This window comes from Athene noctua, chromosome 21 (assembly GCF_965140245.1).
Source record: "Athene noctua chromosome 21, bAthNoc1.hap1.1, whole genome shotgun sequence".
Lineage (NCBI taxonomy): Eukaryota > Metazoa > Chordata > Aves > Strigiformes > Strigidae > Athene > Athene noctua.
The window spans coordinates 11110173-11244420 of NC_134057.1; the positions used below are offsets into that span (position 1 = coordinate 11110173).

The 134248-nt window shown below is 42.7% G+C and overlaps 4 protein-coding genes and 1 non-coding gene across 14 annotated transcripts; 3 read left to right on the plus strand and 2 right to left on the minus strand.

Moving 5' to 3' along the window:
- Positions 1-715: 715 nt before the first annotated feature.
- GPRIN2 (G protein regulated inducer of neurite outgrowth 2) lies at positions 716-18921 on the plus strand. Of its 4 annotated transcripts, none has more exons than XM_074924289.1 (3): positions 716-1127; positions 6323-6413; positions 16194-18920. In XM_074924289.1, the coding sequence occupies exon 3, from the start codon at positions 16210-16212 to the stop codon at positions 18001-18003; it is 1794 nt and encodes a 597-aa protein (XP_074780390.1). In that variant the 5' UTR covers positions 716-1127; positions 6323-6413; positions 16194-16209; the 3' UTR covers positions 18004-18920. The 4 variants fall into 4 exon arrangements, with proteins under 4 accessions (XP_074780390.1, XP_074780392.1, XP_074780393.1 ...); XM_074924291.1 differs by having other exon boundaries at positions 716-980; XM_074924292.1 differs by lacking the exon at positions 6323-6413 and having other exon boundaries at positions 716-980; positions 16194-18921.
- A 5236-nt stretch (positions 18922-24157) lies between these two features.
- NCOA4 (nuclear receptor coactivator 4) lies at positions 24158-36233 on the plus strand. Of its 5 annotated transcripts, none has more exons than XM_074924233.1 (10): positions 24158-24238; positions 29371-29524; positions 29967-30107; positions 30224-30312; positions 30813-30921; positions 31539-31610; positions 32006-32152; positions 32379-33389; positions 33760-33849; positions 34435-36233. In XM_074924233.1, exons 2-10 carry the CDS (start codon positions 29384-29386, stop codon positions 34438-34440), a joined length of 1806 nt encoding a protein of 601 aa, XP_074780334.1. In that variant the 5' UTR covers positions 24158-24238; positions 29371-29383; the 3' UTR covers positions 34441-36233. The 5 variants fall into 5 exon arrangements, with proteins under 5 accessions (XP_074780334.1, XP_074780335.1, XP_074780332.1 ...); XM_074924234.1 differs by lacking the exon at positions 24158-24238 and adding an exon at positions 26877-26985; XM_074924231.1 differs by lacking the exon at positions 24158-24238 and adding an exon at positions 27282-27479.
- A 1273-nt stretch (positions 36234-37506) lies between these two features.
- On the minus strand, positions 37507-57134 carry TIMM23 (translocase of inner mitochondrial membrane 23). Its single transcript, XM_074924277.1, has 7 exons — positions 56996-57134; positions 56428-56486; positions 53947-54040; positions 53639-53723; positions 51285-51343; positions 48559-48669; positions 37507-40213 (listed from the first exon to the last, which is right to left on the minus strand). Exons 1-7 carry the CDS (start codon positions 57090-57092, stop codon positions 40098-40100), a joined length of 621 nt encoding a protein of 206 aa, XP_074780378.1. The 5' UTR covers positions 57093-57134; the 3' UTR covers positions 37507-40097.
- Positions 51912-52114, minus strand: LOC141969075 (small nucleolar RNA SNORA74). Its single transcript, XR_012634985.1, has one exon. It is a non-coding gene; the product is annotated as a small nucleolar RNA SNORA74 (small nucleolar RNA).
- A 102-nt stretch (positions 57135-57236) lies between the features above and the next one.
- Positions 57237-121314, plus strand: PARG (poly(ADP-ribose) glycohydrolase). 3 transcript variants are annotated; one of them, XM_074924276.1, is made up of 19 exons: positions 57237-57690; positions 60842-60908; positions 63330-64304; positions 66075-66077; positions 66724-66907; positions 68082-68204; positions 69533-69616; positions 70712-70786; positions 86285-86377; positions 88170-88327; positions 98164-98243; positions 100488-100548; positions 101214-101289; positions 103535-103682; positions 108631-108709; positions 109505-109613; positions 113507-113612; positions 116644-116772; positions 117503-121314. In XM_074924276.1, exons 1-19 carry the CDS (start codon positions 57519-57521, stop codon positions 117667-117669), a joined length of 2889 nt encoding a protein of 962 aa, XP_074780377.1. In that variant the 5' UTR covers positions 57237-57518; the 3' UTR covers positions 117670-121314. The 3 variants fall into 3 exon arrangements, with proteins under 3 accessions (XP_074780377.1, XP_074780376.1, XP_074780375.1); XM_074924275.1 differs by lacking the exon at positions 66075-66077; XM_074924274.1 differs by lacking the exons at positions 60842-60908; positions 66075-66077 and having other exon boundaries at positions 57567-57690.
- Positions 121315-134248: the final 12934 nt, after the last annotated feature.

Consider the following 134248-nt stretch of genomic DNA (forward strand, 5'->3'; position numbering starts at 1 on the left):
GCACTGTGGTGCAGTGGGCAGCCTGTGCCACGGCGGGAGGGAGGGCAGCATGGCGGGGAGGGCAGCTGCTGGTGCTAAAGCACCCCGATGCGTGTGCTGATACGTACTTCTTAAAATTCACTTTGGTTCAACTAAGATTTGTTTTAGTATGTGGAAATAGGTTCTGAAAAATGACTTGCAGTAGAAAATTTTTCTAAATTGTGTCCTGTCCATGATAAACTAGATGACTATTTGTGGCATACTGCTTTTTCCATTTCTTCCTACACAGCACAAACAGTGTCACTCTTTTCAATCTATGGGGATGTCCTTGCTCCTAGTCCATGCCTATACAATTGATGCATTCTGTGTTTTGGGGGCTTTTTGTTTGTTTTTTTTTTCTGATCATTCGGAATTACCCAAAGCAACGGGTGTTTCCTACTAGTGACTTCACATTTACACGAGGGCAGAAATTGGACTCAGCCAGGGTGGCTTGGCCCAGGTGCCAGTTCCTTCATATATCTTTTATAATTTATCTTTTTTCCCTTATCACATCTATTCCTCCCCCTCTGCTCCTCCTCTTCCTGCCCCTCTTTGCCTCCCCTCCCTGTGCTTCCCTGGCGGCACTGCTGGCTCTGCACAGGCCCAGTTTCTCTAATCAGATGAAGCTGCAGGATTATCTCTCTCCCTCCCTCCCTCCTAGGCTCCATTTTATTTCCTCTCCAGCCAAGGGGGGAGGCAGGAAGGGGCGTCACGTCTGGGCATAGCAAACCCCATCTCCCAGTCTCCTGCCTTTGATGCTCTCTGACAATCCCTCCTCCTTCCCCTTATCATATGCTCACCTTAGTGTCAACAGCATCAGGCGGAGCAAGGAGCCCAGTTTCTAAAGGAAATCTGAACTCTTTTGGCTTTCATTATCCTCAGATTTCTGAGCATCAATTTTAAATAGTCTCTAAGTAACTTGGACAGTGGAGCTGGATGTGCAATCTCTGAGTAGGGGGAAGGTAAGGACCACCGAGGTCATGTATTGCCCGTTCTCTCGTCTCCTGTAAGGACACCGAGGCCTCTCCGTTTTGCCAGCAGGCCTTTGAGAGTAACAAAGCAGATGAAGGGAAGGGAGAGGAGCTGCACAGAGACAGACCCAGGCTTCTGTAAGTGCTTTGTTGGCAGCAGGGTGTTGATAGCTGGACTGAAAAGCCTAGAAAATGGTAGTTTTCTACTAAAATGATGCGAATTATGGCTCTGAGCTTTAATTTAATTTCATGTAGTTCTGCAGAAGGTGGGTTTTTTGTGCTGGTGTCTTTCACTTAGATGTTTACGTATTTGTCTTTTAGCAAGTGTTTCTAGAATAGACTTGTCACTGTTTCTTTGGGGGAGAAACCCCCCCATAATCCCATTCACCTTATTCCTCCACACATCACGAAGGTGCTTTTTGATTATCTTTTATGTCTATGTTGGGTTTTTGACACTGAAAAAAAGAGTAAATTGTATTGCTTTAAATTGTTACCTTTTAGTACTGATCTGCCAGAGAATGGTTTCTCTTATTTTTTCCACTATGTTTACCACATGTTTTTTAAATTCTCAGGAAGTTAATATCCAACACTAGAGAAAAACTGAGGAAAATTTCAATGCCTTCTGCATACCAGCTTTGTTTTACACTCTTCTTTCTTAGATAAATGATCAATCACTGTTTAGAATGACTGATAAAATTTTCTGTTAAACTGAAACATGTCTTTTCCGAAGTCAAAGAGTTGATTTGGGTTGGCTTTTTACTATCATTGGAGTAAATGTAAATCAGGAGCCATAGTAGAAGAGTGTTTTGTGCACATGTTGTAGTTTATAACTTCCTATGATTAAAAGTAAGAATTTGTGCTGATGCAATTCTGGATTTTGGGTGAAGAGGTTTAAAAGGGAGGGGGAGAGCGAGCAGTAATTTCTGTTTAGAGAACTCTAAGCATGAAAGGTGACTGGAAAGATAACCACTGGATAAATATATTTTGTAAGATGCTGATCTTGTGCATGAATAAGATGGACCATATAAAGATCAAAATCTACCTCTTTTCCAGTGATTCATGCTTCAGAGTAATCATTTGATACAAAAATACTGGTGATTTCCTTGCACTAAGACACTGATTAAAGCTTGCAAATAGTTGTTTACATGTTTAAGGTTAAGCATATGACTGAGTGTTTGCAGGACCTAGATTACAGTAAGATCTGAGTTCAGAGACCCCTGCGTGGAGTCTTTGTGTAAAAGAATTAAGTTTGGGGAAGGTTTCATTTAAGAGGGAGGACGAGATGAGGGGCTTCATGTTTTCATGTGGTGGCTCGGTTACTCTGTAAAACATTTTTCTCCGATTATAGGGGTTTGTTGATTTTTACCATCCAGACATTTTATCTTAACTGTACTCTAGAGAGAGCCGCAATTGCAGTTTAGTTTATCTGACAATTATCTAGGGCTGCATAAATAACAACAGCAGTAAACTGCGTATAGCCTTGTGATGTCTGCGCTGGTTTATAATACCAAAAGTGATAATTCCCCATTAAATAACCATACCAAGTCCACAGTTTTCCTTCCATGGTAAAACTATACACATTCAAAATACACTTGAAAAATAAGAGTATATGGGGGAGGATGGAACAGACAGAAATTATTATTGATGATCATTAGACTTCTGAAGTTTAATTTTCTTTCCGTTAAGGTCAATGACAAAGGGTAAATTGGAGGTAGCTTTCAAACACCCCAGCTGAGCAGAGGGATTTTTTGTACCAGCGAGGTAATGTGACATCTGTCTGCAGACTGGTTCGTTCTGTGCAGGACAGCAGCAAAATCCTCTTCCTTCTTCAGCAACTCTTCTGGAGATTGAAGAGGCTGAATTCTCCATTCCCTTCCCCTGTAGTCAATGTTTTGAAATGAGGATGGAGTGTACTTGGCTGGTCCCCTGTATTTGGATATTGCAAGGTGTTATACAACTTGCAGGAGACTGTAGCCTAGGAGAGATACTTTCAAAGGCTGAGGAACTAGACAGAGAGCTGTTAATGGTATTTATTGATTTTCTGTGTTCTACAAGTATATTTTTCCATGAATCAGAAAAAGTAAAAATCTGATTTTTCTTATCATACGCCATAGTTTTACTGTGGAAGTGACCCCTCAAGTCACCAGGCAACTCTCTCACTTCCTAAAAGAAACAAAAGGTTGTATCTTTGGCAGATGTACGTGATACTTCATTGCTTGTAGTCCCAAACCATTCTGGCCTAAGACGACAGTAGAGCAAGAATCATAGGCTGAAAATAATGTCACACTTTACTTTCCTTGTCAGCCTTGCACCTTTTTTTCCTCCCACTTCCTCAGACCCTGAGCAGTACCATAGGGTTTGTGGGCACTGGCCTTTTGGTTAATTCTTGCAGTTTCATTGTACAATAGGAAGAGTTTTTTTTAATTTGTGTAAACTGTAAAGCTGTATGCATGTACGGTATCATATCTGAAAACTCTTTGGGCTATTAAAATTCTGGCAGATCTGAATCATCCCAACCCTTAATAGTCTTTTTTTGACTTGGGGGGAGGATGGTGGGTGTTTCAGTGGCAAGAGTGAGATCTTTTCTGTAAGAGCAAAAAGAGGGGGAAAATGAAAATAAATGTTGGAATACAGTGGTCAAGAATATCTGCACAAGGGATGCAATGAGAAGGAAGCAAACTGAGAGATACTAAATGAGCCATTCTCTGGTGAAGATCATTTGATGCTGTATTTCTTACAGATGCATTATAACTGTTGAATTAATCTAAAGCTATGCAGCTGATAGTTCACATGTATGTTAAGAACTGTCCTTTAGGAGTATCCTCTGATTCCTTAGTGGATGGTGGGGAGGAAGGTGGTCTCTTTCCTTTAAAAAGCTGTTCAAGTTCTTCTGAATAAAGTTCCACTCAGAGGAATGATCTTTAGCAACAGAAATCACAAAAGATCACTGTGGAGCTGCTCGGGTATCTAGACTCAGAGCACGGGAATAGGGAGAGGCTAACTAAATGAAGTTGACATCAGCCAGGTCTTTGACAGTGTGGAGTTGAGTGTGAGCATTAAGCACGTGAGTTATATCCAAGTGCCATTCTGCACCAAAAAAGCATCCTAACGAAGATCACCTTAAAACCGGCCTGTCCCTGTGTGCATCTTTAAAGTAGTATGTCGTCCAAAATGATGGCTGAACTCTTGCGCAGTGTGGATTTAATGCAAAACAGAGAAAGGAGCAGGAGTATTTCTCCATCTGCAGAGTATTTTCTAATTAAGCTTTAGCAAGGGCACACCCGAGTGTGCAGATGAAGGTTAATGGGATTGAGCAGTGGTACTATCTCCATTTGCTCTACTCTAGTCAACAGTGCACAAGACTGACAGAACCCGGTTCTTCTGAGATGAATTGAAAGATCCAGCTTCCTTTTCAGCTCAAACTAAGCTAACCTGACATGGAAACTGGAGAGATGATGAATGCACAAAGCCACCCTAACTCTTCTAAACTGGAAGTTTTTTAGACTTTTCAAATTATTTTATTGCTTTCTGCAAAGAATCTGCTAGGAATATTCTGTGTTTGTGTCTGAACAGGGTGGATAAGGGAGTTTTGAAATGTCAAGGAAAAAGATACGTCTTGTTTCAGCAGTTTTATTTGGTTCTCTATGGCCTCTAAGCTGTGGAAGGGGTGGAGTGCTTTTGTTGATTTAGTTGCAAGAAAGTTGTTAACATTGAAAAAAAATTTTTGCAGTTCTACTGCCTCCTTCATATGTATTACCTTGCCTGTAGAATACAGGGATCACTTTTGTCGTTCCTTTCAAAAGTCATTCCTGGTTTATCTTGTTTCAGTAAAAGGTACAGGTTCCAATAACCAGTTAAACAAATGATTTAATATTGCAAAATGGTTGCACATTCCAGCTTCTTCTTTTGAGACTCAGGATGAGAAGCTGTAGGGAAACTTCTCATTGGTAATGACAGATAAAAGCACAGCACTGTAAAAACAAAAAATAATTGAATCGTTCCATTTGGAAGGGACCTTGGGAACTCATCTATTCCAACCCCCTGCTCAAAGCAGAGACAGCTCTGAGGTCAGATCAGATTTCTTAGGGTTTTGTCCACTTGGGTCTTGACTATGGTCAAACCAATGTTTGAAAAGCAAAGAATTCCTGTAACAGAAATTTATTTATTATTGGCATCTTGCTAAAGATGCTTAAAGAGTTATCCTCTAGCTGCCCATGTTATACCGGCGGGATCTTCCTCTGCCCTAGAGATGACAGGAACCTTCACTGTCTCGCAGCTCTTGAGTAGTTCCAAAGTTATATCTCAATAATTTCTGTTTCTGACATTATTAAATGTTAATGCAGAAGTAGAGACTTGCAGATCATTTTGTGGTTGAGATTAACCAAGAGGAGGGGAAACTTGCTTGTTTACATACAGCAGGGTGTAAACAGAAGTTCCTGAGGAAGTTCATGCACTCGGATTTGACTAAACATTTGCAAGCTTTAGTCTGCTGCTTTACTCTGTCTTGGTTTTTCTCTCATTAAGGTCTCTGGTGTCAAACAAGCTTTGAAATAGCATCTTGTGAGCATGGGCTCTCCTCTAGCCAACCTCCAATGTTTTTCTTCTCTCAGTCCTGACAGAGCGATGCTCCCTTTCATCACTTTCAGATGTTTTCTGAAAACTATAGGTACTAGCTTCCCACATAGGTCAGATCAGACTACAGAGTAATTGGGACAGTTGCTCTTTTGAGAGAGACACCGCACTTTGACATAACAGCTGTTATCTATAACAAAATATCAAGTTTGAAAATGAAATTTATTCTTCCTAGTTCTTCCTATGTTTACATAGTTTCAAAACTAGCTTATATTGCAGTCAGACACTCGGAACTTTTAGCAACACTATGAAACACAATTAGATAATTGGCTTTTTAGTCCTTTTCAATACTCACTTGCCTATTTGTGTGTAGCGCCACTTATCCCTCTGGATAGAGAATGCAAGTTGTTTTTCAGCTTAAAGATATAAATGAAGATGTATAGAAGACAGCTTGCAGTGTGAGCCAAAGACTGTTACAGAATCTCCCTGACAGTGAGATTTTCATTAGAAGTTCACCACAGTAAATAAAAGCTTGTGAGTGAATGCAACACTGCAGGACAACATGGTCTGCAGCTGTGACAGTTCTGCTTATAAAGGTGTAATGAATCTACTTATAATAAATCATTCTACTTAATATACCATGCATATACAGTATGCACATTATTAGCATGCATAGTATGTATACATTATATATATATATATATGACACCTAATTTGGGAAATTCTATTAATACTGGGTTTATGTATTTGAAATCCTTAAGGTTACTCATCCTCACTTGATACTGGGATGCTGGAGGAGGGGATGCTTTAAACAGATGCTTCTGAGACATGAATAGAGTCTGAACTTTACTGGTAAGATGAGTTTTCTGCAAGTCCAACAAGAATTTCATGTAGAGATGCTCTGTTTATTTCTTTCAAACCAAATATGACAAAAGAAGGGCCAGAACACATTGTTCTCAATGTCTTATATTTAATATCTTTTATTCTGGGATTTCAGAGTGCTCTGCAATCATGAATTAAGCCTTTAACTACCTACATCAGGGGCTTCTGCATCTAATCCCTGAGTCACAGATGAATAAACTGAGTCACAAAGTGAATGACTTGCTCAAGGTCATACAGTATGTCAGTGAGCAGAGACAGAATTAGAAGGCAATTGTTTCCTCTTTCTAATTACTGAGCAATTGTTTTTTATCATCTAGAAGTCAGTTTTCTGTCAGTCTACAATCTAGAAGCCAGTCTTTTCCCTACCACTGCTGAGGGCAGCTTCTGGAGGTAGATGATTACCTTTTTTGTTTTGTGTACAGTTCATAAACACTGTCATTTAAATAAAGAATGAAATGGATTTTTTTTGTAGTGTTCAATCACAGGGGAAAAGTAAGGGAATAAGAAATGAGGGTAGATTAGTAGATTTTGCTAGATAAATTACCAGGGTTTTTTTTAGGCAGGAAGTATATCATTTAAATATTACATGTAGAAGAATGAACCACCTTTGATTGTTTTGCTGGAGCATCTTCCAGTCTGTAAATATTGTCTTTCATTTATCCTAACAGAGATGTTTGGAGGGCTTCAGATTACTTTTACTCTTGTTTATGTCACCATCATTCCTCTTTGATGCCACTACAGGAATTGGCATCCTTCTCTTAAGGATGATACGTGCCCATGGAAAGCTGGCTGTATCTAGCCAGTGTCTTTCAAGGCCGATTTTTGAGCTTGCTCTGTCCGACACTTACCTAGTTACAAAGCTTTGATCTCTGTCAGGTAACACTGAGCCCAAGTGAGTGAGATTTTCGGGGAGGCTGGGCTGTTGGACAGGGGCTCAGCTCTGCACCTTTGGCCACCTCCCTCCAGTCAGCACAGAGCACGTACACACCAACTGTCCCTTGGCTCCCACGGGTTGTGTGACAGAGCTTTAGGTGTCAGGTGCACGTTCACTTGTCAGGGTGGAATATCTCATTGCCCTTGTATTCAAAAGTAACTAACTACAGTGCTCAATCCTGAAGTTAAAGCTGGGATGTCCATAGAGCAGGGAGGCTAAGCCAAGCTGAGTTCATATCTTCCCTCTAACTGTTGCTATTAAGCTTTCAAGCAAACAGCAAATACGATGATTTGAATCTTTTCTACCACAACACATGAATTTACATGTAGATATTTTAATCACTTAGATTAGTTGGAGCTTCTTGGATGTGTAAACTGCTGGCCTCTTGGGAAAACTGCTTTAAGAATAGGTAGCTGTACTCCCTTGCTGTAAGATTGGAAGCAGGCTGTAAGTGGGTTTTTGGTTTTCCGTATGATTTTTAAGTTCGTGATGCTGTCACAAGCAACGGTGATTCACATTGCTTCCAGGCTTGGGCCTCTGGTGGGTAGAGGCTTGCTGGGCAAGCTATGGCCATGAGTTCTTGCAGAGTTCCAGATCAGTGGGTTTGCTTTGGGGGTAGTCTGCTCAGCACTGAAGAGTGGACCCAGAGAGGGAGCTTTGAGGAGGATAAGTTATTCAGTACCAGCCTGAGCCCGTCCCCTCCACGCTGGTACGTGTGAGGGAATAGGATTTGATCCTCTGCCCTGAAGAGGAGAAGGTTCACTAGTGCTGTCTCTCTGAAATAAATCCAAGTGTAGATATCTCACTGCAAATTTTGTGCATTAAAAATTCATTCCTAAAGAAACTGAAATGTTTTTCTCACAGCACTTTTGTACTGCCAGTGGATATTGGTAGCCAGCAATTCTTAACAGCATAAACCTGGCAGCTGAATGAACAGTTTCATTTTGCATAATTCTGTTCTGCTTAAACCAGAAAGGCAATTATATTAATGTACCACTTCTGTAGGCACACACTGTTCACTGTAAGCATGATTCTAGGTCAGTGTTGCCTGCTGTCATAATATTTGATGGGATGGATTTTTTGTTAAAGCCATAGCTGCTGAAAACAGCTGATTACATGACCATATCAGCATATTTCATTTGTAAAGAAAAAGTTTTCTTCTGACTGAAGAGATGAGCTTTAAAGAAGTGAGCTGTCAAATACTAACAGTGAACATCAAGCATGACTGTACAATCTCTCATATTTTATCTCTGTCAGGTATATGTGTATATAAAAAGGGGCCTACAGGAAAGGGGAGAGGGACTCTTGATCAGGGGGTGTAGGGATAGGATGGGGGGAATGGAAGAGGGGAGATTTAGATTAGATCTAAGGAAGAAGTTCCTCCCTGTGAGGGGGTGAGGCCCTGGCACAGGCTGCCCAGAGCAGCTGTGGCTGCCCCCTCCCTGGCAGGGCTCAAGGCCAGGTTGGACGGGGCTTTGGGCAACCTGGGCTGGGGGAAGGTGGCCCTGCCTGGGGCAGGGGGGTGAGGCTGGATGGGCTTTAAGGTCTCTTCCAGCCCAAACCAGTTTGTGATTCTGTGATTGTAGGGCAGCTTGTACACTGAGGTAGGGCTGCGTGCACATGGAGATTGTGGGAGTACTGTTATAAATTTCTTCTAAAAAAAGATCAAAATCCTAAGATATCTTCAAAGTCACTTCTGGGACAGATGATTAAATAAAGAAAGGTGGCAAAGAGGATGCGTAGTTGCCCATGCATCATGTGGTGCTGTCAGAACTACATCCCAACACATGCCTCCCTTGTGATAGAGTGCACCCCTCTCATTTCCCAATAGTTTATTTGCAGCCCTGTGTGAATTCTCCTTCCTGGGAATTCAGTTAAAGTTGACGTTAAAATATTGGTTCGTACTTGTCAGGCTCTTCTCTCACGGCACTCTCATTTTAGCCTTTTTAATTTTAGAATTTAGAGTTCCCAGCTCTTCTTTCCTGGCTCAGACTCTACCAGGGCTGTGGGCTGTCCCTGCTATTTCTTAAAAGCAACTGCTCATTCTCTTGCATGACTTTTCGTATGCTGTTGGGATAATTGTGGACATAATGGCCTTGTCATTCTGCCTTGAGGTGAATGTATCAGCAAATATTTGAATCTATTCACCTTCTGATGTGACAACTATTTTATTATCCCCTGGTGAGGTCAGTAGTGGCAAGGCTACCCGTGGTAACTTCAGCCTTTGGGGGAAGACGTCTCTGCTTGGGTCCTCAGTGAGGAGATAGCTGAGGTTCATTACTACTCAGTAACAAGGGGACTCTTTCCTTTTCATCTTGTTGCCCATCAATGCAGAGAGATGCCTATCCAGTGTGCTCAGCTTCAGATGGGCAAAAGACAAAGTCTTCTGGAAAAGCCCGATAGACAAAGTGATGATTAACAAACGAAAGAAAAGCTGTGACTGCTCAGTTTATATGTAGGTAGAACACACACGATGCATGCTTTTGCTGTGCTGCACGCTGAGTGTCGTAACTCTTCTGCTCTCGTGTTTCCTAGCCTGTCTAATGTACTCCTCTTCCTCCAAGTGAATAATGGTTCTGGTGACATGCACCACTGTCACCAGTGCTTCTAGTGGTGCAGAAGTGAAAAATAACCCCCTTCGTTTGCATACAGAGTATGCACTTGTCTCTCTGCATCTGATGGTATTTGCAGATGGCCAGATCTGTCTATCCTGTCTGACACCTGGAAATATAAGATGACCCAAAATATTTGCAAGAGAGCATTAGCAGATTGAACTGAACAAGACATAGTTAATTTATAATGCTATTCCAACATGGAAAGCCTAAAGGAAGATGATGGATTAAAGGTTAAGTAATTGGGGTCTCAACCTGTTTCTATATTAACCTCGTTGCATTGGTCCAATTGTATGTACAGAATTTAGAGAAATTCCTTGAAATTCCCTGATGGGTTCATGATACCTTTTCCCCTATTGTAACTCCTCTATTTCTTCCTTTCCTTTATACCTCACCGAAATAAAATAACAATTAAGAACACCAAAAAGCCCCTAATCCCAGACACTTGAATCTCTAATCTTTTTACCGTGGCTAATCCTGTTTTGCCAATGCCTCTCAAGTGGTTGGACTCCCCTCACCCAGCAGTAGATGTTAGTGATTACTGTTAAGGGACTATTTCTTTCAGGGGAGTGCAGTAGGGAGAAGCCATAGTACGAGTATGTCAGTCTCTGTGTAAATACAAAACAGATCTTAACTTGTGCAAGTTACTGGTAATTCTCAATGTGGGCAAGCAGGGACAAATTTTTAGACATGACCATACTTTTTTTTAGAAAAAAAAAATTGGTGGTACGAGCCTCTCTAAAATGAGTATGGCTCTAAAATAAATGAATGTCTTATTAGGTGATGTTTCTTTTTATGTCATTTTACCGTGGTAAACATCTATCTCAGAAGTTCAGCTGTAGATGCCAACAAGGAAGACACGTTGCTTAAAATCCCAGTCCTGAAGAGCACACAGTGTGAATATGCTGCACTGCTTCTGGTACCAAGGTAACTTGGCTGGTCAGGCAGAAATGAAGGTATTTCTGTATGTGCTGTCTCGTGTCCCAGGCAGGTGTCAGGAGTGTTTATGGCTAAGTGACAGCTGCCCCTTAGATTGCCATTAAAGTTCTGTCATTTTAACCATAAACTGTTCTTGCCTTTTCAAATTTATACCCATAGTGTTTGTAATAAGATTAAATAGTGTTAAGACCCTACATAGAGCAGCCTTCTATTCAAGTAAAACTTGTAAGTTATTTAAATCACACTGTTCTCACATGTGTTTTTCTTGGGGTTTGGTGCTATTGCAGAAATTCTGTATTTGTCCTATGGAGCTGATTATTGTACAGATTACCAACTGCTGGTGCACAGCGGGGCCAGGATAATGCAACAGAAGGAGCAAATTCTGGGCAGAAACCCTGCAACACCCTAACGCTGTGTCTTCTCTAGAAGGGCTAGTGCTCACCACGGAGGGTCCTGGTCAGCACCCAAAATTAAGAGTTATCCGAAACCTGGATCAATCACCTAACTTCCAGATTCCACCCTTATATATGAATGCTCTCACCCCTGAAACTGGCTCTAATTTTTATCATTCTGCAGTCACATGCTGGTTTTGAAAGCCTAAAATGAAATATATGGAAAAAAAACCCAACCCCTTTTTAAATTTTATCATCAGCAAAGTGAAGGGTGAAACAGCCTGCAGTCACTATTACAAGTGTTGCTGCTTTGTGGTTTGACCATCACAGTTATATAAAGCAAAAATAAACTGTGGAAAACTTAGAGAAGTCTCTGGCATGGCGTGTATTTTGCTAGTAAATAGTATTAAATGTTAAATGGAAGTTCTCTTTGTCTCTTCCCAAACTCTGCGACTAACTTGTGTTGTTGAATGTGTCAGGCAATTCATACTGCATCACAATATGTTTAGTTACTGTAGTAACAGAGTCCTTATGAAAGAGCATAGTCAGCGTTGTGTAACTTGCTAAGTTGTGGTGCAGATTTTTTCTTGAAACTGCTCAGAAAGTCCTTTCCTGGGATAAAGGATCCAGCAGCTGTGTGACTTTTAGGGCGTTTTGGAGTTTCTTTCTCTGCTTGTTGGAGGAAAGGCAAGCATGGCTGGATTTCTTTTGTTATTAACACATTGTCTTATGTTAATGTCCCACATTACTACACTCGTTATTAAAACCATTAGTTGTTTTGTGGATGTCTTGTTTATTGTATCTCTCTTTTGAAGCCTGCCAATGCAGGGAAGGAAGCAAATACATAATGCAGGAGCTAAATACAATCATACTGAAATATCATGTGGTATTATTACGTTACATGAAAGCTTGCTCTATATATTGACAAGATTGTAAGGAATTATTCCACTTTATATCCACTTGTGTTTGTTGTCAAAGTTGTAATTAAAAGTACATGCATGGAATACAAAAATACTGAAGAAATTTGGAATCATAGCTGATTTAATAGTGAATGTCTTTCAACCGATAACATACATGATATTTAATATTCTAAGACTAAATTTATTAGTGCATTAAATAGGTCACAACTTTAATCATAAGTCATAGCAAAATACACATTTGTTGCTTTAAAGTAGTTCAGTGGAATTAATGAAAGCAGCCTAGATCCCCTCATAAGCTATCTGAAGCTAAGCCAAAAATAGTGGATGTTAATTCCATTTCTATCCTAATCCTTTCTCTGCTTGTCTAACAATTTTCTATATATTCATAGCAGGGTATCTGCCTCAAAGTTCATGCTTTCTTGTTTGTGCATTCAGGTGCAGATTTCCTTTGAACTTCCAAAAGAAAATATCCCAGAGCAACTCAGAATCTACAATAGGTATTTTCAAATAAAATTACTTTCCTATAAATTATGTATTTACTTTTTAAAAAGCAAAAGCAGTCTTCTCTGCCCCATGTGCACAAAAAAGTTGTTTCAGATCCCTGAGTACCTACTGTCAGCTGTGTTTATGTCCATGTTTCATGTTGGTAATCCACTCCTGACTAGCTGATTCACAAAATACAATGGCATTGAGGGACTGTGAAATTAGAGAGGCTCCATGTTTTAGGGTTGGGGGGATTTTTTTTTTTTTTTAAAAAGTTTGTCCCACCGTTCTTGGTACCTGCCCCCAGCCCCTCCCTGGTATATGTGTTGGTGTAACCATCGAGCCACCTCTGCTTCCTGCCCCTTCTCAGCAGGGACCAGCGGGCTGAGCCTGCGTGACCTCGGGTGGGACATGCAGCACCCCCAGTGTGTGTACACACAGTGTTGGGTCTTCTCTGGAGGGATGTACGTGTACAGGTAAAAATCTCTGTGTACCCTGGGGAATCAGCGCCAGCCCTGCACGTGTGAAATGCACAATTTGGGAAGATGGGTATGGAATTGCATGCCATTTCCAAAGTCTGAGGTAGAAAGACACTGCATGTGCAGGTTTGCTCTACGTTTATGCCACTAGTAGATTAGTGTTTCTGCAGAGGGGAGTGGTCCTCGGCTTCTTCTCTGTGCTGACATTAGTTATCGGTGTGGCTGGATTGATGATTTGATTAGTGAGAGCTAAGCCAGTTTTTTAAAAAAAAAAAAAAAAAAAGAAAGAAAAATCAGGGTCAGCTAGCTGATGTTTGTGACACACCTGCATGCTCCGTGAGGCTGCGGTGAGACGCTGTGGTAACGCCTGGCTGCAGCAGAGGTGAGGAGAGGCCGGGTCTGCCAGCGCTGATTTGTTCTCCAGCCATCACCCTCCGAGCAGAGCTCCCGTCGGGCTCAGGGCCCTGCCTCTGCCAGCTGGGCAAAAGTTGTGTCAGAGCTCAGAGGTCTTCCCGGGCTGGGGAAAAGGAGCAGGAAATGGAGGGGGGAAGCAGCAGGTGGCCTATAAATGGGGAAGTGTTGAGGCTCTCTGAGAAAATGTAACTTTGGGTTTCAATACAACAGAAAAGCACTTTATTCTAAAGGAAGCTGATTCATCTTGCTTGAACGGGGCTTTGTTTTCTTTTTTTACCCTTTTTTTCCCCCATCCTTAGCTATGTCCTAAAGGTGAAATGCTGTTTTACTTAACTAGTAATTATTCCCATTGTTTTTAAGGTCCAAAAGTCAAAGGGTAATTGTTACTGTGCAAGCATGGAACACTGGTCTACCTGAGCAAAGATGCTCAAATGCTGTTGCTGGTTGGGATGTTATATGTATCTGTATGTGTGTAATAACTGTAGCATTGACCCATGTTTGGTCTTTATTTCAGCTGCAGTTGGAGTCTATGTGGGTGAAGCAAAAATAAATTTCTTCAGAGTTCTCTTTAAAGGTTTCGTTGCAAACATCACACTGGATGTTGTTTTCAGTGACGTCAGTATATCTAGAGTGTTTCATTCGTGCGTGTTTCTTCACATTCAGGTGATGAATCAATCTCAACTGGCATCCCCCAGTCACAGAGGTTTCTGCAGCAATGCTACATAAAGCAAATAGAGGTCTGGGTATCTGTGTATAAAGACATATTTGAACCTTGTCACTTTGTGAGAAAGCTCTTCAAAGTCTGCACAGCCTTATATCACCCATAACAGATGCGTTTCACGCTTCTTTCCACCCGAGACTCCATATCTGTGACTGAGGATTTCCATTAGTAAATGTTGTTTCATCTCAGTGTGTGTGAGAGCCTTTGCAGGTGTTATCTTTTAAAGAGATTAATTGTAAGGTCTTCACCTTGCAGACAGCTGTGCTCTGGCCTTTAATCCTATTGACTCCTTCGAGCTCTATGTGGCAAACTATATCCATATGTGGAGGGGGCTGCAGGATAGGTAACATGCTGGAAGAATTGACTGAAGTGGTTTAAAACTCACTTTCCTGGTTCTTGCTTCTCTTCTAAGTGTCGAGTGAGATTTTGTGAGGGTCTTTGAAAAACATGCAGAAATACTTTGATAGCCAGCCTGGCAAGAAGTGATTGCTTTTGACTGCAGCTGCACTCGGCAGTGCCTCTAACCCAGCAATCTGAAATTTCATTTCTGGAAGAAAAGATGCTTTTCTGTTATCAGTAGACGCCACCAGCCTGTGGAGTCCCACGGGCCAGAGGCTGCGTAGCATGCAGAGCAGGCTTGGTGCAGGTGGGGTCTGGAATGAGTTTAACTTCAAACTGAACAAGCACATATGAATTTGAAAATTGAACCTGAAGCTTGCCAAAGTTAACAACAAAAATGGAATTAGAAGAGTAAGCACTGATAGCTGGCTGGGTCAGCAGAGGAGCTGTTGGTTTGGGGATGGAGCAGAGGGCGGGCTCTTTATCAGTTGTGTTGGTAGATGGCTCTTCGGGCCCGTAAATATCATGTTAAAAGGATCACATATTAAAAGCTTCTCACTGAGAGGTGTGAATGTGAGCCCTTGCAGCCGCTGGTCTCTTGGTGTCATGAGTGAACCTCCCTGTTGCAGAGTGCTTTTTTCCACCACGTGAGATCATCACCAGTGGTGAGCACAAACCAGAAAGCCCACTGATCCTGTCAGGGGCCAGCTGGGTATCTTTGCCTCTTGCTGCCCAGCATTATTTGTTCTGGGAACACTCGCACTCACTCTACACAGGCCTGGCAGAGCTCATTTCCTTGGGTTTCACGTCATGTTTCCTCTGCCAGAGGTGTTCAAAACAATTTTGTCCACATCTACTGTACACTTGTGTGTACTCTGGGAAAACAGTTGATTAAAATAGTGATCTTGTGAAACGAAATCCAAAGAAGCTTGTTAGGAAAGATAGGGGGGAAAAGAAGAGTTTGTTGAGGCTTTGCTAAGGTTTGAAAGCCCCCGCAGTGATTGGATAACTTCTGAAATGACAATGTCCAGAGACTAAAAACTGAGCAGTGTTTTGTTCTGACAATACAGTTAACATCGTTGGCTTAATGAATGCTGTGGCAGAAAGCCACCTGGTTCAAAAATGCTTCTGTCTTTGCTTAAGTTATATGACACCTCGGGATGTCTGAAAATGGCTCCAGTAAATTCAGGGGAGATGATACTTGGAAACGTTGAGATTGTTATTGTTAAAAGATAGAAACCAAGAAGAATTTTCTTCCTGTTATGTTTTATGAAATGGAAAAAACCAGAATTTCAATAAAGCCCAAATCTAATCCAGGGAAAAACCCTTTGTGGAAACTGAAAATTAAAACTTGCCAGTTTGAGTACACTGAGACATTTTTTACAGTGCTTTTTAAAAAGTATTTATGAACTGTGAGAAGCAAGAAGCCTAGGCAGAAGGTCAATAGAGATCGTAGCTTCCAGTGCATACATTTCCTTCTTAAATTGCTTCTTTTTCTTCTCCACCATTTGTTGCAGATCTCTCTTGTTTGCCATGTCAGCTGACAGCCACCAGCTCCACACTCATTCCTACCAGGACTCACTAAGTTCTACTTGTCACAGTCTCTTGAATGTCAACAGTCACCCCCTGTCAAAGAGCTCCTCAAGTCTGGCCTGCACTGGGCAATCAGGTTTAGAGGAGAGGCAAAGCAACAAACAGGAGCTGAAGAAAAGCCACAGTAGCACCATCTGCCATACACTGGGAAACAAGAGTGATGCAAGGAGTGTGTCGAGTCCTGGAGGGTCCTTGTCGCAGCCTGGGCTGATGGCACTTGGATCAGTGGTCCAGACCATAAGCAACCAGTCAGGCAGTGACAATTCACAGAGCAGAACTAAGTCTACAAACCGTTTTCTTATTGCTGAACAGTCCCCAGCATCCCGGGAACTGGACACTAAGATGTGTGTGAAGAGCAGCACTGCTGAGAATGTTCCTTCAGCCTGTGTTGTCCACCAGCAAAGCATGTGTAAAATGGAAGAATCAGGAACTTCACTTCAGCGAAGCCACTCAGACCTAACTTGCAGTTGCAAACAGGAGACTTATGTCACTTACATAGAAACCAGTGCTACTCACTCCAGCCTAAGCTCTTCTAGCTCCAGGCATTGTCCACCAGTGGCTAGGATGTCTTTCCAAACACAGAGATATGGATCAGAAACAAATGAAAATACATCTCACTATCAAAACCTTGTGACTCATCTTCCAGTTGTACCTAGAGAGCAAAAAGTACCCACAAATAGCTTTGACAGCAGTGGTATTCCACGTAACACTACTCTTTACACAGATCCTGGAACATTTCACACTGCCGTTCTAGGACCCCACCTGCCTGGAAGTGGTTTCTCAAACAGGACGATGTTCAACCACACCACTGGGCTTATTCATGGTGGTCTGATTTACGGTAATCTTCCAAACTCTGCGTACTCCCCCATGGTGATGTCAGTTCATAACAATTCTGCAGGGCCCTGTAATATGAGGCATATCCCCTGTATGAAGGTAGATGCCACCATCCCTGCCTACTGCCATTCTTTACCCATACCATCCATACAGCTTGTTCCACAGTTGGTCTGCTCGGTTAGTGAGTCGGGAAAAGAGCAGGCAGCACCTGGCTATTTTAATTCCTTTTCTACTTCAGACATTCTGACATATCCTAAGCTGGTGTCTTCGGTAAGTGAATCAGGCCTCGATGCCAAGAAAGTCCTGAAGTGCTGTAACATTCCTGGAGAACGTGCTCAACACTGCGCTCAGCAGGAGGGAGCTCCTCCAGAAACAAAGACTGCCTGTGTTGCCTTTAGTAGCCAGCAAGGTGCAGACATGGTAATGACAACTAAGGATATGTGGACTATGACCTCTATGAATGATTTAACCAAAGGACTGAAACCAGCTCTGGAGCACAGAGATGCTGAGGTACAAACTCTTCCGACCATGGAATGCAAATCTGTGGCAACAAGCCCAGCAGCTGCAGCAGAAGGTCACTCACACGTGTTCCCAGAAGTGAACCTGGAGCAAGACCTGGAGGGCTCAACATCCCCAGTACGTGAAGTGAGATGGGATGATGAAGGAATGACATGGGAAGTGTATGGGGCATCCGTGGATCCAGAAGTCCTTGGGTTAGCCATCCAAAAACACCTCGAGATTCAAATAGAACAATTCCAGACAGAGCCTGCTCAGCTGGCTAGGAAAAGTAATGAGGAGCGATCTTCTGATAAAATGGGGAAAAAAAGGCCACTCAGAACAATGATGCATTCCCTGAGATATCCCAGCTGTTGTGCTTGTTCCAGTACTGCAGTGGAGTGAGCACAGCTGTAGGGTCCAGGACAGCTGTGCTGCTTTTAAACTGTATATAAGTGCTGACTCTTAAGTGCTAACGGAGTATGTGTGCACAATCCACTTCAGGTTAAGTGGGAAAAGTTCAGTGCCCCTCAAAGACACATCAAAGCAAGGAAAAATCCGTGCGGGGCATAAAATAGAGAACGTAACTTTGTACCTACATCATGCCACCTAAATGCTCTTGACTGTGTTTAACGTAGCACTGTTTTATTCTTCTATGTTAGTTTTATATCATATTGTAAGGAATAAGATTTCTTTTCTAAATGATCCATCTTTTATAAATAATGACTCTTTTCTGTATTTTAATAATTTAGGGTTAGAAAATGATGCTTTAATCAGAGTTCTTAGCTTTCAATCCTACTCCCTTCAGTTGTTTTGGGAGCTAGTTTGCTGTTCATTTACAATAATTCTGGCTGCAAGCCCACTTTAACTGCAGACGAAATGACAAACTAGTGTAATGCTACATGACAAAGAATTGTAACTTTTGAGACATAACTCTGTGAAGTCATTTCGGTCCTGCTAGTCTGAGCTCTTCCCTTTGAAAGCTGATCTACGGTTGGAGGATGCTCCTGCAACTCTCAAATTAGTTTGTAGCTGTGACGAGTTACACTCTAAATATCCAGAACTGATGTTTACCAAGCGATTGACACAAATGTACAGTATTACCAAAGATGACTCATGTAATGTGGATTACTTATTGAATACTTGTTTTAGAGACACGAACAAAAGCTGTTCAAATTAGTCTGTCACACTATCGTACCCTACAAATCAGAAGCAGTTTTGTTTTGCTTTATATTAAAAGTAATTCCCAGTGAGTTCTATTTATGTGCATCTATCCTCAGTAGCAGTTATTTTGTTGTTGCATAAACCACGGGCGACACTTCGCATGTGACCTTTGCTTGTCCTGTGTTCCCTGTCTGGGCTGACCTCAACCTCCCGCGTTGTTGTTTTGTGCCATGGTGCTTAACGGCAGGGGATCGGGGGGGACCCCCTGACCACACTGATGTACCAGTAACACCAGTAACATGGGGCCTCCAGGGCAAACTTCCCGGTGATTCCTGCGGCTCGCAGGGCAATGAGGGGACAGGAGCCGGGCGGGGGGTGTAGCTGAGGGGCTCTCCAAAGCTGAGAGCCCCATGCCAGGGGTCCTGTGGGCTCTCTCGCCCCGGGTCAGCCCGCGGTCTTTGCAGACCGCTTGCCTTCGGCTTCCTGCTGCTGGAAAACACCTCTGAGTTGCTACAGCCCAGATCCTGAGCTGGTTCTGCTAAGGATGGCCCAGATCTCACCCTTAATTCACAAGTTTTGTTGTAGGAACCCCTGCTCTAGAGCAAGCTTATCTTCCACCCAGATGTAGCTTAAGAGATTGGGTGTTGTACAGCGGAGCCAAAAGGCCCCACGGAGCGACGCTGCTCCGTGCCCACGGTCCTCTGGGACAGGAGCAAGCGGGGAGGGACACACAGTCAGCTGCTCTGCACCCAGCTGTCACCAAAGGTGTTGCAGGGGCAAAAAAGCACCTCCACTGTAAAGAGAGGGGAATGTACTTCTTCCTCATCACTTCTCTGCTTATAGCCAGTAAGAAATAATGGCAAGCTGGACTAATGGCATTATTGGATAGACTTTTAGTCTTTTAAATCCAAAGCAGTAATGACTTGTCTGGGGATGTGCTGAGGTAAGAAGCCTCCTGGAAGGATGTTACTCCCCGTTAAAGATGGAATAAGAAGAGCTGTGTGGCTTTGCTTAGGAAAAGTAACATGTGGTGCGTTTGGGATAAAGCAGAATCCTGGAGCAGAGACAAGCCCCAGGAACTCCAAAGAGGGAGCAGGGCCAGGTGCCCTCCAGACACTGCTGTAGCCCCCTCCCTCAGGAGCTTTTCCAGCTGTGAAACTGCAATGCTAATCCTTCATTACCATCTGTTCCTTTCCGACATGTTGAGGTGATTAATTTGTCGTCTTAAGCCCCTTGAAAATGAAAGCAGTCTATTAGTGCTAAGTAATACTGTTAATTGGCAAGAGAGAAAGAGGCAGCATGTGGGTTTAGGAGTTGGAAATAAATGGTTGTAATCAACTCCCACAGTACCAGTTAAATAACCTGATGGAACTTGCTGCGTCAGTCACTTGTGTCTTTCCCTTTCAGGGGACTTTAGGACTCTTAAGAGTGAAATGAGATTTGATTTTTAAGTTTTATTTCTTTTCCCCCCATTCAGAACTATGGATCTGAAATGAAGAACACAACGTGTCTATTGAGCTTTTTTTCCACAGCTTTGTTATTTATGCAGGTCACAAGGTCCAGCTGACCCTCTGCAGATAAGGAGAATCTAAGACCTGTGAGCCTGTGCACGGAGCCCTGGGGTGCTGGTGCCTGCTGAGGCCGCTTTCTGCTGATGCTGTAGTGGGGGCATGGCTCTCCCCTGCCCTGCTACAGGGGGCAGCTCGACAGAGCCCCATGGTTTATAAAGGGGAAGCTTCGTGGGGGACCTGTGGCTTAGTGAGAATCTTGTTCCTTTTCTCACTCAGAAAGAAACCTGCGGCCAAAAATTCTGCCCAGTATAGAACCAGATGTGCTCCTTTTTCACCTCTGCAGGCCCAGATGAGTACACCCGTTTTCTGTGGGGCAGCACCTCCGCCCCCAGCAAAACCCACGCTGCAGAGCCCCTTCTTCCTCTGGGAGTTCCTTCACGAGACTGAGCGTGTGGTCACTCGTGGTCTGCATCAGCCAAGGGAATGGTGCATATCCTGTGCCGTGGCCACTCGGACGTCCAGCTTCCACCTCTCTCAAGCTGTGCAAGTGCTGGGTCTTGAGCCGACAGCCACCACACGTACAAGGGCCGATGTGTTCAGATAGCAGAGTACTAAGCTCTAGCTTGTAAGTCTTTAGAAGCATTAATCCTGTCTAATATGTGACCTAAACAGATGTCATCTGTCTTATTATCAGCCACTTAGATGACATGTTAAGGAAGCTTAGAAAACCAAGAGGGAAGACACAAGGAAGGAGACGATGCTGCAGACCTCCATCCCTTCCAGCCACCTCCTGCTCGGCCGCGGGCAGAAACAACAACTCCAGCCACAGCAGTGTGCAGGTGGCTCCGCGAGGTAACGAAGGAGAGATTTTGTCCCCCATGGTGTTAAAGGGAGCGTAATGGAATGAATTTGGGTCAGTCCCTCCGGCAGGATTACATTTCCTAGCTCCACCTCCGCAGCGCGCAGCCTGCCCGTGCAGCCCCGCTCTTCCCCCCCCGCGTTTTCCAGTCCCTGCTTACCCCCTTCTGCAAAGCAGCGATGGAGTCACCGCTCCCCGAGCAGTGGATCTTACTGGAACACCCTTCTGTTTGTGTTTTTCAGCACACCAACGGCTGACGGGCGGTGCGTGAAGGGCGCAGCACCCTCCAGGCCTGGGTGCCGTGCTCTGGCCTCTGACAAGGCTCCAGGGAGGAGATGCGGGAGCGGCGGCCACGCACCCGGGCTGGCAGGGCCCAAGGCAAACAGCCTCCCTCCAGGGCAGAGCTGGCAGCTGCTGGCGATTCTCCTGGGCGCTGCGGGGATTGCCCCGAGGCCTACAGTGGCGACTCTTCCGTACTTCCATGCTCTGCTGCCTCTGAGAGAAGCTGCTGCCAGATTGTTAGTCTGCCTTGGCAGCCTTGCTGCCCCACTGTCACTGTGCCGCACTGGATTTCCCTTCTAACAGGCAGCGCTGTGCACATCAACTGTGTGGCGGAGTTGCAGGGCAGAGAAATGATATTACGGGGTGCTTAACTTGGAAGTTATCACAACTGGCTCTCTCCAACTAAACTATTGCAGTTATTGAAGGGGAATGAATGGTCTAAACAGGAATCAGAAACATTCTTTAAGAACATGTGCATAAACCCCATTAAATTTCCTATAAAATCAGTGCAGCAGAGAACATTCCTCAGGTTCTTTGTGCTTTGGGTGGTGCAGAGTGGTCCAGGTTGGCAGGCCAACACCGAGGGACTGCAGGAAAAGCTTCCACTTCTATATTGAGGCTCCTGTTTCAGCGGTGTGAGGAGGGATGAAGCCCACCCTGCCCTTTATTCTCACACTGCAGCCAAGCAAGGAAGAGCGTCTCTGAGTGTACAAAGAGGGTCATTAAACACTTTTGCCAAATCGAGGCAAAGCCAAGCAGTGGCTTGTCAGGAAGGGTGGGCTTTACGCTGCAGGACCACACGCATGATTCCCATTTGGCAGGAAGCAGGACTGGATTTGGGGTAGAGGAATGCATCATGTGGTGTCACACTCTTCCCAAGGGAAAGCTGCATGCATTTATCCTCATTAACTCTTTTTGATGTGTATGTAGATCCCTTTTATGCATCCCAAAGAGTTCTTTTCATACTGTGGTGGGAGACTTACTGTCGATACTGATACACAGTTTTATCCAGCACTGAGGAATGACACAGTACATGTCTCCATCTTTGCTACCGTTCGAATATGAGGAGATCTTCTTGTTGATTTTTCCATAAAATAGCAACTCTGCCCAATCTTTTGCCCCTATTTTAGCATACTACCAACTTGTGCTTTGCTTGGGCTAATGTCATTTTAAATTTCATTTTTTCATCCACTATGTAGGTTTGGGTAAAAAGTCCCACGCAGCTAAGGGTATGGCAGAGGGAAGAGTGGGGTGTACTGCCACCAGCAGCGGAAGGAAAGAGCCCAGTAAAAATATGCATATGGTTCCTTAGTCTGAAATTCCTTTAGGGGTGAGATGGAAGATGTATCCAACTGGCGAATCCTCGTAGGAAAGCACAACCTCAGCCACACGGAATGTACAGAGAGTGTGCTGCGTGAGGCTGATCCACCAGCACGACTGGTTCCACCAAAACCACCCGGACTGCGACATTGCCTTGGACGGGCCTGTGGAAGGTGCAACAGCAAACAGCTTTGTCCACGCTGCTGCCTGCCCAGGAGAGGCTCCTCTCTTCACCCAGGACAGTCCTGCTGGGGGCACACAACAGGTATATGAGCACTGCTGGTTCTCAAGGTCAGACAGGGTTGGCATTATTTTTTCTCTTAGATCCACATACTCAAGAGAGGGATTGTATGACACATCCTGTGCCTCCTGCATGTTTAGATGAGGAAGCCAAATACCTGAAACGCAGGTTCCTAGGGTAACAGCGCATCTGGGATCAGGTGGGTGACTTCTACTTTCTCTTACGTCAGCACTGAATTGTTTGTACTCCGGCTGCTGCCACGAGCCCTAAGCACAGGTGAGGTCCTGTTGGAAAGAACAGCTCCTTGGTCCGTGCCCAGGGGAGCTCCTGTGTGTAGGAAATGGTGACGCAGCTACCGCATCCACGCAGAGCTGCACAGCTGCTCAGGTTTCCATTTGAAGCCCTTTTTCTCTGTTAGTGTATGTTTTGAGTACTGTGCAAACAAGGCAGCACTCCACAAGCGTGCGTTGCTGGAGGTGGTTGGGTGGTCCCAGGAAGGCTGAGACCTTGCCTTGAATAGCTGACAGCACAGGGCACAGCACGGCAGCCCGCTCTCCCTGCCCTCCGGAATGGTACCTGTGTCCCTTGCCCAGCTGAAAGCTGCCATGGCGGGCGCTGGGGGGTCCCCTGATGTGCTTCACACCTGGGGAAGAGACAAAACCAAAAAAAAAAAAAAAGTCCAGCGTGAAGCCAAGCGATGCACGCTGCGAACGTTCCGGTGGGCAGGAAAAAGGCTGGTGGCTTGCCACCTCCCCCGACGCGTTCCCCTCCTCTTTGCTTTGCCGGGCGGGGGGTGACCGGGTGTGGTCCCAGTTTTGAAGCGGGACAGGGTGGCCGTGGTGGCCTTCGACTGGAGGCGTCCCCGGGCAGCGCGGCTGGGCCGCCCAGGGCTGCGCGGGGCTGCGGGGGCCCGGCGGCCGCTCCGCGCGGGGAGCAGAGACCCGAGCTGCGAGGCCCGTCCTGGGGCGGGGGCCTCCCCCCCGGCCCTGCGCGGGGGCCGCCGCCATGGGGCGCCCCGGCCACGGCGGGGGCGCGGAGCAGCGCCGGCGGGGCTGTGCGGGGCCGTGCGGTGCCGGGCTTGTCGGGACTGTCGGCTTGCGGTTGGTTCGTGGAGCGGCACCGCCGCATCCCCCGCCCCGCTCCCGCCGCTCCTCCGCGCCGCCAGGGGCCGCGCTGCGCGGGGCGGCCTCTCGCGAGAGCGGCCGCGGGGCGCGGGGCAGCGGCGGCGGCGCGGGCCGAGGGGAGCGCGCGGCGGCGGGGCCGGTGAGAGCCGCCTCGGGGGGCCGGGCCGGGGCGTTACCGTGCGGCGGGGGGGGCGTTAATTCGCGCGGGGGGTTTCTCTCAGGAGTCCCGGCGCCGCCGCCCGCTGCGGGGAGCCCCGCGGGCCGGGCGCGTCCCGGCGTTGAGGAGGCGGCGGATGCGGGCCCGGGATTCCGCGCGAGGCCGGCGGAGCGCTGCTGGGCCCGCGGCGCCGGGCAGAGCCGCTCACCGGGAGGCGAAGTGTGGGGCGGGGCGGCGGGCCCGCGGCCCTGTGCGGGACCCGGGCCCTGTGCGGGGCCCGCGGCCCTCCGCCGGGCGAAGGCCGCTCAGGCGGCCCCGCTGGGCCGGGCACGGCCGGGCGGCGCGGTCGGGGAATGAGAATTCTGCGGCGGGCGCTGACATCGATCCATTGCGGAGACATGGGGGGGTTTTGTTTTATTTTGTTGATCTCGCTGTCATTTTGCGCGCGTGAGCCGTTAAGCTGTTAGCGATCCTGAAGTCATCTCGCTCCTTACGTGAAAAGTCAAAACTCTTTCGTCAACAGCTGCGCTTTCCGGAGGTCGTATGAGCGATGACAGTCTGGGCTAGAAACGATCAGGGGCTGCCGTGGGCCGCGTTTACTGAAAGTTTGTTGCTAAGTGGTTGGAGCCAGAGCTTTCAGGGGTTTTGTCGGACATTCTTTCAGCTTTAAACTCGGGTTTTGTGGCTGGGATTATAGGGAAAAGCTGACACAGGAGCTGGGGGGTGCAGTCACGGGAGGGGCAGAGCTGGCAGTCCTGTGACAACCGTTCATAACTGCAGCCAGGAGAGGTGTCGGGGGGCACCCCAGGCCTGTGGCGGGGCTATCTCTGGGTCCATATGCTTCAAGCAGAGCAAGGGACTTGTCACTTGTTTTCCAAAGGGGTTTAAAATGCAGAGTCTGAAAGATAGTTGTGCTGTAACGTCAAATCTGTGTTAAGATAACTGTGTCTTTTCCACTCCGGGGTATCTACTTTGGTATTGTATGTAATTATGGCATCGTGATTTCAGGCCTTCGTATTCAGGTATCTTGTGATTTTTACTTATGTGCCTGCAGTGCTCTACTTAAAAAAATATATTTACGATAGGTGGAATAAGGCGATGATCAGCCTTGTCTCAGGTGTGCAGGTGGCTCTGCGGAGGGCAGCTCTTGTCCCGAGCTCCTCCGGGCTCCCAGAGGCAGTTGCATGTGTTGAGGGCTGACACCGCTCCAGTACGGTGCAACTAGGTAAAAAAATGCCAGGATTTTATAAGGTGAAACTTCAACAATTATAATTCCTCGAGAAGTTAATTTCACTTTTTCTTTTACCTAGAACTGTTAGGGGTTATTTTTTCTGCATGTGGCTTGTTACTTAGGAGCAACCACACGGGGTACAAGATTCGGAGTAAAATAATCTCCCCAGCGATGTCCGTGCTGTACTGTATGAAACGCCTGTTATGTTTGGATGTAAGTGGGAACTCCTGAGGTTCAGCTCGTGTACTTACAGTACTTCACTCCCTGACCACAACTCCCACGTACCTCGTTTGGAACAACAGTTCCTTGAGAGGAACTACTGTTTTTTTGGTGGGCGGGGTGAAATGGCAATGAAGAATTCGGTTCGAACAAGCCAGCTGGTTTAAAACCACAGGTCGGAGAGACCTTTGGAACAGCCTTGGCCTGTCAGCTGAAGGAAATCGTTCCGCATTTATACGCAGAGATGCGAGGTTTTGTTCCCCTCAGCAGATTTTCGCCAGCAAAGGCTGGGCATGGCCATCTTTTTGAGATTATTCAACACCCTTTTGAGATGGAAAACAATGATCCTCCCGAGGGCAGCGGGATGGCTGTGCTGAAAGTGAAAAGCTGGTAAAACCAGTTTTCTGCTGGCCTCGGGGCCGGTTGTGTGGCGAGGAAGGGTTGTCCCCTCCTCCTCTGCTACCCAGGCACCGGCTCTTTAATTAAAATCTAAAAAAAAAAAAAAGGTAAATTTTTTGTCCGGCAGTTTCTGATCTACAAATAAAAGCAAAATAAGGCGAGCAGGGGAAGACAGATCTCGGGGTGGAGGCGGGCAGCCCGTTGGAGGGCTGGAGGTTGTGCGGGGCGCTGGGAGGGGTAACGCTGCGAGCGGGAGTGCTGGCTGCGGGGCGCTGCGGGGCCAGCTCCCGGGGAGGCCTCCGGGTGTTAGTAGCGGCGGTGTAAATGAAGCCTGGTAGTTCCTTTGCGGTGAGGAGCAGTGCTGTTCTCTTGCTGCCGCGTCTGGGCGGTGCGGGGCGCGCAGCTGTAGCCCCGGTGTGCCCGCCCGGCGCGGGGGGGAGCGGTGCGGTGCCCCCGGAGGGTTCCCGGCCCGGGTGTCACCCCCCAGCCCTTGGGGCCGCACCGCACGTGTTGCAAGAAACGGTGGTTTCCTTGCAAAACCCTCTGGGTGCGGTGGGAACTGCCGGCGGGGAGCGGGGGGGTGACCGGGGGGGTGACCGGGGAGGGGAGCGGGCGGGCGCTGTGGCCGCCGGGCGGGGCGCGGGCTGGGCGCCCCGATAAGGCCCGGGGGGGCCGGGGACAGGGCTGCGCACCCCGCCCGCTCTGCCCCCCCGCCCCAGCCCGGCTCCGGGCCGCACCGCACCGCGGGTGCGCGGCGGGGCGGGACGCGGCCGCACGCCGGTGCCGAGAGGCGGTTTGGAGCCCCGGTGCTGCCGGGGGGGTGGAAATGGAACGGGCTCTGTGAGCGGGACGGTGCTGGATTGCTTCCTTCGCTCGGAAAGTAAGTGCGAGTCCAGCTGATGGCGGGGGGGCCCGTCCCGCAGCGCGCCCCGGGGCTGCCGCCGGTGGCAGCCGCGCCGTGCGGGTCGCCGTGGCTCTGGTCATCCCCGCCACGTCTCCTGTCGCAGGAGGAATTGTCTTTCGCTGCCGCGGAGCCGGAGCGTGGGATCTCTGGTATCCCTGAGCGCGCACCCGGCAGCGCCTGGCGTGCCCGGGGCGGGTCGGTGGTCGCCCACCCACACCGGGCTGTGCTGGGGGGCTGCGGCGGTGGGAGGGAGGGAGGAGGGGGGCCTGGCCCGCAGCCTCCTCCGGGACGTTCGCTGTAGTGGGCAGGTTTTGACAAAGCGTAAGAACAGCCATTTTGCAGAGCTGCCTGGCCGGAGGGAAGCGGCGTTCATCCCCTCCGTGCACGCCGTGGAGAGACTCTCGCAGTCCCATGGCACAGCGGAAAAGCCCCGAACCCGGGTGTTCTCAGAGCTCACCGGAGGAGCTTGTGTAAGTTTTTTACATGTGATCGTGCCACTGTGAAGTTGCTAATGCAAAGTGGGAAGCAGCATTGCTTCAGGCATTGAGCCCAGTTCCCTGGCGGCGTCGATTCAGAAACCGCCTGAACGGTAACTGGTTTGGGCTCGGCATTGGCAGACACACAGCTCCCAGCGACATTTTCACAAAAATCTTTTAACTACATTTATCTACCATGTGAGCAGACACGGCAATTATATTTAGCCTTTCAGACTTTGACTCGGTTGTTACGTAAGAGTATGGTGAAGTAAATAATAAAGAACAATATGAATTTTTTTGGTTTACTTTTGCACATATGACAGCTTTTAATATATCTGACATCCTTGTTTTCTTGGCTGGGTATATCTCTGCCTTTGCATTACTACTTTTAGGTTGCAGCTGAGAGTTAGGGCTGCCACTTACATTTTCCTGTAGCTTGTACATGAGAGAGTTGACAGCCAGATAAAACCTAAGGAGCTTACCGTTTATTGACCATCACTAGCAAGGTGAATGTCATGAACATTAAAAAACTGAACCTGTCAGTGAGTCAGAGCGAGCAAATACAAGGACAAAACTGCATTCATAGCACGGAACGGAGAATGGGGTATCTTGGACTTGGGTACCCTAATTTGGTGTAGGATTGACATAAGCTTAAAAAACCAAATTCAAGGTCACTTCTGTTATGCTCTGCACTTTCTAGAAGATGGGGAGTTATGGCGAGGATGGGATTGATTTGGGTGCAGGGGCTTGGGGTGGCTTCTGTGCCCGCTCTGCGTTCCACGGCCGGGGACCACGGCGCCAGGGGAGATGCAGCCTCACAGATTTTTCTGTCAGTTCCCACTTGGCAACCAACCCCTCCTGGCCCTCTGCTCTCTGAAACACAAACCAACCTGTGTCTGGTGGGTCTTGGCTGTAGAAGGATTTTTGGGTTGCAGTTTATATGGTCATGGGGCTTGGAAATTGCAGACTAAATAGCTGCTCGGTAACACAGGTTCTGTGGTCGTCTTGTCCTATTCAAAATACTCTTTTCATTTCCCTCCAGAGGAGTGGTAAAATCTGTGAAATATTTAGATTGGCATATGTGTATACTTTAATTAATTCTCCTGGGAACTTCCATAGTTGTCATTGCTGAAGACTTTTTTTAAATAGAATGTTTACTATGAATCTTCAGTGAGGGCTTCAGGAATCCCATGAAACTTAACAGGAGAATTGGAACTCCTTGGTAACAAAATACCCACTATTTACGAAAAAATGCTTATGTTGATGCTTCCCATTTTTACTAAACCCCCAGATTTAGCTTCTTTCCCTCACTTGCAATTTTGTATCTGAGCCCCTTTTATTTGAGGATACGCTGAAGCCCACCGTGGCTGTGACCGTGGCAAAAATAACGGGCAGCTGCTCTAAGTTTCAGCCTTTGCAGCTCAGGAAAAGGGATCTGTGTGTCAACGCTTGTTTTGTCAGTTGATCAAACTGTATTAGAATTTTCTTATTTCTGGGAGCCGGTTCATTTGCCTGCAGCAGGAAAAAAAAAGAAGGGTGACTGCTGAAACATCTCCTGCGCCTTGCTGGGCCGTTCTCACCCAGCTCGGGCAGAGCTGCTGAACCTGCTTGGATCAGCCCTCAGCTGCTGGAGTTTGCTGGCCAGACACGAAAGCCAGAGGAAGGTGCGTGGCGGGGGAGGATTGCCTAAGCTCCTGTGGTTGGAGCTGTTGTCAAATATCTGTTGGTTTTCCTGTGATTGGGCAAATTCCGTGGGCTGAGGCATTTGAGAGACCATTGTTGCTCCTGGAGAAAGCTGCATCCGAGAAGGCTTTAGAATAAACTTCCTCTTCAGTTAAAGACGAATAGAAACTAGTAAGAATTTTTTTTTTCCTTTGTATTTTAGGAAGACTTCAAGAATGAGTCCACCACAAGATAGAAGTAGAAATTCCTGCAGCAGTGAGCCTCTGGCAAAGTGCCTTCAAGCGAAGAAGGACTTGGAAACAGCTATATCTGGAATTGTCAAAGCTGAACAACAGATTAAAGACAACTGGCGGGAGGTAATTTTAAATTCATTTTAAAAAATGTTTTAATAACTAGCATGACTTTAATGACAGTTTTTATTATTCCAGAGTACTTTCTGTTATGGTGATGGTCTGACATTTTCCTAGAGCCTCGCCAGCATCTTGCTGTGTAGTTTGGTGATGCTCTTGACAGAGGTGTTCCTGTGAGCGTAGGCACACAGACTGTCCTACAGCTCTTGGCTGAAACATCAGAGTAGAGAGGTATCGGGAATGACACTGTTCTTGGTGCTTCTTTAAAAGTAGCCCTGGAACTTTTACTAACTCGAGTGGTGTTGGGTGACTGTGGTTAGCGTTTGAGAAATAAATTGCTCCCAAAATACCACCTACCTGTGACACACAGTATTTTGGAACCTGCACAGCACCTGCTTGTCCCTACGGTGTGAGAGGTGCTCTAGCAGTGGTACCCGTTGCCTTGCAGGTGAAAGCCAAGATCCACAGCCACATCAGCCGGCAGCTGGAATGCCTGCGCAGCCGCGAGGTCTGGCTCTTTGAGCAGGTGGATCTCATCCAGCAGCTCAAGGAGGAGGCCTTGCAGCAGCAGGCACAGCAGCTCTACTGGGTAAGATTGGGTTGTAAATCCTTGCACTGGCATTTTTAAGTAAACTTTGTCCTTCTTGTCCTTAAATTTTCATCTTAGAAGCCAAAACGCTCACATGTGTTTCGTCTCCTGTGCAGTACTTGGGACAATTCAATTGCCTTATTCATCAGCTGGAACGCTCCTACAGTCACGAACTAGCAAACCAGATTTCAGTTTGCCTGGAGAGGTAAATATATTTTATGATGCAAGTTAACACAATTGGTATTTATTTTGATTTATCAATCTGATTTTTGATTTTAGTAGAACTAACAATAGATCTGACTCCCTGTCTCTATGTCTTTGATGGTTCCTAGAAATTAGATCTTTAAAGCAGCCTGAGATACGATTCCTCTCATTTTTTTTAGCTTAGATGGAAAAAACCAGGACTGTGACAAGCAGGGCGGGTACTCATTTGTGCAGATTATTTCAAATATTAGTTGTTGATGGCAAATGAATTAAGGAGAAACTTGTGTTTTGCTGGCTATCCATTCTGTTCCCGGTGTGTGGATAGGCATCTCTGGATTTTTATGCAAGTATTAAAAGTCTTTTTGTTACCTAATTAGTGCCAAGTCAGCTTGGAAGCCTTTTTATGAAATAATGGACTGATTCCCAAAACACGACAGATAAAGAAGACTGTCTGCCCTTTTTTTTTTTTTCCTTTCTGTAACTGTTGTCTTACTCTTTCAGACTGGACAGTCTAACTCTTAAACCAGAGGAGTCTTCCATCCTGAATTTTGAGGCTGACACATCTTACCTTCGCCAGGCTATTACCTCTTTTGGATCAATTAAAACAATGGTAAGCACCGAGACTTTCCTGGGTTGGAATAGTTGAGAAAAATCTTTTTTTTTTGAGGCAGTAGTGGGATATATTCCAAGAAATATTTCTAATTTTAGTTGTACATATTTCTACAGCTTGAAATGGATCTTTTGTACGAGTCATATGTTTAGCTGCAAAGTATATACACAGTGGTTTATTAACTATTTTGTGTAGTTCTGATTTTGACTGAACTTAGATCTAGTTATATACCTGTTATTTTGTTATATCTTGGCAGAGACTGAGGGGATGATGATTGTATTCTTATTCTATTCCAGGAACTGAAAATTAATGTTATGATTTTCTTTAGGTCTTAATAGTTATACCACATAGATGGCTTTCTGTGACACAAATGTTTTGGGATTCTTATGTAAGGAGAGTGTTTCCTGTTATTATTGGAGGTAATTCCCTTAGAGGCAGTGGACTGAAGGTAGAATTTTTGTAGTGAATCTTTCTCCATTCTTGTTTTAGATTTGAGAAAATTGTTAGCCGCGAAGAACTGACCAGTTGGAACTGCACTTCCGCTTTATTGTAGAATTCATCTTGGAAACTGGACAAAACTGAGATTTAAATTAACTTTAACTTTTCTTTCCTTACAGCAAACCTCAGAGAGAGAGAGTACTTCTCCCTGGTTCCCAGGGCAGAATTGTGCTCTCATGAACTGTGAGCAGGTAAGATGAAGACTTGTATCTGTGGAGGTTTAATCGTGTTAAAGGAAAGGCAGAACTGGAGCACAGAGTGTTAGCTTGCTTGAGTAATGCCTTCTGTTTGTTCATGAAGACGTTTGAGTGGCTGGGTTACACGTATCACAACTGGGGGTTGTAGAAGCTGTTGCTCCCCTTTCTTGTTATTTGCTCTCTGAGGAATCTGGGATCACAAACCAGTCTGTCAGTGCAGTGGCTGAAAGTCATACAGGCAACTGAAGATTTACTTTTTTCTTAATTAGAAGGGACTGGTTTTCCTTTTGGTTCAGAAATACTGATGCCTGTTGAATGCCTGTTTTGGTGTTCACCGTAGATTACCTCAGCAATTAGACTTTCTCATAAGCAAGAACGTTCTTTCTCAGCAGAAAACATTGTGTGGGACAGTGAGTGCCTCGCTTGCTGACTGGTTACTTGGAAGCAGGCCTGGGGGTGTTTGCCAGGCTCCGTATATTCCCAGCACCAATCTGGAAGAATGGATTATGCAAAAATACGTGTCAGAGCCCAGCCAGGTAAGCCTGTTAGACACTAACTGAGTCTTTAATAAAGGGGCAAACGCTGTGTGCTTGCAGGCGGAGCGGGCTGGGAATGAAACCACCTGTAACTCCCCTGCTCTGCCTCGTGTTCAGCCAGTACCTTTGCACTTCCTATTGGAATGCTCCAAGCTGTAACTGTGCTAACACTTACTGAACGTTGTCTTTTAGTGTTAACGGATGCATTTCAATGTGTCTTTACTAGGATTTAAATTCTTCCAAAGTCTGTTACTTTGAGCAAGCCTGGGGAAATCTGAAAGATTTGGAAAACTGGCTCCTGCAGAATCAACAGCGTGATGTTGGTGAGAAGACAGAGTCCCCTGGCCGCAAGGATTCCACCTCTAGTTCCAACTCGTCCTTTTCCACTATCGGAAAGGTGGAGGAATTGGAATCCCTTGGACAAGAAGAGATGGACCTTTCTGACTGGCTGCTCACTCCTGACACTGAAAATGGAAGTACTGCTTCAGATGAGAAATGGAAGTATGAATTTAAACCTTTTAGGGAAGAATTTAATTTCAATGATTGGCTCCTCAAAGCTGAAACATGTACCAGTTGTCGTGGTAGCCAGATCAAAAGTGTGGAAATTGAGAACCTGGGAAATCTGAAGTGCCTGAATGAGCATCTTGATGGAAAGAAGTCACCCGTTACCTCTGCTGTAAATGCCTGGCTTCTCCAGCATCCCCAGGCCCCCTTTAAAGTGGAAGATGTCTGCAAAGCTAACGAGCTGTGTGCCAGCTTTTCAGAATGCGTGTGTGATGAAAACTGTGGAAGAGAGGCTTTGTGTAAATGGCTTCTGAAGAAAGAAGGGAAGGATAAAAATGGAGTTCCAGTCAGCCAGAAAGATGTACCAAACCCTGAGCAGGAGAAGACCAAGTCTGCAGCTAATACCTGGCTTAACCCTGCGCAGCAGCTCACAGGGGAACCCCTTAGTGCGGAGAAAGCAGATTACTCAGCAGAGATCGCAGAACCCTTCAAAGTGTTGCTGGAAAGGCCTCTGACGAGCTGGCTGGCCACGTCTGAGCACAAAGCAGAAAGCCCAGAAGAAAAGGCGAGTAGGGAAAAAGCAGATAATAGTTTCAAGAGTCCCTTCCTAGACCTCCTGGCTCCATTCCACCTCCCCTTGAATGTAAACAGTTGGGTGTTGACTTCAAACAACCTAGAAAATGTGAACCCATCTCCCCCGGAAGATAAATGGCTTCTACGCAAGAAAGCACAAGTGAGCATGTTCATAAGCTTGTGTCACTGCTGTGTCTTGAGCTGATGTGCTGGGTTTATTCTTGCCAAATTTAATGCCTGCCTTCTCTTCTAAATTTGTAGCTCTGGATAATACTGACGGTTTCAAGGGTTCTTAGCTCTTTTAATGTTTTCAGTGGTTATTACTTAGTTACTTAAGTAGATGAGGCCAGTGTTTAACACACAGAAAGTTAATTTTGAAGCACAGCTAGGCTTACTAAATGAAGAAAGTATTAATCTTGAAGACTCAGAAGGCAGTTTTATTTTTTTTTGTGAACATTTGACAGAATTTGAAGATGCACCAGAATGTATTTGTGTTTGGAGCTCAGTTACTCATGTGGCTTCTCTTTCAGGACTTTGGCCTTCCTACAGTTTGTGACCTTTTTGCCTGTATGAAACTCAGTGGAGATAAGGAGAAATGGCTGTATCGGACTCCTTTACAGGTAGGATGCACAGAACGTGTCGGAAGAGCTGAGCCTAAACGTGGCTCGGGGGTGCAGAACACAGACGGTGGCACCTAACTGGTGTCTTCAGAGTTCTCAGTACGTAGTGTTGAACAGTGTTATGATTTTCTCCCCATATACCTTTTTAACAGCTTGGACCATTCTGTTTTTTCATTGTTCCTCCTCTTTTGATCACAAGCCAGGGAGAGAATAATGTTTTTGAGTAAATCACTCTTCAGCTGACTGACACTTGCTAAAGTGTTGGTACCTTCTAATGTAACCGGTATGTGCAATTAATGTCTACATTTTGTGGCAGCTTCTTTCTTATCTCGGTGGTGTATTCACAGCTGACGTCATGTTTCTCCTCTCTGCCAAGATAACTCTTTATCACTGTTTTTGAAATTAATCAAAAAAGTCCTTAGCAGGTATACTAAAAACCCTAAAAGGCAAGATACTCAGTTCTAGGAAGTGTTTTAGTATGTTTTCCACACCCCCTCCTCCCCCGGGTGTCTTACACACGTTTTTTTTCCAGAAGCGTTGCTTTCTGTTTCTTGAAGAGAATAACCCCATTTTAAACTTGTTTAGATGTGAAGAACTGGAAGCATTGACATCGTCCCCTTCCTGCTGATCAATCGCACATCACGCTGAGTGACTGCAGCCAGCTGGATGCTTGTGTTTGTGTTTGCCCGTCTGCTTTTTCTTCTAGAATTATTACAAAGATTACTCATAGAACAGAGTTATGGTGCAGAGGATGCCTTTTTTGTTATGATTAATTCTGAAATGTAAACCCACTGAGCATAAGCAATCTGATACTCTAGGGGTGTTAGTAAATTCCTGTCTGTTATGGGACTACGTGAATCTTCTCTAATGGGTTGTCACTTGAAGTATGTTGAAGCCAGTGCAAGTGTAAAGCCACATCTCTGGTGCTGTGAAACGTCCCCCTTCGGCAGGGGCTGCAGAGGCGTTCCCGTCCCTTCCAGCTGCTACAGCTCTGGTGTGAGCTGGCTACCAGCTTGCTGGGATGGCAAGATACCTTGGGCTGACTCTGGAAGCAATTTCTTTTACTGAGCAGTTGTTAACTTTAAAAGTTTCATTTGCACCCTGTATCGGTGCCTCTCCCGGCTGAGGTGGTGGTGTCCAGTTTTTGAAGAAGACATGAATTTATGGGACCTGACACGTGATGGGAGACTTGGCAATTTAGTTTTGAATGAAAACTTTTCTTGCCATCTTTGAGCCATTCAGAGAACAGGGTAGGGTGTTAATTTTTCATGCATCAGTAGACCAGAGCCTACCATGTCCCCAGCTTTTAAAAACTATTTGAATTTCACTGAAAAAGCTGTAAGGTGACGTTTATGTTTCTGCTGCTTTTAGAAAATTCATAATAAACTTTTCTTGACTAAACCACTGGAAAGTTGGCATCTTAGCCACATAATATTTAAAGGTAATACTTGGGGAGTTTGATGCCTTCTCATCAGATTGAAATTGGGAAACACTAACTTGGCAAACTGGGTGGCTCCCACTGACCCATTTTAGAGATATTGAAGCTGTGATTTCCATGTTCTGCCCATGAAAGTGGGGTCAGGTACCTCTGACCCGAGAGCTGTGGACGTCACATGAGTGACCCCTCCTTGGGTATTGAGCATTTTGAGCCTGTAGGAAGGAGCACGGAGATGGCAGATGGAAACGTGGATCACGTCTTGCAACGTGCGTGAAAAACTGAAGTTACGTAGTGTCTGGTGCAACTTCTACTCACTTAACAAATTGCTTCTGGTGACTATAAAAAAATCTTCCCCTTGTCCCCCTTCCTGCAGCCTGCCTGGGAGTAAAAGTGAGTTCAGTTCTTCACCACCCTGTAGAAAAGAAATTGTTAGTGAGATCCAACCTTGGTATCATTCTGCAGGTGAACACGTTCCTGCTGACAGATCCTGTGCGTTTGTTTAAAAATGAGTTTTCAGCCTGGGAGGGGGACGCTGCACCTCTGAAACCAGCCCTGAGCCTCCAAGCTCTCCTGAGCGGGCTGCGTGTCAGCGGACCACTCCAGGCTCTCGTACTTTCAGAGTTGGGGCTTCCTGCTGGACGCAGGAGGGTGGTTTTGAAGTTCACTTCCCCCGTTGCAGCTGCCCCTGTTGCTGCAGGGGACAGGGGCTGTCCTCGCTCCAGTGCCAGCCCCATCTGATGAGCAGCTGAAGTTCCTGCAGGTGATTGACGTGCAGCCCACCTCTAAAAACCCCTTGTAGTTGTCATTGTGTGCTTTGTCACTTCCTTACAAACCTTTAAAACTTGGGGGTATGTAATCCTTTACTTACTCAACTGACTTGTTATCACTAATTGATATTTATGTAAAACATCGATTAGTCTTTTCCATTAAAAAATAATTGCAGCCAGCGGGTGTGGTGTCTCCTTTGCAGGGTGGGTAACGGGACCCGCTGCGGCGCATTGTAGGGCCGTGGAACGGCTCTGTGACTGCGAGTCAGTTCCTCTCAGACTCTGCTACTCTCCTAGTTTCTGAACATTCCCTTCCCTGCGTGTTTTGGTTTATTTCTGTATCGTTAAACTCTCCTGAGCCAGCGTGCAGCTGGGCCTGGCCCGCCTCCCTCAGCGTTCCGGTGTGGGTGTGCACACGTGCAGTCTCTCTAAGTGGAGCAGAGGGTCTGTGTTGGGAGCTGCCCTGTGCACAACTCCTGACCTAAATGTTTAACTTCCAAAGACAGGGTAAAAAATACCTCAGGCCTTTTAAAGAGAAGGAAGACAGAGCAGCAGGAGCAGAGAGTGCTCTTCCCGGCTTCTCCAGGTATCAGTTGGGGATCTTTTGTGCAATCTGAAGTTTCCTGGATTGTACGAGGAACGGGGTCCTCTCCAAAAGGCTGAATTCTCTCCCTCCCTGTGGAGCTGGAGCAGTTACCTCCCACTCCTCCCGCAGCTGAGTTTCTGTTACTATCCGTGAGAGCGTGGGGCTCTACGGCTCTCTCCAGGGGTGGGAGCGGGCCCCAAGGGCTGCTGTGGGCAGGCAGGGAAGGGCCCAGCTCCGGAGCCAAGAGCAACGGCCACGGCCTGTCTGCCACGCAGGGAGCCAGGACGAGCCCCTGCAGGTGTGTCAGGGCCGGCAGCAGGGCCCTGCCCTGCCCGCGGCTGCTCCGGGGGCTCCCCTGGCTCCCGGGGCTCCTCTGCTGCCGTGCCAGGAGCCCCCAGGGTGGGGGCAGAGGGCGGGCAGGGGCTGAGAGGCCCCCCGGAGCACACTGATGGTGCCGTGGAAGTACCAGGAGGGGCCGCAGCCCCCTTCGGTGTCCCTGCGGCGCCCAGCACAGGCCAATACTCACAGACCATACAAAGCTCCTTCTAAAACACGCCCATTCCCCGGCTAGAACTTACTAAGCACAGGGGTAACCTGTTAAAGCACAAAAAAGGACTTCTCCCCCACCTTTTTCAGTCCCAGGTTAGGTCAGAGGAAACAAGCTCTGAACACGGGATCATTTTTTCTGCCCTTGCAGCCATTTCCCTCCTCTTTTCAAAAGCAGCTTCTGCTGCGCTGAGGAAGCTGGAGGCTCCTACCACGTGCTAGTGATTTTTCAATAAATAACCCCTGCTGTAAGGGAAGTCACCTGCCAACAGGGAACGGTGACATTGCCCTTCTCTGTGCCAAAGACTACACAAGAGCAGTTTTACAAGATTCAAAAAGCTTTAATTATACCTCAGGCTCCCTCCTTGCTGCCACAGCGTGGAAAGCTGTCACAGACCCATCACCAAAACCAGATGCCACATGCAAGAGGATAAAACACCTCTCCAAGATGGCCGAGGCCTCTTGTGCTCACGTGTAATGCTGCGTGGGAGGGCTACAACTTGCCAAAGCCTGTTTTGCAACTTAAATTTTTCTTCTTTTTATTCCTACTGAACTTGGATACACTTCTGGTCACAGCTTTAAGTAGCAACTTCATATTGATCGTTCACCATCAAATTGCAAACGCAGCAAGTCCTGACATAGGACATCAGAAAGATGTTCTCTGTACTCCACAGTCACCTCCCTCGCTCTTGTATTTCATAGCTCAAGCTGGGGATCACTCCTACATGAAGCTATGAATCACACAAACAGGTTATGAACCAAAGCTTTAACAGCCCCAGAAACGGCCATCTCACAAAAGTGCCCTCGGCTCTGCCCCCGAGGTAAGCAATTCCAGGCAATCTGAGGTTATTGCAGACCAGATAACATGCCGAACTGTCTCAAGAGTCAGCCTAGCCTTGAGGTTGTGGCAACTTTGAACTTACAAAAGCTTGTGCCTACAGTATCTCCAGTGCACCTAAAGGAAGAAAGCTTCACAGCTTTCCCACTTCAATTAGGGGCAGAGACCTCCTGGGTAGTATTTCAGTCCTGAAAACGTCTCTAGCAAAACTGAGACACGTTCGGCCACCACCAGCCCCTCATGTGCTACTCATCCAGCACTGCCAAGCCTGCAGCAGTGACAAAGAAACACGGGCAGGGAGGAACTCACCTGTGCCACTGTGGGGAAAAAAAAAACAGCTCAGGAAGGAACTGCACACGTTTTCCTGATGTCCCCCCCCACCAGCACCGAGCAACTGGTGCCTCTGCCACCTTTCTGCAGCCTGTGGGTAGGACAGTCTCTTTGGTGGCATGGTCCTCAAAAAAATGCATGCTAGAAGGTCTGGCCCTGACACCACAAAAGTAAGAGGCAGCCCACTCAAAGGCAGTGGGACAAAAGGCTGAACAAGACACAGCATTTACAATGCAGGTGAGAAAAGACCCTGCTCTTTCCTTCATGCTCCATCTAGTTAAGTGCTGGCATAAAGCATCTACTCTGAGCTGGTACCCAGCAAAGCTAATGGTGTTCAGCCATGAAGGCTCCTTAGCTCCTGCTCTATAAAAAGCCAGGCTCAGAGGTACCCTCCTCTTAAAGATACTTCCCTTTGAACAAAGCTGAATTTCTTCTCAGAGGAAGGTAAGAGCTATGCCCTTTACTGTTTTTTTCTGTCTCTATTTTCTCGAGCGCAACATAGTTATGAGCTGTCTCAGTGGGAAGAATTCAAGTAAAGCAAACTCTTGTTTTGTATTGTTATCTACTCCGAAGTTTCTTGTTTATCCCTCGCCCTGCCTTTGCACTGTCTCAGACCTGCGTAATTGTTCACAGACTATTTAAAAACTAAAGGAATGAGCTGTTATGCAATTACTGAACTAATTCCCAACTTCCTGTTTAATTTATCTGCAAACAATGCTTGGTACGTGGTTTAATTTTAACACTGGAGACAGTGTAGGTTCATCCCATCTCTTCATTCTGCCAATAACTTAAAAATGTTACTTGGGGAAGAAAGCTTGTCACTGATTAAAACTCCTGTAATAAGTAATGAGAGGATTATTGATATTGTTTGGTTTCTAACTGTTGGCCAAAAAAGTTCTGAGATCCTGGAGCACTCAAGTGTTTTGATAATCCAGTGGCAGCTGTTCTGCAACAACAATTGTACCTCCTCCGCAAACAACCAGTTCCTTATTTATTAGAGCAAATAAGGGAGTGGAGCTGAGCCCTGGTACTCGCCGTCACCTCGCATCAGGAGACAATCAGCCTGTTGGTTCACTTCCCCCCACCCACTAACTCCCACAGGATTCTATCACACGGGTCCTTCAAAACAAAACTGTAAGTCCCTGGATGCAGCACATTTTTGTCTTATCAGCAGTAGGAACAGCAAAGCACAGAAAGACTGTCAGTACCACCCTCTTTATTGATGACCATGTCCCTCTGCACAGCTCACCCCCCGCTGTCAGGACAACTCGCCCTGCCCTGGGCCCTTGCTCCTCCGGGCGGGGGCTGCACGCCGGCAGCCTGCACCGAGGAGCTCTGTGGTCACAGACTTCATTACCTGGTAACCTGGTAGCCACGGGTGCAGCTGTGGAACGCCAGCAGCCTCGTAGCTCTGGCCCAGGGCTACCTGCTGAGCGTGTCAGGGAGGTGCTATCTCGGTGGCCACTTTGTTCACTTGCAGGTCCGACAAATATTGCTGCCTCTCCAGCAACTGGCTGGTGGGAAGGAAAGGGCCAGTCCAGCTACATGGTGTCAAGAGGTTCCTCCCAGCGTAGCTTCTTCGGTTTCACACTAATTGTAAATAAAATAGGGAGGGGCGCCGGGCAGATCTCGCAGCTGCTCTGCTCCGTGATGGTCAAGTGTGTCCTTCGTCCCCCGGGGGCTGCCCTGCGTCCCCCGGGGGCTGCCCTGCTCAGGGGCTGCCCTGCTCAGGGGCTGCCCTGCTCACAGGGACTGCCGGGCCAGGGAGCCCTTCAGGTGCTCCCAGTTGTTATAGAGAGCGTAGAGGCCAGTCAGCGTCAGCCCTGCGACACCACCTCGTGCTATCCCACGCACACCACCTGCAGAAAACAGATTAAAACCCATTAAAGTTGTGTCTGAAGATATGGTCAGCTCCAGCAACTTCCAATCAGCTGTTCAAATCCAGAGGAATCTCAATAAAACGCAGTTTTTCTTTTTTGAGTAACTTTTCAGAAAGGGTACCTGTGCTAATTCTACCTACTCAAACCTACCAGCAGGCTCAAGAAAGGTCATTTCTGATCCTGACACTAATTCTGCTGGTACAACTCCCCCTCAAACCATCAGCACTGCTGCCCGAGTGAGCCACTACAGAATATTCAAAGCAAAGATGGGTTTTCCTACATTATCCTCTGCACCTGTCCTCAGGGCAGGTGTTTACGGAAAGAGATCATCTCTTCCTGCTTCAAGTTCTCCTCCATTTAGGATGTCAGTTGTGGTAACTAGGTTTGGGAGGAAGGAGAAAGGGCAGGAGGGAAACAGGTGGACACAACAGCAGCTGATGTGGACATGACCTTGAGCACCAGATTCATGAGGGCCATCAGGCAGACGGCACACTGCCTTTGTGCCTTGGGAACTGTAAAGCCCTTTGGAAAAAAATAAAAAGATGAAAGGCATGAACTAGAAAGAATTTACCAGGACATACATAGAACAACTTTCTGTACTCTTACTATCTTCAAAATTATCATCTTGCAATGGCAAAAACTGAGTCACATAGGTGATTAAAAATATAGATATTTTTGAACTGCCCACTCAAGACTTGAAGCTTCTGCAAGTTGTGAAGGTAACAACACAGGGCAGGTCTGGCTGACAGCAGCAGGCAGCACACCTGGCTGGAGCTCGGAGTCAGATGGCATCACAACTCCCTCCCACCCCTGAGGGTTGCGATGGACAGGGGCAGAAGTAGAGACTTCTGTTGCTTTTACTAAACAGCAGCTGCTTCTGTTCCTCAGTGGTACCAAATGCCTTAGTGAAGCTCCCAGAGTGTGCTACAAATGCCCAGGAACACTGCGAGGGTGACCCTCAACACTCGCAAGACTCACCGAGTTTGGTTCTGCAATGTTTACCAATCCCAGCCAAAGCAAGTCAGATCATGTGTGCAGTGTATAGAACAAGGCCAGTTTCTGCCTACAGCCAGATAAACCCTGCCTGCTTTATTGGTAGAACTTGACACTGGAATTCAGGTTCCTCAAACTTGAAAAGAAATGCATCTCACTAATCAGTGATTTATTTTTTTTTCCCTCCATCGCACGTCATAAAGTTGTCTCACACAATTGCATTTAGGCTTTACTGGGGCAAAAGCTGTTGGCGTCAGTTAGACTGAGACTGCCTTGCCCAGGCTGCAAGATCAAATGGGTTTCATTTTAGCTGCTGAACCCACTCCCATTGCCCAGGCACGTAATGAAAACAAGAAACTGCAGAAGTGATAGCAGAAGTTGGACTTGGTACTAGAAGTCATGTCTAGCCGTAGCTTCTAGAATGTCATTGCCAGAGCAGCTGTGAGGATTCAAGGGTTTTCTGGGATATGAGCCCGAGTTCGCTGTTGAGAACCCAACAGCTCTAAGGAAAGCCATACTGATGACGCACCCATGTGCCACAACCAGGATTTAGGAATGCGAATGTAGACTTCTATTTTTGATAATTCATCCTGAGTTTTGTGGCACAAAAAGCTTTTCACATGAAGGGGTTGCAGCTGGGTACACACAGAAGTAACCCTGTGCCAGCAGCTTCTGGCAAAAAGCCACAGGCGAAATTTAAAAGACACTTTCTGTGAAACAAATATTTGAGAAAATCTCTAAAAATACTAACCCCTCGTGACTTTTGGGAAAAATGAATGAAACATTAGAGAGCTTGATTTTCTACTTTTTATATTAGGAAGCAAATGCTCACAGAAGAAATCTCCACAGAGGGCTCTTAACTGTTCTGGGGTACAGGGAAACGCAGGGAATGCAGAGCAGCCTGGGCGTGCAACGCAGTACAGAGCCACGATCACTCCTGGAGACTCTTCCCTCAGCCCCCAGGCTCAGTTCCTCTCCTTGTTCCTTAAAATACTATGCTTCTGATGGAAGAAAGGTACGTTAAAGGCTGACCAAGCCTGGTTCCAGATTCTGGGGAGTTAGGGTTGTACAAGAGAAGTTTAATTTGGCTAGCTGAGCTGCTTTCTAGCATCCATGCAGCCCTGGACACAGTGCTGCTGGGACATGCTGACCCTAATACAGACAAGTGTTAGTATTTTCATGTGCTGAGGTCGGCCAAGTGATGGTGGCAGCTCTGAGTCCACTTACAAAGTGCCAGCCACTGGGCCTAAAGCCATCTGTTGGTCTTGCAGACAACTTAGGGACTTTGCTGGAGAAGCTGTTTCAGTACAAGTCTGTTTCATAAACAGGAGCTAAACTTTTGCAGTTGCTACAGCTGCATGACTGAGCTAGAAAAAGTCCAGGAAGAAAACATGTAAGAAATGTTTCTTACCAGGTTCTCTATAGCTCTGCTACAAAATTTTACCATTAACTTGTTTCGTAGCAGTCGCACCTAGTTTCTGAACTATCCACAGTAATTACAAAAAAAGGGAGAGAAAAAAACTTTCCTTTCCCTAACTGGTTAGATTTGCATTTGAGTAAATACCTCCAGGTCTGTGGCAGACATCAAACAGTAATGCACTGTAGAATGCAGCCTGGTTGCTGGGCAGGGAATGTTAAGCCCTCTGAGAAGATCACCTTGTTTAAAAACCCCATAAAATTCTCCATTCCCATCCCAGCTGTGTTTGCATGATAGAACAAGTTCCCACCCCTCCTCTGCCATCACTCTCTGTGAGCCTCTGATACCAAGTCTGCCTTGATAAACCCTGCTAGAAACACGGTCATAAGCCCCTAATCTTGCATGGCCGAGTAAGATAACTTAAGAGTCCAAGCTGACAGACATTTCTGAAAACTGGTATTTTGAGATCGGGCAACTTGCACAATAGTTGAGAAGCTGCTGTGGGTTTCCAAAGATGTACCTGATGCTCTCTAAACGAGAATTTATACGGCGTAACGTGAGATTTTCCATTTGGGACCTCACTGTCTCTATTTTCAGAATGTTACCCCACTATCCTGGGATGTTTAAAGCAAGAACCATCCAACAGCAACCATCAGAAATACCTTAACTGAAAACCCAAACCCACATATTTATGCCAAAAGAAGTGTAATAGTTAAGTTGTAAAAGAAGCATCATAGTTAAGTTGTAACTAGTTTTGTGTCTTCTACTCTCTCTCTCAGATACTCAGAATGAAAACAGTTCCTCTTCCTTTGGGGCTTCCAGGAACAAAAATATTTTTAAATGGTTTAGAGGGCTTGACTTTTCAAATGCACAAGGCAACCTCAGTTTTTCTCAAAATTCAAGCCCAGTGGTAGCTAACCAGGCCCCTGAACCACCAGGCACACTGTTTGTTTGAACATCTGTGGGTGGTCCTATGTCAACAGAAAATTCAAAAGGCTTCCTCCTGCTGCTCCACGGGGGTCATTTTATGAAATCTTTTAAGTGTGGGCACAGTCTGTGGGTACAGAAATTACTGAGAAAACTGAAAAACTTCTTTTTGGCAACAAGGTACATTCCAGAAAAGCATGTTCCACTTTCATAACTGCTGCAGCTAAAACAGTATTGTAGTTAAAATACTGAAACAACAAAGCTTGAAACAGGGAAAATTTCCTGTAGTTACTGTGGTGTGAAGGGTAAATTTGAAAAACAGTAAGAATTTACAATTTAATGTAAAAGTTTGTAAGTATCAGAGCTGTTCAACTTACTTTGCAAACATGACTAAAATTCCCTGTTTTCTCACTGAATGAACGCAGCAGCACCCAACCGACAGGAGACAACTTCAGCTGTTGTAAATGGCAGCAAGAACCCTGCCAACCCCTGCTGCACCGAGAACCTGGTTCACTGTTCTGCTTAGCAGAGCTGGGCAGCAGGCAGCACCACTGCTGCCAGGGGCCATGCCGATTCTTCCATATTAGCCCTCTAGTAACAAAGAAAGCCTCAACAAGCTACTACCTGTAGTGCCTGCCTGTAGTTTGCCCTTACCTTTCTTATTTCAGCCCTGAAACGAAATCGTTTCACTAAACTCCACAGGATTAATAGTCCTATAGACCTGTTACACTAAATGAAGGTTTTAACAGAGGTTCTTAATTTCTACAAAGCCCGACAGCTCTGAACTTCAAAGTTCAGAAGCAAATCTTTTACTTGCTTTTCTTCAAATAATGCAGAAAATTAAGATATCTCAGGGCCGTATCTACATCAGTCTGCAAAAAGCTCCTCTTTCCTCCTCCCCATCAAACAGAAACAAGGAAAAAACCCAAAACCCTGCCTGGCCCAAAGAAAAACACAAATTGAGCCCAAAGCAAAGAGGCTTTTATATCTCAAGTACCTAGCTAACACACCTGCCCCTCAACTCCTACCCACTGAACGTCACATTCTGGACAGACTTTACTGCTGGCAATAAAACATTCAGCCCTTCTTAATTAATTAATAATGTATTGACATTTCAGAGTTGTGTTCTGAGGTCTTAAAATGACAACTACTCCCTTCAGCTATTGCTAGAGTGCAATTCCTTTCCTTTCAGACACAGGCTGTTTTACCCCAAATTATGTAACATCTACTCTGCAAAAGGCATGAGATGCTCTATCTAGTACTGGGTTCCTCCTGTACAGAATTACAATGAAATAATTTAGTTTATCCAAAGCATTGCTTTATTTTTCTTCCTGTTTTCCCCAACCTCAAGATGGGAAAAAAAAATTCGCCTAAGAAGATCTACACCCTGTACAACCCTCAGATAAGGGGTAAAGGTTATTTACCTTCTTGCTTACTGAAGTCTCTGTCAGGAATTTCAATGAGAAATTAATGGCTGTCACGCTGGCTCCGACCGAAGTCCCACCTAGCTCAGTATCTTTTTCCTGCGTGATCAACCCTGCGTGCTTAAGGAGTGTAAGATCCTCAGCTAGCTGCACCTTTGTGACATGGCTGGAACCATGTGCATTTTCATGGTGGGAGGGAGTAACAGTGACACAGTGCACAGTGACAATCATCATTCTTATTTTTTGCTACTTTTGGAGACTAAGACAATCATGAGAAAACAAAATAAAGATGTTTTGATTTAGAAAAGAGGTGAAAAATTCATGCAAGAGGTCTAGACAGTTTTAAGGTATGTTAGTATTTGTGCTTTGTAACATTTATCAGAAAAAACCTGGCTTAACAGATCTTAATTTCTGCCTCTGCTTGAAATTGAATATCTTATTAAATGGAAAAGCCATCCTTGTGGACTTAGGATATCAGGCTCCTTTTTAGCAAAACTCAAACAGGATTTACCAAGCTGCAACAACATTTCTATTACGTATGGTTTTCCTTCACCCGGTGTTCAACTTCTATCCAGAACATTCAGCTCAGGTTGTGAGCTCAAAATGCAGCTTCCATCAAGTTGCAAGTCTAGTTAATCCCATCCTCACACTGCTACATTTGGGCTAAAACCTAGTAAGTAATCTTGGTATTTCATTTCAAATAAATGTGAAAGCTAGCGATCACTTTGGTCAAAGGGCTTGACTCTTACACCGTTTCAAAGCTCCTCAAATGGGTTTTACTCTCAAACTCAATCCAAGCTCTGTTAACCTAAGCCACGTGGGATGCTGAGATGGATTCCATCGAACACTCCATTTATAATGGAAAATTAACAGTATCTGACTCACTCCAGGGAGGACCATCAGGAGCCTTGGGGGCTTAAGTGCTTAAGTTGCTCGCATGTGGGACTTTCAGTGACTTCATGCCACTTCCAGTGAACACAGAGGGGCTGAACTTCCAGAGTCCTTTCAAAGACTTTTTAATGTTCCCTTACCTTCTCACACACAAGCTGTGTGTTAAGTGGCCTTGCACAAAAATGCTCACAGTCTAGTGGCTTTAGAACTTGCTCGTTTTGCAAAGCCTTTTTGATTGACTGCTGGTGTTTTGGTAATCATTAACGTTTCTGCAAGGACGAACTGTGAAAACGGGGACCAGTTTCGGGCAACAAATCTCAGTCTTCAAAAAGTTTCCCACTATTTTTTTCCAGTCCACTCATCCCCCTCAGCAAAGGCTGAATAATTTGTCTCAGAAATTCAAGCTAGGCTTTGTGGTGTACACAAGTATTTTTCAGTGCAGCAGGGCTGCTGATGTGATTTTTTTCCATCAGTACATTTAAACATCGCCCAGAAAGTCACAATAAAAAAACCTGCTGTACTTCATACAGTTTCTTCTGAAGTATGTTCCTGATCTCTTTACAAAATGGGAATGATGGAAGTGGGCAAACTGAGTAACTGAACAGCACTGCCTCCCAACTCTGTATCCACCCTTTGTGTATTACAGAACAGCCTTGATCTGAAATGGCGTGTTTGTGGGAGCTTTCAGCCAACACTAAAATATGGGGTTTGTAACAGAAATGTCCCTGACGGCTTTCAAATGTTCCTTTTTTAATGCCAACACAGCATGGTATTCTGCGTAACACAGGAAATGATTACCATCTTGATATATGTCACAGATGTGAACTGAACATTTGCATATGGTTTAAATATTCAAGATTTTTTTAGGTAAATATATATTGATGCTGGGTAAAGGCCTAACTTAGAGGGAAGCTTTACCCTGCGGAATTAGGAAGGGCATTCTGGTACAAGATGACAGAAGAGGAAGCATGGGAGAAGCAGCAAGAGGAACAGAGCATGAAAGGAAAAAAAGGAAAATAAGACTGGAATGAAATTCTTCAAAAAGATGCAAGTATCATCTTTAACTCCCAGAACTAATCCTTGCGCTTTAAGGTCTACTGTGAATCTCAAGTTTCCTGCACATGGTGAAAAATATATTTCTTTTGAGTTTCTGTGCACTAGGGTTCATATGCATGACATACTTGAAATATAATACTGTAATGAACACAGACTTACTGACTACATTCACCCTTATCAGTGCTACTATCAGGTCAGTAGATCTTACGTTACAAAACAGAAGTCTCACTGTGCTCTGGTAAGAAGTGTCAGATGACTGTGCGTGTGACTGGAGTAGTTATCCACGGTTGCCCTGTGCCAAAAAAGGATTACACATAATGCCAGCTCTGTACTTCTGAAAGGTAAGGGGGAAGCTTCTGCTGGAGTGTAAGATGGCAGTTCTCCTTCTTAGTAACTTCCTACAAAAAATGTTAGATTTCTACACTGTTACCCTATCCAGCTGCTGTCAGTAATCTCTCATATCACTCATGAAATCCCAAATAAGTAATTGATTACAAGAGAGCTATGTGCTCTTGCAAGGTTAAGTGCACAAGCTAGTATTTATGAAGGCTGCTCAAGCCAATTATTCTAGGCCAACAGGAAAGTATGACTTCTCAAACTGTTTTGCCCCATATATAAAGCTGGCATTCAGGAACACTTCTAAGACACTGAGGCTCAGTTAAATATATAAAAGTACACAGGTTAATTCTAGAAGTATGTCATGAGTAAAATACAGGTGAATCATAGCCAAACCTTTATCAAGGTACTCAAGACTTTTTATCCTGTGGTAACGTCAGTTTGTGGTACCCAGCAGCCCTCTAAAAAAAAAAAAAAAAAAAAAAAAAAAAAAAATCCCTCCAAATGTTGAGCTTGGAATATGTGTTAACAGGCGTTTTGCTGATGAAGCTCAGACCCTCTCTTCTGCAAACAAATGGGTATGCATCAGCAAACTAACCTTAAATCCGTGCTGTTCTCAAATAACACTGTTGGTTTTGACCACTATGCAAAGACTAGAGTCCTACCACAAGACAAGTTTCACAAACAGCTAAGTAATAACTTCATAAATCTACCAGTTTCTCTCCATGTGTAGCTTTTTGTAGCTCCAGGTACTGTGACAGGAATCACTTGTAGTAAGTTTCATCCTGATGCAGTGAAGCTGTGTTCTGTGTATTCTTCCCCTGTCCCCCTTCACTCTGGAAGGTCGTTCCCTGCATCCACTCAGGGACTTTAGAAACTAGTGGTTTTATTCCTGCTATACCTGAAAAACATGGCTAAAAATGAGCTGGGTGTGTATTTTCTACAATCTCACTATAAATCTGAGTAAACATCTCAGTGTTTATTCAGTGTGTATATATAACAGACATAACTTGGCTCTCATGATTATTGTTAGTCCCAGTCAAGTTGGAAAGAATCCGGTTAAATTCAGCTGGATTTTTTTTTTTAAGTGCAAGTTTTCCTTAAGTGGTCTCAGCTGTGTGAAAAACAATGTGTGGGTTGGGGGATATTGAACTAACAGGTTTTAGTTCCTAGTGTACTATTTTTACAGAGCCAATTTTCAGAGCAGGACAGTATTTAGTGAGAGTAATGACAATACTAATAACTACAAGAAAAGGAAAATTAGAAACATTTTGCTCTACCAGTGCTTTTGTATAGCATTCCTGTCAAGGTTCCAGCAGCTATGGTGTTCAGGTCATCTTCTGCACCTCGTGTTTTTTCAATGATGACTCCGAATGCACTGTAAAGTAGAGCTGGGAAAGAAAAACGTATTAAAAAAATCCAAGTTAAAACTCCCATTCTCTGAGACACAAGACTTGGAATCCAGGCTCAGTGTAACTATTTAGATGATGCTCCTGAAGCACAGATTTTCTGTTTATTTAAAGGTGAAGAATCATCTGCAAAACCCCATCTTTGGTGTTTTTTTCCAGACCTATTTCTGTTTTACAGATTTTTCTTTCTCTAGCTGTAGTTTGGTTATAAAGCAGCATTCCTCATAACATCTAGTATTGCCTCAAGACATGGTAAGTACATCATATGAAGCACTGACTTAAGTTTAAGACCATTTTGCTAGTTCAAATTAGTTTAAAAAATTTTTGAGGGCTTAGCTTTGCACTGGCAACCTTTATACTGCCTTCTGTGATGGCATGAAACTAAAGTCAACACTTTCTAGGTAGCAGAGAAAATGGTTGCCCACGTGTGACTGATGTAAAATGCAAGTTAAATGCAGCATTGAGATCGTGTCATCAAGGGCTGAAGTACAATGAGCTACATTTCCCTTATAAATGACTATCAGATTGCTTGGGATTTGACATCGACAGCTGCTTCACCTCTGCCTGCATGTGAAAACTTTGTCCCCAGAGGACCTTTTGCTTTGGGAGAACTTGGAGGACTGTCCTGGAAAAGATTAGCAAGAGAAATGCACAGGCTGTTATCAAGGATGCATATATAATCTATGCAATCTGATGAAGGGAGAAGGCACCCGCATCCTCACCCCTCATGATACAATCACATTTCATGCCGACAAAGAACAGTAGAGTATGTCCTCCTTTTAAAGTGATAAAGACACCATGCCACTTTAATTCATCCCTTGTCCTCCAAGAATTTGAAATCTTTACTTCTGCTGAAAAGCAGGCAAATCCTTCTTAAGCAACCATATTAATGCTGATGAGTTAACAGCAGCATCTTCCTCCATTCAGCACAGGCAGTGGTGTTTTACCTTGTCTTAGTAGCACGTAGTATTAGCAATGAGGGGAAGGAAAAGCTGAATTCCACAACAATTTTTAAAATAGTTTAACACAGATGTTGCTACCCTTGTTCAGGAACAGAATGACAAAAATCGTCAGTAGTGACAAAAGGAGTGTTTGAGGTACAGAAATGCTGCACAAGTGAAAGAAGATACAAAAATACTTCAGCTCCTTGAAAGTAATTTCTCTGGTAGCTAGGACCAGGCAGAGCTGTATCAAATCCAAAAATATCAAGTTCTGCCTCACTCTGTGACTTGGGAGGTTGTATTTTATAAGAAAAATAACGTTACTGGAATGCACAAACATTTTCCTGAGTAATCTTTCTTCAAACACAGCTGAAAAAACCTGTTAATGTGTCACTTAACCTGGAACCTTGAACTGCAGTGTGCCTGCATCTCAGTTTGCAGGCATGTTTTGATTAGATTTAGAAAAGAAAATGAAAAGAGAAAAAAACCAAACCACCATCAATCTCAGCAGGCAATATGCACCTCGTATGAAAAGTGCCATTCCCACTGTAGTTCAGAATCCCCTCCCTAACCGTGACCTCTGCATTATGCCTCAAAAGCTGATGTCTGAGCTACATGACAGGCTAATCTACTCTTTAGAACTAAGACTGAAACAAAAGGGAACAAACCCAACAGTTTGATGCATTTTTCAAAATTCAAATATATGCGAAGTGGTTTATAACATGATGCGATCTCTCTTTTAAATATTGCTAATTTCTCTTCTATTACCACTTTGTTGGGCGATGAGTTCTATGATTAATCTTGCAAGTCATTTCATCGGTTCTGGATTTCTCCTTCCACAGTAACTGAGCACCTTTAGGTCTTTTAAGATTGGGGGAGGGGAGGAGCCAAAGTGCTTTTATTCTCTAGGGCATTAGTTATTTCACTGACTTTTATTAAATCATCTGAAGTTGTTTTCCCAAGGCAACTGATGTGATTTTATTTCCTGGGCCCCCTCTCCACCCAAACCTCAGTCCACAGAAGTTTTTCTTACACATCTCACATTGTGAGAAGTTTTTCTCACAAATCATCAATTATCAGGCTTTTGATAATTTTCCTTTTTTTCTAACCCATATTAGTTATGAGCAATGTTCAGATTTAAAGTGGTTGGTATCATATGTGATTTTGCTAGCTAAGCTACCACCATAAAAGGGTAAATCTTTGTAGTCACTATCACATCTCTTCTACAGATAAGCATTTTGTTGACTCTTAACTGGAAAAAGACATCTGGCAGTTGCTCACATGACCACTGAGACTCTTCTTAGGTTATTAAAGTTATTTCAGAAGTATTCAATTAGAATTTTTGCCTTAAGTTGTGAATTAACTGGCATTTATTAACAAGTAAGCATTATCTATGATTTTCAGTTGTTCCTGTTATTCCATAGCTAAAGTTCTTGTTTGTAATATACTAAAAATTTGGGGGTTTAATTACAGGCTTTCGGCTACTTATGCTTCAAATCCTTTTTTGGCCTTTAATTTCCTTTTCAGTGTCTACTGAAATGCCTTCATGTCCCAAAGAAAAAAACCCTGCAGTTTTTCCAAAATTCAGAGAAAATTCTCCCATCAAACAGTTACATCTTTAAATTGTTTTCCCTACAAAATACCAAGTTCACTTACCCAGAGATCCCAGAGTGTTAGCCCATAGCGCTCCTTGCCTTGTCACCATATTTAGAATTCTATAAGGGAGTTAAAAAGGTATAAAAAGTGTTTATGACCGTAGGTGTAATGTGTTCAGGGTGTACATTTGATTAATAAAACTGCAATAGGGAATCAAAACACCTTCAACACAGTAAGGAAAAGCACACATCATCTCCTCTGTTACATGCTACGAATAGTAACGCAGGCAATACTGAAGGCAAAATTAGTCAAGTCTTAAGAAAATCTTTTCCTCTTTTCAAGTCAAACTTGCCACTTAGCAAGAATCCAATCTCTTCCCTTCAAATGACTTTCTAACCCTGATAAGTGATAAGTGCTCCTTAGGTGGTGACTACACAACAGCTACTGAGAATGACTGATACACCTGTGCTGACCTAACTGGGCAAAAGGCCCCCAAGAAACCCAGAGTGCTCTTCTAGAGGGTGCAGGGAACACAGGAGCCCTGTGGCAGGAGCGTGGTGATGCCCGAACAAACGATCTGGGTATTAAAACCAAGTCGGAACTAAAGCAAGTCCGGAAGAAAAGAAGAAATCTTTTGCACTTCCATTTGTCAAACTTTAGTACTCAACAAAAGGTAAAATATTTCTGAATGTATGCTTCCAGACTAGCACTAAAGAGGCAGAGCAAATCTTTAGCGCGCTCTCAGGGAAGCACAAGGCCATTCCTTTTTGGCATCAGCCGCCTCCAGAACGGTGACAACAGCAGCCAGAAGAAATGACTGAGCTTTATCTCCCAGCAGGGTAACACTATCACAGGCGCAGTACTGCTCTGGACAGTTGACTACCACTGGAATTTAGTTTAGCATTTAAAGCGTCACACATTATGTTCCTTCTGATTTGAGTTCATTTTCCACTATTTTTCCCTTTTTATAATTTTATTTAGGAGGAAACGCAGGCCATCACTGAATATGGTCAGGTAATGAACTGAACAGTAATGGAAAAACTTCATTTCGAAACAAGAGAAAAAAATCCAAGAGGCTAGGGTACTGACAATCTCCCCTAATTACACCCTACCCCCAATTTTGTTAATATTACATCGATTCTGAATGGATGAGAAAATTCGTAATTTTAATAATTGTGACATACTGAGATCTGATGACAGGGGATTAACAGCAAAATTCAAATTACTAATAAAACTAAATGTATGTGTACATTAAGGATAAATTTGAATGAAATCTATCTAGGCAAGTGTCTTCCCTGTATCTGATTAGGAAAACATGGAACTTAATAAACTGTTTCAAGGGAGTGACCTTCAACAGGGCTTTCCCCTGAAGGGCGAGGACTAAGGGCAGCATGTGCACTGCCTGCCACCTGCTGGGCTCGACCCATCAAAGTCTGCACTACAAAATACGGCTTTGTCTGACTCAGCTCATTCTGAATACATAAATACAATTCTGTGCATCTAGAACATTATGGAAGAGTCATAATTATAGTGGGGAATATTTTGGTTCTAACTCTAGAGATGGTAAAAAAAAGGGGATGAAGAGTACAGAAACAGAATTTAAAAAGGAGCAGAGCCAGTACAAACTGTACTAGGAAATATTAAACTCCTACTATAAAATTCCCTTTTTCCAAAGTATCAGGGGAGTGAAAATGGATTCCTCCAGTTATTTCACTCTTCTAGTTTACCATGTCTCCTTCACAAGCACTTCAGTTTAGACATAACTGTAAGAAAACTTCAAATAATTCTAGAAGGAGAAGCACAGTGCCAGAGGAAAATGTGTCCCTATCTTTACTGAATTCTTTCAAACAATCAGGTAAGGCGAAAACCTGGGAATGCCACGGGTGTTCATGGTCGCTGTAACCTAGAACAACTTCCACCCTGCAACACTTGCTCAGCAGCACACACCAATGTCATCCCCAATGCAAATCCAGGCAGGCCCCATTTCTGCATTTTAATCTCTTTCAGGTTTTGAAAAGTTTGGGAAAGAAGAGAGAACTCACTCCCAGGTAAGTGACTGCAAAAAAATAGCTCAAAGCAAACTGTGCTGCTCCTGGGAATATTTCAACATACAAAAAACACTGTTTTGACTGCAAAGTAGATTTCTAGTAAACATCAAAGTAGCAATTTAATCTCAAATATTTAAGGTTAAGTCAGAGGACATACCAATTGTCACTGTATGAAAAGCAAAAAGCTTGAACTGAACATCATTCTAACTCAAAATATTTCATAACTTGATGAAGACAAACACTGACTCTCCTTTGTCCTCACTAAAGACACATTTATTTTTGCAGTATATTCAGATCTAACCTTGTATAAGATGGAAGAAACAACTCTTGTTACTAAGGCGTACTTTTCTGAGATGAAACACTTACTGTACATTTCTAGGTTTTGACCACGCCATATTCTGTGTCTCCTTCAAGCCAAGTCGCAAACCATTCAGAGCACCAAATGCTGCCCCTAGTTAGCACAATATCAGTTATTACTTTTTAAGAAGAAAGAGGAACAAAAAGAACAATACTAGAAGCAAATACTGAGAATGGACTTCAGCGTATAGATTGAAGTCAAGCAGCTGTTTATGTAAGAAGAGACTGCAGAACAAGACATTTACAGTCTCGACAATTACTGCAGTACGTAGGTATCACCTGGAGAGCTGGGAAAAGTGAAAACCACAACCACCCACCTGTCATACAACATCCTCCAATGGTAAAAAAAGCCAGCTCAAATCTGCCTCTAGTTTTGTTGGCTCCTGTGGGCAAGATAAACTCATCTGTATCCTGCAGAAAAACAAAACAAACATGTTTTTGTATTTTCCAAGTGTACCTGCTTCAAAATGTAGGCCATGTTAATTTTTTTTCCTTTAATCTGTACAGTGAAAAGACAGACACGACCAGTGTTTCTGGAAAACTGTTGTCTATACTAGCTCAGAGATGGAATATCCTACGTGTATACTTTAAGAAGAATGAAAAAAGATTTTCGAAAGATAAAACTGTCTGTGAACTTATTTTTTCCTAGCTGTCCTATCTTTTCATAAATTACACCAGGTAGCCAAGGAATTCATGTTGTGTGGGTTGTTGTTGTTGTTTTTTTTAAATGACTATTTGCTTAATTATTTATTACATCTTGCAGCAGGCAATACAACACTTCCTGTCCTCTAAAAATCTTCCTGTTTTCTGATTATGCAGCACCATCTCCTCACTGAGCAACCTGTACTGATGCAGTAATGCATTAAGGTTTCCCATTACCCTGACGCTAAAGAAAAACTGCCTTTGTACCAGAAAAGAAGTATTTCCTTGCGGTGAAATCAGTGACCTATTTTGAAGACACACAAAAAAGCCAGGGACACTTTCAAAACTAGTGATGGTCAGGCATGAAATATGCGAGGTTGGTATTTTTCTTGTGCATTTTTCTCCTACACTGACAGGCTTGCGTTCTCATAGAACAGATTGGTTTAAAAAGTAACAGAAATGGGTTGGTAACCAGTATATGTGCAGGGGTAAGGTGGGTGCCAAAGCACTTTTCCAATATGAGACACTGACAAGATGCACCAGGTGCTGATACGGTGCTAAACCAGTAAGATCTCTCTTTATGCTTCTGTGCTTTCCAGTCACAGTATTAGTTACCCTCTGTTTAACTGATATACGACACAACAACTGCAGGCTCAAGTAACTGCATTCTAAGGGGTTTCCTTAGTCCGTACTTAGCACTAAATGTGAATGGCAATACATAAAAACTACACAACTTCTAAAATCGTGAATACTTTATCAATAAACAGAACATATAACACGGTTTTTATCTTCCCTGTAACTGTGTATTTGGAGAAATTCAGTGTGTACACTAGTTCCAGTACTTAAAGGGGCTACAGGAAAGGTGGGGAGGGACTCTTGATCAGGGGGTGTAGGGTAGGATGATGGGTGATGGTTTTAAATTGAAAGAGGGGAGATTTACATTAGACAGAAGGAAGAAATTCTCCCCTGTGAGGGGGTGAGGCCCTGGCACAGGCTGCCCAGAGCAGCTGTGGCTGCCCCCTCCCTGGCAGGGCTCAAGGCCAGGTTGGACGGGGCTTTGGGCAACCTGGGCTGGGGGAAGGTGGCCCTGCCCGGGGCAGGGGGTGGGACAGGATGGGCTTTAAGGTCCCTCCCAACCCAAACTGATCTACGATTCTGTGTTCCCAGATATCCCATACTACCTAATAAGAGAACTTCTGAGGGTATTTTCAGAAGAGGTCTAAAAGATCCCTCAACATTTTTTTGACCATGCTGGTAAATCTACTTCAAAGACGTATCCCCTGTTTTCCACCATTATGGGAATGTCATGTTGTAATCTTGACTACAAGAGCTCCTAGCAAAAGAGAAATACAAAAACAGCCCCCAGAACTGCACTCAGAGGTTTATATATATAAATACATAGAAAATACTAACAAAATAAAATCACTGACATGCATCCTTATTGGATTAACTTAAACCTTTTCAGCTATAGTTAATATTGCTGAGAAAGGAAAACATTACAGGATTTTAAATTATTTTATTTTCCTTACTGTGGCCCATGGGCCATCATGTTATGTTAACTAATATTAAGCTCTGTAAGTATGATAGGTACATTGTTCTGTAGAATAAAACAGAAAACTCTGCTTCATGATGGTCTCCTTTCAGCTGAGAAATGACATGAGGAAAGGGGTGAAATTCGCTGCTGCTGTGATGACAGCAGACATGATGACAAAGCCTGTATCAGGTCTGAACACCTCTGTAAACTGATCAAACTCATCACAGTGCAGAAAGCAAATCCATCAAAGGAGTGGAGAGTTCCTCACTGCTCTCACCAATTGAAGGGGCTCTGTGAAGGGTGTGACAAAATGCCAGAACCTGTGCAAGGGTGTGTTGGGGCTGTACGCCTCAGAGTAGGAAGAGAAACCTCTTTTCAATAGCAGCAGCCTTATATTGACACAAGTCTGACCTATCCTTTACAGTAAAACTGCTTTCCTTGTCCTAGATGCCATGGCAAGCTTTTATTAGGAGCAATACTGAAAAAATAGTTCCTTTCTGCTGTTCATCAGTTCAAGACTTCTGTACACACTGCACAGTACTGCAGTTTTTGAGGTCTTTGCACATGACCACACAAACAATGGAGTCAAGTTCAACATAAGAAAAACAAGCCGATTTCTCACCTGTACCAGGTACCTGGGGTCCAAGTTTAAATACGGGGACAAAGGGCTCATTCCAGTTACTGAAAAAACCAACCAAAACAAGAATACTTTAACAGCGATTTCCCTCGTAGCAATTTCACATGCAGTAAGTTAAAGGGGGCAGACCTGGTGTGTGGAAGCAGTGAAAATTCTGCCGCACAACTGAAAAAAATACAACAGCGACTGACAACCCCCCATTTTCAGGGAGCGCTCCAGGCACAGCACGGATGGGACGGACGCGCCGTCTCCGTAAGCAGCGGCCGCCGCCTCCCTCCCCGCGGCAGGAGCAGCCGGAGGAAGCGCTGTGGCGGGGCGGCCCGGCCCCTCGCCCAGGCCGCGCCATGTTGATTTCCGCGAGCGGCACCGCCACCGCAGGGCCCGGCCCGGCCCTGCCCATCCCGGCCCGGCGCGGCGCGGCCCTGCCCAGCCCGGCGCGGCGCCTCTGGCGGGGAGCGGACACCCCCCCCCTCACCCCCCCAGCCCCGCCAGCCGGGCCGAGGGCGGGCGCCGCCGCAGGCCCCGCCGGCCGCCCCTACGCGCCGGTACTCACGCGGCACCCCGGCCAAGTCGGCGTGGGAGTACCCGACGCCGCCGGCGCCGAAGAGGCCGCCGAGGCCCGTGCCCTTGGAGTTGCCGCCGCCCTCCATGGCGCCGCCGGGCCCCGCGCCCGCCGCAACAACGACCTCCGCGCGCCGCCGTAAAGCGCGTCGCGCCGCGCGGCTTTCCGGCCCGCGCGCCTGCGGCCGGCGGGGGCGGGGCGCGGTCGCCATGGTGAGGAGGGCGGGGCGGGCCGGGAGCCATTTTGCTGCGAGCGGCGGCACCTCCCGGCCCCTTTCGCTCCCCGCGGCTCGGCCCCGGCCCCGCCGCTCTCTCCGCGCCTCCCGCCGAGGGGGCAGCCGGCGGGACGAGCCCGGCGCTGCGGGCCGGAGGATGCGGAGGGGCAGAGCCGCCGGCAGCGCCGCCGCCGCATCGTCGCGCCGTCCCCTGGGGGCGGCTGCCGCCTGGTCCCGGCGGCTGCTGGCGGGCCCGCGCGGCTGAGGCGGGCTGGGCGGGCGGAGGCGGGCCCGCCGAGGATGAGTGCGGGCTGCGGGCGGGACCCCCCTCGGAAGAGAGCCCGGCCGAGCACCGCCAGCCCTGGCGGCGTCTTCCAGGGAGAGCAGCCGCCGCCGCTCGGTCCCTGCCAGGAGGGGCCCGGGGGCAGCAGCTCCGGCGGCGGCAGCCCCGCCACCGCCGTGGGGAACAAAGGTTTGTATCGGCTGGGGCTGCGCCCTCCCCGGGGCAGGGGGAGCCGCCGGGCGAGCGCCGGGGCTAGGGGAGCGCGGAGGGGGCTCGCCGGGGGTCCCGTCCCTCGGGTCCCGTCCCCCTTCTTCGGTGGCTTGGGCGGTCTCGGGGCGCCGGGGCATGTGGCGGCTCTGCCCGTGGAGCCTGGGCAGCGCTGAACCTGCCCAGGCCGGGCCGGAGCGCTGCTCCGCGGCCTCGGCCGCCCCGTCCCGCCCCTGCGGGCGCCGCTGGGCCCGCGGGAGCCGCGTCCGCCTCTGGGACTTGGCGGGAGGAGGCGGCCGGACCCGGGGCTCCGCCGAGCTGCGGTTCCCCCTGCGCTGCTGATTGCGCTTCCCCTGGGCCGCCGTTCGCCTGGCGCGCTGAGGGGAGGGCAGCGGTAAATGGCGAGAGGCCGGTTGTGCCGGCGCACGGAGCCTGCCCGGAGCTGCCCTGCAGTGCTGGGCTTGAACCGTCTCTAACGGCTTCCCAGAGCCGGCGTGTCCCGTGGCCCCGGTGGGGGGTGTGGGGCAGCGCGCCTTGGTTCCCCGGGGAGAGGTCTTTGGGTCCAGGATCGTGATCCTGGCTTTGTGCCTCATTCTTTACAAACTTTCAGTAATAGCGCAACCGTCCGAGTGAGGTGTGAGCTGCTGAAGGTAGTGTGGCTCGTACGGGAGAGGACAGATACCTGCAGCAAGAGAAACAACGTTCCTGTGCCGGGCCATCACGGCAGGACGAGCTTCAGGGTAACGCAGGACCCCCCCGGGCCGCGTGGGGTGCGCCTCCGTGGAACAAAGCTGTGTGGAAAAAGTTCCCACGTGGCTTCCTTAGGTTATTTTTATTTGGAGCTAACGCTATCGAAATCGAATTTTAATGTACGATAACTGCCGATTTCAGGAATAGAGAGGAATGCAGGGAAGGAAAACACCCAGATTTGCTATGGCCTTCGGTTGATGAGTTAAATGTCAGGTACCAGGAGATAATAGTTTGAAGTTGCTTGTGCGTTCTCCAGAGAGATAAATGAGAATCCTCTGAAAATTCAGATGCTTTTCTTTGGTAGATTCTGAGGAATGGTTTGTTTTATGGGAATGATTTGGCGAATATTGAACAGAAATTTAGAGACCACTTCAGGAAAAAGTTACACCAAAGTCTGGTTTTATTGTTTACACTGAATGTAAACATATGTTGGTTTTTTGTTTCTCATGTTTTTATCACCTTATCTGTAGCAAAGAGAGATGTTAGTAGTATTAAAGAAAAACGATGCGTGTTATTTTAGTTACAGGGCTTAAATGGCTAGTCAGATGTTCAAGTTCAGACCAAAGCTATTTCATTCTGTTCTGATGCTGCTGCTGTAATTTTTATTTATTGTGCTAATGCATAAAGTATTCCTTGTTCAGCACAAGCTTATACCTTCAGAGGTAATCATCTGCCTTTGAAGGGGTTTATTCATCCCATGTTTTAACATGTCTCTTCAGTTTTTTGGTTTTTTTTCTGCCTGCTCCTTTCCCCTTTCCTGTAGGCAATTTGAGTTAGCACTTCAAATATAAGAAGGTGAAATTTGGTAAACAGAATGACTAACAGACTTCAGTTTTAGTGAATCTTTAGAAATAAAAATCTTTTAGTTCGTAATACCCGTCAAGCTGTTATTTTTGTTTAGTGAAGGTGAGCATTTGCTGAAGAATTGAAGGGCTGAGTATGGCACAGATATCCTTGTGCTTGCAATCTGCATAAAGCTTGGCAGTACTCCCTGGTGACCTAACCACATGGTGGCAATTTTGAACTATTGTTTGTGCTGTTTCAGAGGAACTTAAAATGATTTAAACATCTTCTGGTGATTACTTTTTCGTTCTAGAAATTCTGTACTGTTGACGAGGATATTTAATAACCAGTTGTGGGAGAGTGTTCAAGATCTGGAATGTTAGGGAAGGCCTTTGTGAAACAAAGTCTCAAAGATACCCATGGCCAAAGCTACCTCTGCTACAAGTTACACAACCTCCATTTGCAGTGAAATGCCGAGTCTTTCCATAGTGGCTGTTACTCAGAATAGCCACATCTGCTGTACTGCTTTTTAAGTTCTGCAAAACTACTGTTGCAATAGGGCAACTACAAATTTTACTTACCCAGTTGAAAGCAGTGTGTAAACACCTTTCACAGTCACCCGTGGCAGGTAGATAACTTCTCCTGGCAAATGGGAAGAAAAGGAACTGAAGCCAGTTGTCAGATTTTCAGAATTACTTTGAAATAACAAGAAAACCAAAAACCCCTTCTTATACTAATGAAGATGACTTTCTACTTGTGAAATAACTGCTTTGAGGTTTTTTTTCCCTCCCTGTTACCCCCACAAGTCTCTACGTAATTAGTTCATATGCTGTCATTCTGTTGAAAGCTTGTCTGAACTGCAACATCACAGAAATAAAAGGCTGATCCCATTCGCTGGAGCTGTGTTGTTGGTAGTAAATCTGAAAAAATTGTGTCCTTCACATTTTGTTGCTGTTTAGGAGAGTAAGCACTGATAGGCTTTGCTGTATTTTTTGTGGATGGGGGGGGGAAGGTCCTTTTCTCAACACTTGTCACTTCTAATGTGTACAATCTCCATATTAAGCCTCATGTTTCACAGTATGCTACATACAAACAGGGCTCTCGGCTGGGTCTTCTAAGGTGCTTAGTTGTTAGGTTTTTTGTTTGTTTTAAGCTATGTCACGTTGCCTTTTCCTTCCAAAATTCAGTGGAAGTCTTCCAGGGCTCACTGGTAGTGGTGGTAATTAAAGGTGATAATGAGAGCTGGAAAGTTCAAGTTGCGCGCTTTTTTTTTTTTTCCTAGAGATACACTGTATGTTTTTAACCGTATTAAAAAAAAAAAACAAACCACCTTGGATTAAAAAAACCCACCACACATGAAGCCTGGCATTTATAAAGATTATTACAGAAGCCACAGCTGCTGACTGATACAAATTAAATATTGCATCATGTGTAGTTTTAATAGTGTTAGTGTCTGGATGCTCCCTATAGTACAGATGATAATGAGGACTTAATTGAGGTGTTTTTATCTTCATCCAGTACAAGTTTTCTTATTCATATGCAATCGTGTTGCAGTTTTATCATGTTTCATGTAATAATGTAGTGAACTGTGGTTTTTCAGTTTGTAAACAACGGACAATTACCACTTGGTTGGAGAATAAAGGACCCAAGACAACTGAGTCCAAAAGGTAAACTGTACAGCATACCTATTCCAAAGTTGTGTTCTCTGAGTGGGCCTGTGGGGATCTCCCAGTGCAGGTTGCCAGTACAGCCAGCTACTGCAAAACCAGCAGCCCTGTTTCTGCTGCTTTCCTTACCGTGGCACATCCTCCTGAGTGTAACGAGCTCACAGTTTCAGTATAAAAAGCTAACTAATCCCTCACCCCTCCCCTTTAAGCCCCCCGCCAAACCAAACTTTTTTGCTGACTTAGCTTCCTGAAGCACCTCACGGTTTAGGTGAATAAATACTGCTGGCTCCTGTAAAGAAAAAGATGGGAACCTGCAGCAGAGGGAGGCAGAGTGGGACTGCTGCTTCCAGTGGCAGCCAACCACTAGGCTGAGTTGGCAGTAGTATCAGACTATGTCCTCAGTCAACAGCTCTGCTTTTATTTTTGTTTAACATAGGGCAATAACAGTTACAGATTTTGGCTGATGGTTCTGCATTCAACTCACAGTTCTGTTGTTAATTTACAGACAAGTCTGTTTTGGTTCATCTCATTGGACTGTGATTGTAGTGTAAGCATGTGGAACTTGGTTTAATTTGCACCAGAATTTACAGGTCCTCAAATGTGCATTCAGGTTACTTTGGGAAAGGTGGTATAAAAGTTTTGGTGCTGAATGGTGCCAGGTAGAACTCGATATTTTCTGCTAATGTAGTCTGTCAGGAGCAATGTTTGCAAGGCAGCATTAAAATTAAACTCCTAAGAGTTTAACTGTCTGGTGCAGAGGAATATCTGATATCATTTTTCTAGAATTGTGATTGTAAACGTGCTGGTTTATTTTTCATTGATGTTTGTTAATAAAAAGAAATTGAAATCCATAGTGGTGTTAAAATAGGTCGGAAAACTTGTGATAATGATTAATACAGAAGTTCACAGGGCTCAATTGCAGGCTTACAGGTTGCAGTAAAGCAAAGATGTTAAGAGGGTGCTTAAGGAGGGAAGGAATTTATTTTTTTTAAGAGTATTTAGAGTATTGCTTTTCTATGCCCTCCTCCAGCCTTGCTGACAGATTACAACCTAGTTGGTTGTGTAAACACTTCATGTGCCTTTCTAGTGCAGTTAACATCACCATTTTAATTTATTTCAATTTGGACACTGTGTTAGATTCGATTTCTTATCTGAAGTTGACAGCAGATGTTGTCAGGACCTTTAAATGGTCGTTTACTGAGATGGCAGCAGTGACATTTTCAGTGCAGGAACAAATGCGTAGATGGGGAGTTAAATTATTGTAACAGAGCCCCCTAAAATCTTTTTGTTTTCAAATAACCTTCCCATGGGTGAAGTTCTAAGCTGTCATCTGTTGCTCTAAGCTTCTTTTTTTTTTCTTTTTTGTTCTGTAGTGGTAAAGGTGTGAATGCTATCTCTTTATTCAGTGCTGCTTTAGAAGGCCATCTATGGTCATTCATGGAGAGAATTAATGCCTTCAGGAATATATTAAGACATTGAGTAGCTGAATTTAGGATTTTGTGATAATTGCATATTTTTCTATTTAATGTAAGTGGGAAACTGGGCAATGGTGAGACAGAGTTCAGCGTGCTTAGTTTGCACTGGTTACATACAATGGTGTAACAACACATTCAGGAGGAGATATTGTTCCCAGTGATGCATTCACCCAGACCAGTCAGCCTTTTTAAATATTCATATGGCGGCTAAGTATTTTTCTTTATCAATACACTGACACAAAAATTAGTACCTGTGTGAAATGACTTTCCAATGTCTTCTTGAAAAGTTTAATCTGCTCATACAAAACTCACTTCAATTTCCCATGTAACCGTTAGGACGCATTTCTTTCTGTTCTTTGTGTAAGACAGCACAGGACAAATTAGGTTATTTTTCTCTTTAAAAATAGTAATTGATTTAATATGTATTTTAATTTTTATTGTCAGTTCTATTTTATGCTTTTGTATTGTGATTTTTTTTTTTTTTGAAGAGTCACGGGCTGCTTATAAAAGTAAGGAAGTAATAGGATGTTTTTTGAGGCTACTGTGTCCTGCTCTAAGAGATTAATTTGTAGCTCTGAGGGAATGGCTGCAAACTGATAATGAAAGTTAAGGGAGACTTTATCACGACTTCTAATTTTTTTTATCTGGAGAAAATAACAGAATAATAGCTTAATGCTGTTTAGATTTCAAAATAAGGATAATGAATTACTGGAATAGACTTCTAAGGTAAGCAACTGATTCATCATCCTTTGGAGCCTTTAAATAGAAGTAGGTTGTTACTGAGCTACTTGTTGATCCTGGTAGTGCTCACTTAGAGTATAACGGGTAAAATTCTGTAGTTTCTATTGTACGTTTATAATAATGCCTTTAAAAAAATATATAAAAATATATATAAGGAATTTCATTTGTAGATAAGACATTAAATTCCCTTACTTCTCTTTCACAGCTTACACAGCAAAATTAATAACAATACTGAAGCAAATCCCAAGATGACCTCCATTAAAAAAGAGAACTTTTGTGAGCATGATGTGAAAAAGCTAGAAAATATTTGTCAGCAAAATTATCCAAAAGCATCTGTGGAAGCTGGTGCAAAGCATGTAAATTTGCCTCAGACAGGCAGCATGTATAGCTGGGAGGCTGAGGACAAAGATTCGGTCTTAGACACAGAGTCTGTGAAGGGGACACAGCCCGGAGACCTCTTTAAAAACGCCAACATTGATCAGATGCACAAAACCAGCAAGCAGGCTCAGAGAGGCTGCGAAGAAGGCAGTGACAATTGGACTCAGAGGAAGTTATCATCGGGCCGGTCTCCAAAAATGGGAAATACAAAACTTTCTTCAAAAGGCACCGAGACAGATGGACAAGTGGCTTCATGCAATTCACAGAAGCTGAAGAGTTGCAATTCTGTCTGTTTAATAGGTGAACGAGAAGAAGGAGATGTAGTTCCAGAAAGTCCCCTCTCGGATGCTGGCTGTGATGCTTGTGTATCTGATCTTGGAGGTCCTGGGAAATGTCAGAGCAGTTCAGGGGATTCACCTGCTTTTGAGAAAGAAAGTGAACCAGAGTCACCGATGGATGTAGATAATTCTAAAAACAGCTGTCACGGATCAGAGGCTGATGAAGAAACGAGTCCATTCCTTGATGAGCGAGAGGAGATCAATATGTCAAAATCCATAAACAAATCTTTTAGAATGCAATATGGGGATGCTGAACTGGAGTCAAGAAAGTCATATTTTTCTGCCAAGGGCTGTGAAAGCTTTGAGGAAATAGATAATTCTGTTAAAGAGGATGGTCTGCATACAAAGTCACCTGGGCTGTCTCCTGCTCCATCATCAGAATGCAAAGGTGCAAAACAGGGTGTGAAGAGAGACTCCAAAATCACCTCTCACTTCATGAGGATACCGAAAGTTGAGGAGAAAAGGTACCGTTCTGCCTGCCTCCTCATCTCTTTTCATGCTCGAAAATTCTCTTTTTGGTGATAGCACTTTGGAGGCTGGATTGTAGAAAGAGTTTTGCAAAATGTGTGTTAAGACACAAAGACAACTTTGATGTAAGCTTGAAGTAACTTATTTTCACTGGGACTACTTGTGGGTTTTTTTTAAAGGATATGTTTGTCCAGTGTAATTTTTTAAGTCATTGGAGATCTTTTAAAATCAGGAATTAAAGACACTGTAGGAAGTTGATTTTATTTCTCAAAGAGGTGACTTGACATGGAATTTCTAATGTTTGAAAATGAATGGTACTGCAGGACAGCTTTATGGAAGTGTAGCTCTAGCATTATTTCATGCAGAATACTTGAAGAAACTGATGTTTTCTTGGGTTTTTTGGTTTTATCTGTCAGAAATACTGATGTCATGTGTTGAAGCCTCAGTGCTACTGGTGCTTTGATTGAAATAGGCATGGAAAATTACGCTTTTGAAAGCAGTTGTAGAGATCTCTGTGAGTGATTTTTGGTTTTTTTTGGCTTAATTGGGGAGAGAGAAGGACTGGTGATTACACACTACAGCAATGGGAATAGAAACCCTGAGTATGACCCAGGACTCTGCCTTCCTGGTGTTCTGTGGGGGGAAAAAGGATAAGCTCTGCTCTGAAGAGCTGAGATTTCAGTGAGAGCTGAGAAAGTAAATAAACGGTGAAGGAGTAAGCAGAAACAAGAGGACTGTGTGTGTTGGTGTAACAAGCAATTATTTGAGTAGAATCAAGCCCTTAAAGTAGGGCAGGGAAGTAGTTTTGCACATCTTTACTGGGAAGTCCTTTCTGGATGTGAGGAGCACAAAGCGTTCTTTCGAAGGAAATTAAGAGGACGCCAGAAGGTGGCTAGCTGGTGGTGGGAGCTTGCATTTGAAAAATCTGAAGAGATGAGTAGGCTGAGGGTGAATTTGGAAAACAAAGAAAGGAGTTCTTGGGAAAATGGATGGATGAAGAATTTTCTAAAGAAATATGGAAAAGATTCATAAAGTTTAAAATGATGGGTTTAGGGAGTACTCTTCACTAGAGGAATTGCTGTTGTAGCCAACTAGCAGAGGTTGAAGCTTGCGTTTGTCAGAGCCAGAGTGACAATAAATCCATGTTTGAGAAGGGAAACTTGTGCAACAGTTTTATTGTGTGGATAGATGGGAATCCTAGCAGCGCTTTACACAATAATTAGTATAGTAGAGTATGAGGCTGTAGAGAGATTATTTTCTTTTTGGGGTCTAAACAAGACGATGTGAAGGTTATAAACCTCAGTGCTGGGCAGAGTAGTGGTATGGCCTGTAGTGCTTAAGAGGGCAATTAGAAGATATTAAAGCTTTCTTCCTGGTTTTCATTAGACCAGGTCTACAGCAGATAATAGTGGCTCAGATCTTGACTTGTAGAGAGGCAGGTTCCAGCGTCAGTAGTGCCATGCCAGAATTGTCCCTCAGCTCTCGGATGAGCACAGTGGGTGCAACCCAGGGTCGTGCTGCTGTGGCCGCACCATTTGCCTGTGATCAGCCAGGCTGGAGGTTGGTCTGCACCTGAAGATGCTGGTGTATGCACACAGAGAACAGGTTGGGCAACATCTTTATCCAAGGGTGGAGTAAGCTTGCTAAGGGGGGATGTAGAGATCTAAACAGTACCTCAAAGTGTAAGCTTTTAACCTGGTTTGCATTTTACTCTGAGAACTTTCTCTTGCATGAGAAACATCTGGTATGTTACGTCAAATGTTCAGCAGGTTCAGATTTTTCTTCCCCGGAATGTCTCAGATCCACACAAATACCTTTGATCATTAAAAAGGATTAGTTCTTCTGCTCTTGCACGTATGTGAATTTGCAAGTGTTTTTTTGGATTACTCTTAAATTTCTATTTCCATTTCAACTGTTGTATGGCTGGCGTGAAAAATACAACCCTGGTGAGAAAGGTTGATTAAGAAGTTTGTTGCAGTGGTTTATTTTGGCATGAAGAAGGAACATGGGCATCTGTACACACACACGCACACGTGTGTTTTCTAACAGCTGAGAAAGGTCTGTAGAGGGTATCCTGACAAATGCAGACCAGTGAGTCTGTGTCCTGTCCTTGGATAAACAGATGCTATTGGGAAGGAGCATGACTCTGCAGAGAACCCTGCCTTGCTAACGTACTGCAGTTCTGTGAAGGTGTTTGTAAGCCTGTAGAGAAGAGCGTTTCGGTAGACCATGTGCTTGCACGTGTTGGGGAGGAGCAGGTGGTTGGTGGGGGGCTCTTCCCTAAGTGAAGTGCTGGCCTTGGGCCATGGCAAAGGCTAGCAAATAAACTGACTCTCGAGTGGAAGTGTATGTATTTGCCTAGCAGGTTTTTCAGTGGAAATAAAATGTTTTCAATGTATTTTATTTTAACAACAGAAAAGAAAAATGTGAATTCAAACCCCAGAGGCCAGGAAGGAAGATTCCTAAATACACGCCACCTCCTCTTCCAACTAATAAGAAATGGTTTGGGACGCCGATGGAAGAGATGAGAAGAATGCCTATGTGTGGGGCCCGTCTTCCTCATCTGCGACCCTCAGCCAACCACACAGTAACCATCAGAGTACGACAATTTAGTGTGTTACCTGAAATCAGGTGTCTTACCGAATGGTTCAATAACATGAAATGCCAAATCTTACAGATTACAGCCAAATCATACAGCTTATTAGCCAGTTGTGGAAATCTTTCTTTGCCATTCCTTGCAAGCAGACTGGGGCAACTGATTTTCCTGAAAATTGACTTTTCTGATGCACAGAATTAGGATATTAAGATCCAGAAGAAGTGTAATTATGGTTTTACTGCCTCTGGCTTGTTAGGGACAAGTATTTTTCTTTTGCATAGGAGTGTGTGTACTTCCTTGTCCAAGTTGTAAATGGTGGGAATTTAAATAACGTCTGCAAGTAAAACTTGTACTTCAACACTTTCATGTTATGGTTTCATTTTAATGTGATTCTGGTTTGGGTTCAAGATATTCAGAAGGCTTAAGATAGTCAAGATATGAAAAAGAGAGAGAATGGAAAGGAGCTGCTAGCAATTCTACCACTGCATTTTAGATCAAATCTGATATATTTGCCTTTAATCATTTGGAGTAATACGCAGTCAAATTATTGTTGAAATGAAATATGTGACCAGAAACCTGTAGGGTCATGGATAAGCAGCAAATAGAAGTACTTTAAAAGTTTAAATGCAAGTTCTGAGGAAATCAGTGCTGCCAGAAGGCCATATAGCAGATTAAGTCTTCAAGAACATTGCATTATTTATTTTTACATTTCTGATATTCTGTGGAGTGAACTTAAAATACTGCTATATCTATGTTTATTTCTCATTCTGTTCAGTATTAGGTTAAAAGATGTTATTTCTGCACATGTCTGTGGTTAGATTTGAAACTACATTTTGAAAATATTTGGATGAAACTTTAAAACTACTTTAATTCATAAATGAGAAAGTATTTATCTGATAATTGGACATTAAATAATTGCATGTGTTACCTTTATTTCAGTGTGTTTCAAAGGCTGAATGATAAGGTGGTGTTCTTTTCACCAAGTGTAACGTAAGAGTAACAGGTGGATTTTTTTAACTAAATGTCCATCATGTGGTTGGTTTGTACCCTTCCTCTTTCCAAAAAGAGTGGCTGTCGAAGAGCTTTTTTAACTATGTTTTTGCATACTTTCTATTTCTTCCATTTAAAAACTTGAAAGTAGAGTCTGAGCTTTTTTTTCCCCTTTCTTGTGTTGCAGGTAGATCTTCTGAGGGAAGGAGAGGTGCCTAAACCTTTTCCAACTCACTACAAAGATTTGTGGGACAACAAACACGTTAAAATGCCCTGCTCAGAGCAAAATTTATATCCTGTAGAGGATGAGGTAAGATATTTACCACTGTGTTATCAAATACATTTGTTTACATGAAGATGAGCGTTCAGTTGACTGCATTTGTTCAGTTAGCAAACTGTGTGTATGGAATTGGAAAATTGAAAAGACGCACATACCTGGTCCAAAAAGCAGGATTTTGGGTCATGATGCCTCAGGCAGAGCAGAAGTTGTTTTGGTTTTTTTTCTGGGAATTATTTTACCTAGCCATTGATTTTATGATGTTTATATATTTCTGTACTTACGTGAAGTATAAGTACAGAAGTACAAAGTGGAAGAACTTATACTCCATGTAAGTTACATATTTACATATTTATGTTTGGGGGTTTTTTTGTGAAGCAGTTTGTGATGTCAACAGATGTGAAATGAATTTGTAACCACATTCTGATTATAATATTCTGTCAGGTATTGCTGATAGGTAGCAGAACAGTGGACAGATACACCTCTAAAACAGTGGTGAAGGGAGTACTGGCCCTGCATGGTTTGTTGGGCACAAGAAATACCAGTCACTGCTTGAGACTTATTTAAACATAGCCTCTGAAATATTTTATTCACCACAGACTAAGTAAGCAAGGATGTCCTCTAGTGAAGACAATATAATGATTATTGATACTTGAGTCTGGAACAGAGGATTTTTATAGCCTCTAGGAAATACTCCCAGTCTTTTCATTTATCAACTTTACAGATACAGTATAAAATGAATTTAATTGATGCTTCAGAGATGAAGTGTTAAGATCTTTATTGCCAGCTGAGCAAGATGGGTTGTCTCTGCCTTTGTGGTAGTTTCCTAAGAAATACCGTTATTGCTTGCAGTGGGCAATGAGACTTTCTGTTGAGGAAAAATCACAGGATGTCTTAAATTTGGGTTGGTGCAAGAATCAGCCACAGCAATATGCTTTTATAATCTGTGCCCTTATTGTTTTTAATACTACGTTTTTATAAAGTCGGTTCAGTCTGTATTTTTGAGTTGCTGATTTTATAAACTGTGGTTATGTTTTATCTGCAAAATCCACTTTCTTCATGAGTGCAGTGAACATTATTTGTCCTTGGGATGATAAGAGGAAGTGTGCTGCGTATGGGAAAGAGCTCTGTGAATTTTCTGAATGCTTCAACTAAAAAGGAACTCTGAAGGAAGTAAAATAGAGTGGACTGGAAGTTGCAGAAGTACTTTCCAGTTACTCAAAATATGTGGTTTATTTTTAAATAACTGCACAAATAAACTTTAGTTTAAAAAAATGTGGCAAGGAAGACAATTGTTAGTAAATATGTCTTTCTGTTTTGAATAACTTAATCTGACTTTGGTTTGGGCTTTTGTTTTAAAGAATGGAGATAGAACTGCTGGAAGTCGATGGGAACTAATTCAGACTGCCTTACTTAACAAATTTACATGCTCACATGATTTGAAGGTAAGCTTGTCAATTTGAAATCAAGTCTGTAGACATATAAGTACATTTAGGTTCTCTGTGTACTGTTAGTGATTCTGGCTCAGTTCTATTGGTTTAATCACTTACAAAAAGAAATTTTTAAAAAATCTGTGATGTTCAAGGGATTCCCTAATGAATGAAAACTTTTAATTAAAAGTGAGTCTTAAGTGTTACCATTAATCTTACTAGGTATTATCAGAAAGATTTGTCTTTTACAAGTCTACAGAAAGCTCTTCTTTGTCCAGCAGTATCTACTGTGGTTAATGTAGCACGTAGCCTTTTTCTCTAACCAAAAGGTAGGGCACTGCACAGGTGAGGGAGTTTGAACAGTGACTATTCACACCACTACACACCACTAAAATTGCAACAATTCAAGCTGCTGATAAAAGTCTGTAAATTTTGGAGACTAATGCTCTGTTGGTAACTCCTATAGTTCTCATTGGCTTCTAGTGAATTGCGATTTGGAGCAACTTGGAATTGTTATTACGGGGTTTTTTTGTGAAGAATAATGTAGTTTAGACTGTACCTAAAAGGCAGGAAAGGAGGAGGATACAAAAGCTACAGATAAACTTCAGATGAATAAATAGTGCTTCCCCAGCAACTAATGGAACTTCCCTTGATAATACTATATGATTTGGTATTTTTTTCTGGAGATTTTTTTAGAGGTGGTGGTTGTTGTAAAGGGCCTATTTAATTTTATTGTGGTTCTGAATCTTTGTAGATGGGTAAAACTTCTATGTTGCTGAGGGACACTTCTTTAGTATTTTTAAAGAGATCAAGCATGAGGTGGGGAATGTTTACACTGTGTGTTGTAGGCAGATCCAAGCATGCCTTGTCTTGTTTTCTGCTAGGAGGAAAAACCTGTGGACTAAAGCTTATTCAATGCTAAACCTAAAATACAGGAATCAGTATAATGGAGTCACAACATGTTAATACAGTTTTATGGATTTTGGTAGGCTCCGTGACAGGTGTTAGCCACTAGATGGTACTATTCCTTCAAAAAGGAAATGTCATAAAACCATTTTTCTTCTGTTAATAAGTATCTCTAAGGTTTATTTTATTGTGGTCTTTCCCTAGGAGGCTATACTGAGATACAACGTTGCTTATTCCAAGAAATGGGACTTCAGTGCTCTTACTGACTTCTGTGAGAAGGTAAACCTTTAAAATGGAAAGTAAAGCATAAGTGACTGCTTTGTCTGTAATGCTTCTGGCTTAATTCCCTTTTCAAGAGTAAAGGTTTTGCAATCATCATCATGGTGTGGACAGTAACTTTGAAGTGATAATTACACTTTTACAAACTGGATTAATTTTAAACCTGAAGCAGGTAATTTGGGTGCTTCAGTAACAATTAAGGTTACTGAAGGTAAGGTGAGAAATGCCTTTTATGATAACCTGATTTATTAATAAATTGTATTAATATTTCCAGTATAATGGTTTCTTGTTTTAAAGTGTTGCGCTCTCATTTTGTTTTTTAAACAGCTCTAGTGCTATATTGCAGTAGTGTTTGACTAGATTGTGCTTTGTTGGTCTAGCAGTAAAATTTTGCTCTGTGCTGAGATGATGTAAACTGTAGAGACTTTGAAAGACTGGGGTGGCTTTTATGACTTGGTGTTGCCTTCCTGGAAGAGGATGGAAAAGAAAAATGAATAGTAGATGGCAAATGCAAGTTGAGCTATTATTAATGTGGCTCCTGACTGATGTTCAGAAGCTATGCGATTTAGAGTACTCTGGAAGATTAAATAGAAGCTGTTGTATTTTTCTTCCACCGCCTCAGAAGTGCTTCTAAAACACATGCTTGTTTTCTTGGGAGGGGCTAGCTAAGCTGTGTTAAGGTTCAGTGGAAACTAAATGTGATTCCAAGTTAACTTTGTTAGTTACGTATGTTTAAAATAGATGTCTGCTTAATTCATGTGATCAGAAGAACTGTTCTTTTTATGGTCTTCGTTGTGTATGGGAACTACTGTTTGACAGAATGACTTTTGTTTTGCATGCAACACAGTATTGTTATTACTGACAGAAGGTACCTGTAAAAGCACCGGTGGTATTTGCTAGCCATGAGAGCTACTGTGTTCGCCCCTCTCGCCCATTTAGTACTCCCTCCCCATCTGTGGGGTGTCTCTGGTTTTCAGGCTGTCATGCCTGGATGGTAGAGGCTGGACACTTGGCTTCTTTGCTCCTGTTGACTCTTGTACTGACCAAAATTAACTTGGCCTGTTCAACTGCTTCGTCTTGTGTAATTAAAAATACATATTTAAATTACTAGAATGCTTTGAAGTACTGACAAGCTATTTATTTAAAAATCTGACCCAGGAATGTACCAGACTTGCATCATGTTGCTACAGATGCAGCTGAGTTTGTCCTGACATGTTCACATCGTGCACCTGGGAGTTCAGAAACTATGGATGATTAGATTCAGAGATCATCAACCAGGGAGAGTAAGTAATACCAGCTGTCTTCAGAGAAGAGAGGAACAATAGGCAAATAAACTATGTATCAGGCATCAGTCTTTCACTGAGAGTGAAAAGGCAATTTCTGTCACCTGGGAATGATGATTCCTTTGTGAGGCTCCCAAATGGAGAGAGGAGAGCTGTTCCAAAACATGGCTTTTAGACCAAGTTGAAGAGTGTGCAGCAGTATATTAAATAAGGAACAGTGAAGCACTGTAAGACAGTGGCTCCTTGTAGACTACAGGAGCAAAATCTTACCCTGGCTTTGTTTATTGAACATACTGAATTTAGTGAACAGAACATGTGGAGGGGATACCTTGTGTAGAGAAATATTTCAATTTTTTCTGTTATTAAGCGATGTGTGTGAACTTCAAGTTGTGTAAATTAACAAGACATCTGCTTTCAAAGACTGTTTGCAGTCTGCTTGAGTGAGCAGCTGTTGAGTGACCAGTTGAGATCCTCTGTTGAAATTACCTGAATACACTAGCTGTAGTGAGGTGTAGCTTTTGAAGTTACTGTATCTGGGAGTTAATGATTAAGGGCTTACCATTGGCTTGTGTATTCAGTGGTTTATCTCATGGTTTTGAAGGAACAGGGGAACTGTTTCAGGTGGCATTTGGTCAGCAGAAGTTGAGAGGGTTGGTTGAAAAGAAAGCTGGCTTGAGTAATCAGCCCCATGGGACAGGCAGCAGCTCCACAGAGGGGGAAATAGGCACCAATATATATTAAAAGGAAGAGATTAAGACAGAGTCTGTGATCCTCAAACATCTATTTATATTCTTGGGCACCGTTGACTTCCAATACGTTCTTGATCAGGAATTCTGTGGTCTGATTTAGAGGGAGCTGGGTCTGCAAGTCTAGTGGTGTCTATTCTTGTGATTTAAGGCCGCTTTATTCAGATACTATTTCAATAGGTCTGTTACTTGGTAAATTACAAAGTACCATTTGTTATTTTATCTTCTGATTCTGGGCACAGCTCACCTTTATCAATATTTTTAAGTCCTACTTGTAATGTTCAAATCAGTTTCCTTGTTAGAACAATAATTACCAGTTTCTTGAACTTTAAGTTTAATTTTATTTAAGATTAAAACATTTTGGACTTTCTTAACTAATGGGAAGTAAATACCATGTATATGAACCAGGATTTTTTTTTCCAAAACAACATACCCCAACATGGATGGGCTGACCAGTTTTACAGTTTGTTCAAGGCGTGGTCAGAAGAGGGAGCCCTCGCACTATTTTCAACAGATTCTTCTGTCAGTTCATGAAGTAAAATTCAGATTTGTAGACTGAAGTACATTTGGGAGCTTGGGTTTTTTTTTTCGTTTTTTAAAAAGTTCATAGAACCCATCAGTAATGTACATAAAGCTCTTGGTAGCTTATTTGCTTCAGACATCTGACAGTTTTGTTGTCCTCTCCGGAATTTCCACTCTGTATTGATTTGTTTTGCCTTCTGTTTGTTAATATTGGCAAAGAAGCTTAGGATTTATTCAAGTTATTACTTAGTGGATGAAAATTATTAGTGCTAACATTTTTCTTCTTAGTCACAAAATTCTTGACGCTTGGAAGTCCTCCTTGCATCTGTTTTCCTACAACTTACCTAGAAACCAGACTGGAAAGAGTAAACAACAAGCAGCAAAGAAAACATAAGGAAACCACTGTGGATGGAGCTGTCTTGGGACCCACAGTGTGTTGTAGATGGATTTTATTTGCGTGAATGATGATAGGCTGGGAATTTATGATGTGCTTTTGGTGAACAGTGCTACATACTGTAGCAGGTTTTATTTTTCTTTCTTGCCAATTAGCCCTTCCGTTTCCAGGCAAGACCAAATACTTTTGCTCTTTCCCAAGGCATGAAATAAAAAGTGTAGTGAGATCATTCAAGGCTTAAGTCTTAAAATAATCTCCAACAACAGCAATTTTAAATAATGGGAAAAGTAGGGCTTTATCATTTTAGACAGTCACACGGTCTGCTGCTTTAGACTGGGCCTGCTTGTTCTGGACATGCCTTGTTTTTATTGTATTGCTTTAAAGTCTCTCAGAGCTTAAGCATAATTCTTGTTAATGTTGTTTCATGAGCTCTTGGTCTTATTGCTTGCATCTGTCCTGCTGTTTCAGAGTGTTTAAATCTGAAAATGACATGACATTGTATAAGCAGTGCATAACTTTCTTTAAAGGTGATCCTTCTTTGAAACTCCGTTTCAGTTGCATAGTATACAAGTCAGCAGGATTTTTGTTGTGAAGCTTCAGGGATCTTCATGATATAGAACTTCTGTCGTCATCAATATCTGAGCTCTGTTGAGGTGAACCCAGTGGGTGAGCAGCCTCAAAACTTGTTCTTGTCCTTTGCAGTAGAGCCGTATCAGACTGACTTACTTGGTCCCATCTAAAACTCGTGAGATTTAGCAGCAGTATTTAAGTTAATAACAAATCTACTGAAAAAATATGTAAGACAAAGTGACAAAAAGGAACTCTGCAGGCAGTGAAACAATGCGTGCTTTTATTGCTCAGTGGTTTAATTTCAGTCTTCTGACCTTTGAAACCTGGAGAAGGACTAAAGCATTTGCATGATTTTAGTGTCAGAAAATAAGGGTAATGCTCATGTGCTTTTCAGTTCATACTTGCAAGTTATCAAAGTTACCGGCTTTCCTGATATGCTTCAGTGAAAGAAAAGGATCTGATCTAGTCATCTGAGTTTTAGCTACTCTTGTTGCTTTTTTGTGTATGCAAAGCAGAAGGAGATTCATGTTATGCATGCTGGACTGTTAGCATTTAGGATTCCCCAAATACTTCTGTTCAAAAAGTTACTCTGTGAAATAATGCCTGTATGTTCTTCAGTGCTGACGAGGATTAAATCCAATTCTTGGGCATGTCATTAAAAGACAAACTGTAATCTCTGGTGACTACTCATGTATTGGAAATCGCAAATATTTTAGGCGTAAGTTTGATCTCTTAAGAAGCATAGACTGAAGATTGGAGTTTAGGAAAATTTGTGTGGCATAGACAGTGATTGTCTCTGAGCTTCTCGGAGTCAACTGAAAAATGGATCACAATACATCTTGCAGATGTTCACATTGTACCCATAACTATTTTTGTTTGTCTGGCCCCTTTGAGCTTGATGATCTTGTTGGAAAGTCTGTGTCTGGAACAGAAGATACAATGAGAGGAGTCAGGGATGATGTAGAGGTATGTAATGGTTTCCCTATGAGGAACATGGAAAGCTAGCACAGTTTAATCTCTTCATCTTAGTTGAGAGAAGTGAGGAATGGGTGTAACAGTGGTGTCCAAAATGAATGTAAGAGAGGGTGAAGAGGAAATGACTGTTCATTCTTCTAGTACAACAGTTTTTCCAGTCTCTGCAGAACTTTAAACCCTTGGTGCCTACTTGATGCGAGTAAGAAGACTTCAAGGGGATATGCTATCGGTATCTTTGTAAAGACACTCTCTAGTTCCTCAATACTCAGTTTCCAACTGTTAGATTTGGCTTTTAGTGAGGAAAAATCGTGTGTGTGTCTGAAGGGCCTCTATATGGATGTCTTTTGGGACGGCTGTTTGAAGCCAATCAATCTATGTAATGACCAAGATCTGCATATTGATTCCCATACAGATGCAGCATTCAGGAGTCCTTTTCTGTTATGAAAGCAGCTGTATAACTCTTAACATTTGGATTTTTCTATGAGGTTGAGAGAAACATGATCGTGCTCTTTAAAAAGACCCTCTTCCCCTGTCTATACTTAACTGCAGAGAAGAGCCTTCAGCATGAAAGAAAAGGAAGAATGTACCAGACCACTTCAGCTGTGCTCCTTTTTCTCCTTTTCCAGTCAAGCATGAGTTCACTGGTTTTAGTCTCAAAACTGGCTGTTAGTGGGTTTTTTATGCCACAAATCCCAGCTTATCCTAAAATCTGATGAAAAGCTATGTAGCAAGAAAACAAGATCTGTCATCCAGATGAAGGAATATATTGCTATTTTTCTTCACTGTTTAGTTATGCTTTTACATGACATAGAATATGGACTATTAAAAATGTTTGTCTTACAATTACAGCTAATTAGTTTTGAAACCGAAGTAGAAAAGGAGTCCCGTTTCTCCCTGCTGCTTTCCATTAAAACTTGCATGACAATCGTATTCTGGATGCTAGATCCCTTTCCGAGTCCAGAACAGTTACAATGTGAAGCTTTGTTACTGTCTGCTTTGTGCAATTGTCTACCTGCAAATTTCTAGAACCTCACTTAAGACTTTTTCTAAACTTTCTACATAAATACATAAACTAATATGCAAGATAAATACGTAAATAAATTCATTTATAAATATCTTTTTCTGTTTTCCATAAATACCACACATCCATTTTACAGATGTTTTACTCTTCCAAAAGCCTGATTTCCTTATCTTGAAAAACTGAAGTTAACTCTTGTACTAGAAATTATTTTTCATTTGCGTAAATCTTTACTATTTAAACGTTGGCCTAGCAATATTCATGTGGATATGTGGATATGTGCACGCTTTCTAAGATATCACTTTGTTCTATCGCAGGAGTTCTGTGCAGATTCCAGACTATAGGAGAATAGTGAGGAGTGGTGGAGCATATTACAATGGATCTTGTTTTTTAGTCAATGCTTTACACTTAGGGACAATTAAAATAAATCAAAGAAAAATCGTATTTCACTGAAAAAAAAATAACAAATGTGTGTTACTGAATTGCTGAATTGTGGCTTAAACCTAGTAAAACCTGGGATGATAGCCACTGAATGGGCTTAGAGCATGTTTTTGCCAAACTAGTTTCTCACTGGAATGTGTGTTGCTCCATAGTATACTAGCACATTTGGGCTGAACTTGGTACTTTCAGAAACTGTCAGATCCAAGTAATTGAGTGAAGATGAAGCATATTAAATGTTTGAGAACTGAGCAGAAAAACCATATGTGCAAATACTGTCAAGTATGCCTGCTTCCTCTCTAAGAAGAACTGGTTGCATTTTGAGATCACTGAGCTGATTTGAATGAAATTAAGAACTGTCTTGTCAATGAAATACTCCAGTTGCAAAATTTCAAACAGCCACAAAACCACACATCCTTTAAGTGTGTGTGGTCTTAACCTTAATAACCTCAATTTAATAACCTTAGACTTAATAACCTTAAGAAATTTTGGAAATTACCTGGACAGTTTTGGTAATTAAACTCCCAATTTTTTACCATTATTTTTTCATTTTAAAAAAAAGAGCCTATAAATGCAACATCTGAAGATGTGGCTGTAGTAGAGTCTAGTTGGATTATGGTTGCTTTCTGAATTTTCATGCATTTGAAAAAGACCAAGCTGTTCAAGAACACCTGCTACTGTTAATATGTACATGCACATCTCGGGAGATTTTAATGTTCTAATAAGGCTTTACCCCACTCTTGTCTCCTAGCAGGTCGTATGAACCATGTTAGTCTTTCCTGTATGTTTTGTTGTTTGAATGACCTGCTTGAAAAAATGATTGCTGTAATCAGTTATACTGGAATAGAAGGAATTCTAAAGTACCAAATTGTTCTGGTGACTGGGTTTTTGATAAATCATTTTTATAATTGTGTGGACAGCGCTAACAGAAGCGAGCATTGTACAGAGATGTCAGCGCTGCAAATGCAGGCTTTTAAGCAAGAAGCAATATGTCCCAAGGCTGAAAATAGCCTATCCATTGCTCCTTGCTGGATTTCATTTTAGTCCAGATGTTTTCAAACAATTTTCATTACATCAGATTACCTTTTTAAAATCTAAACTGAAAAGGTCTTTTGAGTGTGCCATGAAGGGTTTTCTTTTTACAGTAGCAGAAAGGAATTTGTCCCCATATTGAACAAAATGTGAGGTTTTCTGGGGTTGGGGGAATGTGCATCTTGTACACATTCAGAACATTAGAGGCTAAGCATTGTAGAGAAGTTGCACTGAGTCCTGAATTACAGGCTTATTCTTGGTTTTCTGTACTTTCTCAACAAAACACTTGAGTATCTTTTAAGTGATGTTTTGAGTAAGCCCCAGTGCAATGACTATTGCATCAGACTGTTGACTCAGAACTACCAGGGAAGGGATATATGTACGTACCGGGTACAGAGTTTTAATGACTGTGAATTAAGTGCTTATGGATCATTAATGCTTTGAGACAACGAGGATCTCTTCCATAGTTTTTCACTGTGTTGAGAACACTCCTGTTTAAAAAAGAAAGGAAAAGACAAAAAAAATCTATTAAATATAAATATTCTGGTTTAAAAAGCTATATGCTGCTTGTTGCTTTTTTGTTTTGTTTTGAGGGTGGGGGCTGATAAACAGATTTCTTTTCTTCCATTGAATTACGTGTAAAAGCATCAGTTATCTGTACTCACCTGCCTATCCCAAATGATTGTAAGAGAAGCTCCTTTTGGTTGTGGTGGCTTTCCTAACTGCTTTGAGCCTTTAGACTTCTTTTTAGTGTCTGGAGCAGTTAAAATTAAAAAATCCTGATGGTCAAAGCGTTCAAGAGAAACTCTGAAAAAGTGTTCATGGAAGTAGGGAAGTGATAAAGAGGCATTGCCATTGTGTAGGATGACTGTGAGGGCATAAATGAGGTGTATTGTAACCATATTCCCAATTCTTGTGCTTTTTCATCTGAAAGACAGAATTTGTTTTATTGCTTCCTCGCAGAGTTGGGTAATAGTTGCCATGCATTCTTTAAAGAGCAGGTTTGTAGGGGTGGCAGAGTGTGTATCCTGGAGATGATCTGAGGGTCTGACTGGGCAAATTTAATTAGTATTGGATATTTTTCTAAAGTTACTGGTTATTTTTGCTATAATTCTGACACCCAAGCGAAAAACAGTCTGTGGATTTGTGAAATCTACAGTGTCACTGTGTTATCTTCAGTTGATTCTTCTTTTTCCCCTCCTCTGTCCTTGAGGTTTTTTGGTTATGTTAAGCAAAACACAGCTTTCATAAGGGCAATAGCAGTGGTGATCTATGAAGCTTTTAGTGCTAAGGTTCCCTGTTTCAAAAGGGATTGGAACAATGTTGTAGATAAGTGTCTGCTGGCTTTTGGATGCTTCCACACTACAGTTCTCAGCAGACGTTTTAAAATAATAGCAGTATTAAACTTTATTTTAGAGAGGTAAAAGTTTTGAATGAACCTGGAAACGGATTGTTTTCTACCCTTGGCTTGTGTCAGTCAGACAAAAGATATTTTTTCTTCCTCATCCTTCAGCCCTGCTGGAGAAACAAGGTCACTGTCCTTTCTACTATTTTGTACTTGCCAAGAGTAACTCAAAAGTATTTAGAAAGCAATATTTGACTTTTCTTCCAAGGGCTGTGCCTTTGGGAATGTTTGTGATGCTTCTACTCGTGATAGAATTGCTCTGCAAGAACGTGCAGGTAGAGTCTGGTGGTGGCCTGTAGAGGATCAGGACTGAAGTTTCACTCATTAGTGATGAAAATGGTTGAGGTCAGATTTCCAGTACCTTAGAAGTATAAATTGGACTTCTAAAAACATTAAGAGGAGATGGAAATATAAATATGCATATTTCTTTCAGATTTTATTTAGAAAGTTGAGAAGCTTTGAGAACAAAGCTGCCATTGTTAGGGATGATGCACCTGAGAGATCATTCCAGGGTTGGTTGGATTGGCAGAAGACATGAATGAGACTTCAGGGGGAAAAAAAATTAAACGAAAATGAATTAACCTCTGCCTTGTAAGCTGTCTTCCTTTTTTCTTTTGAAGTGTCAGTTTGTGGTTTTGATAAATGTCAGAGGCATTCTTCTTCTCAAATAAGATTCTTCTCCGCATAATCCAGTGTTACATATTTTTCCCTCTTCCCTCCAAAGATTACTTTGTCCTTCCCCTGGTTTCTAATCAGACAAGTGCTCAAGAAATGGGATGGATTTGACAGCTAGATGTGTTTCCTACTGAATTAGTTTTCTAAGGGAACTGAGGGAGGCAGATGAGAGTTTATTCTCTCCTGCAGTTTTGGAAGTTCATTAACTTAACAGAGTGGGCACTAAAATCCACCCCCCCGACCCCCACTTTGCGTCTAGGTTTCAGTCTTGTTAATATGTATAATATTTTAGATTGTGACAGAGTCTGTTTTACTTAGGCATCCAAGATAGCAGGCTGCAGCCTAGTGTCTCTGTCTAGGTATCAGATACACTGGTGGTATAGTGTGTTTAAGTAGAATTCATCTGCTCCCTGTCCAGAAGAAAAGCCTTTGTAGAGAATATGACTTAGGCTTGTTTGGTTTTTTTTGGGTGTATTAATAATATTATTAATATTAATAAACGATTATTATATTAAACAATATTAATATATTGTTTTCAGAGTCACCCAATAAGAACTTGTTTAGGGTTGTTTGTATTTTTTTTCTTCCAGCTGTTTCAAATAAGATTGAGAGTGTGCTTTTAGGATTTATAATATGTAAAAGCACTTAGGACAAGGATTGTGAGAAGAAAGGGAATACAGGTTGGCAGTCTGAGGTTGGTTTACTTTAGTATCATAGACAGTGACTTGGTTGTTTTATTGTCACCGAGGAGTTCTGGTCATGGATCTACACTCCACCATGTTCAAGTGTTACAGAAGCAGCATGTGACTTCTGTATGAGATGGGTGAACAAGTAAATAAGTACAGGCTGCTCTGGAAAACAGAAAATGAAGACAATATTGCTTAGTGCAGTACAGGAGCCGCTGTGTGTTGTGATTGCTGAAGTATGCTCCAAGTTTTTGAGTGTCATCTCAAAGGGAAGTCTTAGCTGGAGGGGAATAGTGAGGGAGATGCCTCAGGATGCTTAGGAGGTTCTTCTGTGGAATACACTTCCAAAAAAACCCAAAGAGTGGGAGATCAAAATCGTTAACGTTATCCAAAAGTGCCAGGAACTAATTAATATCTTGTAGAACAGTGCAAAATCACAACTGAACTCCTGCACCTCATTTGACAGTGAAATGGGAGCCTTTGGAAGGGAGGTACAGTCTATGCACTGAATTTAAAAAAGCAACATTTTAAATGCTTATGGGTAGAACAAGACTGTTAAGCCCTCAGACACAAGTTCCTATTGTCCTTATTCCCAAATACGCTTCTTAATTTTTTCATTTTTTTTGCCTTCCCTGTTACCCTCACCAAGGTTGCAAAATTACAAAAGCTCATCAATTCTTTTTCAGGAGATCACTGAGTTGTCTTAGACTGTGTCACGTTCCACCTGCGTGTTCTTCGCGTGTGGCACTGAGCAAAGCATTCTCTTTGTGAGAATGTGAACAGGATTGCTTTGTTCACATATCTTTCACTGTTATTTTCTTTTCATTGCAGACTTGAAAGAGGCTTAATAATGATGTTATGTCTATATATGCCCTTATTTGCTACACCTCTATTTGCAACCAAGTTTTTCATCTTGGAATTATTCATCATGTGGATCCTAGTGCCCTGCAAAAATATACAGAGATTATTTTTGTTTGAGACAAATTGAAGATAGTGAAGAAAGAAAAAGACAAAAATTATTCTTGAAATGAGGAGATTGAACTCACTGTGAATAGAGTACATAGAAGCTACAGTTTGTTTAATTAGTTAGGAGGCTATTACCACCTCCAACCGTGTGATATCTTACATTAATTAGGAAAGCTGTTACTGCAAGGACACTTCAGTATAGTAACTAATGATACAGAGCACTTACAAACACAAACTGAAACAAAGTCATTCTTAGAAAAGTGCTCGAGTCAACTGGGAAGGACAAAGGAGGTCAAAATCTATTAGGAAATAAGACACCAAGTCTCCAGGAGGCACTCTGGTTTTCCCATTCATCCTTAAGAATGTGGTTCAGTTGGTCCTTGTCCTGCCACAGAAGTTAATATGGGGAAATAAACCCAAGCAAATGAAAGCATTAAGCCATTGCTGTCTTAGCGTGCTGGTCGCCTGTTGGCGTGATGACTCCCTTCCCATGTGACAGAGCGAGCTGTCCGAAGTTGTGTTCTCTATGTGCAGTTTGTTTGGTTTGATGAGCTGTCAGGTTTAGATTTAAACTCTCCCATCACCCCACACTACCTCAGATCCTTCTTATTAGGCCTGTCAGGCGTACTCGCTCGTTACGTTTTGGAGGACTGGGTTATAGTGACACGAGGCCATTACTTACGGCGGCATTTAGTCAGGCCTCTGCTGCAGTATAAATGTTCATTTTGCAAAATCGCAATGCAAGTTTGGCCAAGAGCTCTTACCTCTGCTACGGCTCGCTGAACCATTTGCATCTTGTGAATTGGAGCCCTAAGTCATGTTCGTTTAGTCAGTCACTCCAGTGCAAATACAGATGAAATCACCAAGTGATTTCTTTCTTTGGCAAAAGGCAAGTCATGCTTTGCAACTCTGATTCCATATACTGTTCCTTTGGGGTATAACGCCTGCTTTTATTTCATTCCTAAATTTTTTGCATGATTGGAGGACTATGAATAGAGTCAATAATATATTTTTGTTTTTATTTCCCTGAAGGAAGCTGCAAGGAACATGTGTGCATCATAAGGGAAGGAGAAAAACTGATCACTTGTTTAAAACCAAAACTGCTATGATACTTCATGTATTTTCTTTATCAAAAATTGTTGACAACCATTTTGTATTTTAGAATTCCTGGAGTTATAACACAAATGCTATTTTTTAACAATGGAAATCCAATCCTTTCTCTTAATCTTTGCATAGTTGTAGCCTTGAAGAAGGTTGTACGTAGATAAAAGTTCTGTGACCAGGTATTCTCTGTGCTGTTGCTAGGTTCTCCCAGGTTGGCATTTGCATCGTGGGATGGCTGTCAGATGCACTGTGGTGTCAGCTCTCCATGTCCTGGAATCCTTTTACTTTCCGTGATTGAGGGTTCTCTTTTGCTGCTTTCAAAGTCTGAAAAGACTCACAGATAAAACCAGGCTTTGTGTTGCACTGAGCATGGCTGCGAATATGCAGTGGCAGTGGTTGGTCTGCAAAGCTACAGCTGTGGTGGCATGCTAGTTTAGTGGTCAGAAGAAGATGAGGGCCAAGCAGCCAGGGGTTCTTTGTCATAGAAACCTCACAGGAATGTTACCTGTACAGGAGTTGTCCATGGGCAGAAAGGGGAGGTAGTGATTACATGGATGTGGCCACGACTGAAGTGGCTTAGGTTTTTTAGAAACTTAATTCAAGGAAGGATACATATTTCTGGCTTACTGCCACTGTTCAATAATGGGTTATAGCTTCAGGATGTATAAATGGGAAGCACAGGACTGAATAGTTTTTCAATGAGTCATTTTTAGGGAAAAAAGTGAAGGGAGTTTTTTTGTTTTTTTGTTTTTTTTTTTAAAAAAGCGCATGCAGCTGAACAGCAGAGTTCTTCAGTTGTTCCCTGTGGCAGCTGTTTTGTGAATTTACAACATTTCCAGGAAGAAACAAACTATGTTTGAGATTGAAAACTATTGATGTGCTTCCCTGCAATATTTAGGAGACCTTTGCCTGAATAGGGGAGTATTCCAGACAGGGATGCTTAGACGGCTTGGTGGCTTGGAGAGCAATGCAGAATTAGGAGTTTCTTGGCCAGGTCTGTGACCTTAGCACTCACACTGATCATCTTTTTAAAGCACACAGCAGTTCACAAAACCCCACCACCTTATTTGTTATTTACATGAAAGAATCATCTGTCTGAAGTCCAATGAGAACAATTCTGGGAGATTGTCATTAGTGGAGGTCTAGTAAAGGTCATGCGTACGAATAATGTAGAGAGGAGAGCGTGTTCTGGTACAACATTCGGAAGGTAAGGAGAAGGAAAAGTAGAATTTGAGTTTAAGAATTGAACTTCATAGTTAGGAATTTTGTATCAGAACTGAGCTGTGCAGTTGCTGGCTCTGCTTCTGTTATGGAAAGAAATTGTCTCATACTATTATTATATTCTTTTCAAAGGAGCATAAAGAAAAGGTTGCAGTCTTGACAGCTGGGACAAAGTCCAGTGCCAAAATGTGTCACCAGATAAGTGATACTGCATAGTCTGTGGCAGTCAGCAAAGCATAGCAGCCACTATTTATATGTCAACTGTGAAAGAGAGGAAGTGTTACCCAAAGGGGAGAGAATAGCAGAATTTGACAGCCTGGTAGACATCTGAGGTTAAATGTCATCTTTTGAATATATTCAACTTACGTATTCACTTTATGGATTGAAATCTGAAATTCCAGTCTTTAAATGCTCATTTGGTTACTTTATGGCACTTAAAAACATTGTGCCTAAAAGCAGAGCAAAGTTTCCAGCTGGAGCAGGTGATGTTAAAGTTTAGGTCACAATTTTCACTGTCTGACTTATACCATGTAAATATTTAGGTGCATATGCAGCCAACAACAGGAGAGATGCGTCATGTTCATTTCTTAACCTTAAAAAAAAGTTGACTTTCAGTAATAGTTTGACTATTACATGGCTTCTTCCTCTACAATATCATATGATTTTCATGTCTCCTAGGCTTGCTGTTCTTTCTAAGTTCTTGTTTCAGTTTAAAACTTTAAATTAAAATCTTGTGTGTACGTCTCCATAAGCAGCATACATAATGCATGGAAAGGAACTGTAGGTATTGGGATTGTTTTATTTCCCCCCTTCCTCCCATAAGTTGTTTGTCCTTTGAGCATTTGTTTGTTTTTCAGAGCTCTTACCCCTTTATATCACTTGGAACAGGAGGGAATAGAGCAGAGATACTTCTACAGTTACTTTAATGATCTTGGAAGAAGCTGTTAGCCTTCAAACAGTATTTTCAACTTGGCGTTTATGGGGAACAATATGCTTTGAATCCTAGGCACAGTATCTTCCTCTTCTCAAGAAAATTGCCAGTATCTTTTTTTGCGTTCTGAAGTCTGTGTGAAACTTCCCATTAAAATATGAATTACAAAGGTTTGGTTGTATGACTGAAAAGATCCCTTTCTGTGATTTCACAATTAGTCTTTAAGAGTTGCAGAGACTAAAGTCGATATACCTTGATGCTGTTTGATCTGTTTGGTCTGCTGTAGTTTTCATGTGAAATTGGTAGTCCCCATCTGGTGCCTGGATCCCTATATCAGGGGAAAAACTGCACCACTGCACAGGGAGATGGAGAATGTGCTTTTCTCTTCTTGATCGCAGGTCAGCCTGTTCACACGGCAGAATGTGAGGATCTGGCATGCTTTTGTGCACTTTGCCTACTGCAGCTGCACTGCTTTATGTTGCTTTCCACAACCTCCCATTCATGTGCCTATCCCAACTTGTCTTAGAAGAGCATTGCCCACTTAAAGAACGTGTTGCACCTTGTAAAAGTAGGTGCGTGGGACATGACTGGGGGTGTGGGTGGGTTCATCTAAACCCTGGGTACACGATGTTGAGCTCAGAACTGGCAGTTGCAACTTAAAGAGGGTCCTGGACTTTCTCTGAATCCATGGGCCTGATGTGCTTTGGCAGGCAGACGTGTCTACAGTGGGCCCGACAGGGTCGGGAAGGGGATTGAGAATAGGAACAGAAGGGTTTGGTGTGACTTGATCTTGAGTGTAAAGCTTTGTGAAACACTCGTGTGTGTCCATTTTTTTTTTTTTTTCTTGAGTGTCTTCAATTCTCGTCTCTCCTTCTCAGGAAGAATGTTAGAGCAAGTAGAGAGGGGCAGCTAAAGTAGTCACAGGATCAGCTGTCTTGCAGGAAGAGACTGAAAAGATTGCAACTTCAGCCTGTGGGACCAGGCAGGCTGCACTCTTTCACACATTTAACCCAGCAGCTCTAGTCCTGGAGGGACGCGGTAGGGATGGCCAGCAGAAAGCGCCCAGGCTTGCAGGCTGTTCTTCCGTAGCATCTCCCGCTGCTGCTGCGGAGGACCACTGCTCTGAGCCGGGCGCTGGCAGGGGGGAATGCCACAGGTCCCTGGCTTGGACTGTGGCCTGGACGTGGAAGTCAAGTAAATCATTCCAGTACTTTTGTGGTTAGATAGTGGTTTTTGTCAGTTAAGAATTTGGTTCATTGCTTTGGAAAGAGTCCAATAAGAACTTATTCAAGGTTCCTTTATAGGGCATTTGGTGACATGTTTCCTCAGCTGCAACTTTTGATTGTTTCTGCATTTCCGTTAGTGGAATACTGCAGGGTAAAATGCAATACTACCATGGCAGATGCCACAGAAGCTAATGGGACCTATTTTTTTCTCTCATTTCTTTTGGATGGGTTCTGTTTTCACAAACTTTCCATGCAATCATTGTTTCTGAGGTAAAAAGACTTTTTTTTTCTTCTTTCATTTAACAGGTTCTTGAAGATGCAGAGGCTCAGCACTTGTTCCAGTCCATTCTTCCTGATATGGTCAAGCTGGCGCTCTGTCTCCCGACTATCTGCACCCAGGTAAGTAAACACAGCTAGCCAGGTGCTCTGTGGCAGACCGCTTTTCTGCAAACTAACTAATGGCTAAGGTCAAAACATCAGGATCATGTTATGTTCTTAATAAAAGGTATAGTTTTTGTGTTGAATGCAGCTGAGGCCTAGGGAGCAGAATGAACAATGCATGTGTATAACGATAGAATAGAATGTAAAAAAATATTATCTCACTGTCATATTTTTAGCTTGAACTTCAGTAACACTTTCTATATGCTGGACTTGCTTCTTGCTGTTCTTAAATGAAATGACCATGAAACCTTTCAGGTTTGAAAATCACACTTATAAATTGAAATACCTGAATAATCTTAAAACATGATGCAGGAGTCCTACAGTACATACTATGAATATTTCTTTAAAGTATCTTTACTAGTCACTTGATGGGGGAAGTTATTGAGAATGCTGTGAAGATTCTGAACACAGTCAAGAACAAGGCTTGCAAGTTCATGTAGTAATGCCTTTAATAAAGATGATGTACTGTTAGGTAAATTGTGAAGAACTTTGTCAGACTCATGTTTCTGGTTAGACATAAAGCTAAATTTTTTCCAGTATAACATGCTGTCCAAAATACCCTATTTTTATGGGCTTGTAGAACTTACCAGAGAGAGCTTCTCAGTCTTTTTTTTCCCTTCTAGCCGTGTGACTTAAGACATCATAATGTAGACTGTTAATTAAATAGCCAGAAGACAGAATGAGATTCAGTGAATGTAGCAGTTATAAGAATGAAGGAAAACTTGGGATTTTTTGGAGTAAACAGGGCTGTGTATTCAACAGTCTAAATTAGTAGCAATTTCTGCATTCACAACTAACAGGATTAAAAGTAGCTGCTCAGCTCTCCTGGAGCTAGGCTAATGATGATGGCAGAGAATATTGGAAGAAGAGGTGAAAATGCTGTTCTCTTTCTCCTGTCAAGTGGGTTTATCATAATGGTTACTGGATTCCTTAGCAGTTGGGATGATGTTTTTCTACACACCCCCCCAGTATTACCACATAATTCAAAAAAATAAAATAAAAATGCCATGAATGTGGTGAGTGAAAATGCCAAATCAGGAGGCTAAAGCCTGATAAAATGGAAGATATACGACACTTCAAGGCTTTTTTGGTTCCTTCTGCCCCTTTGTTTTTTTTATATTAAAGAAACCCTTCCTAGAGTCAAATAAAAGTCCAAAGTGAAGCAGAGCTTTTTGTTCATTCTGATTATAAAAGAAAGGATAACCATGCAGTTTCGTCAGATATCAGTGTTACTTCTTCAAGTAGGATGGAAAAAAAATTCAAAGCAAGTCACAGAGTGACGATCTGTGGTGTGACCTCCATGTTTCTGTGAATTATAAAGCATGGTTATCGTAGCTGAAGGCACTCCTGAAGGGGCTTAACTGTACAGCTATTGCAAGTGGGTTTTTACTTCAGTTTTTAAGGTTGCCCATGATTGGCAACATCCCATCTATTTTATTTTTCCCCTCCATTCCCCATGGTTTTGTTTGATAAGTTGTGTTTTGTTGGTCTGTCTTTTTATTACTGATTAGAAATCTGCAGTTTGTCAAGCAAGCTTTTTCCAAATTGTCTTGAATAAACTGTTCTTGACTTTAATGGTGCTGCTGATTAAAGGGTTCACCAATGGCCTAAATTACTCTTGCTCTAATTTAACAAATGTAATTTTGTGCTCCTGTTTTTTTCTTTTAAAATGGGTAAGCTAATTATTTTTCTCTCTCCTTCCCTCCCTTCTCTCCTGCCCCTCCCTCCCCCTCACTTCTTTTGTTGGTAGCCAATACCTCTACTGAAACAAAAGATGAATCACTCCATCACAATGTCACAGGAACAGATTGCTAGTTTTCTAGCCAATGCTTTCTTCTGTACTTTTCCACGTCGCAATGCAAAGATGAAGTCTGAGTATTCTAGTTATCCAGACATTAACTTCAACAGGTATGGCACTCAAGGAAATGATAACTCTTCAATGAAAATATTATTGTTGTCATTTAGAGGAGAAACTCATTGTTTCACATTTGTCACTAATTTCAGTAGTTTGCTTTCTGTCTCTTCTGTTTACCTCTAAGTGACAAGAAAACTATACAACTGTGTAAGAAAGGAATTTGTGCACAGGAAGATAAGCTCGATATTCCAAATATTTAAATTTTTTTTCATGCATGCACAGACACACTTTTGCTCTGGCATCGTTAGGCTGATACAATTCCCTACCTCTTCATAAGCCGTTCATCTGTGAATGGTTTATTTCAGTTGTGCTTCGGGTGGTCAGTATGTATTTAAATGGAAGGTCAGTGTTTCCCCAGCCATGTTTGTGTGGTCTCCTTTGTGTCAGTAGTGGATCTGCACATTTAGGCAGATCAATAGGACTTGATTCTTCAGCATCCATATGATCTCTTGTCATTTTAAGTCAGTTGTAGAGCTGCATGTTAAAATAAACCTTTGTGTCGTTAGCCTAAATGTTAGCATGTTAAAATAAAACTTTGAGACAAGTTAGCCTAAAAAGGTTTCAAGACTACCATAAGAATTTATTAAAAATACTGATTTCTAAACAAACACTTATTCTTTTTTCCTCAACACTAGCTTACAAGCAGATTTGATTAGAAATCTTTCCTCACATCTTTTGTTTTCTAAATATACTTATTTAAATTTTAAATGGGGGAAGAGGATGGCGATGTTTCCTGCTGCAGAATATTATGGTTCACGTGAACTTGTAGATTAGAAATCAGACTTTTTCTTCTTCTGGGCACTTCCATACAAGTCTGTGTAGATCAACCTGACGTTTATTAGGCTGGAGATAAAAAACTGAGATGAAATATAAAAATGCTGTTATCTGTGATGCAGCACACTTGGGGGGTTGTGTCATAAGAGCTATATTAGGCTAGAACTTTCCAGAATAAGTTGTCAGGCATACCAATCTACTAATAATGGTTTTGGTGCTAGCCGCCTTTAAGGGCTAGCACAGGTTTCTCTATACTGTGTATTCCAGAAGAGAGACCAGGGTCACTGTCTTGATGTTTATTCCAACAGCTCCGTGGGTTATGGAAGAGCAAGTGTGGGTGGGCATTAATGTGCCATACAATTCAGCATATTTTCCCACCATTAGTTCATAAAAACAAATAAATGAAAAGTACCATCCCTGCATTAAAAATTTTATATTCAGAGCAGTGAAAGAGGACAGTGAGGTTCTGGAAAGAGTTCAGTTTGACTGCACCAGCTACGTACTTCTAACTGAATTTCATGGTTTTTAAAGGACTTTAAGGGGCTTTAAGTTTTTGTTGTAACTTAAGCACATTATAAATCAAGCAGCTAAATTCTTACCAGCTTCAGAAGAGTAAATTCATATTCTCTTCTATGAACATTGCACAGCAATGTAAAGTCACAGTAGCATGGTGTAATACTAATGCTTAACTAAGGGCATAATATTTTGAACAACTTCTAAATAAAAAAGATTTGGCAAATTATTAGGTCCATACTTTCCTGACAAAGACTTAGAGAATGATCACTATAAAGCATTAACTATTCTGGATTTTCTGCCCTATTCCATTCAGTCCTTTCTTTTCTGACTTGGCTTCCTAGTGCTATTGCTCATAGTAAATTCCAGCAATGTTATTTAAGAAGGGTAATACAGCCAACAACCTTTAGGCCTTCCTCTTGAATTGTGGATGAGGTAATGCTTAACTTTCAGTCAGATAGGGTAGAGGACCATGTTTATTCATGTAAGTGCAAGAATATTGTTGTCAAACTGCAGAAAAGGGAAGCTGGTTCTCCTCTGGTTCTTGAGGATGAAAAGTGGCTCTCCTTGGTGTTTGCCCTTTAACCTTTTAATGTGATTTTTATATAATTAGTTTCCCTTTTTCAGTCCTTATTTATTTACTTAACCATTTGTTGGACCAAAATTCCCCCCCCCCCTTTTGGATTTGATAATGAGCAGATTAGCTAAGTAGAATGAGGTGTGACAGGCACTGGATAGAAGAGGGAATGTGTCAGTGAGAGGAGATTGGCAAGGTAAAAGCAAAAGGAGATTGAAGAGTGAGTGGTGGAGGGTGTACGACAAAAATTTGTGGCTTTCTACTGTGCTACTGTATATAAACCTGATTTAGTTGAAATCTAAAATGAGGGCAGAGGAGGATGGATAATACCCTGTTTCTTTTTCCTCCTGTCAATACTGTATTTTCTCATTCTGAAAAGTTAGCTCTAGTAGCAAGGACAGAGAATAAACTGTCATGTCTTCAGCTGTTGCTTCAGACTTGTAAAGACAGCAAGGTTTGGGCCATTGCCGTGTGTATTTTCAGCTTTTACAAAAAAGCCTTATCCAGTGAAGCTGGATATACTCAAAAGGCAGTAGGCAATGCCTGAAGTTAAAATGTTTGTGACTTTTCCTCTTTATAACTGTGTTTTGATAGAAAGGCTTTGGAGGCTGCTGCTCTGCCCTCTCTGCTTAGCGATGGACATAAGAGATTGTTCCACACAGCAGCCCTTTTCCCCCACAGTATTATGGTCTGCAGTTTTTATGCAGTTTTTACCAGGCTTGGTTCTTTCCTCAGCATAATTCATCTGCTACGTGGCTGTGAATGAATTACTTTATTCTTTGGGTACAAAAAAAAAAAAAATCTGCCATGGCTCCTTAAGGAAGCAAGATTACTGAGCGGCTGCCAGCATTTGAGGGATTTTTTTTCGTGGTGTTCCTTGATTCCACTATGCATGCCCTTTCTGTGTTCATACAAATGGCTTCCGCCCCTCGCCTCAACTCTGAGACTGAAAAAATAAAATCTGTGCCTTAAGTTAAACACAACTGTATAAGCAGTTTCTTTCTTGTGTTTTCAGTTTTACACAGCAGCCATTTATCAATTCACTTAATTCAGATTTAAACATTAGTACCTTTTTATACACTATAAAATAGTTAGTTTCTACATTAAAATGCTGTTCTCCCTCTCCCCTCCCAGTCTTCTCCCTGCTCCAGGTTTTTATGTGGTATTAACTAGCATATTATGACTTCCACCACTACTCCCCCCAAGGTACAAACCTGTTTGACAGAGCAACAGACAGTCAGTGCAAGATACTGAGAATTTACTCTTTTTCTTTTGTTTCCTTCTCCCTCTTAAGCATTTTCTGGTGCAGCCGTGCTTGGCAGTGTCACTGCTGTGATGGCAGCAGGTTGTTTGGATGCTGGTGTGTGTGCTGGTAACTGCAGCTGAGTGGAAGGGAGGCCCTTGTGTGTGTTAGTGTTAACATGGCATGTGCTTTACCTCTCCTGCCTGTTAGCCTTGCCAAATAAGAGGAGATAAAAAGGGAGCGTTCCTCCTTTGACACTGATGCACTTAGTTTAATGGTATGTTGTGACACCGACTGTCTATTTGGATTGTTCATCGTGCTGCTGGCTGCAAGGCACCAAGGTATAATGAATTCTTCCCATTTGTGCTTGGCAGGGATGGGCCTGTTGTGATTAAGTCATTAATAACGTAAGTAATTTCAAATGTAGTTAATAAAATGGAATTCGTAGTCTAACTTTGAGAGCTTTAACATTTATGAATTCTCATAGAATGACATCCGTTCAGTGGCCAAACATTAGATCATACTAAAGAGCATAAAACCCTGCTTCCGTTCAAAATAGCAAGCTAAATTTAGAGTTCAGTTTTTCTTTTTAAAAACACTTTTATAATTTGTAAGATGGAAATAATTAGCTTTATCAAAAATATCCCATCACAAAAAAAAAAGGTAAATTTGCCATTTAATTCTTCTTGCTGATAAATTTTCCATGGAAGCTGCATGGGGGTTGAATGTAGAGCATGAATTTCACTGACTCTGAAGGTATTCTCTACAATGATAACAATGGATGCACAGTTTAAAGTCGTTTCTTATGGTGATGCTCATAATTAATCTTCTTTATGACTATTTTGTGGTTTAACATAGCACTTTCATAAAATAAATATTTTCCTCTCACTATATATTAAAGATAAGATTGAACTATGCTTTCTTGCCCTCAGGTTTTTATAACATGCTGCAATGAATGCCATCTGCTGTCAGACAAGACTTTGCTCTGGGGAGGTTTTCCTTCCTGCCTGTTGACCAAGTTATCACACACCTGTGCCTTAACAGTATAGAATTTGGTAATTTAGGAAACTACCTCGTTTGATTATATGTAAAGGCAAAGTATAAGGAAAAAAAATCTTCTGTAATACTGAGTCAGTGTTCTGGATGACTGTAGAGGAGAAGAGTTTGTCAAGGACCCACTGTGCTGTGTCTTTGACCTGCTACAGATCCCTTCTCAGCTGTTGTGTCGTTACAGTAACTCATGTTTTCCTTTTTTAAAAAACTGCTGTAGTTAAACTGGAGATATTCTGCATCTGTACAATCTCCCATCAAAGCAACTGAGGTTGAATTTGTCACTGAAGGTAGTATGTCTAATTACATAAGCCTGGTGGATCTTCTGGCATGTATATTAGTGGATGCTCTGGTCTGAAACCACCAGTACTCCACTAGGACTGAATTTCTTCATCTTTATCAAACAAATTTTTAAAGTAGTTTCAAGTGATTGGAAATGAGGGGAAAAAACCCACTAGTTAAGATATAGATGTCTTTTATGGAATGTATAATATATGAAAGGAAATGGGCAAACTGTATGGTACATTTATGCAGGAGAATTGGAATCTAATTAACTGGTAATGCAATTGTCTCTTCATAAACAACGTCAGTTTTGCACCACTAATGACTATTCTCTTGGGAATAAATTATCTCGTGACTTTGAGAGCTTGGTTTGGGCTGAGATATGCATTGCTTCCTTGAAAAGTGGTTCTAGGTTTTCTGAGTTTACAGTGATCCTACAAAACTGATTCTGATGTGCCTGCACTAGCTATATGTTCTAATTAGCCTTGGGTGGAGTACTTCAAGTAGACTTCAAGTAGAGTACAGATACAAAAAGCAAGATGCCTAGTTTATTCTTTTTTCCAAGTGTTTTGTCATGCTATATATTAGACTAAAGCTCTGTTTAGTGATTAGCTCTGTTCTTGAGGTTGAAGGTGGTGTCTGTTCAGTATTTTCATTTCTGCCTTAACTTTCCATCCTTCCCCTGCTCAGTCCCTTTACTGGGTGAAATTTGCCTGCCCATACTACTTCATTATAAATCCATTCACTTTTATTTTAGGAGAAAAATGAGGTTTTAATAAAATATAACATGCACTCTCTTAGATACTATATTATCTTTAGTGAGATCATGCTAAAATACAAGAAACAATACAAGTGTGTCTTCAAGTATAGTAGTAAAGAAAAAGGTATTTTTTAGTGCCTGTGGTAGTTAAGATAAAGCACACGGAGTTAATTGTGGGGACCATAAGGATGAAATTGTGTATCCATGCTTTTGCACATAGCACAAGTGAAATGCCATGAATTTATGAATGGGAAGAATTCCCTGAAGTACGACCCATCCTGCAGATTTTGGTGTAATGTTACAGCGTGGGTAGCCTTCGGAGTCTTCATGGGGGGTTCTGATTTCAGCGTAAAGACACGATTGTATTCTTTGTAAGGAAAGGCTGGGGATGGAAATACCAATATGAAATTATTTAACTGGGTGGTTAGACCACATGATTGTAATGGTTCCTTCTGCTTGTAGAAATTACTGGAGCCAGTTCAAGTAACGTCAAGGGATTAATTTAGTTCCTTGGAAATTAAATTTTATAAATAAACTACTCCATTTTAATTATACCATAATCGGAAGCAGTGTATTTAAGAACTGTTTACTGAAGCAGGTTCAACTTTTCCCCAGTTAAACTATACGTGTTCGAAGGTCACTTTTGTGTGGCTCTTGATGTTATTATATCGCGTTGCGGTGGCGTCACCGGCAACGCGCCCGCGGGAGCCCCTTGCAGGTTTGCTGCCTGCCTCAGCGCGGGAAGCACTAAAGAGCAGGTTCCTGAGACCTTTTGGCTCCAGCTTTCTGGGCTGGAAACGTTGGTTGAAAATAAGACAATTTTGAATTTGTAGTCAGTGAGACTGCAAAGACCAGAATGTTGATTACCCTTTTAAAATGTGGTGTTTTTTTTTTTTACCCTAAAATTTTATGGAAATGCTAATGCAAAACAAATGTGCATGTTTCTATAATAATTATTGAAATAATATAAACACTATATGGTTACTGACAGTTGAGTAATTAAATTTTTTTTTTTACATTTTCCCAATATTGATTCATACTATTTTAAATATTTTACTCTCATATATAGAATTTGTCTTCAGAACAGTTGACTTAAGTGTCTGAATATTTGCTAGGAAACAGTTTTCACATAGCCACAAAAACAACCTACTTTGTTTTTTGACATTGCTCACATATCTTTCTTACATTTTTTAATCTCCGACCTTGATTCCTCGGAACACAAGTCTATCTATAGAGGTCCTTCATTTGATTAACATTGCTGCTACCCTGACTTGGGAGCTGGAGAGGGAGAGAGAAATTTGCAGCTGCGTTTGGTGATCAGCCCCAAAGCTTTCTTAGCCCCTTATCTGCCGAATTGAGTGAGCTGCATGGCAGCGGGAACAGCTTGTCCAGAGCAAAACAGCTTACGTATGCAGTTGCCAGTAATATTTCAATTACTGTGACTGAAAGTGGGCTTGCAGTGCTTTGTGTTTGATTTACAGTGCACTTCATTGGGATGAGTTCTTTAATTGGAATTAATGGGGTTTGGCCTTGGGTTCTTCTCTCAGGAAATTGATTGTGTGGTTTCCGTTTACGTTTCTGGGCAGGTTTCTTTAGTAGGATCCGTGTCTCAGAGCTTGAAGAAAAATTTTATTTTATATCTTTTTTTATGCCCTCATCTAGCTTTGCTCTTCAAAACAGAGGGTTTTGCTTCAGAAATAAAACTTCTCATAATATTGCCTGACTGATCATTTCAGAAATAAGGTTCAAGATGAAAAATATTCATAGCTTTGCCATGGTATATCCTCACTTAAATTAATGGAGCAGGACTGGGCCATTTTTGATTGTTGTAAATTTACTGTTGCGTTCACAAAGATGCCTGAAGAAAGCCTGCCAGTGGGGGGGTGGGGGGTCGGGTGAGGAGAGACATTGGGTTCTCTCTTGTGCTTTTCTTCTGCCTTTAGTAAGCTTGATGGAAGTCTTTTGAGTCATTGATGTCATTGTGATGCAATTTCTGTGGAAACTTAACGTATGAAGCAATCAAATTCAACTAAATGAATATTGGTAACTTTAAATAGATACTGTGAGGGTTCAAGGCTACCTTGTAGCCCATTAAAATCTGTGTGGGTTTTTCCACTGCTCTGGTTGGCCATTAAAACAAATTCCTAATGTTGTAAAGCACTTCTAATTGAAGTAGCTGGAGACAAGTTCCTCGGCCTGGTTCTGTGAAAATATGCAAGTACTCTACCAGTGTGTTGTATTTTGCAAACGTATACGTAATAAAAAGCACGTTTGCAGATAACCATCTTCAGTTTGCCACTAGCTCACTAATAAAGGTAAATGCTAGACAAAGAAAATAGGAAGTAAACCCAGACATATTAATCTAAGACATGGTTTCTTCAACCTGCTATAAATGGCTGTGCTTTTATGAGTGTGTTCTGGTTTGGACAAACGTAATTTGTGGTGGATTCAGTCCTAAAATGTCTGTGCAGGACTGGTGTTGCCTGCTTTTTTTTAATAAATAATTTTTAAAAATTTATTTTTCTATCTTTAAGAGTAGATTTTCAAAGGGAAAGTACAATTTGTGTGACGTCATAGCGAAGGAAAGCAAATACTGTGAGGAGGAGAGCTCTTGGGCTAACTGCTGTAAAAGATCTGATGCACGTAGTTACTGGGTACATAAAGCTTCCAGGTGAAGATACAGATAACTTTGATAACTATTCTTCTGTCCCCACTGTATGGAGTGTCCCTGTACAGCAAGGGATGTCTGTGCCAGAACCCAGAGCTTCTCAAATCCTTTTGTGCTGCCCTGTCATTTTTTATCCATTTAGCCATATAAGGCTAGAACAGAAATACAGATATCTCTTCTCATTATTGCAATTATAGATGGTGTTTTGGGAATATTTATTTACTGTAAATGAGATTTTTCAGAAGCAAATCAGCATTACTCTAGCTTTGATCCCAGAGGAGAAAGAAGAGAGGTAGTTATCACAGCTTCTAAGAAGAGAAAAGACAGGCCGATGCTGAACACTTCAGATTTAAAAAAAAAAATCCTGGGTTGAAATTCCCTACTTGACAGAGTGACTGCATTTTGCTGAGTAGTTGTAACGGATGAAACCAAGTTCATCTGGCTCACCATTGCCTTTTAGCTTGATACGACTTGCTTCAGGCATAGTTTGTCCAGTTCTGGACTTCTCCTGCCCAGCCTGCTAGTTATGCCAAGTCGTGTATCACCTTTATGACATGAACTCCTCTCTTCTGACAGTTTGCAACATGAGCAAGTTTTCAATTTGATGTAAAGAGGCAAAAAACTAGTAAAGGCCCGACTGGACTAATAGATAAATTAACCAGTTTAAAGGATTCATACCAAATGAGACTTCTAGATAAAAGGTCAGAGAAAACTTGCTCATTTAGGCAAGACCTACAGAGACACAGAGCAGCTCTTGCTTTTATGAGCCCCTTATTAATCGCATAAGCACAGCCCCGGGATAGAACTTGGGTATAGGCCCATTTTAACACAGACTGTATAAGCCTGGGGTTTGCCACCTTAAAGTCCTGATTGATTATTTTTTACATAAAATCTTTTTAGGCTTTTAAAAATTAGCCTCTGTGATGTAATATAGATTTTTGGATTAAATTGATCTCTTCGGCGTGTATCCGTCATCAGAATTTTTATAAATACTGAAAAAATCCTGTTCACTGCTAAAAGCTAAATTCACCTGACAGCATTCTGGTTTTATATGCAGGTTGTCATTCCAGTGCATGGACACAAATGAATAATGTTGTGTCATTCCTTTATTTAGACTGTTTATTGGGGGTGAATCTTACATCCTGGGGGCTTTCACTGTATCAGACATCTTTTAGTGAACTTCCTACTCAAAGGATATTATTTCTGAAGTCGCCGCTCTTCTCCCTTCCAGATAAATTCCATTATGTGTTGCCAATAACAATGCCTTGTCACTCTGTTGGAAGTGAAATTAAGTAATGTGTGCTGAAGTTGCTGGAAGATAGATGATGCAGTAAAAGTGTTTCAGCTAGCCATAAAAGAATACATTCACTTAATGACTAAAAAGAGGATGCTGCTTTTTAATGCTTAGGGTCTTACAAATAAATGTTAGAATGCCAGTAGTAGCCCCGTGGATGAAGCCATTTCTGTTGGGGGTAGGTTCTTTTCTTTAGAAATGCTGCTGGTGCAGTGCAACTCCTGGAAGCAGTATGGCTGCATTAATTTTTCTCTGCAACTCACTGAGCTGAAAGTAGGGTAAGACGTTTGGATCTTGGAGTACTCAACACTCATGTTTTCACCCCTCAGTCACTTGCTTTAATTCAAGCCAGCCTGTTGCAAATAAAGCTAGTCGTTTTCCTGGATATTCATATTGAAATGATATTTTTTGATATTACAAAATCAGATGAGTTAGGCATACGCTTAGCAGCTTCATTAGGAAATCAGCAAGTGAGCGAACTTGTTACTCCTGCAGGAGTCACAGAGGGGCTGCCTAGAGAGTTCTTTCTGCAGGAGAGTATTTAAATACAAGGCTAATTGAAATATGTGCATAATAGTTAAAAAAATCAAATCACAATTAGTAAGTAGCCTAATTACTATGCACTATATCCCTGAAATGTAATTAATTGCCTTTGTTTCTTTTTTCAGATTGTTTGAAGGACGGTCACCAAGGAAGCCTGAGAAACTTAAGACCCTTTTCTGCTATTTTAGAAGAGTCACAGAAAAAAGTATATCCTTTATTCTTTTTCTGAGCTACAAAGCAAATACATGAAAAATTTAATCCCATTAAATTTAGAAATGGCCATGCAGTATTATGATGGAAGTGTGTAACAAAAGCTGGCTTGCTAAGTACACTGATATTCATATTAATGTCACCTCTTATAGATGATGCATACAGTTGTATTTTTTTGCACGGAGCTTATTCTGTTTTCTTCTTTTTGAGAGATATATATGGGGGATGTTAGAGATATTTTTTCGCTCCCCTTTATAAATAAAAAGTGTGTGTATATGAATGTGTATATAATACATATGTATAATGTTTGTAATATATGCAAATACTTGCTGCACTGCATCAGAGTGTGAATGTAGAGGAAACAGCACCATTGAGGTCAGTAAAATCACAAGCTTAAAAGATTCTAAATCAAGCTTCAGATTTCCTTCAGTATGCACATTTAGTCCTTTGACTATAATGTTTGTAGTTCTGAGGGATTTTCTCCTGCTTGTCATGGTGTTTCAGGTTCTCCCCTTCTATAGTCCCAAAGCAAAGCTGTTGTGAAGTTCGCCCCACTCAAATTAAACAAGTGACAGCGAGACATGAGAGATCTCCAGCTCTTAGAAGTTAGTGCGATACTGTCCTTGGTGTGTGTAGTCAGTCTGTTGTTACCATGAATTTGAACATCTGCATAAGGTCAAAAATAAATCTTTTTGAAAAGAGCTTATATATTGTATTTTGGGGGAGACAGATTACTATCCTTATAGTATTTTTTTGGAAAGAACTTTTTCTTTACACATCAGTATTTCACTATTAGCTTCATATTCATAAGGGTTTGTTTTAAGACAGACAGCTTTAGGATATTAAATATAAAAATCCCTTTACTTGGTTCCGTCAGTCTTCAGTTCTTCATTTGAATTCACCACAAATTAAATGTAGCTACATCCTGTTTCAGCTGTCAAACTCTCAGCAATGTCAATAGAACTAAATCTCTGAGGTAAAAAGTAAATTGTGATCTATGTGTGGGACTGAGAAGAGATACAGTGTGCTAGTGGTTTTTTATACTTGAGTCAGCGTTTTCATGCAAACCAAATTCTAAATTTATGCAGTTGTCCCTGACCACCTGTGCGTATGAAACCTGTTGAGAACATGCTTTATAAAACTCCCCTATTAGATTTCTTAACATCAGAACTTTCAATAACATTTAATGAGATTCTTGAGTGCTGTTTCCTTGAATTAAAAATTCTTATCATACCTTTAACAGACCACGGTTCTTGTTCTTTTTTTGTCCAAGGAATTAGTAAGGCTGAAGTAAGAGCTCTATAAATTAATAATTTTGCAACTCTTATTGTAAATGGCAATTGAATTCCTTGTAAAAGAATGCAGTGGAGACTGTATCAGCTGAAGACTTTGTTCTCAAGAGGCGAATGCTTACTTTGTAAGGGGTCTCCACTGGTACCGGAGTCCCTTGTGGAGAAGGCTTGTGGAAGGATATGTGTGTGCCTTACGTGCTGTTCTGAACGGTTTTCACAAGCCAGTGCCCCAGACTTACTGGTGGAGCAAAGAAATCAGCCTCAAATGCAGTTTTTAAGATGACATCACCTAATAAAAGGTTGATATTTTCCTTCTGTTGCAAAACTGAACTTTTTTGAGTAAAATAAGGAGAGAAGATGATAATGCATCCTTCCTGCAGTGAGCAGAAGGGTTTCTCCTGTTCTCTCGAGGGCAGGAGTCTCTTAGCTGAAGTACAGTGAATTTCTCTAGCGTCCTGCAGGGCTAAAACCAGCTTGGTTTGGAATCCACTAACGCTGAATCTTTATTGACAGAGTAGGACTTTCTTGGAAATAAGCTGCTGCTTCATCCATTCGTAGACTGAGTGTGACCTCGAAAGGTTCACAATTTCTTTTTTTCTAAGTGAAAACACGTTTTACTTTAATTTCCTATTGAGTCTTTCTAGTAGTGTTTACAGTTTAAGTGAAAAATGCTTAAGAAATAGTTTTTTCTTTATCTGGGAAAAGGAAAATACTCAAACTCCAAAGGGAGAAGAGAAGTGATTGTTTTGGTCTTTATGTTACTTGTTTTCAATTCGAGCATGGGCTGTCAGGGGAAGGTTCAAAGCTGCTCTTGAGGAAAGTTAAGCTCTTGTGTTTCTACCAAGAATTATGTTTGGTGTAATTTTAAAAGCTTACCACTCAAAATAATCTAAGGGCTAAAGCTCCAGCAGTTAATACATTTTCCTTTGGGGTTGATTTGCCTGTAGAACCTACGGGATTGGTGACGTTTACAAGGCAGTGCCTCCAGGAGTTTCCAGACTGGGAAAGGTAAGTCAGACATCCTGTTAATGTAAGAAATGTCTTAATAACTGAATCCCATTCATGTGGAATTGCTTCAGGCCTGGGAGTACCACCGTAATCCATGTTTGGTATGGATTGTTATGGAGAGAAGGACAGAGGAAAGTGGCTGAACTGCCACAAGTAGTTTGAGTGCCCTGAGTTTTCCAGGATGTTTGTTTGCCTGGGAAGCCAGCAAGTCTTCAGTGACTTTTCAAAACTGTAGCACATCTTTGGTGCTGTTGCTTCAGTCAGGGGCGGGGAAAAGAGAGAGATGACTTGATTTCTGAAATGACAGGAAATGTAATGAAGTATGGGTGATAACCAGCATGAAAACACATGTTGCACTTTCTTACTGGGTTAGCAAGTTAATGTGGGACAATATTGTTTGAAAAACAGGGAACTTCAGTTTCAGGTTTGGGGTTTTGTGGTGAAAGAGGTGGAGAAACTGAGCAATTGGCTATGTTAAAACTTTATAAACTGTTTCTGAAAGGCAAATGCATTTTCTTTAATTCATCAGGGTTGTTCTTTTTAAACCACCTTATGTTTAAGGCGTGTAAGAAGTTTGGGTTTGGATTGGTTTTCTTTTAAACGGTTGCCTTTGTGTGGACATTCTGTAGTCATCCTTTCTGTACAATATTTTTCTTCAATGATAGATCTCAGAAAAAACTGTCTAGATTGCATGTCACCTACGAAGGCACCATCGAAAGCAATGGACAAGGTATGCTGCAGGTAAGCACATATGACAGAAAATTAGCTGTATGTCACGTCTTTGTCATATTTAGCTGGCAGACAATAAAAGTGAAGTTATTTGTTTTCCTCAGTCGAATTACATGACAAGATGTTATGCACTGTAAAAGAAACATCAAAATTAATTCCATGGGTGGTCTTAGTACTGTCAATATTCCCCAGCTCATCTAGGCTTGCACATGTACCTGGTGCTGAAAGAGCTGACAGAATCACAAGGCCTGGACAGTTTCAGGTCTTCTGGTTCAAACCAGGATCAAAGATTGACAAGATAAACGTTTCAGGCTGTGATATTGATGCGTTGTCAAGGGTTTCAGTTTATTTTTGTGCCCCAGGCAGTGACCAGGTCAGTGGTTCAGGAGACTTTTTTGCTGCTGCCAGTACCACTGTTTCGGTCTGGGAGCCAGTCAGCAGAAGAAATTCATAAGAAGGATGTCCTGTCCATATCTCTAGCAAGAAACACATCTGAGCTTTCAAATTTGTTCTTCAGGGTTTGCCTTCTAGAGTTTGTTTATGGAAAAAAAATAAATTACAACTTCTTTAGCCAGGAACAAGTGCTACAAAGGAAGAGGAGGAGGAAGACTAGGAGGATTATTTTTTTCTGTGATGCTTTTTGCTTAGATTTTAAAATGTCTCATGACTTAATGAAACTTGAGCACTCACATGTGTACTGAAATTGTTAAGAACTCAGCAATGGCTCAATAATACCCATTTTTCTGCTGTGTCTCTGTTCAACTATACTATAGCCTCAGAGGTGAGAGAAGGGCGATTTGTGCCTTTTCGTGTAACGTTTCTGTTGCACTCTGTACAAGTGAGTGTTGCCTAGGATGTGATATTTTTTTCTCCTGGCTATTTCAAGTCTTATAAAAAAAAATACCTCTCAGACAGAGAGCTCTCACTGCGGGAGGGAGCAGGATGGCCAAGGCGAGACAGTGCAGGAGTCCCCAGTGACCCAAGCCTCAGTGGCGGGTTTGCTGGCTGGGCCAAGCAGAGCAGGGATGGTGACAATAACAGTTCTGCTGGCAGGCTGGTGGTCGTCAGACAAAGGCAAGGCAATGAGTCAGGTCGCCAAGGTCAGTCCTAGCTGCCCAGTCAGCTAGTGGGCATCAGCAGAGGACAGGCTGGGCATGGCCCCACACACGATGTGTCTCAGGTGAGGGCCAGGACGGGGTGTGTGGGGGCCGTGGGCCTGGATGGAGGCCCAAGGTGGGGCTACTCAGCACCCTGGCACACTGAACATTTGCGTAGTTATCATGTTACTTTTTTGTGTTATAGTCAAGTTCAGCAAATCTTTACCAACTGAAGTGTGTTGGTGTTTCCAGGACAGACTTCAGGAATGCTTGCTGTTGTAGGGGCCAGCTCTCGGCGTGCTTTAGACTTGGCTGACTCCTGATCAGTTTGTAATCTGTGAAGATGTTCATGTCACTCCAGCAACTTTTGTTCCCCTCATGTAAATGTGCTCTCGTAAGCTATATAAGTAAGAAGCTAATAGCATTTGAAAGATGAGGTGACTTTTTAAAATTATAAATCTTTATAATTTATATAGGCAGTTAATTTGCATAAGTAGTAATTGCTTTATTGAATAAACCAAATCTTTCTGAAACTGTTGTCTGTACAAAAATGTAATTTGCAGAATATATATTATTGGAGCAGAAGATAGAGTCCAGAGCTCTGTTGCAAGGAGAAACCTTAATGAACAAAATCACTTGCCTTGTTCAAGTGCATTTCAAGGAGAATGCGTAAGAGATTCTTCTGGGTACAGAACAACTGGTGCAGGGGCAATGCTAATCTAGAAATGCTTCAGTGTGGACAGCTGGGGCAGAATGCTTATTAAAGAACAACTTAATAAATCTTCAATGTCCATAAAATGCAAAAAGAACGTTGTAATTTACTATTTTTAACCTTCACATTCACTGAAATGTGTTTTATTCTTAAATATGTGATCTTCAAAGAAAACCCACAGAACTTGGATTCAGAGCACTTGACATGCAAAACTTTACTTTGCTGTGTAATTTCTCACTTTTCTTGTTCTAAGTTTCCTGAGAAGTAGAAAGGAAAAAAAAAGGCATGCTGTTAATCAGGCTCTGCCCTGCTGCTTGCATTTTTAAGTGGTAGCAGCAGATTTCAACAGAATTATTGAAATTTGTACAGGACTGTATTTACCTTGACAAATGAAAGGACTTTATACTATTTGCTTATCTCATAATCCTCCTGAATATATTTTTGTTAGGTTGATTTTGCAAACCGTTTCGTTGGCGGTGGTGTGACTGGGGCAGGACTAGTACAAGAAGAAATTCGTTTTTTAATCAATCCAGAACTGATTGTATCGAGGCTCATCACTGAAGTCTTGGATCACAACGAATGTCTTATCATCACAGGTTAGTCTCTGCAGAAGATGTTTCACATCTTATTCTGCTTTTAGATGTAGAACATATATTTCAAGTTGAAGTTCAGTATGTTTAAATGCCATAGAGATAAAATAAGAAGAAAGAATAAGTCCGTGCTCTTTGACAAAGAGCTTCCTTCTTCACCCCACCTCTTCAGACCACGGGGCCACTGTTCCAATAGATGTTTTGTGAAGGGGAAAAAAAAAAGTGACTGCTTCTCCAGAATGTTGCCGAGGGGCTGTGTATGGAGATGCACTGTTTGTCCAGTGCTTTGCTGAAGGGTTTTTCCTTTTGTTTCCACCTCTGTCGTAGAACTTGGACTGTTCTATTACCCATTGGATCAAACCAGCTGCCATCAAAACACCAAATGTCACTACTAAGAAATGCAGAGGCCCAGGTCATGCTGTGTGTGTCTCAGTTCTATACACAGGAACACAGGGAACGTTTTTTATGGCTGAAAAATAAAATGATGCTGTAATGTTTATTTACTCGAAAGAAAAGCTATAAAGAAAAAAATCAATTGGAGAGATCCTCTAGACAAATATTGTAATAGGTTGTGTACACTTTATATTTTTCAAGCTGCTATAGTAAAAGTATTGGGTTTAGTTACCTGAGCTGCCTCAGCAGGCAGGAATTTGGACAGTATTAGAACACAGTTCTTGGAAAAGTCCTTCCAAAGCACTTTTTTCTCCCATGCATGCACAGTAGAAACTTGAGCTTAGAGCTTGCAAATCTTACTCTGTCCTGAGCTATTGATTGTACTGGGCAGAGCATCTTTTGTTTTCAGTCTTCATAATTTTTTTTAAAACAGCATTTTACTTTGTTTTTCCACCCTGCCAAAATTAATGCCTTTTCAAAGAAAGCTTTTTGATAAATTGTTTTTTGTGATTTATCTTTTAAAAAACGAGTCTGAAAATTCTTGGCCATTGCTGATTTCTGTTGTGTATTTTGGACACAATACTAAACAGGATTAACATGCTGAAGTACTGTCCTCTGGGCAAGGGTGAAAGCAGAGCGTGGCCAGCAGTCTGTGCAGTAACTGACTGGGGGAAAACGCTAAATGAATGTTTTAAAAGACCTTCCGTTCCCTGCAAAAAATAGTGATTTGACATGAATAAATAAAGGTGGGGATATTTTTTCTCTGCACCAATACTGTTTTAGTTTTCTTTAGTATTTTTTTGGTGTTTTGCAATTAGTATTTGTGATAGGGTGTTCTCTTCTAATGGGAATGGCCATTCCATCATTTCCATTTCATCCCTGGCTCATTTTTTAGCCAAGTCTCCACTGCCTGTCACAATCCTCTTGATAAATTACATTCCTTGCGATGCATCTTGACTCAGCAGCCTAATGGGTATAACTGTGTAGCTTAAATTTGCAGAAGAGTCTGAGAAATTGGAGAGAAATTAAATTAGTTGTGATTGCACAGTATCTGGTTAAGATCACTGCTGTAATGGGTATGGTACCGGTCATGCAAACAGGCAAGTTCTTCACCACAGACATCCATCCACCTGCAGAAATGTCAGCGGCAGTGCCAGAGATTCCCCAGCCGCAGTTCTGGTAGAGCTGTGAATGCCTGTCAGTGTTTTCCATTCAGGGTTTGTTTCTCTGGATTTTCCTTTTCCCCCTGAGTTCACGTATACTCGGGCAGCATTAAGAGCAGATGAAGCTGTGTTCTGTGTTTGCTTTAAATCTACAGATCGAGCAATGGCCAGTCCTGCCTCCATCTCAGCGAGGCATTTTCAGACTCCTAAGCACATTACCCAGGCAGTAAATGAGATCAGATAATTGGTTCAGCTGAAAATTTACTCAGAGGGAAAAAATTGTTTTTCAGCTGGATTTAGCAGGCTGATTGTGCAACTGGAGAGCCAGGCGGCTAGTGGGGGCCTAAGATAAGGATCAGAAGAACTGATAGAAAGGGAGAGAAGGACCTTCCCCTCGCTTTTGGCAGTGAATGTACATTGATATTGGTGATTACAAAAGTGTATTGTGCTTCTCACACGTGCTGCTTCTCACTCCGTGCTGTGGTACTGCCTCCCCAGGGGTATAATCTCTAGCTCACAAGAAATACTGGAGAGACAGTACGGTGGGTTTTTTTATAATGCCATACAGATCATATGCAAATTTAGAGCTAGACTGTGGAGTCTGAGGTATATTTATTTTTAATAATATTTGCAACTCCTTCTAGATGGAAGGAGTTGGGTCCCATATGCACTAACGCTCGGCAGCTTCACTGTTAGTCTGATGCTGTAACTATTATAAGTTTCACAAAGAATGTATTTTTGAGTGATATTTGTATATACTTTCTTTTGACTTTAGGCTTTTTTTAGTTTTTGTAGCTTGTTTTTAAAGTTCTGATGGAACTGTGCTGTTATGCTGTATTTGTGGTTTGGCTTTTTTTTACCCCTTTATTTTTTTTATGGGAATTAAAAAGACTCACCAGAAACATTAGCATAGCCATTTTATCCCTTACTGCTGCTCTTCTCCCAGCAACAGCAGATTGTAGTTCACAAGGCAGTTGAATAACCATCTTTGTCTGACAAATTTCCAGAGCTTCACTTACAAAAATCCATTGATTTTGCATTGAGTTTCTGGGACACAAGTTCGTGTGGTTTCTTTGAATTTCTCTGTAACTGATTTTTTTTTTTTAATGTGTGTGTATTTGTTTGTTTCCTGGTGTTTTCATCATCAGACACTGCCCTTCCATAAAAGTTGATGAAAACAATGAACCTTGGAAAAGTCAGTTTATTACTTTGACTGTCATTTAATCTATCCTGTTACAATTTCTTGATAACCTAGTCTTTTCTTTCCACCAAAGGAAATGCTTCCATTTCAAAGTCGGAAGTTTTGCTGTGTCGTCCCCTAAAGAGAGCTCTCAGAAGAGTCATACGCTTCCCTTGTCTGCCTTTTCCTACTATTTGCTCAAACACTTTTTCCAAGGATATCAGCAAAACTGAATTTCACCTCTGTCAGGAAGAGCCTTACTGAAGGTTGATAGCCCACAATTCGATGAGAAGGCTGACTGAATATTGAGCTGTTCACAGTTGTCCTTTGCATGAGGGCGTGGATATGTATGGATATGTAGGCATATTCTGCCATCGCAATTTGGGGACTTGGATTTTGTAACATGAAGTGAATTCTTGGTGAAGAATCTTTTACCATCCCACTCGTTTTGCATAGAAACTTTTCAAAGTAGCCTTCAGTGGAATTTGAGTGCCCTCGGTACGGTTAATCATCTAGACAAATGTAAATAAATGATGAGTGGATAACAGGGCAGAGGAGTTAAAGAAATCTTTTCAGTCGAAATGAATTTGGGTGAATGGGGAAAATGTCTTGAAGTCAATGCATCATTTCAGAGAGTTTCTACCAGCTTGTGTTTGCTATGCTTGAGACAACTGAAAGCAAACATTCCAGTTCCCTTGTCAGATGAGGCTGAAAGTGAGTAGTTGTGTGTTTCTGGTTGTTCAACTTTTCATTTGGTTTTATTTGAGATAAAAATGTTTCAGTGTTTAAATTTAATTCTCAGAGTATCACAGATCTGTGCAGTAATCAGGCATTGCTCTTCTCTTAGTAACCAGATGATTTGTGCTGCCAGCTTACACACCTTTCTCAAACCTATTTTGCTGTTACATTTATAGGTGTACCTGGTGTCACTGTTTGTACTTAAGGAGTTGCTTAACAGTTCTCTTTCACTGTTACTGTTTAGAACTTGTGCTAACCAGTACCTGTATGAGCTGGAATTTTCCAAACAGGGTATTCTTTTCAGTCCCCTAGTTTTGAAATTCAGCTGTTGCAAGCTCAAAACGGAATAATTGTGATTTTGCTGTGGCATTACTTCAGGTGTATTTCCTTGAAGGGTTTCTGCATCCCAAGGTTTTGAAGCAAGGTCCTGAAGCTCAGTGAAATGAGGTGAAAGGCAGCCTTTTAGATGGGTTGTGATCCTTACTCTCAGTTAAAATACTCTCCTTCTTAGTCTTTGGATAAACCTTTGAAAAGGAGTGGGTGTAGCAGAGCAAAATATTAGCTAGAGTTACTGGAGGACTTAATGAGCTACTTTCTACAGCCCTTAATGCTTGCCAAGATACCCTGCTTGACTTTTTCACAGGTAGCAAAGTATGTTCCAGACCATGGTTTTCTGGGCCCTCAAGCTTTTACAGAAGTAACTCCTTGATGCTGAGTGCTGTAGCTGAGAGCAGTGGCCTCCCAGTCTGTTCAGTGCCCTTATTTGCTGTGGTATCTGAAGACTTGTGTCAGGACCCATAGTGCAGAAATGATGATGAACAGATGTAAACCAAAATGGTAACAAGGGTGTACTGGGCAATGAGACTAGAAGCTTAATGGTCCTACCTATCCTTCTCTCGAGACTGGAGGGCAAACTGGGTAATGTGGGTGTACTGGAAATCTGCTTGCTTTCTGACCATCAGGGTTTTCTTTGGCTTTATGGATTTCTGTACATACGCTTTGAATCTCTTCTATATTTTTCTTCTTGTGTTCCCTAAATTGTCAGCCCCCGTACGTTTGCTAAATTGTGATGAAGTAGGTTGCCACGTTTTCAGTAGTGGAATGACTCTTTTATCATCGTGTTTACAGGTAGTAGCCTCAAACGAGAAAAGCAAAACGCTGGTGGTGTGAAGGCTCACAGGTTTTGTTGACCAGTAAGAGCTGAAAGATGACAGACAGTTCATTGAGAAGTTATTAAACTACCTTCTTGTTACAGAAGCGTACAGAAACCTGGACTTGTAATGTCCTATGGTGGTTGTTACACGTCATCCGTGGAAAAGCAGCTTCTACTGGTTACAAGATGATCTTGTCTTTTTGGTGCAGATATGAATCTCTTTATTTTCTATTGCTTCCTAGAGCTGTGTTTTCATCTGAAGAAGCAGAGATTCCTGTGAAAAAATGTGTAGATATTGTATCTAATATGGGAATTGATTTGTTTCAGGTACTGAGCAGTACAGTGAGTATACAGGCTATGCAGAAACTTACCGCTGGGCTAGAAGCCACGAAGACAAGACCCCAAGGTGAAGTTCCATGTAAATATTTCAAGTGAAGAATGAATAAATGTTATAAATTTGAAAACTCGGCGTTTTAAGTATTTCCTAGCATTTGCCTTAATAGAGAGTTTGACTGTTTGATTCTGCTCTCTTCAGTAGAGCCAACAAGCTAAGCAAGTTCTCTCGTATTGATAATGCTAATAAATGGTGCCTGTCAACATGTCAGTTCTTAAACCACCATTTTTAGTTATATGTATGTGATCCAAATTTTTAAGGTACTGACTGAACTGTGGATTATAATGTCGCAGGTTTGACAGTGATACCTCAGGTGCCACAGTGCAGATGATGTGTGGCAAAACAACATTTAATAACGTGAATCTGAATAAAAAAGCTCTGAGCTCTTGAATTTATTTCGCCAACAATGTTATCATAGTGTATACACAAATTGATTCATCTGGTAGGGAAACACAGACAATGTACTCCCATTTAAATGCTGGAGGAAGACAGAGAGCCAAAGTGCTTTTCTTTGACCTTGTGATGTTTTTACTTAATAAATAGTGCTGTGTAGTTGGATGTTTCACATTTATGCCCAAAGTCGAGCCAGAGTATTTCTAAATTTATAAGGAGACCTGTCTTATTTCCGATGCTCCTTTCATTCCTGACCCCCAAAGAAAAAAAGTGTTCCATTGTCTGTTAGGAGTTCGCTTTTCTAGCTGCTTCTAACAGAGAAGCTCTGCGGGGAATTGCTCAGTTTGGATCATGATTACATGGGCAGTATTAAACAACTCATGTCATCTGCTTTTCTCCTCCCTCCAATTTTAGGGATGAATGGCAGCGACGCTACACTGAAATTGTTGCTATAGATGCATTTCACTTCAGACGTTTCCTTGATCAGTTTGGTCCGGAGAAAATTAGAAGAGAGCTCAACAAGGCCAGTAACTTCTTAGAACAGCCTGGAGTCTAATGTTTATAGTACCTTTTCAGTTATATTATTATCTTGAGCTAAGGAAGTTCTTGCTCAGCTGTGTCCCTTATAAAAGGTGTACTTCAGGGTTCTGCTGTCCAGTGTTAAAGCAGAAACTTGTCAAATAGGATGACTCTTATCCTTTGCTACACTATTCGAAGGTATATTTTATTTAACTTTAAAAAATAGAAATGAAATTTGGGTATGTATTTTGTTAACTCTTCCCTGTTCTGCTTCTCAATCACGACTCTAAGTTCTCCTCCCATGTCTGGCCCTGCTGAATCCTACTCAGCCCCGCAGTCAGGCTGGAGAAGAGGTTGCCTCGTGTTTTAACATGGTGACAATTCATAAACACGGTGCCACTTGCTTTTCTTCCACCTTTCTCGTTTGCTCTTGGGGTATTGCCATGTTACCTGGGAGTTTGTTTTTTCATATATTGATGTCTTTTTGAGATCGGATCCAACCGTTCACAAATCTCCTATCTTTATTTGCACAATAACTGTAAGGGATGTTCAACTGAACGTGTGTATGTCCGTGCCAGTGAGAGCTTACAGTGATGGGGATGTTCAGAAGACTGATAGATCAGGCCAGTTTTAATCCTTCAAACACCACTTTTAGACTGGCACTCAGAAACAGCACGCTTGCTACTAATAACTCTTACACACCATTAATCACTCTCACAGAGCAGCCCCCAAGATGGGGTTACTTTACCAAGCCATGGCAGGTGCTCTATCGTGTTTCATGGCTGAGATTTTCATGTTACTTGTTTTTCTTCTTGCTTTGCTGCTGCTTTTCTTGAAACTGAAGCAGTCTTTTCCTGGCTCTTGAGGTTGTGCTTTTTCAATGACTAGTAATTGCCATCAGCGAGCTGTTTATAGTTCTGAGACCTTCGCTTTCAACCTGTGCCAGTGTTCTCAAGGCCTTTGCTGTTATCCCACGCATACATTTTATCTCCTAACAAGAGATGCCTGGTATCAATCTCTACTTCACACTGCAAATTCTCATAAGTCAATAAGGAGGCTAATGGCCCAGAACGAGGGCCTTGCATGGCTAGTATAAGGCACAGGTAGTGAAAGGTCTGTGGCCTCTTACAGCAATGGCAATGCTATTTTTACTGGGCGGTTGAGTACCAGAATGTTCATACAGTTACACTGTATTAATGTGCTTTTATTTGGGCTGAAAACACTTTAACAATAAAGCCTGCTTAGTGTGCTTCTACACTGATAAATGCAGCGGGCCTCTGCTTTAGCCGGGGTGTTCGGTGTAAGGGCAGCACGCTCCTGTTGGTAGTCCCCAGCTTTCTGTAGTATAGGAGGGGACACAACAATAGAGTATGCATTTTACATAAATTCTAACATAAGGCAGTGTGTTTTTAATTCTCAGCTGGAAATGCAAAGGGAATATACCTGAAAGCTCACAGTCTTTTTCTTATCCTCCCAGAAAATTATGTACAGTGCTGAAGGACTAATTTAATTTAGTCATAAAACCTCAGCATCTTGACTGAAGTAACATTCATCAGCTTGTTTCTTCATGGTTGGTAATGAAATTACCCCTGAAAAAGACAGTAAATAAATTTTGTGTAAACTTCAGTGATATCTTAGTACAGAATTCAAATTACCTACTCTAGTGAATTTATGATCTGCCTGCAATTTTCAATATTATTGATCGGGTTTAGATTTTTAAAATAAATTATAGTAGATCCATGCAACTCTTATACAGTGTGTTGGTTTGGCTGATGTTGTCTGATGAGTACTGATGGGTTTTTAAAGAAAATTTTAAACCTGAGTTTATTCTCTGTTCACTACAGTAAAAATTCAGTTAAGTTTATTGGAGGTTCTATAATATTTTAACAAATCAAATATTTTTTTTAATGTACTGTGGGTTTTTTCCAATTTGATTTAACATTAATGTTAACCTTAAGATTTTTCTGTGGGTGAAAACAAGTTGATGGAATAAGCTGCAACTATTTCTATTGTGGTTTAATAAATCAGGACTCAGTAAGCTCAGTATATGCACACAGGCTTTGAAATAGGAGTGTGTTATGTATTAGTAGACACAGCTCAGCATCCAGAGGTTCTTTGGTCTGTTATTTTGTTAGGCATTAGGAAATTATTGAAACAACTTGAAGTGATTCTTCTCGCAACTTGTATTTTCTTACAAGCCTATCTGATCTCTCCTCTAAGATCCATTTGTCTTAGAGAAGCAGATGTTCACTCTCAGTTTTCTCAAAGGTAGCTGCCTGAGGCTGGCCCTTGTTTTCGGAGTATGGGTTAAAGCAGAAACAAGATTAATGTTGTCTGAAGCCATCTGTTCAGAATAAGAAGAAAAATCATTGTATCTGATTTCAGCACTAAGATTTGCAGATATATGTGTAAGAGATGTCACTGTTTCATCCTTGCTAGCCCCTTGAGATGAGTGCCTAATACAGGCTCTCACCAGCAGTAATTTTTCCAGTTACAAGTTCCACTTTCCAAATCCTGAGGAACAACCGTCTTATCGGGCTTGTGATCCCACTCATAAATGTCATTAAGCTTATTGTGATAGTTACCAATTTTTTAAAAAGCTACAGCTTCATTTAACCGAGAACTGTATGGAACAGTTTTATATGAAAACAAACCAATTGTAAACATCACACAACTTCTAAATAATATGGGATTCTGTACATTTGAAGCTGTGTACAACTTAAAACCAGATTCATTTATGTAGCTCAAAAGGAACAGTTCTTCTGCTTCCCATATTGCTTTAAAACTGCTCAGAAGGCTTTCATATTCCTGTATTCCTGGGTGAAGCCTATTTAAAATATTTGGTGCATTGTCTCTTTTCCTAAAAAGTGATTAGTTTTATCTTTATCCTTTATTTGCTATGAAAAATCCTAGAGGAGCACTTAAATATTTTTCTTCATTGCTGCTGAAGTCCTTCCAACTGCTGACTGACTTGCTTACTGTGTCTGTTCTCCATGTCTTGGAGAGTTGAGAAATACATACCCGTTAAGTAAAAGTTGAAAAGAAAATGGCATCCCGTTGCAACACAAATCCATTTCCCTTACTGGGATGATGGAGCTTGAAGAAATATTGTGCACACAGCCAGAGTACTAGCTTGCTTGGCCCACTGGTTTCATAAAAATGTGCTGTGGACAGTAAGCACACTAATAGCTCTGGCCTGAAGAGCTCAAGAAGCATCTGGTGGTGTGTAAGTGCTCTGAATCATGGTACCCTGCTAAATTATAACTGACAGAAGTCTGAAGTCTGAATTTGCAGCTTAGATCAGTTTGGAGTGAAACTGCGGGTGCTTCAGTCTGTACCAGAAAATTGTACCAATTCAATAAATCTTCATACTGTTGAAGAAAATCCCAGAGAGCCTTACCCTTTCTTCTACACGTGGAAGCACCTGCCTTTACTCAAGATTTCTTAGTGAATATCACACTCTTTCCTCCTACCCTCATTTATTGCATTAGACCTGTATTCTAAGATGCTGTTTTGTATTTTATTTTCAGGTTTGGTTTTGAGGGATTTCAGTAATACTGGACGCAGCCGTTCAGCTGTCATGTATTCTAAATAGGCCAGAAAGCAACAGACATGAAACAATCTGCTGTTACTCTCCGCTCTGGCTATCGTGAAAAGTTTCCTGTAGCTGTGACAGAATCCCTAGGAGTCAGCACCTGGATCTATTTTTTAACTTGGATCCAAATAAGGCAGAATTATTCTTGCCTTAAATTTAGTGATTGAGAATTTAAAGGATGACTAATTGAAGCAGTTAGAATTTGGTCGTGCTAGAAGACAATAATTACTGTAATCTCCTTGTTTGACAACGTGATGCCAGCTTGCCCGTCTGTTTCAGCTTTGCCTCTTGTCTGCCTCCAGGCCTACTGTGGCTTCTCTCGACCCAACGTCCCACCCCAACATCTCTCTGCAATAGCCACAGGAAACTGGGGATGTGGTGCCTTTGGAGGGGACTCCCGATTAAAAGGTAAATTGTAGCAATTCATTAATGTCCAAATGAGTCAGATTAACACATTTTGATTCTTGGCCTTGTTGGTTTTGTTCAAGTGGATTTTTTGGTTTTGTTTGAATGAATACATTTTAGTCAAGAATTGGAATAATAGTTAAACTGTCCATAGGACTGTTGCATTAGCTTTGATCTTTAGGCCATGAGTAACGTGCCCTTAAACAATAAAAATGTTTTTATATGCTGTTTCCAGTGGGAAGTTTGAGGTAAGTCAGGTGAAACACCAGGTTTAAAAGGACCTGTAGCACGGAGACCTTCAGAAGCATGGACACGCCGCGTTGGTCCACAACAGAAGGTGTGTGTTTGCAGTGCTCAGCCACACAAATCAGTTGACATTTCTGGAGCAGTCTTTGTAGATGATACCTAAAAGGTGTATCTCTCAAAGCTGGTTAAAGTGCCTGGTAACTTGCAAGGCTCCACACACTTGCTGGCAGTGCTTAATGTTTAGTTTTGCTTCTTAACATCTTGCTGTATGCCAGAGAAGTTTTCAGTCCCTCGGGCTTCCCGAGTTGCCTGCTGTATGACTCACTTTCTCATATTCTTTTATTTTAAATTAAGAGTATTGATAATGCAGCAGATGTCACATGCCTACATTCATTTAAGACTTTTCCCATCAAGTCAAGAACTGGTGGATCCTGACATTTAAATTGATATCCTGATCCATATAGTTGTAAGTAAAAAGTTACTTTTTTTTGCTGTTTTCAAACATTTGGAGAGTATTTAAAGTTTGCTTTTCAGAGACAAACAATTATCAGGCTACCAGCTTTATTAGTTTTTCTTTCTTAATGTGTTCTATTCATTAAGCATCTATTTTTCTTAATGCTTATTGATTTCCTGACAGTTGTATTTTGCTTTCCATTAGATAAAATGTGCTGCCAAGTGCAGATCATCAATATCAGAAGTAGTATTTACTGCAGGATCTGATCGTACCTGATTATGGTTATGTTAGGAAGATTTAATAAATGCTTTGATTTGCATAATGCCACCTCTTGGATCTGAACTGGAATACCCCATGTATAATTCCTTTGAGAGACCCCAAATTCTTCCAGACCCCTGTACCGTGGGCTCTGCTGCTCTTCCTGGGATGCTCCGTTCTGTGTCAGTGACATGGAAATGGCACATGCTGTTGTGTAGCATTAACGCCCAGAACACTGGCAAGCCTGATTCCTGACAGAAGTTCTGACTCTCATTTCATAAGACTTATAGCAATTCAAAATAAACAGTAGGACATTTTTAATATCATCTGTAAAGTGTAACTGCATCCATTGTTTGGAATGAATAATAAGATTCATTAGGTTCTGTTCCCCAATGCAAGCTAGTTAATTAGACCCTTTAAAAGCTGAACTACTGAAGCTTTACCAAATCCACAGCTGGTTTAGTAGTTTAATTAAAATATCATTCCCAGATTGAGATTAATTTCACATGTGAATCATATAATTTATTATTTTAGCCATGGGTTTACAAGAGGGTTGTTTTTTATTAGAGTGCAGTATTTTATTAGGTCTCTCTTTAAAAATGAGCTGAGCTATGAACAGCTTTCTATTTAGTTGCCTCTAGCAGGTGGTGATACAGTACGTATGCTATTTTATTTAAAATTAATCTTTAAAAAGACAATATTAATCACATTTTAATTAACTCTACTGGGTAGAAAAGGATTAATATCAGAACTGCACCCATAGGCTCCGAAATAAGACAAGCTGCAGTAGATTAAGTAGTTGCTGAGGTCCATAATTTGGACTGTTGTAACATTACCTGAAATGAACGTGTGAGGGATGGCGTGCACCTGGGATGCTCCAGCCTCGCCGTACTGGCTGGTGGAACAGCTCCCTTCTTCTAATAGTTTGGTGCTACCTAAAAGGCTCCTGGTTTTCCCTCTCTTACTCCCTGTTCTTGGCTGTGTGGCCCGGTGCCCTCCCTTGCGTCAGCTCTGGCTCTTAGCAAACCCTTCACTCGGCCAATTCAGCTGCTCATCTAGCAGAAAACAATTAGCTTTTATTCTTCTGTTGTGCAACTTTTCTGGTGGGTTGGTGAATGGAATTGGCTGAGGTGTCTGATGAGCACCTGAGAGCTGCAGGAGAGTCAGGAGGTGGGTGAGAAGGGAGAAGATGTGCTGGAGCAGAGCCACTTCCTCCAGTTGTAGTGTGTCATTAGCTTGGCTCAGCTGGACCATTGGTCAGTACTCCAGGTGATGTCTCAAAATGAATCTTCAAAAATCTGTTTCCAAGATAGGAAGCATTCTGACGGTTTTTCTGTATGGAAAAAAAAGTCTATTTTATAACATGAGCCATTGACAGAACTCGGGATGCAGCTTGGTCCAGCAAGTTTGACGTAAAGCTGGAAGTTAAGTAACCTGAATTTCATTCCTGGCATTACCACTCACTTTTTATAGATCAGAATGAGCCATCATATTTCCTGCTGCTTCCTTCTGTTATAGGTAAAATGGGCACCTTAAATTGCACAGCAAGAGGCTGCAGAACCATCGATCTCATCTTGGGAACTAAATTTGGGTGAGCTCCTTCGTGGGGCTCACCTAGCGGAAGGGCTGGCTCCCTTCCTTCTGAAGGGTGGTGGAGGATGGCAACTGTGAGGTGCCAATGGATGCTTTTTACCCCAGTTTGTGACTCGATGCAAGCAGCTTGAACGAGGGTGTAAGATGGTGCTCTGCTGTCTCATGCTGCCACGCACTTTTGTTGGATAATCAGTGGCTGTGTGCTGCCTGGGGGCGGACACAGACCAAAAACCCAGTGTTTATCAGGAAAGTAAGGGTGGCTGTCACTAGTGACTCGAGCAGAATCCTTCCACACTCTGAGCTGCAGTGCCCAGTATTCTTTACTTTAACAGTGGAGGCAATACTTACGTACCTATTGTTCAAATTGCTTTGCAGCCTTCACCTGGAGATGGGTGGTATGATCATTTGCTGTAAACTTAGGCCATGTTTTTCCCCACAGCAAATCCTTTTATTCATGTGTGTAACTTTTTTTTGTTGTTTCAGCCTTAATACAGATACTGGCAGCTGCTGAGGCTGGACGTGATGTTGTTTACTTTACCTTTGGAGATGTGGAGCTGATGCGGGATATTTACAGCATGCACACTTTTCTCTGTGAGAAAGGCCAGACTATTGGTGAGCATAAAGAAGTCTGTTCATGCAGCAGAGACTTGGCCATGTCTCTAAGTGGAAATTGTCCAATGGGAATTACTGACATCAAGCCCTGAACACAAGCAGATGGGTCTCGGTTTATTTGTTCCTGTTTCCAGAGTGGGGAACTCTTCTGTTTTGCAGTGTTGATCTGTTAGAAGACTTCTAGAATACTTTTCATTTTAAGAGTTATGCTCCAGAACTTGGAAAAGACAGATCTCTGTGGTAGACAGAAGGTTTGCAGAAGTTTTGACTGTATCTCAAAATGCTTTAAAACGGGAAAATCTGCTTACACATTCTGAATGCCGATTTGTTTTATAGTGGTTCTGGCTTGACCCCGCAGGCTGTGTTCAGGTGTGTTACCCAGCAGCAGTACGAGAAGAGCAGTGTCTCCACTGCCCCGCTGCAGGCGTTAAACGTCTGGCACCAAGCTGGGTAACTGGCAGTGTCTGTAATAGGTGTGCAGGCCTGCGCTTGGGACAGCTTGTGCACAAAGCTCGGCAGAGCCGAGGGAGCCCACCCTGTGTTCTGAACACACCTGGAAACCCGCAGTTCCCCATCGCAGTTGTCTGGGGACCCCCTCTTCCACGGCTCGTTCAAAGAGCTGTTCCTAGCCACTCCGTGTCAGGGGGCGTTTCTAGTCTTTGCTTGCAGTCATACGTACTTCAGTGGCACGAGCTTACATGCGGCTTAATGATGTCTGTTTATTTTTAAGGGGACATTTACAGGCTGTTACTCAGATACTACAATGAAGAATGCAGAAGCTGTTCTACTTCAGGACCAGATGTCAAGCTGTACACTTTCATATACAACACCATCGAGTCCTATGCAGAGTCTACTGATGATGATGATGAAGAGAAAGGGTTGTGCTTTGAGGATTAAAATAGATGTATTTGATCAGAATATTGTTCATCTCCCACTGGTATATTGTGTGAATTGCTGGGTATAATGTATGAATTGGCTTAACTTACTATATATTGACTGCATTGGTAGTTATGTATAACGCCCAAACAAAAAACCCCACATCATCTTTGAGAGACAAGATTTTTTGTTTCTTTGTTTGATGGTTTCATACATGAAAACCTTGTTCATGTGTGTACAGAAAATGTTTCTTTGGTAAATCTGGTTTGCATTATACCTTGTAGAGCAGGAGATTTTTGGTATACATTTGTATTTTAGTCAAGAGATTACTGAAAGACTTCAGATTTCTCTGTACTCCTTTGCCTGTTTTTCAGAGATCTTACCTAGACTTCTCATACCAGCTTAGTGCTGGAGTGCAGGCAGCCACGTAACCCCTGGGATGATTTGAGAGAGGAGCATTGTAATGATCGTTCTTACTGAAAACTGTCATCATCTGATCACCCCTTAAGCAGTCTTAAGGTATCCTCATTGTTCTTACCAACTTTATCATTCCTTTAATTTAAAATGTCCTGGTTTAAACCTAATTTTTTTAATAAATGGTTAAAAATGGAAAGATTCTGGAGGAGAATTTCACAACTTGCATTTCACAACTGCATTGTCTTTATTGAATCAGAGTTAGCGTGAAGAAGTAGAGGAAGAAATGAAGTATGGGAGGGTGGGAAAATGAAAAGTGTGACCAAAGTTAGAAGTGGAGGGAAACATTTACATGAAACTCTTCAATACCGTATTGTTGGTGCTATCTGTTGTAACATTGAACAAGGTCTTGAGACATCTTTAGTACATCTGAAGCTTCTCCAAGGTTCACTGTTACTGGCGATACCTTTGAATTAAGGTCTGTCAGCTGTGTTTGTATTGTCATGTCAGTTCTCCTTTATCACAGTGTGCGTGTACGTGGGTATTGGATCCCCATGGGATAACGTGAGTGAGGAAATGGAAATCACTTATCACAGGTTGCAGATGAGAACGTGAGGTCTTGTTAGGAGTCTGTGCCTGTGTCTTTTCAGGCACCGGAATGATGACAATGAAGAGAGGGCGAGAGGTGTGTAAAACCCGTGCCATTACTGTCTCTGTGAATGCCAGAGCAGCGTTGCTGTGGTACATTAACAGTTTACACAAAACTGCAGATACATCTGTAACAGAACGATTCCATGTCTGTGTACAGGGCCAATCCAATGAAACGTTTGTCTGTTAGTAGCTTAAACCTGGTTTAAGTTTAAGCCCAAGTTGTTCCCCTGTCTTAGATTTTCTGGTCTGTCAAGGTTGCGTTGACCAGTTTAACACCACAGGTGACAACCACGGCAGGAAATGCAGTGGCAGAGGCTCTGGTACCAACCAGTCCTTCTGCTAATGTCAGGTAGAACCTCTCCAAGCCCGAAACACAACATAGTAGTTAAATGCTGGAAGCTCTTGGCAGTCTGGCTGACAATAACGCACTTGTTGCTTGAGCTGCCCTGGTGGAAGCAACAGAAAAACACTTGGGTCGTTTATAAACCCCTTCAGTGCTGCCCGTTGTGTTAATGCTGCCTGGGCAGCGTGGGAGTGCGGTGGTTGGAAGGGGACAGGTGCAGCAGTTCGGGGGTTTCTTCCTATTGCACCCACCAGCTGTAGTTTTCTTCACCTCCATCCATTACAAGGAAAAGATCTGGGCTGGAATTTCAGGACTACTTCTGTGTTTGCAAGCTGTGTCCTCAGAGTTAGCAGGAATCTTTTCTCCTGCTTCTGGTGTTTCAGTGTTGGCTCAGATTCTGGCAACAGGAATAACAGTTTTATAATAAGCTTCTACTTGGGCATTTAGGTTCAGCCATGGTAGTGCTTCTAGATGCGTTGCTGATGATAAATGTACTCCATTAATTAAGACAAGCGATAGAAAATCGGTGCTATCTGCCAAACTTCTTCACCTTACTACTCAGGATTTCCTACAGAAAAGGTGAACAGAAGTTGTTCCTAAACAACTGGAAGAAAATAGAGCAAAACTTTCGGTGGCTAGCTAAGGCCTCTCATTTGTTGTAAATAAACACATCTTTTGGTGCAATATTAATTTTCATTGTGAGGGGAGGCGATGGGTCAGGTGTGAAAAATGTGTGAAAGTAAGATGGCATAAAACTGTACTCTAGAAAAATAGATTTAACTCTGGGAAGATCCTCTGAAGGTCACAGTACAGGGTATCCAGTTAAGAGTGTTTGCAGTATCAAGTTTCCAGGATAATCCTCATCATTTTACACAGTCTGTATTTTCACTGGTATCTGAGAATTTTCTCATGAGGGGAAGGATGCCTTTTATTTGAGATCGTTCTTTAGGATAGGTTTACCAGACATTTTCTTTTCCTCTGAGATATGGTTGTATGGACAGGAGAGGCAAAGGACTCGTTCTGTTTAACGTGTCATCTGAGCCTGTACTCTGCTGGGTGTCCCTGATCTCACAAAGGGCAGTGCTGTAAGAAGACTTTGAATATTACTTTGATCACAGACAGGCTGAAGATTTATATTTTTCTTAGTTTTGGGGGTTGTTTGGTTTTTTTTAAGCAAAATAGCCCAGAGTTAGCAAATAAACAACGGTGTTACATTCCCCTGACTCCCTAATTCAATAAAGAGCTAAACTGCCCAGAATGCTGCATGTGGAAGCAGGAATTTTGCATCAGCCCAGTATGTGCTCTGCATCTTTCGTTCTTTCCTCCACTTGCCCCTGTCTGTTGATGAACTGCCTGGAACATTTTCTTTAGCTGGAGCTGCCTTTTGGTGCTCTGGAGCAGCGTGGAGCAGAGCTGCTGCTGAGCTCGTTGTGCAGCCCAGCAGGCTTCAGTTCCCCTCCTCTAGAAACCTGTTTATGGAGTATTCCCTTTTTTGGGGGTTTTTATTACTTTAGGGATGTTTGCTATATGATTTCAAATAAAAAAAAAAACTTCCTACCAAACCTTTTCTTTTATACTTTTTAGCAGCTAAATTGGATGCTCAATATGAAACGCCAACAGGCAGTCATGTCGACTGCAGTGTTGCCTCAGTCAAGTTTGGTGTCAGAGCACTTCTGTAGTTTTGCAGCTCTTGCACCCAAATCCCTCAGTTTTGAGGTGTTCTTATAGAATGATGAGTACCCGTTACTGTATATATTAATTTATAAACTGTTGAAGCGTTCCTGACATTACTCTAAACTTACAGTTTATGCACCATTATATTATATTGATTTTTCTGGATCTGTATGCTAATGTTTACATGATTTTTTTGTAGGAATACGATTAAAAAATTCTGACTGAAGCAATATTGTGTGATTTGTCTCCTAATATACTTTCCAGGACACAAAAATTCAAGCACATTTGAATGTAAATGGCACACTGCTACAGAGTTCTAGCAGTGAATTTAATAATTCCAGTATGTTGACACATAAAATATGGTGAAGTAATTTATTCTTACTGTACAATATTGTAATGGTTGCTCCTGTCTGCACCGCAATGTAAAAAGGAAGGTGACTGCTGTAAAGTGGGAGGTGTTGGCATGAGGGTGAGATGTCCTGTGTGCGAGGGGGACGTTTCAGGGTGAATTCCCAGTTTGCTTTTGGTAAGCGAGTGATTATTCCTTGAACTTCATGAAGGAAATACAACTGAATAAAAGCAAATAAAACCCAAAGAAAATACCAATAATGAATGTGTTGAATAAATGTTTGCATGGTTTGTAGAAGTGGCACTGACATCCTTCTAAATGAAAAGATTTAGAATTGTGTTTCAAAAATGTTATTTTAAGCCAGTAAGGAACTCTATTATTTTTAGTATTACAGAAAATGAGGATAGAATATAATTTCTGATTGCTCCCAAGGTTTTAGAGGTGTCTAAGCTCATTGAAGTGGCAGTGTTAATGCTGCCAGGGCGCCCTGTGCTGCCTGCTGCTGCCCAGGCCTCAGTTCATCCTCCAGCGTGGTTTGTCCTTTCTGGCTTTAGATTTAATTCTCCTGCAAATGGCCAAATGGGGTCGTTCTCTGCAAGAGGCACTGAGCAGAGCTGGATCATCGGGCTGTCAGGCCGCTGGGAGCGTGATGGCTGGCTGAGGGGTTGCTGCCTCCGTGTTGTACGGTGAGCAGGGGGTGCTCACACTGCCAGTCTCCTGCCCCAGGCTCCCCTGATCTGACTATCAACAGCCGCCCTCAGGAATATGCTTTATTAATTCTGAAAAGCCCCTGGAGCCTGTGGAGATGACTCCTGAGGGTTAAAGCACGGAGGCAAGGGCTGCTGCCCCACAGACCTTTCCCATTTTTTCTCCATTGCAAACCCTTGGTTCCCCGCCCAGGTCAGTGCTTGGATCGGGGACATCCAGGTGACAGAGCCCGAGCACTTGTGACATTCACGTGCCCGTCTGCATCCTCTCGGCCCGAGCAGCTTTCTGTGGCAGAAGGACGGACAGATGGATGTCAGACCCCGGGATACCAAAAGCTGCTGTAAGGTTCACTGATGTGTTTGTGTATCAGCCCGTGTAGGTGATGCAGTGTTTGCTCTGGATGGATGGCAGGGGGGGGTTCCAGTTCATTTTTTCAAAATCTGCAAAAAGTCTCCTTTCACTAGTTCGTGGTACATTTGTTACAAGAGTGAGAACATCCATAAGATGATGGAAACTGCAAGATGCTGCAGCTGCTTGAAGTTGTCGGGTTTTTTTTAGCTAAGAATTGAGTATTTATGATCTTGTTTTGTGCTCGCGGTGTTTCATGCTCGTTTATCATTGCTTAAGCGAGTGTGACCTGGAAGCTGCGTAGGAGGTATCTGTCACTGATAACTCCATTACAGCAGCACCATCCATTTCTGCTTAACCGAGCTGTCAGCCCGGGTTACGTTACGTGGTTCTGGTAAGTGGCACTCGGTGGGCAGTTAAACGGGGCGCTGGGGTGTGCCCAGAGCTGGTGGTGACGCCGGGGCGCTGTCACACCATCGGGCGACGTGCACGCGCTGCGCTCTGCTTGCTGCCAAGGCGGTGCACACGCTGCAGAAGCTCAGAGAAGCTCCCGCGAGCTACAGGCAGTGCGGATCGCTGGTTTGTGGTTAATCACCCGCGCATCGGGCAGCCAGAGGACGGCGGAACTTGTGCAGAGTAGCGGGAGACTGCAGTGCCCTTGCAGGCCGACTGGCTGGTGCCCAGGCTCACACACCTCGGCCCTCACAGTCACTTCTCCAGATCAAATGGGAGGTGGATTGTGCTGGATGTCCCCCCCGGGCTTCTCTGCCTAACCACAACGGGAAAAAGATGGGTCCTTGGGTTCTGGGGGGGGTTAACGGTAAGTTGAACAGGTGCTATTACAGATGGGAGATTTGTTGCCCATCTTTTTTTTCTTTTTGAGTATCTGAGAGGGTGACTTTGATGTTCAAGTTTCAGAGCGCTGGAATACAAGAAGGGGATTCCTTCACTGGGTGTAACAGCACGTCTGATGATCAGGTGAAGATCACTGAAAAGCCCTAACTCCTCCTCCTGCCCGAGTGGTCAGTGATGGTTTGTATAAATCTCTTGGAGAGTTGACATAACACTCGTAACTACCTTCCTTCCCTGTACAGAACTTTCCACAGACACTCTGTCTACCCTGTTCTCAGTTATATTCACTTGGATGGCCCAGTTCAGTGACAGCGCTTTTTTTTTTTAATATTTTTTAATATTTTTTTTTAAATTTTTGCTCTTTAAACAAGTTGCCTTCTACAATTGCCTGGAATTCTGATACCTACTACAGCTGCTTCCTTTTGCAAAGTGAGATTCTGCACAGATAAAAACTGCATTCGCCTAAATAAGAAGGAATCAAAAAAAAAAACAGTGGAGCAGGTCTGGTTTTAAAATCCATTTTTAAATTTACCGAGAAACAGAATGCAGTGCCACACAAGATGCTACAGGTCTGGATGCCAGACGTACTGACGTGTGCTGTCATTTAATCACTGTCTACACACAAATGCTGAACTTCAGTTCCAAAGGCTATTTCTGTAGCAAGGCAGTTATGACAAATTACAAAGTGTTTGTTTTAATGTATCCTTAAGTTTTCACTTTTTTAACGTGTCCGACCTTAGCTAAAGCTAAAGGCTTTACTGCTGTTTTTGCCCAAATGTATGATGTTTGCTGCTTTTGTGTAAACTGTCATTTACATTAGGAACACTGTCTGGAGCGTGTGGGAAATTAAACTTCCAAGCCCTGGCTGGATGTGCTCGGTAATGGCTATTCAGCATCTGACATCTGCTTTGGAGGGCGGTGGAGTGTGTTAAGAGGCAAAAGGGGAAAGCTGCAGCCGTCTTGTTCAAAGAGTGTTTTCACTTTTCTTTTGCAGTCACTTTATAGAGATAGATAGATAGATAGATAGAAATTTATTTTGATTATTGGGGAACAGTTACATTTATTCTCAGAAACTGCTGGTAGTACCTGTTAAAAACAAACCAGGAAAACAAAGGCAGAATCGGGGGTAAACTTCAACGTTTTCACATTTCTTACAGGAATCTGCTGTTCTCACGCTCTCCAAACATAACACTTAGGTTCTCTCAGCGATCGTTATCATAGGGGAGGGTTTTTTAAGCCTTTACTTTCCAAGTTTGTAGGTCTTTGCAAAGAGCAGAAAACACTTTAGGGAGAGAATTAATTTTTGTTTCCGTGTTCCCATTTGCTGCGTTGCCATCTCCTGTATGATGGTGTCCAAGAAGAACCACCCGTGTGGGTTTCCTTAGGTGCCTCTTTGATTAATGGTTTTCATTTGCGAAAGACTGTCCTGACTGGATGCCAACAGCAGTCTTGCTTTGCTTACAAGGGGAAAAACCAAAAGTGATGTTTTTTCTGAAAAGAGCAACGTGAGCTCTGACTGCGCCCAGGTAAGCCACATTCGTTCTGGTGGGTTCCGAGCCTGAACACCCCACAGGGCCAGAATGTTGTGACTTTAGAACTGGGAATAAGAAATTCATAGAAAATTTTCTCCAGGCTGCCTCCTTAGGTCAAGTTGTTTTCCTCTGGGCAGCTGGAACACCAGAAAGTAGGTTTTCAGTGAAATATTTCCGTGGGCTTGTGCATCTTCCTCAGTAAGAATGTTCCCATGTTCATGTTCCTGGGTAGCTGCTGTCCCCTTCCGTGATCTTCTCTCTCCGTGTGTAGAGAAGGCAGGGTGTCCCCTCTGGCCTGTACTGGCTTTGCAGGACTGACAAGGATGAAATGCACTATAAAGATCTCTTCCTGTTGCCAGAGTTTGACCTGCTCCACTTGTAAAGGAAATTCGTTTGCTGAATTAATCTGTTGTGCAACTTCCACATCAGGTGTTACCTACAAAGGGACGCTTGGGGAAGTTCCTGGTCTTGAACTGTGACGTTAGTGTGGATTATTACCAAGCAGAAGGCAGCTTTGTTAACTTCCATTTGAAAGCAGAGGAAGCTAAACCAAATCATGTAATTTTGAAGAGCATCCACTAAGGTTTAGATGTACTTTATGCCATCTGCTTTAGAGATGCTTCAGAACCTTCCTCCATGGCCTCACAGCAGCGAGGACATCACTCCTCTGCAGGCTGGGCTTTCAGCTGGGCGGCGAAGTGCTGAATCTGCTCATTTCTTTCATTCATCAAAGCATCTTGGCACACCAGATGCAATAAAGCTACTGTACAGATCAAAGTGTTTCACCATGGCACCAAGTTAATTTTGCTAAAATTTGAAGACTTACCTTTTCGGAATTAAAGGTTAAGAAAATTGCTTTGAATAGCTAAATCCCGTTATTGAATAACGACAAGATTTTCCTTAATGTGCTAGGAATTGATTGGATCTAAACCAAAATGTCATGGAAATAAATTAAAGTAATTGTAAGTGTTCTGCAGCCTTTTATATAAAGGATAAGGTCCTAAAAAATTGTATTTTCAAATCCAGAGCTAGCTCTATCTTCAAAATGCCTGCATTGTAAGGTAATTATCTTGTTGCAGTTTTAAGTCATTATTTTGCCTGTTGCCTGAGGAATTTTACAGCAGAGCAGCATTAATAAGATGCCAGGAGTACAAATTTCATAACTTAATCTCTGTCATAAATGGAACTCATATAAACAAAGTGTCATTTTCATTCATAATTACTTGACCCGTGGCAAATGTGGGTCGGGAATGAAGGGATGTTTGATTTTACGTTCTACGGAAAATCAACACTTTTGCATTTTGAGGAGAAAGGTAAAAAAAACCCCAAGAAATCAGTGTCTTCTGTACAAGGACTGAACACGCTGTAACTCTGAGGAGGCTTCTAATTCTTCCATGTTTTAAATCTCAGCCAAGTGGCATTTAGACTTTACTGTTGGTGATGACAATTCACAATGAAAAAACAGATCTACTGATTGATCCCGCCAGCTTCACGTACACGAAAACTAACAGCCAAACCCAGCAGATTAAATTTAAAATGCAACAGATCCAGAGCTTTTTCCCCCCTATCTAAAACGTGACTGTTTGATTGTGGGCAATCACAAGGACTAGATGCTTTTAATGACAACTGAGTACCTCCTGAAGTCATCTGACTTCAGCATCTGAGGCTCTAAATCTTCTGACCGACTTTATTTTTTTTTTTTTAAAAAAAAAAAGTCCTAAAATTGGTCATTGGCATGAGAGCTGGAAACACTCGGATGAACCTGCACCTTCAGCTTCTCAGCTGTGGAAGGGGTTTGTTACCCTGACTGGCAGCAGGAACCTCCTTTGCTGCTGGGAAAGCTTTTGGCCCCAGTAGTTTGAAAGATTTCAAGGCTAATCAAACTCCTCTTTGCTTTAAACAAGCATCCCCCTCTTTTTGCCTCAAATCTTGATTACATGTGACCTTCAGATAGCCTCAAAATGTTAATAAATTACTTTGAGATTGGTTTCTGCTGCAGTCCATTAAGAGCTCCTGACAGATCCGTGTGACATGGTACTCATGAAAAATGTTTAATCTATGTCCAAAAGAACACATTTATATACTTAAATCAGCAGGAGAAGACTTTGCTGTTCTGAAAATTCATGTGGGGATAACCTGACAGAGCTTTGACTTAAGGGAGTTAAATCCAACTTCCCATTCTGACCTCTAGCAATACCTGGCTGATGTTTTCTTGACCGTTGTGCACCAGAACGTGCGGATGGCAACAAGAACACCAGGTATTCCCCCACACCTTCGTGTTTCTCTAAGTCTGAGACATAACACAAGCAGCAACTAGTGACCAAAGCATCCTAATGTCGTATTTAGTACTTTGTATCTTAAAGCATTTCCAAAAATGGGTTTTTGGAACATCCCCAGGTGAGGGAAACTCTCTGAAGTGGGCTGAGAAAAAAAAAAAAAAAAGAGCTAGAAGGAGGTGAGGGAATCGGGGGGGGGGGGGGGGGGGGGTCCCCTGCTCAGCCAGTGTCCAGCAGACACAGGCAGCACCTTTTCTTTGCAGAGGTAAAACACAAAAGTGCCTCAAATCCAGACCTGGTGGGTGAAACCCCTGTGTGTGTTGTCACAGGCTTGAGAAGGTGTTAATTCTTTGCAAAAGCCTTTTTGTTTACCGAGGTCCTTGCTTTCTATCTCTGTCTGGCCGGAGCCTCAGTGCCCCCGGCTCCTCAGCAGTGTCTAGCCATGAGCTCAGCCTCGGCCCCAAGGTTCACCCCGTCTGCGGGAGGAAGGGTAATTCGGCGCGGGGCTGGCTCCCGCTGAGCCTCTGTGCCCGCCTGACGGTGGGGGCCAGCTGTGCTCAGCGGCTTCAGAGCACGGAGTGAACCGTCAGCTTCAAGCTCATTTACTTAAGACTTGGGCTAATCCCTGTCCCCAGAGTGCCGTGCAGGCCTGGCTCCTCAGACCCTTCCCTCGCCACCCGTGCAAGGGTGCTAACGCGTGAGGATCGGGATTTGCTAGCTGGATTGAGTAAGGAATGACAGGTAGGATTTATTTCTCACTTTCCAAACACCTTTGCAGAATTTTCAATTTTTTTTCTTTAATTGGCTTCAAGTGACAGCCTTCCACAGGCTCCGTGCACATCCAGGGGAAGGGTCTGAGCGCTTCCAGCCACGTCTGTGATTGCCCTGGGCTGCCACAGCAAGAGAGCAAAAATCCAAACGCAGCATCATTACACCCCAAACCTCATCTCACTGGGGGCTCTGCCTTTCACTTAATGATGTTATTCTTTATGTAGCGTCCTGCACAGCGAAGGTGATATTATGATTGATCAGATTAGGATTTCATGCATCTCAAAGTGCCTTAAAGTGGAGCTGTAGCCACACGACTTCCAGTTAGAGAACGAAGCACCACGCAGGCACCCCTGGGGCAGGGGCCTGCAGGGAGGACGAGAGGGCTGGACGCTGTTACGGTGCTGTGGCCTGAGCACCACAACTGCCTCGGGTGAGCCAGCGCTGACGTGATGAATGAGCTCAGCATCCACAGGGGAAGACTCTAAAACAGGAGCTGTGCCATGCGACAGCCTGGACAGCACGGCAACCTAGTCGGAAAGGAATTTAGAGCAAAGTTGGAGCAATTTATTCCAAGTTGCTGAAACAAGCACAGAACAACACGCTAGGGGTAAGTTTGGGGTGAGCTATTGCATTTTTCTTATAACAGCAACATTATTTTTCTGAAAATCTATCCAGTGCTGTGGTGGCTGCCGACGGCCCGTGTGAAGCACGAAGGGGAAGCTCACCCTGGTAACTGAGATGCTCAGACTATTTTCTACTTTACTGGAGAACACCTGTACAGTAAAATACCAGCGATAACAACGCAGGGAAGCAGAGCTGTTTCAGCCGTGAACAAGAATTGCTCCCTAATATTGTCCAGCTGTGTCCAGCACGGTGAATGTAACGTTTCCAAACGGCCACCAGCGGGGAAATGAGAAATGATTGTTACTCTGCGTGGAACAGATTCCATATTTACAGCCCGCCCCTGAGCCCTTGGATATTTTACATTAACGCTTTTGCAGAAGGTCCCTTGGGCTCAGGCACCAGAGGAGAAGGGGTTGGGGGCTGCAAGAGGAAAGTGTTAGAAATAAATGATGAAGTTTTAACTGTACAACAGGTCTGGAGAGCAGCTTCAAAGGATGTCAGTGACGAACAGACATGGTGCCAGAACAGAAGTAAACAGAAAAGTCTGTTTAGTTATTGCAGAATGACTCGGTAGGGACAGTGCATCTAAGAGGACTTTAGCTTTGAGGCACAACATGGTGTTGATTAGTGCAAATAAACCTCTTCAGGAGTCACCTTTCGGCAATTACAATCAGACACCACCACTGTGGCTTCAAAAGCTTCATTAGCAAACCCTCCGCCCAGTGAGAGCTACAAATCTCAGACACCCCAGAAGTTTTAACTGACGGAGAACTGTCTTGCCTTATTTATTTCTTACAAATGAAAGAAGTGGGAAGATAATTACACATTCCCTCATCAGGATAAATAGCATTAAAAATCAAAATAGATCCTCCTGAAGAAAACCCGGCCAGTGGTATAGAATTCTCAAATCCAGTTGAGTATGATGAAGTCAGGGTACCTTGATGTTTTATTTTCACCTAAAGGGACAATCTAAAAAAGTGCAGAGTGTTTTAGATGTAGCTGAAAAAGCCATCAAAAATAAAGATTTCTATTTTCCTTAGGATTCTCTTATGAAACACCCGCAAATACTGAAAACAATTTTCTAGCATTTTTCTCCCAATCCCCTGGTAAAAGAATAGAAAAAATAGTATTTTCAGTTCTTTCTTGGTTAAGGAAAGGGCAATTGGTAGTCCTTCACTGATCAACGTGCCAGATGCTGGCAGGTTTTTTTTGCAGTGCCAGTGGGCAAACTTCTTGCTGTTTCTCCTGCCAGTGTACTAACTTTCCATTAAAATATTAGCAAAAATTAAGTTTAGTGCTCTTGAAAATTTCAACATAAATTCATTATTGGGCAGCTATAATAAATGTTGTGTGTCAGGATTCCACCCTAACCTGTCTTTATTGACTCCATGCTTTGTATACGCTGTAGTTCTTTGTTTACTCTGAAAATTTTAATAAAAATACAGTGAGATATCAGAGAACTAATTACAGCAACAGTTGCTTTTGTTCTTGTAGTGGGCTAATTTGTTAGGAAAGACTTATGAAACAGCCAGGAATAAGTTGTGTTTTCCTGATTTTCATTTGACTCTGCTGTAGAGCCTGTCTCTCTCTAATGGATCCATGGCCAGACAAATGGGCTCCTGCAGCTTGATTCTACCCAGGAGTATGTTCAGAGAATAAAGTCACTTGAAAATAACCTCCTGGCCAGAATCAGTTGAGAAGCAACTTTGATGATCTTGGTCTTCCAATAAAACACTCTCTACTTCTAAGCTACTGTTTTCTCCAGAGCAATACAGCCTGACATTTTAGGATAGAGAATAATTAAACCCAAGACAGATGCTATCCATATAAACCTACCGATACGAGTTTGTCTGCCGACCACATAATGCACGCGTAACCTTAGATCTGATGTAATTTCTGTTGTGAAATTGGTACGGATCATAGATGCTCCAGTCTGGTTTGAAGGAATGCTGGAGGTCATCCAGGGTAGTAACTCCTGCTCAAAGCAGGAGCAACCCTGGGGTCAGACCAGGCTCTTCAGGGCTTTGTTCAGCCTTGAAGCCTCCGAGGAGGGCCACGTTTCTGGGTCCCTGTGCTGTGTTTATCCTCTGAGTGCAAAAAGGGTTTCCTTGTATGTAGACTGAGCCACTCCTGTTCCAGCAGCTCTCATCCTCCTGGCACGCAGCATTCTGAAGGGCCTGGCTCTGCTGGCTCCATCGTCCTGCTGCCCCCCCCGGGTGTCCCTATGGCTGGTGAGAGCGCAGTAATTGCTTCCCTCTAGCTCCTGGCTGTGCTGCTGCTGGCACAGCCCGGCATGCTGCTGGCTTCCCTTGCAGCCTCACATTTAACCTGCCCAAGAAAAGCAGCAGTGTGAAACTGGGACCGATTTTTCTGTCGCTCAGACATCCAGCAGCCCACGTCTCCTTTGCCATGGGAAGTGTATTTTGGGAAGTCGGGGATATTACTGAAGCTCGTGGGACACAAAGTCAAGGTTTTGGTAAGCAGAGGGAATGGAAATGTTTTACTGATCAAGGATGCCAACCAAACTTACCAGAGTGAAAAGAGTAGGCTTATTTTACTGTTAATAATTAAAGGATATAACCAAGTAATACAGAGAATAAGCAATAAAAAAAATACAGAATAGTACACTTAATTATTACTACATACTGTTAATGATAGAAAATAAGAATAAGCAATGTCATGCACGATGGAGAGAAGAGCGATTAAGATCCCTCAGCACTTGCACCGTTACCAGCATCCAGAGCCGCAGTCCCCGGGCAGCCCCGGCTGCAGCGAGGATTTGGAGAGCCTGTCCCTGCAAGGGGGAAGCCTACACGATGCACCCATCCGTAGGTGAGGCACCAAAGTCATGGCAAGAGGGTCCACACTCATATATCAAAAACCAGCAAGTCAAAATGACTTGCACCTTTCTTTGAGCAGAAACATCTGGTTTCATCCTCCTTTCATCCATCCAAAGCCTGGCCAGGGCTCAGGGGGGAGAATGGTCTAGGATGTTCTAGTGTTTTTACATCTCAAATTTAAATGTTAGGCAAGCCTAATGACCAGAGCCCCATAGACATTCACTGCATTTATTGTTAAGCTCAAAGTGAGAGGATGCTTTATCATCTCCAAGTTGCCTTGCTTAGTGAAGAGATGGTGCTTTAGATTTAGAACCTATGTTAGTTTGTAGCCTTCAAGTGTAATAAACACATTGGGAAATAAAGTAAAAGTGTGTTTCTGTGCTTGGCTTAAGAGAACTTCTGGTAAACGTTGTCTCTAGTGGAATTACATTACCAATAACCACGAAGAGCAGCCAAAAATACATAAATGTCTCTATCTCAGGAGGGGAAGCTATTAATGAGATTGTCCTTCTTTGAGTAGTCCTGTACCCAGACCACCTCCTAGGAGATTACCCTTTGGAGAAACCAGCCCGCTGAGAAGTCATGCTGTGTTAGAGAGAGTTGTGTGAAGCAATTAACCACAGGAACCGCGATGCTGATTGCAAGTGGCTGCTGATCCGGCAAGGAGAAGCGATGTACCAAACCCAACCCAAGACCGCGGCGAGGCATTAGGGAGTCACGTGATACCACGGCATGGAGCAAACGCTGGGCCACATCCTGACCCCAGTGAGCACACGGGGTATTTCCAAAAGCAGTTTGGTTCTAGTTTTGTTAAAACGTGCTTGGGTTTATTCAAATAGGTCGGTTCTAGTTTTGTTAACTCATGCCCAAGTTCAGACCTAGAAGAGGCGGGAATAAGTAAGAAAGCACATCAGGTTCACACTGACGTGCTACAGAAGATGAAGATAAATATAAAAATGAACCATGGTGAGGCAGCGTCTTTCAGCGCAACAGACAATTTCACAGCTGTCTTCCATCTCAGCGGTACTGTCACGACTACCCCGTGTTACGTATTTTATCCAGTGCAAGACTTCTCTAACTTTTTCAGTGCGGAGCTGGCACGAGAATGATGCTAAGCAAGCTGGCAAACTTGGCTCTGTGTCTCCTATGAAATGCAAATTTTCTAAGTTTTCATGCCATCAGTGGACTTTCATTCCAGGCAATTTCAAAGTGTAATAGTTCAGCAGGAAGCAAGGCCTGTGTCTGCATCCCCCTTTGGGGGGCGGGAGGGAGAGGTAAGTATGCAAGTGGACACATAAATGGGCAGGTAAATGTCAACTGTGATTGGAAATTGAGTTAAAACTAGAATAATGGGAAAATAGCTGATTGTCTGTCACAGGGGCTCACTGGAGGGCAAACAGGAGGAAGGCAGGGCTGGGCAGGCGCAGGCTGGAGCCCGGGTGCCCCCGAAGGGAGGAGAGGCAGCAGCAGTAAGGCAGAGCCTTGGAACAGCAAGAGCTGCTGGGCCAGCACCGAAACCCGGGCGGGAAGGTGGGAGTGAAATCCCGTTACAATACATCCTGGAGAATTCGGGAGCTGCTCCAAAGCACAATAAACCAGAATTTTGCTGTTTTAAGCACACAGAGTCTCATTGTGTGAAGAACTAACCAAAAATAAAAAAAGAAGAAATGTTGAGAAATTGGGTAAAGGCTTCAGGGAACAACATAAGCACTTCGAACATACTGTGACATCTGAGTGTCCACCCAAGCATACGTATCCTGGCCACCGCGATGGCATTCAGAGGCAGGTTTGACATGTGGGTTTCCCTCTGAAGTAGAGGGGAGGTCTGCTTGTCCTCACTATAATTTTTAATTGAATTTATGTTCAGTGAGCATAACATGATTGCTCTAAACATGGCTTCTGTCTGCTCATAATAAGGTTAAAACTCAATTAGTAGCTGCAGCATCTAACAATATTTCAGCACTTGCCAGAAGGCTCAACCAGCATCTGGCTAGCTGTAGTGACGGGTCCAGCACGTGTTTTATTTTGGGGTGGTGACGGGCCCCTCCTGTGCCATCCCTCTGCGCCATCCCGTCCCCGCACTAAATACTGTATCACAAAAACCTTAACACAAAATCATTCCCACCTTCACTCTGCAGAATTTATTAATTCCTCAAAGACGTACGGCAGCTGGAAAAACTGCTGAGATGATAATAAGGCTTTTGATTTATTTATGTGAGGATTAAGATTTTTTTTTTTTATCTAGAAGAAATTAATTTTACTTTAATCAACAACTCTAATTACCAGTAAGCCTCACGAAAATCTGTATGACCGTTAGGTGACAAAGCCCAGGATGAAGCCTGCTGTGTTCCTCCCTCAGGTTTTTACTTGCCATTTCTGCCCACCCGACCCTGATAAACTCATTTTTGCAGTATACCCTTAGCACAAAACAAATGATAGCCCTCTTCCTCTCCTTCCTTTTAAGCTGTGCCCAGTTTTCCCATTATTCATATCTTGTTATCTACTCAGAATATGACCAAACATTGGTATTTGTGTGACGGTTTCAATATCCACCCAAAATACCAGTTTTAGTGTCTTTACAGATGATTGGCCTTGGTTGTATGTAGTGTGTAATTTGAATAAGAGCAGATTAAACGACAAATATGTTCTGAATTATTACAGAAAATGGATAGACATTTGTAACTTGAAGACATCCAGGAGAAAAGGCGGTTTGGAAGACACAAATTAAAAATGCTGCCAGCAAAAGAGCACTGAAAATCGGACCGTCTTCCGTTTTGTATTTGGCCACAAAACCTGGGACTCAAAAAAAACACCTGCCTCAAACACAGTTACCACCATTTTGTCGAGGTCTACTACTTTGTCTACTTACGTTCAAACCTGTAAGCGTCCTGGGAACGCTTCACACCTCCTTTAGAAACTTCCAGTCGCTTCCCTTCAGGAATTGTCCCTTTAGGTGTGTCTCCCTTCGCGGCCGCTCACCCCACCGGGGCTCCGTTCGCGCTCTGACCGACAGCCGTCGGGCAGGGCCGGCCGCGGGCCCGTCGGCGCGCACCGGGGGCTCCAGGCCGCGCTCTGCCTCGGCGCGGGGTGACGGCGGGGAACACGCTGCCGCGGGGCCGGGATCGCTCCTGGCGGCCCCGCGATGCCCCGCGCCGTGCAGCAGCAGCGCTGGCCGCACCCACCGCCGGTTTTCTCGCCAGCCCGAGGGAGCCCTTGCA

Excerpts from the sequence above, each read along its gene's own strand:
- TIMM23 (XM_074924277.1), bottom strand. The coding sequence starts at position 57,092 with ATGGAGGGCGGCGGCAACTCCAAGGGCACGGGCCTCGGCGGCCTCTTC. Across the intron at positions 54,041-56,427 it reads ACCCCAGGTACCTGGTACAG|GATACAGATGAGTTTATCTT; the intron begins GTGAGAAATCGG and ends GTTTTTCTGCAG. Across the intron at positions 40,214-48,558 it reads AATGCTATACAAAAGCACTG|GTGGTGTGCGTGGGATAGCA; the intron begins GTAGAGCAAAAT and ends TGTTTTCTGCAG.
- GPRIN2 (XM_074924292.1), top strand. The coding sequence starts at position 16,210 with ATGTCAGCTGACAGCCACCAGCTCCACACTCATTCCTACCAGGACTCA.
- PARG (XM_074924276.1), top strand. The coding sequence starts at position 57,519 with ATGAGTGCGGGCTGCGGGCGGGACCCCCCTCGGAAGAGAGCCCGGCCG. Across the intron at positions 69,617-70,711 it reads CATGCTCACATGATTTGAAG|GAGGCTATACTGAGATACAA; the intron begins GTAAGCTTGTCA and ends GTCTTTCCCTAG. Across the intron at positions 108,710-109,504 it reads CACGAAGACAAGACCCCAAG|GGATGAATGGCAGCGACGCT; the intron begins GTGAAGTTCCAT and ends CTCCAATTTTAG.
- NCOA4 (XM_074924231.1), top strand. The coding sequence starts at position 27,421 with ATGGCACAGCGGAAAAGCCCCGAACCCGGGTGTTCTCAGAGCTCACCG. Across the intron at positions 30,108-30,223 it reads AGGCACAGCAGCTCTACTGG|TACTTGGGACAATTCAATTG; the intron begins GTAAGATTGGGT and ends TCTCCTGTGCAG. Across the intron at positions 30,313-30,812 it reads ATTTCAGTTTGCCTGGAGAG|ACTGGACAGTCTAACTCTTA; the intron begins GTAAATATATTT and ends TTACTCTTTCAG.